The sequence below is a fragment of the Monodelphis domestica genome, chromosome 2 (genome assembly GCF_027887165.1).
Source record: "Monodelphis domestica isolate mMonDom1 chromosome 2, mMonDom1.pri, whole genome shotgun sequence".
NCBI lineage: Eukaryota > Metazoa > Chordata > Mammalia > Didelphimorphia > Didelphidae > Monodelphis > Monodelphis domestica.
This window is the reverse complement of record NC_077228.1, coordinates 31,738,607-31,876,598: the sequence shown is the minus strand read 5'-3', so window position 1 is coordinate 31,876,598 and position 137,992 is coordinate 31,738,607. Positions and strand designations below refer to the sequence as shown.

At 50.0% G+C, this 137,992-nt stretch overlaps 7 protein-coding genes across 18 annotated transcripts; 5 read left to right on the top strand and 2 right to left on the bottom strand.

The window, feature by feature from the left end:
- The first annotated feature begins 15,186 nt into the window (after positions 1-15,186).
- TSPAN1 (tetraspanin 1) lies at positions 15,187-21,737 on the top strand. The gene is made up of 8 exons (XM_056815204.1): positions 15,187-15,340; positions 15,450-15,514; positions 19,624-19,830; positions 19,937-20,011; positions 20,356-20,454; positions 20,658-20,798; positions 21,220-21,303; positions 21,412-21,737. Exons 2-8 carry the CDS (start codon positions 15,458-15,460, stop codon positions 21,463-21,465), a joined length of 717 nt encoding a protein of 238 aa, XP_056671182.1. The 5' UTR covers positions 15,187-15,340; positions 15,450-15,457; the 3' UTR covers positions 21,466-21,737.
- Positions 21,738-26,773: 5,036 nt separating this feature from the next.
- On the bottom strand, positions 26,774-40,786 carry POMGNT1 (protein O-linked mannose N-acetylglucosaminyltransferase 1 (beta 1,2-)). The gene is made up of 22 exons (XM_001375432.4): positions 40,310-40,786; positions 39,892-40,072; positions 39,475-39,589; positions 39,265-39,383; positions 38,079-38,144; positions 37,880-37,993; positions 37,613-37,730; positions 37,298-37,396; positions 36,921-37,048; positions 36,435-36,505; positions 36,154-36,229; positions 34,219-34,302; positions 34,093-34,134; positions 33,878-33,936; positions 33,412-33,484; positions 33,178-33,306; positions 32,795-32,920; positions 28,574-28,638; positions 28,435-28,479; positions 28,223-28,358; positions 27,914-28,023; positions 26,774-27,496 (listed from the first exon to the last, which is right to left on the bottom strand). The coding sequence occupies exons 2-22, from the start codon at positions 40,009-40,011 to the stop codon at positions 27,403-27,405; spliced, it is 1,989 nt and encodes a 662-aa protein (XP_001375469.2). The 5' UTR covers positions 40,012-40,072; positions 40,310-40,786; the 3' UTR covers positions 26,774-27,402.
- Positions 40,787-44,294: 3,508 nt separating this feature from the next.
- On the top strand, positions 44,295-50,652 carry LURAP1 (leucine rich adaptor protein 1). The gene is made up of 2 exons (XM_001375413.4): positions 44,295-44,743; positions 49,127-50,652. The coding sequence occupies exons 1-2, from the start codon at positions 44,540-44,542 to the stop codon at positions 49,652-49,654; spliced, it is 732 nt and encodes a 243-aa protein (XP_001375450.1). The 5' UTR covers positions 44,295-44,539; the 3' UTR covers positions 49,655-50,652.
- A 10,142-nt stretch (positions 50,653-60,794) lies between these two features.
- Positions 60,795-80,355, top strand: RAD54L (RAD54 like). Of its 5 annotated transcripts, none has more exons than XM_056815202.1 (19): positions 60,795-60,962; positions 62,563-62,642; positions 62,750-62,836; positions 64,060-64,179; positions 66,769-66,829; positions 67,620-67,755; positions 72,915-72,984; positions 73,118-73,406; positions 74,085-74,209; positions 75,356-75,506; positions 76,014-76,140; positions 76,440-76,514; positions 77,221-77,351; positions 77,968-78,078; positions 78,534-78,657; positions 79,005-79,083; positions 79,358-79,537; positions 79,642-79,805; positions 79,906-80,355. In XM_056815202.1, exons 2-19 carry the CDS (start codon positions 62,640-62,642, stop codon positions 80,105-80,107), a joined length of 2,235 nt encoding a protein of 744 aa, XP_056671180.1. In that variant the 5' UTR covers positions 60,795-60,962; positions 62,563-62,639; the 3' UTR covers positions 80,108-80,355. The 5 variants fall into 5 exon arrangements, with proteins under 5 accessions (XP_056671180.1, XP_056671176.1, XP_056671179.1 ...); XM_056815198.1 differs by having other exon boundaries at positions 60,795-61,051; XM_056815201.1 differs by having other exon boundaries at positions 60,795-61,064.
- LRRC41 (leucine rich repeat containing 41) lies at positions 80,289-95,224 on the bottom strand. Of its 7 annotated transcripts, none has more exons than XM_007480230.3 (11): positions 95,002-95,224; positions 89,813-89,899; positions 89,484-89,554; positions 87,416-88,493; positions 84,064-84,162; positions 82,696-82,947; positions 81,546-81,710; positions 81,343-81,441; positions 80,991-81,113; positions 80,828-80,903; positions 80,289-80,741 (listed from the first exon to the last, which is right to left on the bottom strand). In XM_007480230.3, exons 1-11 carry the CDS (start codon positions 95,222-95,224, stop codon positions 80,516-80,518), a joined length of 2,499 nt encoding a protein of 832 aa, XP_007480292.3. In that variant the 3' UTR covers positions 80,289-80,515. The 7 variants fall into 7 exon arrangements, with proteins under 7 accessions (XP_007480292.3, XP_016285278.2, XP_016285279.2 ...); XM_016429792.2 differs by having other exon boundaries at positions 95,064-95,193; XM_016429793.2 differs by lacking the exon at positions 95,002-95,224 and adding an exon at positions 94,743-94,857.
- A 272-nt stretch (positions 95,225-95,496) lies between these two features.
- Positions 95,497-102,106, top strand: LOC100023995 (cytochrome b-c1 complex subunit 6, mitochondrial). Of its 2 annotated transcripts, XM_001375354.4 has the most exons (4): positions 95,497-95,636; positions 100,618-100,644; positions 101,174-101,335; positions 101,878-102,106. In XM_001375354.4, the coding sequence occupies exons 1-4, from the start codon at positions 95,586-95,588 to the stop codon at positions 101,908-101,910; spliced, it is 273 nt and encodes a 90-aa protein (XP_001375391.1). In that variant the 5' UTR covers positions 95,497-95,585; the 3' UTR covers positions 101,911-102,106. The 2 variants fall into 2 exon arrangements, with proteins under 2 accessions (XP_001375391.1, XP_056671181.1); XM_056815203.1 differs by having other exon boundaries at positions 101,174-102,106.
- Positions 102,107-102,899: 793 nt separating this feature from the next.
- Positions 102,900-113,094, top strand: NSUN4 (NOP2/Sun RNA methyltransferase 4). The gene is made up of 6 exons (XM_001375330.4): positions 102,900-103,355; positions 105,403-105,779; positions 108,606-108,760; positions 109,861-110,012; positions 110,955-111,079; positions 112,409-113,094. The coding sequence occupies exons 1-6, from the start codon at positions 103,257-103,259 to the stop codon at positions 112,683-112,685; spliced, it is 1,185 nt and encodes a 394-aa protein (XP_001375367.2). The 5' UTR covers positions 102,900-103,256; the 3' UTR covers positions 112,686-113,094.
- The last annotated feature ends 24,898 nt before the right edge of the window (positions 113,095-137,992 follow it).

The window sequence follows — 137,992 nt, the reverse complement described above, 5'->3', positions numbered from 1 at the left end:
CTCCCCTGATCCTGGGGAAGGGGTAACAGCTGTGGACTGAGTTGAACCCCAGCATGGCTACTTACTTGCTATAGGACCTCGTACCAGTCCCTTCTCTTCTCTGCACCTCAATCTCCAAATCTGTAAAAAGAATGGGGGAAGGTGTTTAATTAGCTGGTGAGGAAATAATGAAAAAAAAAGTGTGAAGGAAGGTGAACTAGTAGTACCAGATCTTAAACTGTACTATAAAGCAGTAGTCATCAAAACAATATGGTACTGGCTAAGAGACAAAAGGGAGGATCAGTGGAATAGCCCTGGGGTAAGTGACCTCAGCAAGACAGTCTATGATAAACCCAAAGAGCCCAGTTTTGGGGACAAAAATCTACTATTTGACAAAAACTGCTGGGAAAATTGGAAAACAGGATGGGAAAGATTAGGTTTAGATCAACATCTTATACCTTATCCTAAAATAAACTCAGAATTGGTGAATGACTTGAATATAAAGAAGGAAACTATAAGTAAATTAGGTGAACACAGAATAGTATACATGTCAGATCTATGGGAAAGGAAAGAATTTAAGACCAAGGAAGAGAGAAAAATATTACAAAATGTAAAATTAATAATTTTGATTAAATTAAATTTAAAAGGTCTTGTACAAACAAAACCAATGCAATCAGAATTAGAAGGGAAGCAACAAATTGGGAAAAAATCTTTATAACAAAAACCTCTGACAAAGGTCTAATTGCTCAGATTTATAAGGATCTAAATTAATTGTACAAAAAAGCAAGTCATTCCCCAATTGATAAATGGGCAAGGGACATGAATAGGCAGTTTTCAGATAGAAATCGGCAAGAGAAGAAATCAAAACTATCAATAAGCATGTGAAAAGGTGTTCTAAATCTCTTCTAATTAGAGAAATTCAAATCAAAACAACTCTGAGGTACCACCTCACACTTAGCAAATTGGTTCTAGGAATTGATGCAAAGTGAAAGGAGCAGAACCAGGAGAACATTATACACAGAGACTGATACACTGTGGCACAATTGAATGTAGTGGACTTCTCTACTAGTAGCAATGCAATGATCCAGGACAATCCAGAGGAACTTATGAGAAAGAACACTATCCACATCCAGAGAAAGAACTGTGGGAGCAGAAACACAGAAGAAAAACAACTGCTTGATCACATGGTTCGATGGGGATATGATTGGGGATAAAGACTCTAAATGCTTACCCTAATGCAAATACTAATAATATGGAAATAGGTCTTGATCAATGACACATGTAAAACCCAGTGGAATTGCTCATTGGCTACAGGAGGGGAGAGGGAAGAGGGGAGGGAAAGAACATGAATCATGGAATCATGGAAAAATATTCTAAATTAATTAATTAAATAAAAAATTTTGAAAATAAATTAGCTGGTGAGGGATGGGGCCTTTCTCCTAGCTCTAAATCTGACCCATCCTCAGAACTCCAAGGTCCCTTCTGAGTGTCCCCCAAGCTAGAGATTGTCCCTAAGCCAAGCCTCTATCTGTCCCTCCCATCCCTCTTGTTTTCTTCCCTCCCTCCCTCCCTCCACAGCCCAGCCACCCCAGGCTCATACAGACCCAGGGACCGATGGGGAAGGAGCCACAGGCTGGTGCTGTTTGAAGCCAATAAATTGGGAGGATTCCTACGCTGGGTCCGGTACCTCGGCCTGCTAGGCTTAAACATTCTCTGGGGTGCTGCTCTAAGTTGTAGGCGTCGAAGACGATATCTCCGTCTAGCCAGGCCCAGGCTAGGATAGCGAGAGCCTAGGCCCCGGGGCCGGGGGGCACGGGCAGGGTGTAGGGGGCCCATTTGGACCAACAGGTCCCAGCAACTATCATCTCAGGCCTTGATGTTGCTGGGACCTGAGAGGGGGTGTCTATGACACGGGGCTGCCTGCATAAAGGATGGGCTGGGAAAGGGGACCTGGCCCATCCCCCGAAGGCTCTCTCAAGGTCATCTTGGTTAGGCCCCTGCCTCGGCATTAGATCACGTCCACCTGGTCATCTGGAGATTTCTACTTCCCTACCCCAGGACCACATGAGCTTCACTCACACATCCTTCCATCCACTCGTCCATGAATATTCATTCCCTCACACCCATTCTTAATTCACAACCTCAATCACTTAATCTTATTCATTTATTTCTTTTTCTTTTTTCCTTTATAAGAAACTGAGGCAAACAGGGTTATGTGACTTGCCTGGGGTCACGCAGCTAGTAAATGTCTGAGACCAGATTTGAACTTGGGAAGATAAATCTTCCTGACTCTGCGCCATCTAGCTGCCCCATCAAACTCTTCATTAAACAAAAAAACAAATAAATAAAACCCTCCTAAAACAGAAGCTCCAGGAAAACATAATTCCCATGTTGGCGATGTCCAAAAATACACATCTCATTCTGGGTCTTAAGTTCATTACCTGGACCACAACATAGTTTCAGCAACAATGCATGAATGCACCTGTTTTCCCACGACCCCTCCAACAGTTCTCATTTTCCTCTTTTGTTATCTTTGTCACTCTGATGAATTCATGAGGTAGGGTCTCAGCATTGCTTTAATTCATATTTCTCTATTCATGAGCTATTACATTTTTCATATGGTTCTTGATAGCTTGGATTTCTTCCTTCGAAAATGGCCTGTTCCTATCCTTTAACCATTTATATATTGGAGAAAGAATTGTAAGTCTCATGAATTTGAGCCAATTCCTCATCTATCTTGGTTAGCAGAACTTTTTTCAAAGAAACTTACAGTAAAGGTTTTTCCTCCAGTTGCCCATCTCCTTTCTAATTTTATCTGCATTAGATTTGTTTGTGCAAAAAAAAAAAATCTCAATTTACATATAATTTCTTTATGTGAACATTTTATATAAAGTTGAATATTTAAATTGATAAAAAACTGTTCAATTTTATATAATAATTATTCATTTTGTCTGTTTAATCACTGATTTAGTCACAAATTCTTCCCTCAACCATAGATCTGAAAGGTAAATAGCTTGCACCTCTATATTACCTATGATATCACCTTTTATGTCTAAACCATGTATCCACTTAGAGTTTATCATGGTGTGTGCTGTAAGATGTTGGTCAATATCCAAATTCCGCCAAGCTGCTTTTGAGCTGTTGGGGCAGTTTTTCTCAAAAACCTCTAGTAACTCAGGTCTTTGGGTTTATTGAACACTATTCTACTATATTTGCTTTTATATGGTGTGCATGTAATCTGTTCCACTGATTGATCTCTCTGTTTCTTAACCAGGAACAAATCAGTTTTCATACTTAACTGCTTTATAAGTATAATTTGAAATCTGGTCCTGATAAAAACTCCCTTTCTTTCCATTTCATTTTCATTATTACCCTTGAGAGCTAACCATTTTTCTTCCATACAAATGTATTATTTTTTCTAACTCCTGAAAATAATCCTTTGGTAATTTGATTGGTATAATACTGAATAAATGTTTTAATTTAAGTAGTATTGTCATTTTTTATTATACTGACTCAAACTGAACATTTACTCTATCTTCAATTATTGAGGTCTATCTTTATTTCTGAAAAATTCTTTATAGCTGGAAATATATAGTCCTTAGATATATCTTGACAGCTTTACTCGTAAATATTTTATAGTCTCTATAGTTACTTTGAATAGAATTTTTCTTTCTAACTCTTCCTGCTGGGTTTGTTGGTCATACACAGGAATACTGATGATTTGTGTGGATTTATTTTATATCCTTTAATTTTGCTGAATTTGTTAATTGTTTAAAAACTATTCTGTTTTTTAAACCCTCACCTTCCATCTTAGAATCAATACTATATTGGTTTCAAGGAAAAAGAGTGGTAAGAGCTAGGCAATGGGAGTCAAGTGACTTGCCCAGGGTCACCCAACTAGGAAGGGTCTGAGACCACATTTGAACCCAGGACCTCCCATCTCTGGACCTGGCTCTCAATCCACTGAGCCACCCAGCTGTCCCATAAAAATTATTCTTTAGGAGTTTAAGTAAATCATCATATCATCTGTAAAAAAGTAATAATTTTGCTTTCTCTTTGCCTATGCTTATTCTTTTGGTTTCTCTTTCTTGTTTTATTGCTATAGCTAGTGGTGATAAAAGGCATCTTGGCTTTACCCCTGATCTTAGTTGGAAAGGTTTCTATTTTTTTTCATTATATGTGTAGCATATATACTCTTTCTCTACTCTCTCCGGGCCAGGTCTAATATACTTTCTCTTCCAGGTTCTCAGTACCTGAAAAGTTTAGGACTTTATCTTTCCTCTGCTATGAGCTTGAGCCCCCATTGGCTGTGTTTCCCCCCATCTGTTAGAGAGCCAGTGACTATCTTAATTTCTATTTCACTATCTTACTATCAAATAGCTTTTACAAAGTGTTGTTTACTCAAAGGATAGAGTAAGAGCAAAATACAAATGTTCCCACCCTCTAAAACCATAGGAGTAAACATTCCCCTATAGCACCTCAGATTTTGTTAGAGTAGGTTCAATTTAGCTCAATCCTACATACTTAGCACTACCAAGTTTTGTCCAAAGGCATCATCATGGCTAGATGAGTCTTTCTGTTGAACTGGAGTCCTGAAGTTATTCCTTCTTCCCCAACGCATTTATGCTATGTTGGCTGCCAATTGTATAGTTAGAAATTCTTGAACCCCTAAAAACTACATTATCCAAAGTTCCTTTCTGTATTACCTAGAATCCTTTTCGCTTTTCCTGCATCCTCCCATTTTGTGTGATGGTATTTAAGTGGGCTGTAACTCTGCCCACGCTCTTTTTTTTTGACCTGTGACCAGGCTGACTTCAGGCAGTTCTTTTGCTTTAGTTATTATTAATACAACTATTAAAATATAATACTTTAGTTATTGTGTATTAATTTTCATCTTTATACAACTTTGGCCTCGATTTTGATTTCTGGATTACCATAGCTCATTCTTCTGACCTTTGAAACTTCCAGTGGTGGAAATTCCACTCCTTGCACCTAGAACAGAGAGGAAGAGACAAAAGGTCAAGGAAACCCCATCTTTCATAGGTATATGGTTTCAGAGGAGGAGGGCCCCTACAATCTTTTCCCTTACTGTATCATCTCTTTAATTGGCACCATCATGCAAACCAAAGTCAACTGATGACAATAAGGTGAAGAGCATCAAATAGCAGCAAAGAGAATATTGCTAAAGTGGAGGGCCTTTTGGGATATATACACACCCAGTGAAACAACATTGTCTTTACTTCATGTGTTAGTTGACTAGTGTGAAATTTAAAATTATATCTCTAATAATAAAAATATTATATTTTAAAAGAGGTTTATTAAGGATTATTAGAAAATCAAGGATACAAAATAATAACCACCATTGCGCCCATGGCTGATTAGCCCATTCATCATCCCCTCACTTAGCTTACTTACTACATCATTGCAATGGAAGAGAGAGAGGTAGGCGTTGCTGCCAGTTAAATACTAATTGTGATCTCGCCCAGGAAGAGACTTGGGTGAGATTATAGGGAATTCTGGGAAATATCAAGGACTTCTGGGGATTGAAGTCTAGGGTTCAAAATCTCTATTTTTACACTAGGACCAATTACAGAATGTCTATGCAGGCTCTAATCCCTCCAAGGTACTTATATCCCTTCTGCATTACCATGATTTTCCCAGAAGCAGTGTCCTCCTCATAGAGGGATGCTATTTCTAATGTCCTCCTCATGGAGATATGGCACCTTAAATGATCTGGGTACCTCAACAGACCCTCGTTGTTTAATATTGTTTCATATGTTTAATTTTGGTTTTTGTTGTTCAGTTGTTTCTGTCATGTCTGATTCCTTGTGACTCCACCTGGGATTTTTCTTGGAAGAGATACTACATTAGTTTGCCATTTTCTTCTCCAGGTCATTTTACATATGAGGAAACTGAGACTAATAAAGTGACTTGCCCAGGGTCACACAGCTAGTAAATATCTGGGGTCAGATTTGAACTCGTGAAGATGAGTCTTCCTGATTCCAAGCCCAGTGCTCTCTCCACTTCACCTAGCTTCCCAAATCTTGGTTTTGGATAGATATTACTTAGTATAATAAGTAAGTGTCCATTTATTCCTATGCTTTCTAGCATTGTAATGTTAATTTATAACAGAAGTAAAGTTTGGATTTTGCCAAAAAGCCTTTTCCACATGTATGAATATTATCATGTAGTTCTAACAATTTTACTATTAACATGATTTATTCTATTTGTAGTCTTCCTTATGTTGAACCAACCCTGATATAAATCCAACCTAGACATGGCACATACTCTTGCTAATATATTGTTATATTTTATTTTACTATAGATAGTGATCTATAATTTTCTTTTCTACTTTGTCTCTCCCCAGTTTAGATATCAAAACCATATTTGCATTATAGAACATTTTGGGAAAGTTTCTTCTTCCCTATTATTGAAAATAATTTGTTTAATATTGGAATCTGTTATTCTTTGAACTTTCCATATAATTCACTAGTAAATCTATCTGATCCTGACTTATTCAATTTCTTTTTCCGATATTAGATTATCTAAATAGTCCATTTCTTGTCAGATCTATAAATAAGGAAAGAATTCATGACCAAAGAAGATATAGAGAGGTTCACAGGAGGTAAAAAAGAATCATTTTGATTACAAAGTTGAATAAAGTTTTTGCTCAAACAAAACCAATCCAGCCAAAATTAGAAGATAAATAGGAAACCAAGGGGAAAAAAATATTTGTAGCAAGTTTCTCTGATAGAGATCTCATTTTTCAAACATATAAGGAGTTGGGTCAAGTTGAGAAAAATAAGAGCCATTCCCCACTTGATAAAGGGTCAAAGAATAGGAATAGGAAGTTTTAAAAGGACAAAATCCAGACTATCATTAGCCATATGAAAAAAAATACTCAAAATTACTAATCATTAAGGAAATACAAATTGAAATAATTTAGAGTTAACACCTCACCCCCATCAGATTGCTTAAGGGGACAAAAAAGGAAGATGGCAAATGCCAGAGAGGATGTTGGGAAACAGGTACACTAATGTATTGTTGGTGGAGCTAATGAACTTGTCCGATTACTGTGGAAAACAATTTGGAACTATACCCCAAAAGCTATCAAACTGTGTGCTCATTCCCAGAAATATTGCTACTAGATCTACACTCCAAAAAGATCAAAGAAAGAGGGAAAGGATCCACATGCACAAAAATATTTATAGCAGTTCCTTTTGTGTTGGTAAAGAATTGGAAACTGAGGGGATGCCCACTGATCAAAGAATAGCTGAAAAGTATGGATATGAATGTGATGGGTGAAAGAAATGATGAAGGGAATGGTTTCAGAAAAACTTGGGAAAACTGATGCAAATGGAATGATACAAAATGAGTGAGCAAAACCAGAAGAACAATTTATACAATAACAACACAGTTATGAAGATAATCATCTTCAAAGGACTTCAGAACCGTGATTAACACAATGATTCGCTATAATTCCAAAGAACCGATGATGAAATCTACAATCTACCTCTGATAGAGAACTGATGGACTCAGAGCGCAAATGGAAGCATATTTTTTACATATGCTCTTTTGGATATGGATAATATGGTCATGAGTTTTACATGACTATACATACATATTTGTAAAATATTTTGTTTTTCTTGCCTTCTTAAGAGGTGGGGTATCTATATGGAGAGGGAGGGAGAGAATTTGGGCTTGAAAATAAAATAACTGAGTTATTGGGGGGAATTGTCTATTTCTTCTCTTGTTAACCTGAATATTTTACAGTTTTCTAAGCATGCACTTTAATTATCATTTCTGTTAGAATATGGTTGTGCAAAATAGTTCCTGAAAATTTCCTATATTTCTTCAATTGGCCCAAATTCTTTTTCATTTTTTACATGAATTTGGTTACTTCACTCTTTTTAAAAAATTAGGTTAGCTCAGTTTGTTTTACAAGAAAATGAGGATCTGTAATATGTGTGAGTACCTCAGATTATGTCTCCTGGAGGACACTGGGGAGCAGATGGCATGTCTCCACATGGAAGGTACAGGATGCTACTTACAGGAGAACTGTGATAGCAAGTAAGGTGAATGCCTTACAGAGACTATAGAGCATACCTGGTAATTCTGAATGGCTAGCTACGTGTTTGTGAGGACCCTTTGTCAACTGGCTGCTTAGCCAGAAATTTTCATGACTTTGGAAGGTCTGAAACACCTTTGGCTGATTCTCTTTGGTTCATTCACATTTGGTAGAGATCTACTTCCAGGAAGAAATTCCATATATGATGGAGATTCTCTAGCCCCCTTTCCCAGAACCAGATCTGCTACATAGGGACCCTGCAGGGTTTGTCAGTGTCTTTTCTTTAATGCCCTTCACTAAAGCCCCCACCAGCAGTGTTCACCTCATTTATTAGGAACCAATGACTTGTACCCTCAGTTTCACTTAACCACTTAACATTAGCTAACTTTTCCAAAGGGATACTTACTTCAAAGATAGAGGAAGAACAAATATACCAGCATTTCCCCAATAGCTGTAGGACAGAGACTCCCCAATACTATATCTGTCTCTGGGGGAATAGGCTCAAAACTTAGCCCAATGTGTGCATAGCATTGGCCCCACCAAATTCACATCCAAACTTGGCATTATTGCTGGATGTTTTGGGCTACTGCTAGGCTCTGGTTCTCCAGCTCAGCCCCAAAGGTTGCACCTTGCTCCTTAGGATAGCAGTGTTGGGTTGGTTGCAACACCCAGTCTGAGTTCTGACTTCTGGATTCCCAAGGTTGTGGATATTCCACTCCCCCTAACTAGAACAGAAAAGGATAAATGAAAGGGTCCATTTCTCTCTTCAGAAAAGGAGATCTCCATAGCTGTTCCCCTTATAGCATTGTCTAACTCTTCATACCACCAGAGTTCAACTAAAGAGGATGAAAGCAAAAATATGGACGATGCTGACTCAGACTTTTTGAAGATGCTTTCAGTTCTAGCTGTGCAGGGAGTTAAAAAAGGCTCCTCCCAGCTCTGTGGCTGGTCAACTGGAAACAGTTACAGAGTGTCCACACATGCTCCACGGTCTCTCCAAGACATTGCCTTTACATGTCATAATTCCCCCAGAAGCAGTTCTGGAGTATTCTGCACATGGTGATACGCCATCTGCTCCCTAGAGTCTTCCACATGGGCACACACTAGCGGAGGCTCGGAGAGCAAGTACCAGAACTCCATTACAATTCATTTTTTTCTTTAAAAAAACAACTCCTAGATTTATCCATCAGTTCAATAGGGTTGGGTTTTTTCCTTTTAATTTTATTGACTTCTTGTTTAATTTTCCTAATTTTTATTTTACCTACCTGAAAGGTTGATTTTGTTTTAGCTGTGTGCTCAAGTCATTGATTTATTCTTTCTCTGTGATTGATGAAAAATTAGAGATAAATTACATTTATTTCTTTAAAATGTATGTATTTACATGTAAAACCCAGTGGAATTGCACATCCGCTATGGGGGGAGGGAAGAAGGTGAGGGAAAGAACACGAATCATGTACCAATGGGAAAATATTCTAAATTAATTACTTAAATAAAAATTTTCAATTAAAAAATAAAATAAAATGATTGAAACAGATCTTCAAACTAAAAAATAAAATAAAATAAAATGTATGTATGTATTTAAAGGTAAATTTCTCCCTAAGCTTTAGCTACATTTCACAAGTTTAAATATGTTGTCTCATTATTGTGATTTTTTTATGGTATTATATAATATTTCTATTTGTCCTTTAACCCAACAGTTATTTAGAATTATGTAATTTATTTTCTAATTACTTAAAAAAAACTTCTTTATCATCTTTTTCTTTTTTGGATTACATGTAGACATAATCTTTAATAATCATTTCCAATTACTTTTAAATTCTCTCCTCAATGGCATATGTTTTATTTGATTATGATCAGTGATATATTGACTATTTCTGCTTTTCTACAGTTTTAGTTATGTCTTTATGCCCCAAAACATGGTCAATTTTTGCTAAAGTAGAATATTCAGTTATCTATTCTCATTCACTAATTGCCAGAGAACTATCATCTCTAATTTTTCTAAAGTTCTTTTTCGGTCATTGATAGTTTTCTTGTTTATCTTTTGCTTAAATTTATCTAGGTTTTAAAAGAGCATATTTAGGTCCCCTCACTGTTCCAGTTTTACTACATATTGCTACAAGCAATGCATGCACTCCAAAGTATCATTTTTCTTAGAATATGATTTGATTAACTTTTAAGTATTTAGATGCTATGCCATTCTGGGTAAAAATTAAACATCAATAAACATTATTATCTATGATGCCTTTAAGCATAATGTCAGTTCCTTGCTTACTTCTTTATCATATCTATATTTATAGTACCATAAACCTTGATACTCCACCTTATCACCACTCTCCATCTCTCTGATTTGGACAGTGGAGCCATCAACTCCAATTCCTTCATTTAAGGAGAACCCAGCTCAGATTTCTCTTCATATCTACTTTGGAATTTCTCTGACTTTCCCCCCAGGTCCTTTTCTGTCTTTTCAGCTTCTTTTTTGTGTAGTCTTCCTCCACTTATATAATATAAGCTCCTTGTGGGCAAGAACTGCCTTTTCCCCTCCTTCCATATTTGTATCCCTAGTGCTCGGCAAAAAATGGTGGTTAATAAATATTTATTGACTGACTGATTGACTTTCATCTTATCTGAAATTATGATTACTCCTGCTTATCTGAGTCTAGCTAAAGCATAATAAATTTTGCTCTAGTTTTTTCATTTTTAGTCTATGTGAATCTTTGTTTTTCAAGTATATTTCTTGTAAGCAATATATTGTTAGTTTCTGTTTTCTTTTTTTTTCTTCTTTAAACCCTTACCTTCCATTTTGGAGTCAATTCTGTGTATTGGCTCCAAGGCAGAAGAGTGGTAAGGGCTGAGCAATGGGGGTCAAGTGACTTGCCCAGGGTCACACAGCTGGGAAGTGTCTGAGGCCAGATTTGACCTTGGACCTCCCTAGTTTGTTTTCTAATCCATTCTGCTATCCTCTTTTGTTTTATGGGTGAATTCATCCCATTCCCATTTACAGTTTATTATTGTTAAATGTGTATTTGCCTCTAATCTGTCCTCTTCAACTTTTCCTCTTCTCCCATCTTCTTTTCAAATAAGGCATAAAAAAGTTCATTCATTTACTTTCCCATTTACTCATTCGTTAATTCATTCCTTTATTCCCTTGCTTGTTTATTCATTTATTCAGTAAAAAAGCATTTTTTAAGCACTTCCTTTGTGCCAGGCTAGGGATACCAAATACAAGCAAAAAGAAAGTCAGTTCCTTCCCTTCAGGAGCTTCTATTTTAATGGAGAGGGGGGAGATTATAGAAAAGAGAAAGCTGAAAGATTTATTCATCCACTCATTCTTTCTTTCATTCACTCCCTCATCCACTTATTCATTCTGTCACAAGCATCTATTTTGTGCTAGATGCAGTTCATCCATTGATTTCTTGGATACACCAAAATTTTGTTTACTTCCCCCAACCTGGAAGCTCCCCATCCCCAAAGGCATGGGATAAGAAGGTAGGAATTGAATAAGAAGACAGTAGGAAGGACTCAGGATCAGCCTGGCTTCTGGACCAGGCAAGCTATAGGATTTTAGATCTAGAACCAGAAGACATTTAGTTCAACAATCTCCTCATATAAAGAAATGAAGGCCACACAAAAATACCAGAAGTGTGATTTGAACCTAAATCCTATGACTCAGATTTCCACTGTACCACATCAGTAGCTCCCAAACTTGTCTAACATTTATCCAGAACTTGTACTCCAGTCTTCTGACTTCCTTCCTGTGTGCTTCCTGCCATGTCTCCGAAGGACATTAATCTCGACTTTCTCCTCAATTCCTCATTCCCCCTCATCTCCCATATTCCCTTAGTTGCCATGTTGAGAGGCAGTATAGATACAAGGCTGGGCTTGGAGTCAGGAAGACATGAGTTTTAATCCTACCTCAGACCCTTACTGTCTGCTGGAAGCCTTGGTTTCCTAAAATGAAGGGATTGAACTTGACCTCTAAAATCCCTTCTGGCTCTAAATCTCGAATTCTCTGATGGAATTATTTTGAGCTCCACAGCATCTCTAGAATTCCATCACTTCTCACCTGGACCTGCACATAACCTCTCCTGACTGTTCTCTTAGCTCTGAGTCTATCCCACTCCATTCTGTCCTCCACTTCTCTGCCAAAGCAGTCTCACCGTGCTGTCTCCTCAAGAATCTCCCTTGGATCCCTATGACTCTGTGATAAAATCCACACTCTTCTGGTTGGCATTAAGACTTGCTCCAAGCCTGCCTTTCAGGCTGGTTCCCCATGACCCCTCCTTCACCCAACCTAAGCTCCAGCCTATAGCCCGACAATTGTAATTCTTCTCACACCATCTCTCCCCTCCCTTCCTTTGCCCAGGCTGTTCTCCCAGCCAGGAATGCCCTCCCTCTTCACTTCCACCTTGGATAAAGCAGCTGCTTTCAAGGATCAGATCCAAAGCTATTTCCCCTCAATGGTCAGCGACTCTCTGGTGTCGGGGCAGAGCCCTTTCTCTATCTGTGAATATGCTCACTTCCCTCATTAAGCGCCAGAAGGGCTAGGACTGGGTGGTCTTGGTCTCTAGATTCGCCCGCGGGACAGCCTGGTGGGGGGATGGATTGTACCCGAAAGGAGGTTTCCCAAAAAAGGCTGCACAGCCTGGCTAGAGCTACGATGGGGAGGGTCTGCAATGCCACCTTCTGGAAATGGACGGGCTCCTCTGCGCACGAGCGAGCCGCTATTCGTTTCGGAGGAAGGCGAGGTCCGGGACCGTGTAGGAAAGTGACTTCCCCTGTGCAGGGAAGAGCAGTAGACGGGGAGTCGAAAGGCCCTCGACTTTTGTCCGGCTCTTTGTTTGCCGCTGATCTGCAGGGTGACCAGCTCACCGCTCCTCTCTGGGACGCCTGGGGAACCTGAGGGGGTTTGCCTCGCTGTTCCCTAGATCTTTGCTCCGCAGTCCTCAGGAGAGTCTGGGGTTTGGAGGAGCGGGGCAGCGGGCTGGAGCAGGGAGGGAAAGGAGGGCGGGAGCAACATCAAGGCCCCAGGGCCAACTCCTGCGGCCCAGAAGGGAAACCAGGCCCGCAGGTGGGGGGAGACGCTTTGACCCACCCGCGGCCTCCAAACTGTCTATCTGCAGGCTCTGGGCGCCTCCTGCCGGTCTGATTAGACTGAGGTGGGGTGGGGCGGGGGTGGAAGGTGGGGGAGGAGAGGAAAGGGTGGATTGAGGGCGGAGCTGGCAGAGGAGGAGCCACTCCCACCCTCACCTCACCCCCTTCACCCAGACCAGGCTGACTGGCCAGGGGAGGGAAGGCGGGCATTTGTGTATCCTGGCTTGGGAAGATCTGCTGTGATGGCCTCTACCTGTGTCGGGGCCAAGGAGCTCCTGTGTGTCCTTGCATGTCATTTGGTGTGTACACGCAGGGCTACTGGCCACCTACCTGTCTCTGCATCCCCGCCTTGGCCTTGGAGGGGCAGGAAGGGATGGGGGCGGGGCAGGTAGCCTTTCAGGTACTGCAGAAAACTGGAGATACAAAGAAAAACCAGAGACAGTCCAAGCCCTGAGGGCTAGGTTCAGAGGACAGGTGGGCAGAATCAATTGGAGGCAATGATCAGAGAGGAAGGGGGGGTGGGGGGGAAGAAAGGAAGAAGGGAGGGAGAGAAGAAAGGAGGAAGAGAGTAAGAAAGTAAAGAAGGGAGGGAAGGAAGGAAGAAAGGAAAAGAGGGAAGGAAGGAAAAAAGGAAAAGAGGGAAGGAAGGAAAAAGGAAAGGAGGGAAGGAAGAAGGAAAGGAGGGAGGGAGGAAAGGAAGGAAGAAGGAAAAGAACAAGAGAAAGGAGGGAGAGAGGGAAGGAGGAAGGGAGGGAGGGAAGGAGGAAGAAGGAAGAGAAGGGAGGGGGAAAGGGAGGAAGGAAGGATTTAAAGGTCTACTGAACTCTAGGAGTTTACAGATAATATCTGATTTAATCCTGGGAACAGCCCTGGGAAATAGATGCTATTATCCCTATTGCACAATTGAGGAAACCGAGGTAGACAGAAGTGAAGTGATTTGCCCAGGGTTGCATGATTAGAAATGCCTGGGGAGTGGGAAAGGGCTTCCTGTAGAAGATGAGACTTCAACTGAGACTTGAAGAAAGCGAGGAAAGCCAAGAGGTGGAGATGAGAGCTGAGGGCCCTTCAGACACCAGAATAGACAGGATGATGCTCTAGAATTAGTCTGGAGATGGTCTGGAGATTGGGGAAGAGGGGCGGCAGGAGGGTGGGAGGCTGGGCTGTAGGAAGGCTGGAGGGGTGGGGCGGGGCAGGTGAAGAAGAGCTCGGAACAAAGGACTTTATATTTGCTCTGAGAGGTCACGGGGCCACTGGGGTTTTAGGGGCGGATGCCCCAGAAGGAGAAAATGGAGGCAGAAAGCCCTACCCACAGGTCATTGCAATAGCACAGGGGTCAGGTGACTGAAAGGTGGAAGGGGTTTAGGAATTCGGTTCCGAAGAGAGACTCGCGCGTGGTGGGGGGCGGGGGTATCTGAGAGGGCTGCCCAAGCCATGAGTATCTGGAGGTGTCGGGGGCGCCGGTCTGTGTGTTTAGAGGTGGCTTGTCAATGAGTGTGTCCACGGGGACGAGGGACCAGTGTCCATGTAGGTATGTCCCCGGGAACCCTGGAAGTCTTTCTTGAAGCCTCTGGGTGGGGGTTCAGTGGGGGTCAGCAGGCCCTGGTACTCACCCCTGCCTAGATCTCACTGTGTGACCTCAAGCACTTCTTCCCACTTTCCCGCTCCCAATAGCGGAAATTCTCTCCAGCTAGGCCACCTTTCTGCCTACCAGTCCGGGACTCCCAGGACTCAGAGCTGGGCGGGACTGGGGCAGTCATGCATTCCGACTTTTTCCCATCTAGAGAAACGGAGGAAACCGGAAGAGGAGAAGCAGCACCCAGCTTCTGTGAACCTCGAGCGTGCCCACGCCCTCCCTCAGTCTCCCCCTCTACTCAATGGGTCGGTTGCTGAATAGGGCCAACTGTCCGGACCAGCCCTAAGAGCACGCCCTTCCGCCCTTAGCCCCGCGCCCCGCGGTCTGTCCTGCAGGGGGCAGCAGGGGCCTGGGCCCAAGGTTGGCCGGGGGGCGGGCCAGGGTGGGTCTGGGCGGGGCGCATTAAAAGGCGGCTCTGGGCGCGGGGTTGCTCAGGTGAACCGCCGCGGCCCAGAGATCGGTTCCTCTGCACCTCTGCGCCCTGCCCCTGGAGGCGTTGGTCCGACCCCCAGCCCCGGTGCCCTTGCCTGTTCCTGCTCTAGCTGCAGCCCCCCGGGGGCCCTGACCAGGTGCGGGAGGGCAGAGGAGGGGGCAGCTACTGGATCTGGGGCGGGGGGAGGGGGCTGATCTGGGAAGGAAGGGTCGCCCCCCTGACTGTGTCCCTGGCTTTGCCCCCAGGAGCCAAGATGAGCTGTTTTAGCTTCCTGAAGGTCATCATGATCATCTTCAACTTTCTCATCTTCGTAAGTCCTGAGGGCTGTGGGAAGGGGAGGGTCCTTCAGTGACTAGAGCCTGGGGGATAAGGGCCTCGTTTCACGCCCTCCCCCCGGGGTTGTGGCCCTCCTCTGGCCTCTGGGGCCGGAGATATGGGGAGGAGGAGGAGGAATGATGGGCTGAAGGGAGAAACCCAAGCTGGGCTACCTGGCCAGCTCTCCGCCTAGGGGGAAGAGCCCTGGAATCTCAGGGATCCTGTTCTTAGAGCTGGAGGGTCTGGGGGGACCTCTGATCAGCTAGAGGAAGGAAGGGAGCTTCGGACTTGGGACTGGAGTTGGGAAAGGGACCTGGGGGCAAATTCTTGCTCTAAAGTATTCTAACGGGAGCGAATCCTTCAGTTAGCTCCTCAGTAAAATGGGGCTTATTGCACTTGCACAGTCCAGCCCCTCCCCCATCTCTAAAGCAAAGGGATCGATGAGTCACCTTTAATGGGGAAACCGAGGCTCAGCGGGCACAGGAATTTGGCCCACGTGAGGGGAGACACTTTCCTAGAGAGTCAGATGAAGGCTTGTGCAGCCCCTCGGGCTCTCCGGGAAAGAGGCCAGATTCCTCCGCGGTTTCCCCGGGACCTTCCCCCCAGAGCCTTGTCTCCTCCGCCCCCCCCCCCCCTTTGTAGCCCAGGTGGATAAAGCTTAGCCCTGCCCTCCCTATGGAGCCGGGGCAGAAAAGGGGAAGGACACATCCTGGAGGGAGCGAGGGAGTTGGGGAAGGTTTAGCACCCTGAGGGACCGGAAGACCTTCAGGAGTTGGGGATTGGGTGGGGGGAACAGTGGAGTTAGGCTAAAGAGAAGAAAGGCAAGCTGGGAGTAGATTGTTGAGGACCTTGAGTGCCCCAGCCATTAGAGCGGTGGTCCATTAGCCCCTAATCGCCCCCCCCACACACACACACACACACTCGCAGCCTCTGAGCCAGAGTAGGAAGGATGGAGTGTAGGGAATGGTGCAGGCAAGAGGAGATGCCGGGGAGAAAAGCTGATCCGGAGAGCCTAGAAGTGTTGAGGAGAGAGAAGGGGAAGAAGCCTCTGAGGCAGTGATTGCTATGGCAGGAAGGGGCTGCATTTCTGGGACATCTGCTCTTCCGGCCCCTTGGAGGACCTTGGCATCTAATTGGGTGTGGGGGGGCAAGAGAGAGGGAGGAATCAGGGCATCCTGGAGGCTAGGGAAGGAGAGCAGCCCTGGCCTCTGAGACAGAGTAGAAATGATGAAGGAGCTGCTTTCTTTTTGTGCCCTTCGGTCTGAGGTATGGGCACAAGAACTAAGTGGAAACTTAAAATTAAATTCCTTACCTTCTGCCTTAGACTCAGTATTGGTTCCGAAGCAGAAGAGCAGTAAGGGTTGGACAATAGGAATTTAAGTGACTTGCCCAGGGTCATACAACTAAAAAGTGTTTGAAATCAGATTTGAACCCAGGATAGTTGATCTCTAATCCTGGCTTTCAATCCACTGAGCCCCCTCGATGCTCCCTGGTATCATAGACCTTCAGCTAGAAGGGATCAAAAAGACCATTAAGTCCATCCCCCTCATTTTATAGTTAAGGGAAACTGAGGCCTAGAGGTTTAAATGATTTGCTCATCGTCACAGAGAGATCTGAACTCAGATCTTCTCCCTCAGTAGTCAGGTTTCCTTCCTCTGCCTCAGCTCACAAAGAAAGATAACATAGAGGGAGAAGAAAAAGGGGTCTAGGAGGGAGTCTTGGGAGGACATGCCCAATCAGAGAGTGGGCGAGAAGAGTCAGCCAAGGAGACTGAGAAGGAATAGTCAGACAGTTTGGAGGAGAACCAGGAGAGAGAAAAAAGCATCCTAAAGGAGAGGATAGTCCAACCACATCCAGAAATGGAGAGGTCGAGCAGAACGAGAAATACAAGAAGGTCCTGGTGTGTATGTGAAGGGGGAGAGGTGCTGGGAGCTTGGGGGGATGTTAGGGTGAAGGGGAGACCAGAGAGGCAATGCTGTGCTGTGTCCCTCCCAAAAGAGGAGCCAGCTGGAGAGGCTGTGCAGCCCCGGGAGAGGATGAGGATGGAGGAAAGGCCATTCCTAAGCTTGGAGGGAGAAGGCTCAGCCCGAGAGGGCGGCAGGGAGTAGAAACCAGCCTACAGGAGTTGGGGGGTGGCATGAGGTAAAGAGGAATGGAGGAGGGCGGGGGCAGCCTTCTCAAGCTCTGGGAGGGGGAAGGAGTCCGTCCATCTGCCCTCCCCCACTGCCTGAGGTCTCTTGGACCCCAAGACTCCCCAGTCGGCCAGGGCTGGTGCTGATGTGTGAGGGCTCTGCGGAGTGGGGACTTCGGGGATCCGGCCAGCTTTCTGCTCCTGTGAGGCAGGCAGGCAGGGGCTGCTGTCCCCATTTTATAGATGAGGAAGCCGAGGGACCCTGGTAGACAGTAACCGAGGCTGGATTCAAGCCTGGGTCTTCTCTTTCCCACTTTAGCGCGTTCACCTGGCCACACTCGTGACCGTGACCTTGTCGGGCAGTCTTAGGGAGAGGAGCTCAGGCAGCAGGGGAGGGGAGCCAGAGCCGGGTAATGAGGCAGCTGTGCTCCCCTGGCAGGCAAGGCAAGGGGCTTCGGAGGTGGGTGGCTGCCCCTTCTCTGGGCCCTCGGGGGAGGCCAGGAGTGGAGCAGGGCCCCTCTGGGTCTCTGGCCCAGCCAGGGTTAAAAGCAGATCCGGTTTGCCCTCGGAGCCAGAGGGGAAGAACAGGATTCCGGGCTCCCTTGAAACCTGACCTCCGCGCCTCTCGGTTCTTTTCTTTCTCAGACAAATATATCGTAATCTAGCTCAGGGCCCACCCAGCTAGTGCCCGGGCAAACTTCCTCTTGTCACCAGCTCCGAGCCTGGGCGGCCCCGAGTGTCCGCCAGAGCCGGGCCTCCATTTCCCCGGCTGTGTCCGAAAGGTGCTGATCTGGGCCTGGGCATGCCAGGAAAAGGGGAAAGCAGGTGTCGGTCCTGGGAGCTGGCCCCGAGCCCAGCCCCCTCCCTCACTGGACAGAAGTGGAAACTGAGGCCCGGAGAGGAGAGAGAGTGAGCCAAGGCTTCTCCAGACTTGACCCGGGGCTCTTCCCGCTTCTCGAGCCACTTCACCTCGGTTTCCTCACCTGTAAAAGGGAGAGACTAGCTCCTGCCTTCTGTTCTTGGCTGTTTGGAGCCGAGCGCACCTTGGAATTCCAGCAAGGGCATTTGGGTTCTGGAGGGCAGAGATGGGTCTTCTGACCCAGGCCCTGCCTCTGTTTCTCTGGTGTGTGACCCCCTGCAGCCCTCCCAGCGTGGAGAGCTCCGTAGTCTCTGACACTTTCCTTTGGACTGGCTCGAATTTGGGTCTTAGCTTGGGAGGCAGCCCCGGATGGCGCGTGCAGAGAGGAGATGGCTGAGGGCGCTGGTCAGATCCAGGCCACACAGGAGGGGGGGTCGCCCAACAGAGCCGGAAATATCCGCCCAGAGAATAGAAGCCATATTTGGGGGGACATGATGGGGGGTTCCAAGTATCAGAAAAACTGTGCCGTGGGGGAAAGCCGCAGAGGCTCAGAGGATGGCTGTTAAGAAGAACTTCTTAACCCAAGAACTCCCAGACTGGAACGGGCTGCCCAAGGTGGTGAGCTCCCTGTCACGGGGAGGTTTGTTAACGTTAGGGGAGATCAGAATGTTCGGGCAGCCCCGAGGAGCAGAGGGGGGCAGGGGCAGAAGCAGCAGACGAAAGCCCTCCGGTGAGGGATGCTCTAGAGACCCTTCCCGCACAGACCGGCCCCGGCGGCCAGGTGATGCCCACAGCTCGGAGATGCAGTGATTCTGTGGGGTCAAAGCGGGTCGGGAAGAGTCCTAAGCAAGTCGCTTCATCGCTGCCTGCCTCAGTTTCCTCACCTGTAAAACAGGGATAATTATACCGCCTGCCTGCCCCTGGGGTGGTCGGGAGCATGGAATGAGCCGTTTGCAGGGTGCTGCGCTCAGCGCCTGGCCCGTAGTCGGCTTCCGTCTGTGCGTCTCCCCCGAGCGGCGGAGGCTCGGCCGGACGCGGAGCGGCCTGACTGGTCCGGAGCCTGGAGGATGCTGGAGAGGCCTCCAGCCTTCACTGGGCCCCTTTCTGCCCCCAGCTCTGCGGCGCCGCCCTGCTGGGAGTGGGAATCTGGGTGTCTGTGGACGGCCCCTCCTTCCTGAAGATCTTCGGCCCCGTGTCGGCCAGCGCCATGCAGTTTGTCAACGTGGGATACTTCCTGATCGCGGCGGGCTGTGCCCTGCTGGTGCTCGGCTTCCTGGGATGCTACGGGGCCCAGAAGGAGAGTAAATGCCTGCTGTTGACGGTAGGGACCCCCAGGCCCGGGGGAGGGCAGGGCCGGGAGGCTGCTGGCCTGCAGAGAGCCCGGGTGGGATTCAGCCGGACCCTCCCCTCCCCCTCTGCTTCCCCAGTTCTTCTCCATCCTCCTGATAATATTCATCGCCGAGATAGCTGCCGCGGTGGTGGCCCTGGTCTACACCACCATGGTGAGTCCGGTGGGAGGGCGGGTGGCTCCGAAAGGAGCAGAAAGGGGCCCTATGGGGCCTCCGGGCCCACCTTCTCACTCCGTAGAAGAGGAGGCTGAGCCCAAAGCGGGGCTGGGATTCCAGCTAAGGGGGGGGGGGGGGGGGGGGGGGGACCTTCAAGGCTAGCAGGGTGTGCGGGGGAGGGGGACCCGAGAGGCGGGGCATGACCCCGGCTGGCCCTCTGTGAGGGCCAGATTGGGGGGGCGGGGGGGGCTGTGGAGGGGTGGACGTGTCCGTGGGCCTGGGCCTCGGGGAGCGGGCGGGGCGAGGGGCGGGAGTGGGGAGCCAAGAGCCTCTCTCTCCAGGCCGAGAACCTGCTCGGGACGCTGGTTGTGCCTGTGATCAAGAAGGACTACGGCAAACAATCAGACATCACCCAGATATGGAACAGCACCATGGACGGGGTAAGTAAGGGCCCTGCTCTCATTGGGGCACACAGGCCCCGTCCTTGGGAAGGTGTGCCCGGGCACTACGGACCTCTGGGGGTCCCTCCATCTGCAGGGGGCACAGCCCTGTCGACATGGGGGTGCATGGGGGGGGGCCCTTGGTCTGAGGGGTGAGGGTGGGCTCCCTCCCCCAAGCCCTGAGTGGCCCTTCTCTTTCCCAGCTCAATTGCTGCGGCTTCAACAACTACACGGACTTTGAGGGCTCCCCGTTCTACCAGACGGACCATCTCTTCCCCACCCCCTGCTGTGGCAATTACACAACCCCTTGCACGGCAGAGCAGGCCTCCAAAGCCTCTGTCCGGGTAGGGGAGAGGGCGGGCAGCCTGTGGCCTCCGGCTTCACCTGGGGGGTGCCGGGGGGGGGGGGGGCAGGGCCAGCCCAGGGGGGTCTGGCTCTGGTGGGGGGAGGCGGCGCTCGAGGGAGGCCCGCGGGTGCTGGGGGGGGGGGGCAGGGCCAGCCCAGGGGGGTCTGGCTCTGGTGGGGGGAGGCGGTGCTCGAGGGAGGCCCGTGGGTGCCGGGAGGCCTGGAGTGCCAGGGAGGGGGTCTGGCTCTGGTGGGGGGAGGCGGCGCTCGAGGGAGGCCCGCAGGTGCTGGGGGGGGGGCAGGGCCAGCCCAGGGGGGTCTGGCTCTGGTGGGGGGAGGCGGCGCTCGAGGGAGGCCCGCGGGTGCCGGGGGGCCTGGAGCCCCCCCCCCCCCCCATCCTGCCCCTTCTCATCCCCGCAGGGCTGCTTTGATCAGCTCTTGAAGGACATTCGCACCAACGCGGAGGTCGTGGGTGGCGTGGCGGCCGGCTTCGGGGCCTTCGAGGTGAGGCTCGCCGTGGGCTGGGCTAGGCTGGCCCTGGGGGGTCGCTTGGGGGGGCCCAGAGCAGGGGGTGGGGGGCTGTCCCCAGCCACCTTGCCTCTCTCCCTGCAGCTGGCCGCCATGGTGGTGGCCATGTACCTCTACTGCAAGCTGGACAAGGCCTGAGCGGACAGCGTGGGAGGGGCAGGTGGACCCGCCGGTGATTGGCGGGTGATGGGATGGACACGCGGATCCAAGCTTTGAACGGGGCTGAGCCGGCCCTGGGCCCCGGCCATCTCCCCCTCCCCCTCTATCCTTCCGTTTGGGGAGGGGCCCGGGGCCGCCATGAAGGCTCTGGGGAGTCGCCGCCCTCTAGGCCTGGGGTGTGGGGAGGGGCTGCCGGAGGAGATCCGCAAACTTGGGGCTTTGGATTGTACAAAAATAAAGACTTTTTTCCATTTGCCCGCCTGGTCTGGTCTCCGGAGGGGGATGCCCGGAACGCCCCCCGGAGGGTGCGGGGCAGCCTCACCCCTCCCAGCCCCACAGCCCAGCTTTCTCTCCTTGTCTCAACCACAAACACTTTTATTGTGGCTCGGCGGGCCCGGCCTGGGGGAAGGGAACCAGGATTTGGACACGATCCAGGCTGGGATCCTGGCGCCGCCGGGCCTCTCTTCCGGGGTCTTCCAGAAGGGAGGTGTCCTGTTCCACCCCTCCGTGTAGCACGTGGGGAAACTGAGGCACCGACGAGCACGCCCCAGTCCTAGAAGGGAACAGATGCCGAGCTCCGTGCCAGGCACCCTGGGAGAGGCGCTCTCATTGCTCCCGTTTTACAGACAGGCCGGCGCGGTTCAGTGACTTGCCCGGGGTCACAGCCCGGCTTCGGGCTGGCTAGCCTGGGTGGAGGCCGGGACGAGGGCTCCGGGAGGTTTCACAATAAGGGCCGGGCTGGGCCCTGGAGGCGGCCAGTGTCCATAGCACGAGGGAGGTGCTGCTGGCCCCCGCCCAGCCGCCCCTTTTCTCAGCTCGGGCTCCCAGGGGGACTTTGGCCTCGGCTGCCCGGCCTCCCCAGGGCCTGGGCATTGAGCCGGAACGCCATAAAAATACCAGGCTGCCCGGGCCGGCTTGGCCCTCGCCCCGCCTGGCATGGCTGGCGTTTCCTGGGCAACCGGGAAGTGGGTCCCTCCACTGGGTGCACCCCGGAGACCCATCGCCAGGCCCCGGAGAGCCGCCGCTTCCTTGTCGGAGCCGGCTGGGCTTGGCAGAGAACCTCCAAGAGGAACTGACCCAGGCAGAAGAGGCTCGGGGTGCGGGAAGGGCGCGGGCGGCCACCGTTACCCGGCAACGGCCCAGCTGGCTTGACCGGTTCTCCCATCTGGGCTGTCAGTTTGGGTCTCTCCGGCTGGCTCTGGCTCAGGCCAGCCGCTCTTTCACCCTCTGCCCATGCCAGGAAAGGCCCGTCCTGGGGTCTGCCCAGAAGGGGGTTCACCGGCCCCCCTCCCCCTCCCCTGCCCAGCAGCCCTTGTGCCAGGAGCTGATTTGCCTGGGCTTCGGCAGCCCCAGAAGGACCCGCCCCCCCAGCACCCACAGGTGCCAGGAGCTGCAGGACGTGCAGTGGGTGGAGTGTTTGCCAAGGGCTTGATTTGATGGAGAGCCGAGAGGCGGTGGGGGGGGAGGTAAAACGGGCAGCCGAAGGGGGAGCTCGGAGAGTCCCAGGCAGGGAGGCAGGAACCGCCCTGGCGTCCGGCGCCTGGTCTGGAGGGTTTGCCATTGGCGGGCTGGCTGACCTCTAAGACCTCCTTCCTCTCCCCTGGGCTGCCCCCCCCCCCCCCCCCCGGCTTCAGGCACTGGAGTTAGGGGGGAGGACGGCTGGGCTGGCTGGGTGACCCTGGGCAAGTCCCTTCACCCCCACTGCCTAGCTGTCCCGCTCTCCTGCCTTAGATCCTATCCAGGGAAGGAGTAAAACAACGGTGGAGTGGGGGATGGGGGTGCCAAGCTGGTCCAGAGAGAGAACCGGCAGCCCAAGTGGCCAGATGGAGTCTGTCCCTGCTCTAGCGACTACTGACTCCTCAGTGGAGCCGGAAGAGACCCCAGAGATCCTTGTGTGCACTCTTACAGGTGGGGAAACTGAGGCCCAGAGCTAGAAAGGGACTTGCCCAAAGCCACCTCCCTAAAGACCAGAGCCCAGATACTCTGCCGCCCCAGTTGGGGGGCTTTACACGGAGCCCCCTCCTTTCCTAAATGAGGAGGGGCAGTCAGGGTGGTGTCCCAGGTCCCCCCAGGTCCCCCGGCACCCCCCAGTCGTACCTATTGGACAGCGTCCATGGCTAATGGTCCTCCATGGCTCTCGGGCCATGACAGCCTTTGCTCTCTCCCCACCCCAGGCTCATGGCCAGTCACACTGTCACTGACCGCTCGCCTTTGGGGGGGAGGGGTAACACTCATGAACCCCGGCTTGGAGGCCTGCAACAGGGAAAAGCCACGGAGAACCTCGTGTGAGGGAGACTGAGGCAGAAACTCTGCCAGGATGTGGCCAGAAGGGGAGATTCTCGGGGAACTGCGGCTGACCTTGGAGCGCTCCCCCGCTAGGGGCACCCCCAAAGTAAGTGTGAGGGCCCGCCGTGTTGGGTGGCTGTCCCAGCCCTTCCCATCCACCAGCCTCCTCCCCCAGGACATGGAGGAGCTCCCCAAGCCTCTGCCTGTCCCGCAGCTGGTGGACATCACATTTCTGTGTGGGTGCCGGCGGGCCCAGCCCCCCATCCTCTGACCTCTGGCCCCTGCCCACCCGCGCCCTACATGGCCTGGGGAAGATGAGGCGGCGGCTGGGCGGGGTCCGAGGGTGAGCTCACAGCTCTGTTCACCCTTGACCGCGGCATCTTGGGGAGGTCACCTTCCCGTCCTGAGAATTCAACAAGGAAGGATCCAGAGCCGCACCACAAATCATAAAAACTCTATTAGACACGTTTATGGGTGTCAGGCAGGAGATCTGGGCAAACAAGCCATAAACGGCCCTTCCTTGGGGCCTGCCGTGACCTCCGAGGATGGTCTGCGCTGCCCGCCTCCCCCATCTCTGCCCTCTGCCTCACTCTGGCTCCTGTGCCCGCACCCAGCGTGCCCCGAAGGCTTTTTCCTCAGCCCTGGGCTCCGGGTCCTCCCTGTGGCTGAGCCTCCCTCACTTCCTGCCTCCACCGTCCCAGTGACCCTTCCCCAAAGCTCTGGCCCCCCGGGGGCAGGATCGGGCCTTGGCTTCCCTGGCTCTTCCCCTCCCCGGGCCTGATCTCTGCCCGCTGCCAAGCGCCGACCGGCCACCTGGCCCTTCTCCCCTCTCTGCTCTTCCTCCGTGTGCTGCTCAGCCGCCCACATCCTCGCCCTCGGCCCAGCCTCCCCCCCCCAGCCCCCAGACTCCTCTGCTTGAAGACCTCCAAAGCGGGAGGACCCACAGCACCCTCGGGCAGCCCACCCCGCTCGGGGACAGCTCTTGGCTCCTGACTGCAGGCCTTGCCGCGCCACACCCGTGACCCCATGTGCCTTAGTTATGCCCTCCGAGGAATGGGCACGCGGAGGGTGGGGACCGAGGAGCAGAGAGTGGGGCTGGGAAGAGGCGTGGTAGGGTACGGCCTCAGTCACTGAGTCACGCGTCCCAGCCCTTTACCGGGGGCTCCCTGGATTCAGCCCTGGCCCAGCGTGACTCAGTGACCTTCCTTATCCGTCCCCAGGCTGGCCCTCCCTGGCCGGCCGCTCCTTCCACTTCCTGCACTTGGGGCTCTCCTGTTTCCTGAAGATGCTGGCTGAGTCACCTGAGCGGCAGCCTCGGGCCTTTGTGCCCCCGGGAGGCCGGGCCGAAGGGGACCTGGAAACAGGCAAGCCAGGGCTTGTCAGGCACCCTTGGCTACCCCGGTGGAAGGAGGTTGTTAGGGGAAGTCTCCCAAGACGGAGCAGGTGGAGGGCCTGGGGGTGCCCCGGGCTGCTCCCCCCTTCCCTGCAGCCAGCCTGGAGATGCTGTCCCTGCCCAGAACGGCAGGCTGCAAACATTCCGGCCGCCCAGCCCTGCCAGGGAGGAGCCCGTCAGCCCCCTGGTGGCCGCGCACCTTCCCAAGGGGAGCCCTCGGAGCGGAGACGGGGGTGCCAGGGGGTCCCCCCTCCTAGGACCCGGAGGCCGTTAGCGTTTATGAAACAAGCTGTTCTGGGCGGGTGCCAGTGGGGTGCCGAGATCCCAGAGAAGGCGCTCACCGTCCGGTGGGGAGAGCAACATGCAAAGCAGTGTGTGCGGGAGGATCTGGAAATAAGCCCAGAGGGAAAGCACCGACACCGAGGGGGGTTGGGCAAGGCTTCCTGGGGGGCGCTCCAAGGGCGCATCCGTCCATCGGGCCTGGCGTGAGAGGGAGCCAGTGCAATCTACTGAGTGGGGGAGAGGACTTAAACCGGGGATGGGTGGAGTGGGGAGACTGGAGGCAGGCCAGCCCCCCCCTTCACCCCAGCAGCTGCTGCCTTAGTTGGCCTGCTGAGCCCACCCAGTGCTGAAGAGGACCCCTGAGGGTGCCAGAGACGGGAGGAGTAGTGGAATGACAAGGGGCCAGGGAGGAGAGGGCGCCCCACGGTGCCGAGGCTGCAGGGAGGCCTGCAAAGGGCCGCCCGAGGATCCTTGGGGCCTGGAGAGCAGTTGGGGCCGGATGATGGCGGAGTCAGGAGAGAGGAGAGAAAGCGGAGGCCCGGCTGCCTACAGAGGGCAGCCCTGCGGGGGAAGGCCGGGAAGGGCTTTTGGAGGGGCGCCGAGGGTAGGCCCTGAGGGAGGAGCCCCGAGGCACCAGGGGTTAAACTAGGTGAAGAGGGAAGAGGAGCCAGGGCGAGGCCGGCTGTATAGGAGGGAGGGAGGGAGGGAGGCCGCCTCTTCACGCGTGACGGCGAAGGAGGGGCAGAAGGCCCGTAAGGAGCCTGCCGAGGGACGGTGCGCGGACAGGGGAGGGAGCACAGGCTCTCCCAAGCGGGGCTGTGAAACACAAACCTTCAGTGGAGCCGGGCAGAAGGTTCGTGAGATCTTGTCAGGAGTGGAGGAGTCAAGAGAGGGCAGTGTAGAGCCCAACTGGCCTGGTCCAGGAAGGCGCCTCAGCAGAGGGCCGCCGAGACTGGGGGGAGCGCAGGCGGACCGAGGGAGGGGGACAACCTAGAGGCGGCGACAGTGAAGTCTAATATGGCTGGCATGGGAGACTGTGCCACGGCGGGGGCTCCGGGCGATGCTCTAACGGGGTTCAGGCAGGAGATCCAGGCAGCGGCACAGAAGGCCCCCCACCTATTACTGGCCCGGGAGCTCAGTGGTCAGAGCGGGATCTGGCCCGAGTCCGAGCTCCACCAGACAGACCACTCCTGCTCCATTTCCTCACCTGAGGTCCCTGCTGTCCTGTCTGGGGTTCCATCTAACAGATCATGGCAGGGGTCCGCCTGGCCACCCACCTCCCTCCCCCACGGCTCCCAAGCAGACGCACAAAGGCTCACACTCACGAGCGTTTTCTCCTTTTTTAATCAATCAATCGTCAGTTTATCCAACTGGACAGCAGGCTTGCGGCCTCAGAGCAGAGGCAGCCCTGCCCCGGGCGATCTGGGCCTGTGGGGAGGTCAGTTCCTGAGTAAGAGCCAAGAGCTGAGGACCTCTGCGCCCTCGAGAGGGGGCAGCCACCTCCCTGGACACTCCGCACAGGGAGGAGCTGAGCGTTCCCCTCCCCCCGCTGCCTCAGTCACCCCAACAGTCTCCTGTGGGGGCGGGAGGAGGAAAGGAGGGGAGAATCTGGGACATTCAATAAATAAGTTAGACTCTGCACCCCGCACGCCTCCCATGAGGCCCAGCCTTGGCTCCTGTCTCGGTCTGGTGGAGGGTGAAGCTTGCGGCCCCAGCTGTGTTGTTTCGGGCCCCCCAGAGGCTCCTTGGAGAACCCCAGGAAGAAAATAAATAACCCCCCAGCTAGGGGTGGGCTCGGGCCAGAATTGGAGGGGCATCTCCTCCCTTTCCCCCTCCCTGAGGAGTTAGTAGACAGTCTTGGGTTAAAAGCGGATGGGGTTCCAGGCCTCTGGAGAGGCTGATGGGAGTGTGGGCTTCGGGGGGCATCCCCGGGCCCAGCCTGGCAGGCGGCTCCCTCATGTCTGCTCCATGGCTCCTCCGGGCCCCCCGCCTTCCTCCTTTGCTGGTGGCTCCAAGAAGATGGGGGTCACTGATGGTGGCTTCTTCACCCTTAGAGGAAACGGGGTGGACAGGGTTCAGGGGGGCCTCAAGCTCTCGGAGCTCCAACCCATTTGTGAGCAAGAATCCCTGTACATGTCCCCAACAGGGGTCCCAAGCCTCTGCCTTAAGAAAAGGATAGGATGGGCAGCTGGGTGGCTCTATGGATAGAGACAGGAGGTCCTGGCTTCAAATGTGGCCTCACACACGTCCCAGCTGGGTGACCCTGGACAAGTCACTTGACCCCCATGGCCTAGCCCTTCCCAGTCTCCTGCCTTGGAACCAATACCCAGAGTGGATGCTAAGATGGAAGGGAAGGGTTTCAGAAAGAGAAGACGAAGCCAGGGACGTCCCCCTGGCGGGCAGCTCTGGGAACGAGGCGGCTCGGCCCGACCTTCTCTAGGCTCGAGAGCCTCCGGAGTTACTCACGAGTACGGGGAGGCTGGGACGCCCACCACCAGGAAATGATTCTTCTTCCGGAAGAGTCTCCACAGGCCCCGGTGGTTGCCTCGGACATCCAGGTCCCAGATGTGCAGGCACTGTGGGCAGAGAGGGAGTCTGGTCAGGGCCGCCTCCACACACCTGCTCCCCCAGCCTTGCCTGCAGCCCAGCTTGGGATGGAAGGTCCAGGGAATGATTCTGAGGGAGGGGGCGGGGTTCAGACGGGGGTCCCTACATGGGCAGAAGGGCTCCAGGCTTTCCTGGCTCTGGTGCCTGGCAGGGGGCACGAGTGGGTACCTTGGCAAGCTGGGTCCACGTGGTGAAGTCATTATCCTGTTCCATGCGGATGAAGGTCACGTACGTGCGGCCCTCCGTATCTGGCACGAAAGAGTCCTCGCACGGATCCTTGCTGTGGTCGAGGACCTCGGCCTCACTGGGGAGCAGCGCTCACAGATCAGGGCCAAGGCCTGGCTCCTCCCCCCCCCCCCCCCAACACGAAGGGCTCGTACCTGAGCAGCCGAAGGACTTCTGCCTCATAAGCATCCTTCTTCAGGCTAGAGGGAGGGACAGCATGGTCAGGGGTGACCCTGGGCTATTTGGAAACTCCAAGAGGGGGCTTGGGGCACCCCTCCTCCCCCCAGCCCTCACCTGTCCACATTCCGGAGCTGGACGCCAGGGACGGTATTGAATTTGTGCTTCTTGAAGTAGGCCTCCTGTGGGACAACGGTCAGGGCTGGGGTGATCTGTCTAGGCAACCTTCCTCACCCTCCCCTCAGAGCGGCACCGTGGGGACCTCGGGGTAACGGAAGGATCCCTTCCACTAAATGCCTCTCCAGCACAGCTGAGCAAGCTAGCATCCAGGTGGGGAAGAGTCCTGGATAAAGGCTGGTTCCAGAGCCCCGAGGGCAGGGCAGGCTGAGCCAGCCACCAGAGCCACCCAGAGGACTGGCAAAGGAGGGCAGGGACCTGGAGGGACACCTGCCACATCTGTTTCTGCTGATGATAAATCACAGCAGTGCACAAGTGGGTGGGTCTCCATCCCAGAAGAAAAGAATTTCTCTATTCTCGGGTTACCAGAGGAAAATGAGGACAGAAAGTTTCCTTGAAAAAAGAGAAACAGTGCTTCAAAAAAAAATAGATGAAGGGAAAGAGAGGAGGAAGGCAGGCAGCTCTAAGAATGTGACCCAGAGAACGTCAGGAACTAAGCACTAAGTAAGCCTGGGATTCTTCCCAGGGGGAGGAAGAAGGAGACACCAGACCATCTTGGGAGGAGACTGCTTCTGGGACTCCAAGGAATAAGGATCAAGTAGAAGTAGGAGCCAGGAAGGGTCAGGAGGATATGGTGTCCCTATCCTGGCCACTATCTGTCTGCCTGAGAAAACAAGTTCAAGGTCCCCCATGGACCTTCCCAGATATTACTTCTGATTCACACAGGGACAACAAAGGAACCCTGGAGGCACTAAACCCCCACTTCTGCCCCTTGAAGGCTTCTGAAGCCCAAGAAGATGGTGCCTGACAAAGGTGGTGGGATTTTTGGGCCACAGCTAAAAATCCAGAATTGCTGGCCTCTGGGTCAGGGATGGAGTTCATCTCACAAGGGCCATTAAAAGTAGGCTGAAGAGGGTTTACATGGGAAGAGAGAGGGGAAAGAAAGCAAGCACATTTATCAAGTGCTTACTGTATGCCACACACTGTGCTAAGAACTATGAATACAAATAGGGAAAAAAATGGGATAATGCCAGCTCTCAAGAGGCTCCTCTTTCATTGGAAAAGACAACCCAAATAGGGGACTGCAGGGGCAGGGCAGACAGAATGATGTAGTGGCACCGTCTTCTTGTGATCTAAGAAGTGATCAGAGTGACAAGAATAGGGAATCATGGGGGAACCTACATGAATTAAGGCAGATAGAAGTCGGCAGAGCCCAGAAAACAACATTCACAATGACCACGGTGGCCACAGAACAATGAAAGCAGGACCACAGGCCACGCTTGCTGCTCCCCGTCTCCACCTCTGCAGGGGCACCAAAAGGTTATGGGACAGATTTAAAGACTTTTCCCACGTGTTAGCTTCACATCTTGCTAAAAGGCATCAGACAATGGAGTAATACCCATACACAAAATACACACACCAAACAGTGGAGCATCTAGATTCTTAAAGGAAAAGTTACCCAGGTTACAGGAGGAAATTATTGATGAAACTATACTAGCAGACCTCTGCTCCCTGCTCAGAACCAGATAAATCTAACCATAAAATAAGTATGAAAGAAGAAAATGAAGTGAATTTTAGAAAATTTAGATATTCTAGGCCTTTGGAGAGAATTGAATGGGAATATAAAGGAGTGTATCTTTTCATCAGTTGTATGTGGCACCTTCACACACAAAAAATGGCCACATATTAGGGCATAAAAACTTCACAATCAATGTCCTAATAGTTTTGCTGGGCTTTCACCTCACCCCCCTTCCTTTTCTTTAAAAATAATTTATTATAGGGGATGGTTATATGGAGGATGAGGGAAGAAGGAATACTGAGGGAAACCTTGGTGATAGAAGAAAGTGATAAAAACTTGTTTTCACTGAAAAAAGAAAAAGGGAAGACTTGATGGTCCTTTTGAGTACAGGAGCAAGGTGAGGAGTGAAGGGCCCTGAGGTCTGGAGGATTTAGCAGCAAGGCAGAAGGCAGAGTCCTGAGGGAGCAGCAGCAAGGCTGTGAGCATGTCCCTTTGCCCATCACCAAGTACACATCACTCAGTTCCTCCCTGAAGAACCTCTTCACTCACCAACTGCAGAAGGGCTCTTGTGCAGCAGCCTACTCAGACACTGTCATGGTCAGTGACACCCAATGGGAGGCAGCAGCAGCTCCTGGGAGACAAGTGGGGCAACTGTCCCAAGTCTGGCTGGCCGGCAGCCCCAGCAGGCAGGATGAGAGGCCAAGCTGCTCAGACCAGCTGCTGTTTGAAATGTCCCCTGTGAAGGATGACTGACTGCCTGGGAATCCAAAGTGGCTCTAATCAGCTGCTGCAACTCACACTGGCCTATGGCGAGTGCCATGAGCAGGAAAACAGGCAGTCACCACTTCTGTCAGCCACCACCCTACAGACCCCATGTTGCATGAAGAATACCTTGCCCAGTTTCCTTGGGGGTGAGCCCTGGGTGGCCCTTTGTTGCTGCAGAAACAAACACTCCTCACACATCAGGAGCCATTTTGTTAAGAGGGGAAGGGCAAAAACCAAGGGGGCCTCCCTTCCCCTGCCTTACTTAGATATATCAAATCTGGGACTCTAAAGAAAATAAAAGAATGTCAGAAACAAGAACTAGTAATTCCCAGGAAAAAATATCCGAGAAGAATGCCAGTGATAAAACTGATGGTCTTCGATACCTGTTCAAACCCTGCTGATTCTAGCCAGTTCTAACTAACAACTTCCTCCTTCTTGAAGATAGAAGAAATGAGGGAGGGAACTGCTGCTTTGGACCTGATCACAGCCAAAAGGAAAAGCAAGGGGAAATGAGAGGAAAACCCAGCAGAGTTTGACAAGGACCTGAGATTTTGAGAGAGATGATTTAAAATGTGTCCAGACAAACAAAGATTATGTAAGACCTCACACCCTAAAATTAGTCCTAGAGGGATGAGGCGAAGTTCCTAAGAAGGAAGCTCTGAAAATACAAATGATTCTGCTAAGAAAGGAGAAGGGAAGAGTTTATCTGAAGGAAGCATTGGAGATGTACAAGGCACTCAGTGACCAACTCAATCTAAAAAATACAGGGGATGAAAAGTCAAAATGTGGAAAACAAATAGAAAACCGAGGCCCAATCCTTTAAGGATTGTGCCAGAGGACAGGTGTTAGGAAGAACATACCTCCTCCCTCTTATTATGCAGAGATGATGAACTATGGGTATAAGATGTGGCATAACTCATTGAACATATCTGATCTGGCTTAGCTCTTTTTCTAAGAAGGCTCAATATGGGAGGAGGAATTATGTATCCAGAAATGACTGTTGGATAAAAAACAAAAGGCATCAGTAAAACTTTAGAAAAAAGAAAAAAGAATGGTATTCTAGGGTATGAAAGTCTAGAGGAAGCTGAGTCTGAGGAGGGATGCCAATGACAACAAAAAGGGACTTCTTGAGCAATACTGGAGTGGGGGAAAGCCCAAAGAAGGGATAGGATGCCTAGCTGGGGTAGATGAGACAAGGATCAGAGAATGGAAGGAAGGCAAAGCTCCTGGCTTATTTCCTGCTGCCTACAAACATGCCCATGTCTCACCCATCCTGAAAACCTTGCCCAGGGTCACTGAGCTAGGAAGTGTCTAAAAGTTCACATTTGAACCCAGGACCTCCCATCTTTGGGCCTGGCTCTCAATCTACAGAGCCACCTAGCTGCCCCCTTCCAGTTGCCTTTCAGACAGCTCGAACTGGAAAACTCAGTCATGTCCAAAACTCATTATCTTTTCCCCTAAATCCTCCTTGTAGAGGGCGCAGCCTTCCTCCTAGTCCCTCAAGCTCACCACCTTGAAATCATCATGGACTTCTCCTTACTTACTTACTAAATGGCCTCCTGGCCTCCTTTGGCCCCTCAGAATCTCTGTGTGCCTTCAAGGTGAGGCTTAGGACCTCTCTTTCACACAGGCTTCCTTGGTTCTCCTACCAGATGTCTCTGCTCTGCCTGCTCAGATGAGCTTCTACTGCCTTATCTGGCAATGTTTTCTCCAGCAGACTCGAAGGAACCCGAGGCCAAGGACAGTCTCATGCTCTCTCCTTGGCCAGTGCCTGGCACACAGTAAGTTCTCAATCAATGCTGACTGAAATGGATTCATCACACGGGGTCATGGCTCCCTTGCTGACTTGTGTGGACACAAGCATCTATCTCACTCACGTGGAAGTAACCATTCATGTTGAGGCCCACGATGCCAAAGTGGTAGGAACGAGAAACGTCAGGAATGATGCACTCGCGACCTCGGCGCTGCTCTGGCATCCGCAGCCACATGTCCCAATCCCAGAGCTGGGGAGAGGGAGGTCCCATGCTGTGACTCATCCTTGCCCCTTCCCAGCACCCTCCCATCCCTGCCCAGAGTGGTAGAAAAACTGGGGTATGATGGAGAAACTGAGACACAGTGAGAACACTAAGGCAGGATGGGGAAATGACCAGGTACAGGGTAAATGAGGTCACTGGAGCTGCAGTGAAGGGGGCTGGATAACAACGGGGGAGTCTTTTTTCAGGACCCCAGAAGGAGGAGGTATTTGGATCAGGGGCCTCACCTTCTCCGGTGTGGGCCAACGTGGCTCTAGTTCGTCCTTATACAAGGATTTCCTGAGCACCCAGCCCAGACCAGGCATGGTTTCCACTCGGTAGAGAAGGGCTGGGTCTTCCGCTGTGTGCTCATAGCCCTGGGGGGCCAGGCTAGACCGTCAATCCTGGTGGGGCTAAAATATTAACCCACCCCACATACCAAGCCTCTCTTCCCCCAAACCCTGACCCAGGCCAGGTCCCACCTGATCATTCCAGGCAGAGATACAGTAGACCGACTCGTCTTCCTCTAGCAGGTGGATGGATTGACTGAGGAAACTGAAAGGGATGGAGGGAAGGAGGTCCTTGAGCCTCAGAGAGGTCCTCCCCTGTCTCTGTCCAGTCCCCATAGTCTCAGTACATTTAGCTAGGAGGCCCATTTCAGCCCAGCCCAGCCCAGCCCAGCAGGGCCAGGCCAATACTGAAAGGAGGAACAAAGGCCTAGTCAGCTTGGGCACTCTTCTCCCTTCTTCTTGGGCCCCCAGAAGCCTTCCTTCCCTGCCCACTCCAGCTTGCTCTGCTCTCCTGAAGCATCTGGAGCCCAGCCACACCAGGTTCTGAGATGTCCCCCTGCCCCAGACTGGCCTGACCCTATGGCTCCAGGCTGCCCTGAGGAATGGGGACCCTGCTAGGCCAGCTACTAGGGCCATGACCAGAGACATAAGCCCTCACCTGAAGAAATCAACAGCAATGTCCAAGTCTTCTTCCAGGACCACAGCAAACTTTGCCTCCTGGGGACAGGATGGGAGATGCAAGGGGTTGGCAGAGCCTGAAAGGTGACTCTCATTCCTGGCATCCCCTGGTCCCAGGCAACAAGCAGCCTACTATTTCCAGTCAGGAACTCAGGGGTACTCTCCCCTCCCTTCCTGGGAGCTGTCCATACTCACAGGGTAGAGGTTGAAGGTGGCGGTGAGGCTGGCTTTATAGTGCTGGGTGGAAAGGAAGGCAAGAAGGCCCTGAGTAGGTGCCTGGCCTCTGCCCCTCCCTTACCCTACCTCTGTCTCAATCAGTACCTGGGACACTCGGGCATTCTTGATGCTGATGGGTGTGTGCTGGATTCCCTTCAAACCAAACAGGGCCACCACATCCATGGGCTCCTGGGGGGTGGAAGAGGCCAGTCAGTCTATTGAGCAGTCCTGTCCACTCATTGCCTCCGACCCCAACCTCCAAGAGGACCTCATGTCCAATCTAGCATCAATTACTGGCTCTACCTAGTTGGCTGCCAGGACCGAAACCTCTAAACTTTTGATGGCTTCAAACTGGGACTCTCCAAAGAGATGAACATCCATCTCTCTAACATTTGGAACCTCTAACCCAGCCTCCGGGTACCTTCCTGCCTCCACTCCTTCCTCTCCCAATTAAAGCCAAGTCTTATATATTTGTGGATTTAACCTCTACCACATTCAACCCACAGCCATTCCCCTTCATGTTCCCTTGAAGCCTCATGGACTCTCATCCAGATGGCTGAGATATCTTCCTAATTCAGCGTCCCTATCTTCCCCATCTTCCCCACCCAATGGCCAAAATAATCTTCCTGAAGTCCTTCCCTGACCAGGTCACTCCTATGTTCAAGAATCTTTGATAGCTCTCTACTGAGAGGAGTTAAGATGAGAGAACAATTAGATTCATTCAGAACCAGCTGAACTCAAAGAGCAGTCATGAGTAGCTCTGGGTCAGCTGGGGAGGTCTCCATGCCACTCAGGGCTCCAGGGATGGCTGCTTGGCCCTGATGCTCAACCATCTAAAGATGATTTGAATAAAGGCCAAAAGGTAGACCTGACCTGCTTCTCAGACTTGTAGATGGCCCCAGCTGGGACAGAGAAAACCTTCCAGACATTAGTCAGGCTCCAAAAGGGCCTCAAAGATAGCCTAAAGCAGAAGATAGTAACTGAGGAGGCTCCTGGGCTTAAACCAAAACTCTTATGCATTTAACCACATGGTTCTGATAAGAAGTGCAGAGGTTTTGCTGCAGACTACTGCCCCCAGAGCCAGGACACAAAAAAGATGAGGAACCTTCACCCCATGGAGCACTGAGCTACATTAAATGAGATGGAATTCACTAGGGATAAATGTCAAGTCTTGTAGTTGGAATCGTATGGACAGACAGCTTTTGTTTTGAAAAGCTTCTGGGGGTCTGAGTGGACTAGAAGCTCCATATGAATTAGCATGGTGATGAGGCTCCAAGAAAGCAAATGTGGAGTAGACACCCAATCCTCTCATCTTCCTGTCTAGGGTATCACCCTCCTTAGTACCCCAGGCTGGCAGCCTGGGTGTCATCCTTGACTCTTCCCTTAGGTTCAATCAGTTTCCAAATCTTATTTCTTTTGCCTTCCCAACATCTTTCCAAATGACCCCCTTCTCTCCTCTGACACTGTTCCCGCACCCTGGCACAGATCCTCATCCTGGACTCTAGTGCCAGGGGGGGCCTGCCTGCCTCGAGGCTCTTCCACTCCAGTCCCGCCTCCCTTCAGCTGTCCTGCCACATCTGCCCATGTTGCGCCCCCCCCCCCCCCCCCCGCAAACTCTAGGGCTCCCTCTTGCTTCCAGAATCAAACAAAAATGCCTGTTTGGGTTCAAAGCCCTTTGATCTGCTTTTCAGCCTCATTGCTCATGACTTCCTTTCCTGTACTTGGCAATGCAGTCCAACAGGCTTTCTTGCTATTCCCTTCTTCTACCCTGGTGCCTTTGCATGGGCTGCTGCTGCCTGGCATGCTGCCCCTTTTCTCTTGTCCCTCTCTGAATCCCTGGTGTCCTTCGAGGCTCAGCTCAAGCTCCTCCTTCTCCATGAGGCTTTCCCTGGTGCCTCCCCTTAAGATGGCCTGGCATCTACATGCATGTGCCCTGGAAGGCAGGGGTTGTATCACCAGGGCCCAACTGCAAATGATCCTCTGACCAGGCCATGCTGCTTGGGGCTCTGTATCTTCACTCCACTTTCACCCCAACCCTACCTCATAGTAGCCATCGATGAAGACCGTTATCATGTGGGGGTTCACACCCTGAGCAGAGAGGAGAGAACGCAGCATCCTAGGAGAACCAGGTAATGGGAAGCGATGTCAGCACTCCACAAAACACATTTCTAGATCACCAGTGCTTCCATCTCCTCCCTGAGGCTCTACCCAGATCAGGAGAGCTGTGGTTGGAGCTCACCTGTATAGGTGAGGAGGGCCAGCCCTCCCCCTGGGCTTCCCTTTTCAGAGGGGGTGAGCCCATCTCCCTCCTCTGGGCTCACCTGTACAGGTAGTTAGGCCGGTTTCCTGCAATGACTGCCACAGGCACATTGGCAACCTTATTGTTGGGGAGCTGTTAGGGGATGGGGGGAAGTAAGAATGAACAGAACTCAGCCCCACTGAGGCCTCTCCTCCCCAAAGGAAAAGGCTCCAGGATCAGGGAGCCTTGTATGAACTTTGAGTATGACCTGGGAATTATTCTTATTTCAGAGGTGAGGCTTATGGGAGGGCCTTGTGAACCAGGATGGGTAGGCATAGAAGGGGTGAGACTACACTGTTGGAGGGGATGTCCACAAGGAGGACCCAGACCCACCACTGTAGATTTGTACTTGTCTCCCTGTTTGTCCTTGATGGCCTTGGTCTGTTCCTCCAGCCCAAGTCCATCTCCCTCTCCCTCCTCCCTGAACAAGCAAGATTTGGCTCAGCTTCCATCTCCTGAGAGAACTCCTTCCCCCCGGATCCCTTCCCCGGGCTCTCTGCCCACTCACCGGGTCAGGGTTGAACTCAATGGGGGTAGGGTCCCCACAGCTGCACACACTCCCATAACCCTCTACTTTGCTGCAGAAGCGTTTTCGACGTCGGTTCAGCTCAGTGTCTGCCCAGTGACATTCTGCCTCTGAGGGGCATGGAAGGCATTTGGTCTGGGGCATCTCCCCTTCCCATCCCTCAGGCCAGAGGGCAGGAACTCTCCAGCCTCCAGAGCTCTATCCCCAGGTCCCAACACCCCCTGGGGCTCAGTCCAGGTATCCAGTAAGTTTGGGGTTCCAGGAATGCTTCTAGCCCCATGGATGTCAAACTTTCTCTTCCAGCTTCCAACATCCCAATCCCAGCCACAGCCACCCAGCTGGCTCCTGCCATTCCCCACCTTCAGCCGAACTCAGTGGGATGTCTGTCTTCAGCAGGATGGGTTCCCCCCATGAAGACAGAGTAGGCGATTTAGAGTGTTTCTCACCAAGGACAGCACCTAGTTGATGCAGGGAATGTGAGGAAAAAGACCCAACTCTTGGCCTTAGGCACTCTAGGATCCTCCTTCCTGACTGGTCCCCCTTGCCCTGTTCTGGCCTCTCCCAAGGCTTCTCTGCAGCCTCAGCTGCCCTCCCTCCCCCTCCCCCCCAGGCCCCAGGCCAGTCCTCGGGTGGGTGAGAGGGGAGGGGCAGTAAGGCAGAAGCTGGTGTCTTACCTCCCTTTCGGCTGACAAAGGCCCACGTATCCCGCCAGCCCAGCATCGGGCCTGCTTGGCTGCCCAGGCTCCGAAGGAGGGCCTTTGCTGTATCTTTAAGATGAAATGAGCCCTCGTCCTAGGGGTCAGAATGGGTCTGGCATGAGCCCCCTGAGCCTCAGAGACGGCCCGTTCCCATACTCTGGCTCCTTCCCTGCGCTCAGACCAGCAGAGGCCAAGACCATTAGGAGGCTGGCTTAGAACCAAGGACAGGGCAGGCATACTGACCTTGACGGTACAGATGATCACCCGTCCAGGGGCCACCATGTTGAGGAAGAGAACCATGGCCTCATCTTCATGGGGGGAATATGTGTCAAACACCCTTTTTGCCATCACATGGCCCTGAGGAATTGAGTGGGGAGGAGCCAAGTGAGGCTCCAGCGCCCAGCTACAGGGCCCCAATCCCCCAGCATGAGCCAGGTCTCACCGTGGCCTGGTTGAGAACAATGACATGGATGCCTCTTCCCTGCTCCCGAGCCTCATCTTCCAGGACCTGTGGGGTTGAGAACCAGCGAGAGTGAAGCAGAGGCTAAAGGATCCCTGCCCATATTTATTTTACAAATGGGGAAACTGAAGCCAAGAAGGTGAAGTGAGTTGCCCGGGGTCCCAGTTTGTAAAGAGCATGATTGACAGAATTTGAATCCAGCTCTCCTGCCTCCAGTTCTTTGTCCTGGTCTGGCATCCCTATCCTTTGCAAACAATGAGCAGCAATGACTTTTCGTGATGTAGTGGGGAGGGATAATGCCCAAATGGGAAAACTTACATCTAAGCTCTCTGCAAACACTTTAGGGAGCTATGGTAAAGCAGACTGTTCTCAGCAGCATTCATCCCATGACTACTGCTGCTACTACTTTCTAATCCTAATCCAATGTGCTATATGATCCTGGGCAAGGGACTTATTCTTCCCCATTTCTATCTCATATAGCCCAGTGGCCTCCTTAGAGGGATCCCAGTCAAGGCATCCCTCCCCCTGACCATGTTCCAAAGGGGGCCTTTTGGCTGCTCCCCGACATGCGTTGCACTCCCATCCCAGGGCCTCTGCCAGGTTCTCCTTCCTTCCTGGAAGACACTTCCCTCTCACTCCTGCCTCTCAGAGACCTCGGTGGCAGCAACAGCACCACATCCTCAGTGAACAGACTTGTTCCTCCTTCCATTTATACAGAGGAAGAGCCTGAGGTTCCCAGATGGGAAGGAGTTACCCTGCCAGTTAGGTCAGAACTCCTGCCTCCTGCTGTCTCATTTCTCCTCCTAAGGTGTGAGCAGGGCCTAAGCCTTCTTCCTATCTACTTCCCTCTAGAAGGTGCTGGCCCCTCAGTCCTGCCCTCCTAGACCTCTGGGAAGGTCTCCCAGATGGTGGCCCCCAGGCTCTCCCCAGGCCCCTCCTCCTCCTGCAGCTCCCCTGATGTTACTTTACTGGTTTTTGTAGATAAGGGCTCCCTGGCCAGGTAGGGGATTCCTCAAGAATCTGCTGGCCCAAGGTCTAACCCTCAGGCTATTTCACTGGGCAAATTCCCTCTTAAACTGCCAGGGTCTTCCTGGAGGTGGGCAGCTTAAGGGTGGATGGATGGGGCCTAGGACCCAGAGTGAGTGCTGGCAAGGTCCCCCCCACTCACCGTGGTGCCGTCCACAGCCACATAGACTTTGCTCCTGCTTGAGTAGACCTCAACGTCCAGCACCCTGTGGGGGCCGGAGGCACCTCGCCTTGGGGGATCCTGGTGTTGCAGCGTCTCTTCTAGGGGACAAGGGAAGAGGTCAGGCTCCCCCCCATCCCCTCCAACACCCCTCCTCAGGCTTGACCCCCCTCCACAGCAGCCCCCTCAAACCATAGTCCTGCTCTGACTCCAAGTCCTCGCCATCCTCACTGACAGCTCTGCGTGTGTCCAGGATCAGCTTGATGTTCACGAGGACCGTGATGAGAAGAAAGAGCACAGCTCCGGTCTGCGGGAGAAGGGGCAGCTGCAGGGGGCAGGCGGGCAAAGGAGGGGGAATCCCAGCCCCCTGGGCCACCTTCTTGGACTCAAATGTGTGTGGGGAGGCGGGAAGGGGGGATAGAGAGCTCCAGGGATCGTTAGGGACCAGCCTTGGGCGGCTTTCCCCCTCCCCCTGCGGCTGCTACAACTCGGCTTTCCTGCTTTGTAGTCCCCTCAGCCAGAATAGGGAGGTCCCCTTGGCCTTGCCCCTCCAGCTGGACCACCCCCCCAGCTGAAGGGGCGGGGCCAGGTCGGCTGCTTCCACCTCACCTGGCAGAGGCGCCGCACCAAGCGCTGGTTCGTCAGCCGGTACTTCCAGGCCAGGTACCAGCCCCGCTTCTTTCTGGCCCCGAAGGGCTTCCCCGAGGGCCCGGGTTTCCACTCGTCCATGCCCGGAGTGGCCGGGGCCGGACTCCTCACTGGGGCCTCCCAGGGACCCCAGTCATTGCACCTGGGGGCGTGCGGGGGGCGGGGCGTGAGGGAGCGGGCCCCGCCGGACAGCCCGGTCTTGGTCCCAAAGGCTCCCTGAGGAGGGAGGGGGCCTGCAGAGCGTGCGTGCTGGCCCCGCGCTGGGAAGCCCAGCCTTAGCCCCCAAGGCTCCCGAGGGGACCCTGCAGTGGGCGCGGCCCGCCCCCCCCAGCCCCAGCGACACCCCCTCCCGCGCCCCCTCCTTTTCCCGTGCACTCACGGCCGACAGGGGGCGCCCGCCCAGCGCAGCCCCGTGCGGCCCTGCAGGCTCAGGGTCGACAGCAGCGGCAGCGGCGGCGGCAGAGGCAGAAGCGGATGAGTCCCGAACTAGCTGCCTTCTCCATGCTGCTTATCGGTTCGGTTCGTCTCCGCCCCGTCGCGCCGCTTCCGGTTTCCGCTGGGTCAGAGGCCGGGGGAGGGCGGGACTTAAACGGGCCGCGGAGCGGAAGGGGGAGGGGGAGAGAAGAGGAGGCGGAGCCTGAAGGAGTTGCCAGAGCCCGGCCTCCCGAGATCTCGCCGCGGGGGCGGGAACTAGCAACCCTGACCCGAACCTAACGAACAGGCAGGGAAACTGAGACTCGAGGAGTATGGGGAAGGGAAAGTAGCTCCGTAACGAGCCCATGGGCAGGCGCCATAGTCCTCAGGGCGTTGAGGGGCTCCGAGCCTGCACCCCCCCAAATTTGGTTCTTCATCTCCTGGGATGATGGCGCATACCCAGAACTAGTTACCACGGCAACCAAGCAGCCGTTCTTTTCCGGGTTTAACGCGTGATTCAGGGCCAGGGCCCCGGCGAAGGCATACCCAGGCGGGGTCCGTGGCAGCCCAAAGGCTAGAACTTCCCACCTTCCGCCCGGCCCCCGTTTTACACAAGAGCTGGGGTTCCTGGGGGCTTCCCTGCAAGGGGAAGTGACTTGTTCAAGGTCACACGAAGAATGCCTGCCGGTCCCACTAGTACTCTTATCTGAGGCCAATGGTGAAGAAGGTCTTATCACCCACCCAAAAGGGCTGGGTGTATGGAGCTGGTCTTCAGAGCAAGCTTAAGGGGCTCCAAGTAGGAACTGGAGGGCAGTGGGGGCCAGCCTTGGAGTCAGGGAAATCCAGGGTTCGAATCCTAACCCAGAGTCACTTCCGAATTGTGTGACAAGTCCCTATAAGCCTCAATTTCCTCATCTATAAAATGGAGATAATCCCAAAAGGACTTCACCACCTCACTGGGGAGTAACTTGACTTAAGGGAAATACCAGTGTAGATGACATGCCCTGCAAACGCTAGGGCTCTGTGGTAGAAAGATGCAAAATCAGAATCCCTCTTACTGCCTACCTCCTGATGGAGTTCAGATGCAGAAGATTTGCATTTGTCCATGTGGCCAAAGTGAATTTGTTTTGCTTATCTCGGTTTATAAGGAAAGAGGACTTTCTTTTTTTAAAACTTCTAACTTCCTTCTTAGTATCAATTCTAAGAAGAGGAGGAAGGGCTAGGAAGTGTCGGAGTTAGATTTGAACCCAGGCCCCCTCCCCCAACTCCATTAAAAAAAAAAAGAAATCAAGGGTTGAAAAGATAGAGCTCCAGTAATAGTGATGTACATTTTAAAAAAGAGAAGAAAGAATAAAAAGTCATGGGAGGAGGTTAAAACACACAGACAGAAGAGAGCAGGAGGACCAGAGGGCATCATGGGCAAGCAGGCCAGCATTAGAAGGAGCTGATAGGAATGTTTTATGTACTTTTTTTTGTTAAAGGCCACCAGTTTCTTAGAGAGACCAATTATTTCATATGCAATCCTCTTTGCCTACAGAATGTTAATGGTTAATTGTTCATGTTAATTAGTATTTGTCAAGCACAGAATAGCTCTCTATACATATGTACATACATATATTTTAAAATCCATGGTTCCACAATTTTAACAAGAAGGTAGCATTTTATAAAGTTCTTAAACCTTTTTTTAGACATTCAGTTTAAGCTTGCCTGAATGTCCTCCCTTTTTTACTCAGGCAGGGTGATTTCCAGTTGGCCCTAAGTACCTCACTGCCTCTGTTAGTTGATGGGGAGGATCTGGGGGAGAAGACTTGCTTGACATTCCTTACTTTTTATTTTTAATTTTCTTTGGGTTGAGAAAGGCCTTTGTAAGCACTAAGATGGGTAGTAACCAGTGAGAGTTTTATAAAATGATGTCTACTTGTCTGCTCATAGATAGTCTGTAGAGGGTAGACAATATTGCCAGAGAGTCCCACCTCAGACATGGGCAAGTCATTTAACCTCTGCCTCTGTTTTCTCATATGTAAAATAGGTATACTAATAATATGAACACAGAGTCATAGAGTCATTGTGAAAATCAATGGGATAATAAAATGTGTAAAGTACTTTGTAAATGTTACTGTTATTGGTACAGGCAAGAGGTGATGAGGGCTTGAATTATCCAGGGTCCAATGATGGTAGAGATGTGGGAGAAAGGGCTATGATCCCTTCTCTCACTGTGTTCTCACAACAACCTCAAGCCAGTTTATTCTTATTTAAAAGGTAGCTCAGATAGCTAAAGTAATTTATCCCAGGTCACACAGATGCCAGTCAGTGGCAGATTCTACACTAGATTTCTGACTCTAGGCCAATACTCTTCTCATGACCCCTCCCTGACACTCCAGCTAGGATATAAATATACAAATGTCAGGTGGTGGTACTTTTTTCATTCTTTTAAGATCCCTTTGGCCTTGGGGGGGGGGGGTCTTAGCCCAGTTCATGTTCTCAAAGTCTAGCATAGGATACAGGCATCCAGGGTGTATATATTAATATTGTAGATGATGAAGAGGAGGGAGAATGAAGGAAGAGGATGCCATACTCACCACTCCCTCTAGGCTGTTACTTAGCCCTTCCTAAGGTCAAATAATTTTTAGGGAGTGAAAAATGGGGACAAGAAGGATGGGGAATGGGGTGGGACAGGGATCTCAGTACTCTAGGTTCTTTATATCCACAGGTCCCTTGAAATCAAGTTCAGAGTTTCTTGTCTTGTCCCAAGGGCTCCAGCCTTGCTAATGGAGGAGTTGGGAAAGGTCTATTGGTGGAAGGGGGAGTTTCCAAGCTTAAAAGGCAGAGAAAGGACTAGAGAATCTTGGGTTTTTCCTAACTTAGACTCAGATTCTCAAAATATTAGAGTCCCTTTCCTAGGAGTTTAAAATATTAGATTCAATGCCTCAGAGGAGAGTACTGGACCCATGAGGATGCTAGAACCTCAGGCTTGTAATCAAAGGTTTGTGAAATCTACTTTTAGACTTTTGGACCCTTGGAACATAGAACAGAGAATAGTAAAGCTTGAAAGGATCATAGAACATGGAACAGAGGATGTTACAGCTGAAAGAACTGAGGATAAGAGATCTGGAAGGGTCCTTAGAAAACAATGTCAGAACTGGTAATGGAGAGAGTAGGGAACTTAGAGTATTAGAGCTGGTTATGTGGTTTGGAGGAGAGAACAGAGGTCAGAGCTAAAATGGAGCTTAGAACAGGAAATGTCAGAACTGGAAAAAGTCTTAGAACTGAGAATGTCACAGCTGTTTGGGGTCTTACAGCAGAGAAAGTCAGAGCTAGAACAAAACCTTAAAGGCCCTTTAATATATGCCTGGCAGGTTGCCCATAGTAATCCTTTATGCAGACATATATATGCCTTTCCTTTTCTATCCTTTCCTCCAAGTACCTGTTTCCTCTGAGTCTCACTTTGGCAACTCAGTTAGAAGTACCCCAGTAATTGTTAGCCTCAATGAGGCAGCTAGCTGGTTCAATGGATAAAGAACCCCAGACCTGGAGTCAGGAGGACCCAAGTTCAAATGTGGTCTCAGATTCAGTCTGGAAAAGTCACTTAACCCACTTGCCTCAGTTTTTCCAACTGTAAAAATGTAGGTAATACTATCACCTGGGCTGTTGTGAGGATCAGTTGAGAAGGGCTTGCTCCCACAGCCTCCTGTGTGAGGTAGAATTTGCACCCAAGTCTCCCGATTTCAAGATCAGTACCCTATCCATACTTCTGACTATCTTTTACAGCTGAGAAAGCTGAGGTCTGGAGAGGCTATAACCGCCTATCTCCCAGCAAGACCGGGTCCGCCGAGCACGAGCTCGGCGAGCACAGAGGGCTGAGCTCTACTCTGATATTTACGGTGCTGTAGGGTCCGCCCCCGCCCCCGCCCCCGCATCTAAATCGGGCTTGCAATTCCAAGCAAGGTTCTGCCGGGTTCTGCTGCTTCGGGAAGGAGAGAGCCCGGAGTTTGAGCCGCCCCTCACAGCGGGCTCAGGCCCCGCCCCCGGCCCCGCCCCTAAGCTCTGGACCTTTACTGGGCTCCAAGATCTAGGGCTCCATTCGGCAGCGGAGGCAGAGCCTGAGGGAGGTTCGGAGCTAGGCGTCCGGGCGACCCCGCCCCGTGGGGGCAGGGAGGGGGAGTTAAAGCGTCCCGGGGGCCCCTCTTGCCCTCGCATGGAGGGGACCCCGGAGTACCCAGCGCCCGATCTGAGGGATGTGGAGGGCAAGCTGGGCCGAAAGACTCCCGAAGGGCTGCTCCGCAGTTTGCGAGGCGAGGGAGAGCCAGTCTCCGCGCTGCTGCTGCCTCCCCAAGGGACGCCAGAAACCGGCCACCGCCACGGCCTCGGCGACAAGGTCACGGCGCTGAGGCTGGAGCTGGTGAGTGAGCCCTTCCCCCTAGCTCTCATTGGCCTCGGCCAAAGGGTTAAATCCACCCCCAGCCCAGGTCCAGGGTTAGAGCTCTGCTGGATGGGAGCTGAAACCCGCGACGGGCTTTTCAGCCTCTAGCCCCAGGGAAGAGGACGCCTGCTGGGGCTGTTCCACAGCTGGCTCCAGAAGAAAAGGGCAGGTTGGCTTTCTTCTTCGGGGAGGGATGTTGGGGGCCTGCCTCACGCCGCAGACATCCGCACGGATCTGGCGCAGGGGCCCAACCCCACGGCTGCCTTGGCCTGGGTTCTAATGCCAACTGTCAGCGGGCCCCTTCCCTCTGTGGGACCTGGGCTCATCTGTGCAAAGAAGGGATTTAAAAAGGGGTGCCCAGCGCCTTCAGCTCCATCTCTCGTCCAGTGGCCCCAGCCCTTTCACCGTAGACGGGACTCCTGGGAAGCCACAACATCCATCTAAACAAATTGCTCTCCCATCTTCCCAGACCCTGGTGACTTCCTATTCTCCGGTACCCCTGTGCTAGGGTGAGGAGGGAGGGAGTACTTCGAAAGCAGGAGCCATCTGCACCCCCACATCCCCCCGCCTGTGGGGTGTGTGTGTGTGTGTGTATGTGCGAGCGCGCGCGAGCCGGGCACAGGGTGTCCCAAGCTGCCACTTCCGCCGAACTCATCTCTGCAGGACCCCAGCTCTACTAAAAGCCAGTGGGCCCTGAGTTAGCCTGAGAACCCCCCTTCGCGCCCCGCCCTCCCCAAGCTCCCAGGATCTTAGGAATCTGAGAAACAGCAGCAGCTGGAGCATGATGGAACGGGCCTTGAATTAAACGTCAGTGGAAGCTACTTGCAGCTCTGTGACCTTGATGAAGTCCCTTCATCTCTCTGAGTCTCTTGTTTTCCCCTCTGTAACTTCGGGGTGGGGTGGGGTGGGGTGGGGTGGGGAAGAAGAGTAGTGAGGCAGGCAGGGGAAAAAACCTTATTTTGATGGTGCTTATTCTGCCTCCTGGTGGTTTCGGGGGACCCTGGAGTTTTTTGAAGGAGCTCTGCGGAGCTAGCCGGGCAGGTGCAGACTTCAGAGAGGGAACAGCTATGGGGGGCACCCTCTCAGGGAGTGCTTATAGAGGACTCTCCACGGATGGGAAAGCTGTGGGTCTGCTGTTCAAGGCCAAATGCCCAGGGGACCAGCTTTCTCTAGCGGTACAGGACTGTCCACCAGGGAGGTGAGTTGCTTGGAGCTAAAATTCAAAAGGCTTGGGGGTATGGAATGGGGGTTCCAATCTCTGATGGCATCACAGGGTCAATTATATAGTTATAGTCCCCATTTCTATAGAAAAGTTACAAAGCACTTCCTCACTCCGTCCCTCCGAGAGCCAGTGTTAACCCCATTTTACAGATTGAGAAACTGAAGTTTATGGGAGAAAGAACTTATCTGAGGTTACCTAGCTAGAAATGTTGCCCCAAGCTCTTCCCCATTCCATGTTAACTCGTTCTAATTTCCATCAGCCAGAAATGGTGCTGGGAGAAGGATTTTCCCAACATTTGAATTTTCATCCCCCCCAAGGAAGGCTGTTTAATTGGCTGGGGGTGTGATGGGAAGTGCAATGGGGAATCAGGATCCTCAGATTCCCCCCAGCTCCCAATCTGACTTTCCAGGGACCAGCTGGCATTGGGACCTCAGCATCCCCTACTCAGCTTCTCCTTTCCCCTGTTTTGGGTGAATGGAGCCCACTTGCACTCTCACTAGAGCCCAGTTTTCTATTAATCTGTGCCTCCCTGAGCCATGGAGTAGACAGTCAAGGAGCCCAGAACCAAGGGTCAAATGGCTCCTTACTGGCTACAAAGAAGGGCCTTAGTTTCCTTTTCTGTCTGGGGAACCTCGATGGGCTTCTTTCAGTGCTGGTGCTCCAGCTTGGAGACTCAGAGACTTTGAGGCACTGGCCCTTTAAGGCTCCCTATCACCTCCCTCCCAGATTTGTGTGTGGGAAGGGAGGCTGGCTCTGCCCTTCTTGCCTCCATCTGCCCACCCAGCTGTCCCACTCAGGATGTCCTGGCACAGGCTTCTCCTCCTTCCTGATTGACCCTCCCCCTTCTTGGGCTGGGGTGAAGGTTGGGGGAGTTCTGCCCCTCCCCAAGAGTCCTCCCACTCCTGCTGCTGCTGTTGCCTTGGTAACCAGAGCCCCACCCCATTTTGGCAGAGCCTGGGGGTGTCTTAGCTCAGCCTCTTCCAAGCTGAGTGACCTTGACCCAGAACCTTGCCATCTCTGTAGAATGAGGGGGTCAGACAAAGTGGTTTCCACTGGCCATGGTATGTTTGTGCATTATCTAAGGATTCTCAGGAAGGGGTTCAGGTCTGGAGCCAGGAGGCAGAGAGTGTCCCGGGATGGAGAGGTCACTCCCTACCCCTCATGGCCACACAAATTTGTTCCTAATCGCCAGCTCAGGTGGCCTCTTCCTGTTGTCTGGTGCTCTGAAATCTCTGTGGGCCTCCCCTAGCCTGGCCACTCTGGACAGCTCCCCATTTAGGGAAAGAGGCTGGGCAGCTGAAGGACTGGAGAAACATTCAGCTTGTTGGGAAGCATCAGTGGGGATCAGAGCCCCTGTACCTTCTCCCCAAGTCTTGTGGGCCAGGCTGGCCCTCAATTAATCCTTTTCTGACCCTGTAGATGCTTGGAATTCTCTGGTGAGGGGAGCCTCACAACTGTTCTAGGCAGCCTATTCCCCTTTGGGACTATGAGGAAGGTACTCCTTCTGGCTACCTGAAACCTGGCCTCATTCCTCCCAGTTTGGGTACCTAGAGATGGCCCTGGCTGTCCACGTGAGCCTCATATTCACACCCCACGGCACGGGGAGGGCCACTGGAGAAATGGTGGCTCCCGTGAATTGGTCTTGAGACTCTGTAGGCCTCTCATTCAGCCCCAGCACCCTCCACTCTCCCTCAAAAACCATAGGAGTCATGGCCAGGGCCCTTGGGTCACCACAAAGGGGATTTTTTCTTCCCTCTGCCTGTGAGGGGAGCCTGGCTTGCACCCATCCCCTCAGTCATTCCTTCCACTTACCCCTGACACCCATCATGCTAAATCCTAATTTCAGGACTCCACTCAGGTGTTGGGGGCACAAGGCACAGGGCCACAGGAGTCTGCCCCCTCCCAAGTACACTCCCAGCCAGCCTGCCTTGGGCATCACCCATTCTGTTGTGGACAATAGCCTCTTCTGTGCCCTCCGGAAAGCTTCTAACCCATAAACCTTCACTTTCCATCTCTTCCTTGAAAATGACTTCCACAGGTGCCCTGCCCTGCCCTGCTCCCAGTGCCCTGAGTGCCACTGGCCTCTTTGGAGCTCTAGCCAGGCTGCCTGTCTTACCCTCTCTCTCTTGCCCTCCTGGTCTTTGCCCCCACTTTCCCACTGACTAAAATCGGGCTCTTGGTCAGTCTCTCCACCCTCCTGCCCTCCCCCTATCATCACTACATTCTTCAGGGGTGTCCTATCTAAGCTGATGAACGCTCTGGGCCTGGATTATTCAACTTCAGCAGCCTCCTTCGGTCCATTCCTGCCACCGGCATTGCCAGTCACCAGGGATTGTATGCAGACCTTGATCTGGAGAGCTGAGATCTCAAGCTGAGAACCGGAGCCTCCTGGCCTTTGGCCCTCACACATGCCAGTCCTCCTGTTCATGTCATTGTGACTTCTGGTGCCCAGGCCCATCTCTGCCTTCCTCGATTTGCCTTCCCCTGCCCCCTAGACCCTCTGGACCCACTGACCTGCACAGTGACCTGAACCAGCAGCAAGTGTGATCATTAGGCATCTGGAGGCTCTGCCACGAGCAGGATGGGACATTTTACTAGTCATCCTCTAGAACCAGCATTAGCTGTCTGTGTGATGTTGTGAAGGGAGCCATCTTCAGGTTTGTGAAGGGCTGTCCCATGAAATAGGATCTGCCTGGCTCTGCTTGGCCCCAGGAAGTCACACTAAAAAAGGCCAGTTGAGGCTGAATGGCAGGAAGAACTTCCTAACTCTGAGCGGCTGCCTTCAGAGGTGACTTTTGGTGGCGAGCTCCCCTTCTGGGGAGGTCTCTAAGCAGAGGCATTGCCTAGGTTGGACTAGATGCCCTTGAGTCCCTGACTAAATACCTTCCATCTCTGAGCTGCTGTGATTTAGCTTCAGAGAATGTCTGGCCATGAAGAGAGCTTATAGATGGTCCAACCTAGCCCCTTCATTTTATAGATGTGGAAACTGAGTCATGGAGGGAGAAAGGTCACACAGTATATAACTCAGACCTCTAGGCTTGGGATTCTGACTCCTGACCTGCCCCCCATTATTTAAGGGACTGGCCTTGTCCACCCTGCCTGGCCTCAACCTACAGTGCCCTGTTTCTCTCCCTCCCCAGGCTTACCTTCGAGCTATTGACGTGAAGATATTACAGCAGTTGGTCACAGTGAATGAGGGCATTGAGGCAGTCCGGTGGCTGCTGGAGGAACGAGGAGCCCTGGCTAGCCGCTGCAGCAGCCTCACCAGCAGTCAGTACAGCCTGACGGGTGGCAGCCCGGAGCCCTGCTCCCACCGGGGCAGTTGGGAGAGCCTACCTGACCCCACTCCCACCTCCACCACAGCTGCTGTTGTTGACCGACTAGACAGTGTCTCCATTGGCAGCTACCTGGACACATTGGCCTCAGGGGCTGAGCCTGATGATGAGGGCCTCTCAGAAGCTGGCACCCGACACCCTCGGCCTGGCATGGCCTGGGCAAAGGCTCCTGCCTCAGAGGAGAGGCTCTGGACAGAGGCTGACACAGCACTGGGGGTCCAGTCTGGGCGGAAGCCTCCTGGAGAGGAGGTCCCTGAGGATGCCAGTCCTGACCTCAGCTATGGGGCTCACTGGTACTGGGGACAGTGTCAGGATGATGTGACATTCTTGTAGCAGCTCCAGGCCTCTCATCTCCCTCGATCTGTCCCCCTTCCCCTCAGTCTCTGAAATGAGGAGACTATAGAGTTTCAAAGGTCCCTTCCAGTTTTAAAGTCTAAGATCGGAAGGCTTAGGGGAAGAGTTTAGAAACTAGGTCCCCAGATACCCCTTAGACCATCCTCTCCTCTGCCCCACCATCCTTCCCTCATAAGAGGTGCCATTTCCTATATTCTGTCCCCCTCCCTCAGGGAGCCACCCTGATGGCAACAAGGGCTTAGTGAGGGTCCTGCCTGATTTAGGGGATGCTGGTGAGACTGGCACTAGGGAGGGGTTAGTGTTGCCCCCTTTTCCAAGCTAGACTCCCCCAGGTATTGGGTGGGGGTGGAGTGGGAGCAATGTGGAAGCTTTTCCCTATTCTCTCCAGAATTGCCTAGATTATTGGGTGGTGACTCCCTCCTTCCCTGTATCAGGGTTAAAGTCATTGTCTCTGGAGAAGGTGGGAGGCCACCTCTCAAGCCCACCTGGGAGCTCTCTCTTCCCATTGCCTGAAGGATTGGGAACTCTGACTAGGTCCATATCACTTCCTGGTCAAGCTTCAGAACCTTGACCCTTCCTGGGAGTGAGAAGCCCCTGCTTCCCAAGGGCTTTCTCTTCCTAGGAATAATGCCACAGAACTTTCCATCAGGGGAGCCTGCCTCATTTTCTATTGGTCTCACCCTCAACAGCAATTGGGGTGGGGGGACTTTGTGCTGACATTCCTTACTTCTGGGTGACAGAGAGGAGGTGCAGGATTCTGCCTCAGTGGCTAAGCGTGGTCTAACCTGGCTCTCCCCTTCTCCTACCCCCTCCTCCCCAAAATGTGTATGCCAATTCATGACCCTTGTTCTCTCTGCCCTTCTCAATGCCACAGGACTTGAGCTTCAGGGCCAGGGGGGAGGGTTAGGTTATCTGAAGAGAGGGGGAGGGAAAAAGGCTCACAAGACTCAGTTTCAATAAAGTCTATTGTTGCCTGAGCCTGTTCTGCCCACATGGCACCAGCTGCCCACTGCCCAGTCTGTCTGTCTTCTATGCGCCTCCAGCTCTGTCTCCCTGTCACTTTGCTGCCAAGCTGAGAATGCTTTGCCTATTTTCTCAAAGCTGAGACTAAAGGGATGTCTTGATCTCTGTGATTTTGCTCCGTTTAACATGTCTTTGTTTTTTATTTTCTGATTTGTGTGTGTCTCTGTCTCTGATTTGTGTGTGTTTGTCTCTGATTTTCTTGTCTATCTGTTTCTGTTTCTATAATGAGTGACAGACTGAATCCCCTCCTCAGGTCTGGGAAGGCACCACATCCTGGAGAAAGAACCTCTGCCTATAAATTTCCCATGGGGACCTGGCAAAAGGTAGACTGAGTCAGGGAGAAGGATTCAAAGTCATGGAGCCCAAGGGAGGAAGGAAAACCAGGACTCAGAGGGCTTAGATCACTTCTTCTTACTTGATAGCAGGTGGGGTTAATTCTGACTGCAGCTGAGCTTGGTGCCTGGGAAGTTGGTGCTCATGAGTAAGGTTGGTACTGTGCAAGTGGCCTGGATGAATCCCCTTGTCTGTATGATAGGTGTGACAAGGAAATCACTTTAAAAGACTGATATATATTAATTTAAGGTCGCCAAGGAATTCAGCTATGTAATTCCTAAATGAAAACTCAAGTCAGCAGTCAACCTTTTATAGAGTTTAATTACAAACAGGAGGAAGAAAGGAATTAGAGATAGAGAAAGGGGAGAGAAGGGAATAGGGCTTAAATACCCCTTCTGTTTAGGCTGGGCCAAAAGGCCCAAGCCCTTAGATAGCTGAGGTAAAGAAAGGAGATCAGTCCCTATTACTCACATGACCAAAATGGAGAAACAGTCTCAGGGGCCTCCACCTCCAGCTTCCTTCAGAGCCAACTCTCCAAGCACCACCTCTCAGACCAAAAATCTCTCCAACCAACCACCCCCTCAGTCCTCACACCCCTCTATCTTTAAGGAAACCAAGTTCCCTCCCCTCAGTTCTCACATCTACCAATCACTGTCCATGTCTTCCCTATGCCAATGGTGGCTCTAGCTTAACCCAGGACCGCCCAGAGGTCTGCCCCCTTTGCACATGTCTGTTGAAGGTCATATTCTCAAATAATTAAATCTTGATCCTTTGCTGCAGCCCTTCCTAAATCCTGTTAGGACTGAGTGGGGTGGAAATTGTATTTTCCTGGTTCTGTCATTCCAAGTATCTCTATTGTATCAATTCTAAAATCAATCACGACTCAAAGAACTTCCTGTTCTATGCTTAAGCATAGGTCAAAGCCCTTTCCATTGTTCAGCAAAAGGTTTCTGTCCTAAAGTAATCTTAAGAAGGGAGGAGGAGGAGGAACCTCCCATGCCAATGGGGTTCACATTCCAATAGAGTTCCCACTATCAATAGGAAATTTTTCAAGTATGAAATTTCCCAATGGTGAAATTTCCAACATTTATAAGTCTAAGAAATTTTAAGGTTTACATAGGCAGGGGGACAGAAAAAGGAGGCTCCTGTGATCACTGGGCCCAAGCTCCCATAAAGACTGTCTCCAACTCCATCAGACCCAACAGGACCTAGACAGCAGCTTCAGATCGAAGGAGAGACATCCAGCCACCAGAGGTACCTGGTGGCCCAGTGGAGAGAGAGTTGGTTCTGGAGTCAGGAAGCTCTGATTTAAAATCAAGCTCCAGATAGATACATATTAGCTGTGGGACCCTAGGCAAATTATTTCTCCTGTCTGCCTCAGTTTCCTCAACTATAAAATGGGGATAATAATTGCTCCTACCACCCAGGGCAGTTGTGAGTTTCAAATGGGATAATATCTATAAAAAGCACCTAACATATTGCCTGGCACATAATAGATGCTACTTAAATGCTTTCCCCCTTTCCTCTTCCTCTCCCAAACTCTGCAGAGCCTGAGGTTTTCTAGACAGTTCCTTCTACCAGGTTTTTACACATACATGTTTTTACACACACAGTATGGCCACCAGGGGGCAGGGCACCATTTGTTATCCTTCCTGAGCTGGGAGACAGCTTGTGGTGTCAGTAGAGGGTCCCTATCCAACTCTAACCATCTCTCACCTCCCCTCTCCCATTGCCTTCTCCCCCCCCCCCCATTAGCTGCTCCCCAATTGAGTCCAGCCTCCACATTTTAGGAAGGACTTTGATAAATTCCAGAGTGCCAGGAGGACAGCTATAGGATGGTGAGGGGACTGGAGACCAGACCCCATGAGAGGAGGGAATGAGGGACATTTAGCCACCCTGGAGAAGAGAAGACCTGGGGGGAGGGGGAATGACTAGATCGCTCTCTGTAAGTATCTGAAGGACCAAAATGTGGAAGAAGGATTAGCCTTGCTCTGCTTGACCCCAGAGAGTAGAACTAGGATCAGGGACTACATGAAGAAGTTACAGAGTGGCCTGGGTAAGAAAAAACTTCTTACCAATTTGTTTTGGCCATCAGTGGAGTGGAGTGGAATGGGCCTCCCTAAGAGGTAATGAGTTTCCCATCCCTTTAGGGCAGAGACTTCTCACTTTTTTTTTAAACCTTACTTTTCATTTTCAAATCAGTACTGTAAAGATATTTTTAATATAAATCAAGACACTAAAAATTAAGTGGTCGCCATGGGAAAATTCCCAAATATGAAAATACCCAAGTCATCTGGGTTTTATGGAGATTTTAATTAATACAAATGAAGGAGTTAAGGGGAGAGAGAGAGAGAGAGAAGAGAGAAAAATAATAGGAAGGGTCTAGGCCAAATGGCCTAGGCCTGAGCCTTAAGAGAGACTAGTCAGTCTTTTATCACTCACCACAAGATTGTCCCAAGCAAAACTCCAGTTCTTCACTGAAATCAACTCCTGAACTGAGTTCAGAGAGCCAGCTCCTCCAAACTAACTCCAAACCCCAACCTCCATGGCGAACTCCCCCTGAACTGAGTTCAGAGAGCTCCTTTTAAAGAGAAATTTCTCTTATGTCACCTCCCCTAAATTTTCACATCTACCAATCACAGTAGATGCTTTTCCCCAGGACTGTCCATTCTTAGTTCACATCTTCCCTTGTTATCACCTTCTCTGATTAGATTATATCTTCTGAGTATTTCACATCTCTTTGCTAAACTTGCCCTTTGTAAGTTGCTTGACCTTTTGGTGATTAATTTAACCTTTATAGGTACTTATCACCTTTTTTGTATTAGATCTAAAAATAGACCTAGCTTAAGGTTCTAGCTTTACTATAAGTATGAGTTAAGGACTTTTCATTGTTCAATCAAGAGTTTACAACTTTATCTTCCCCTAAGGCACTGTCTGAGCAGGGTGGAGTAATTTTAAAGTTCTCAATACATTCCTGACTAAGTACCTCCATTGTAGAAAATGGGTAATAGCTTAATCAAATCTTCTGAAGTAGAGTCTGAGCAGTTTTAAGATTCACAGTCCTAAGTATTGGTTCCAAGGCAGAAGAGTGGTAAGGAATAGGCAATGGAGGTTAAGTGACTTGTCCAGGGTCACACAGCTAGGAAGTAGATAAGGTTAGATTTGAACCCAGGACTTCCTGTCTCTAGACCTGGCTTTCAATCCACTGAGCCACCTAACTGCCCATGACATCTCACATTTTTTATGATATATTTCTACCCCCTTGGCAGTATAGGGAAACCTATGGATCCCTTCTTAGAAGAAGAATGTTTTTTAAAGGTGAAAAGGGAAATATATAGGATTACCAAGGAAGTCAATGATAGTAAAATACAGTTATCTAAAATATTACAAAATGCAAGTTCTTGGAGCCCAGGCTCTGAGCCCCTCCTCTAACTAGGTCTCCAAACAGAGGCAGGATGCCCACTGGCTGGGGATGTTATAGAGAGGAATCTTGAGCAGATCCTGATTTCTGGTACAGTACTTTCTGAGGCCTATGAGTCATCAGGCCATGATCCCCAGGTCTCCAGAGAATGCTACCATGTAGCCCCTTAAAACATTTTAATTTTTTCAGTTATATGTAGATAAAATTTTTGACATTTTAAAATTTATGTTTTCTCCCTACTCTCCCCCTCCTCCCAGAGACAGAGAATAGTTTGTTATAGGTTATACCCAACACAAATTTCCATATTGCTCATGTCATGCTAGAAGTCACATATCACACCTACAATAGAAATCTTATGAAGGAAATATAGGAGAAGATGGCACACTTTGACCTGCCTCAGATTCTGACAATTCCTTCTTTGGCTGTGGAGAGCATTTTCTTTTGAGTCCCTTGTGGTTATCTTGGAGACTTGCTTTGCTGATAATGGTTTAGTCCTTCACAGTTGATCATCATGTAATATTTTTCTGTTACTGTATACATAGTTCTCCTGGCTCTGCTCACTTCACTTTGCATCAGTTCATATAAGTCTTTCTAGGTTTTTCTGAACTCATCCTGTTCATTGTTCCTTATGGCACAATAGTATTCCATTATACCCATAAACCACAATTTGTTCAGCCATTCCCCAAGTGATGGACAATCCCACAGTTTCCAATTCTTTGTCACAACAAGAAGAATAGAACCCAGATCCTCTCAATCTAGACCTAGTACTCTATCCACTGTGTTATCTAACTGCCCCTGCTACAGTTCTTTTTAGAATGGTTGTATGAGATTGTATGAGGTTGTATATTGTAATGCTCTTTAATAAAGCAAACAAAAAAAGCCCTGAATAAGCAACTGAGGGTGAGGGCAAAGACTCATTCTCCAATCCTTTAAAGTAATTGGCTCCTATGATGGGGACTCAAGGACTAGCTGCCTTCCTAGGGACACTCTCCAGTTGTCAGTGCCCAGGAGTGCACCCAACACTCCAGATGTATGTCGAACAGAACACAGGAGAGCAATAATTAGGGGAACCTCTTGTCTGAGAGGGGAAAGAGGGATTCTCCTACTTCAACCAGACCCCTTCCTGATAACATTGAATATACTTTACAAATCTTAAAGTGTTATATAAATTTTAGCCATTATTATACACATATTAATGAGTCATCTGAATAAAGATGATAATTAAACCATTTGGTCAGATGAAATCACAAGAGAAAGAAAATGAACAAAAGAAGAGAATAGTGCCAAATACAGCAAAGAGGAAGAGAAGTCTGAATCCTGAGAAAAGACCACCAGATTCAGTAATTGAGGCATTATTGGTCCCCAACAAAGATAGGCCAAAGAATATGAACAAGTAGTTCTCAAAATAAAAAATTGCAAACTATTCACAACCAGGTGCCCAAATAACTAGTAAGAGAAAGTAAATCAAAACAAAGTATGGAAAGATGCCAAAAGATTGATAATTGTCAATGTTGGAGGAATTGTGAAAAGACCAGCACACTAATGCATTGTTGTTGGAGCTGTGACGTGGTTCAACTATTCTGCAAAGCAAATTGAAATTAGGCAAAAAAATAACTAAACTGTCCATATTTTTTGACTTAGTGATCTCACAGCTAGTCATATAAACCAAGGAGGGCATTGATAAAAATAAAATAAAATTTTAAAAGGCTCCATCCACACCAAATAATTATAGTAGGAAAGAACTGGAAACAAAGTAGATGCCAAATCAATAGCTAGATAATCAAGTAGCTAGACAAATTGTAGCACATGAACCTAATGGAATAATATTCTGTAAGAAGTATACAGAGAAACATTCAAAGACTTATATGAACTGATACAATGTAAAGTAAGCAGTGCTAGGAATACAATATATCTAATCACTGCAACAAAGTAAGTTTAAGGGGCAGCTGGGTGTCTCATGGATTGAGAGCCAGGTCTAGAAGCTGGAGGTCCTAGATTCAATCTGGCCCTGGACACTTCTTTCCTGTATGACCCTGGGCAAGTCACTTAACCCCCATTACCTAGCCCTTACTGCTCTTCTACCTTGAAACCAAACACAGTATTGATTCTATGATAGAAAGTAAGTGTCTTTTTTTAAGCACAATAAATTTAAGAACAACTATAAAATAATTAGAAATGAATGTCATGAAATTATAAAGAACAAGTTTAAAGATGAAGGATATTAGATGATATAGCCCCTTGCTACACTGCAGAGATTAGGATTCATGAGTGTGGAATATTGTATATATTATCAGATTTTTATTGAATGTTAATCAGTTTTATGTAGTTCCGAAAGGGGGTACGAGATTCTCTACTATTATAGTTTCACCCTCTAGTTCTTCCTGTAAATTGTTTAGCTTCTCCTTTAAGTGTTTAGGTATTATTCCATTCAGTGCATATATGCTGTGTTGAAATAATTCATTGTTTATAGTACTTTTCAGCAAAATATAGTTTCCCAGATTATCTATTTTATAATACAATTTTTATGTTTGAGGCTATTATTGCCACCCCAGGTTTTCTGAGTTTAGTTGAAGCATAATATATTGGCTCTAGCCCTTTATTTTAAGTCCATGTAAATATTCATTTCAAGTGAATTTCTTATAAACCAATTGTTAGATGTTTCCATTTCTAATCCATTCTGCCATCCTCTTTTGTTTTATAGTTAGGGTCATCCCATTCACATTTACTCTTATGATTTCAATTTATATTTCCTTCCATCCTATTATCTTACCGTAACTCTTATTAAGTTTTATTGAATTTTTTTCTTTTCTTCCCGTCTCTTAAAAAAGGATATTTGTTATAAGAGATGTCAGTCTAGGAAGGGGAGGCGAAGAATATAGACTATTTAAAAACAAAAGATATCAATACAAATCAATTTTTTAAAGAAGATATTATTGGTGTCATTGGATAAGATCTTTGATATGTCTTTGACTTGTTTCAATCTTTAATTTCTTGAGCCAGAGGATGATAATATATATTAGACCAATAGAAGAAAAGATGAAAAGTTGGAGGGATCATCCTTCATTTAAAGTTGAGGAAATTTGACTCAACATAAGGGCAAATGAAGCCACAGAGAAATATGAATTACCTAAGGTCATAATATGGCAAATGGAAGAACAAATATTGTTCTGGTGCTCTAACTCCAGTTTTGGCACCGCACTGGTCCACCAGATGTCCAAGAGAATAAATAGGGCAGAGTTTAGGAGATGGTGAGAGAGTAAGGTCTGATCAGCATTCTGTTCTCTGAGTCTAAGGGCTCTGGCAGCTCCCAATGGCTTACAGACTTCCAAGGGAGACACATTCGAGGCAGAAGCAGCACAGATTCAAGCGGAGTCCTCCAGGTAATCAGCTTGACTGCAGCTATCCTACTTTATTTCTGGGAGATGTTGCCTGATTCTCCTTTAGCACCATGAACCTTAGACACCATCTGGTCCAATCTCCTAATTTTGCAAATGAGGAAACTGAGACCAGGTGATGTGGGCTGAAATATCCCACAAACCCTGCCCAGCAGCTGTACACAATCAGAAGAACACAGAAACAATAACTAGTTAATTAGAGTGGGTCTGCCTTTTAGATAAGACATGAGTTGCTTAACTTCACAGTTATGAGAAAACTCCTTATATCAATCTTTACACATAATCAAGGTCCTTGGTTGGGGTCTCTGAACAGCAAACACAGGTGTTTCTGTTCCCCAGTCACATGGGACTAGGTTCAAACAATGCCCAGTTTCCACAGTCATTGCCCTTTGTAGTCTGCTCAATCGGGCAAAAGTGACCTAAAGCTCAGGACCCAGCATGTTTAACATATCATTAGCATCTTATTTCCATTGTGGTTTGCTTTCCTCCCAGTGGGTAAACAGTGAACCATGGGTAGAGCCACACAGTCCAAAGTGGATCATGGGTTAAGTGGCCTAGGCTCCCTGGAGACACAGGACAACAACTGCCCAAACAAATGACCTCTTCCTTAGTAACTAAGCCAGATAAAAAGCATTCCCGAAAACTGCCAGCCCTTTTCTTTTCTTTTTCTTTTTTTTAAACCCTTACCTTCCGTCTTGGAGTCAATACTGTGTATTGGCTCCAAGGCAGAAGAGTGGTAAGGGGTGTTAGATTTAAAATGGTTGAGGTCTTAAACTGTAGTGATTAAAATAGTGGAAGATAAAAATTGTGAAAGATATAAGAGAGGGTGAGCAAATTTGACCACAGAAATATGTTTCACTATAGTGTCTTGGGTTTTAAAATCAAATATAAGGTGGTCACCAGGGAAATATTCCCAATTATTCAAATACCCAAGTCAATTGGGTTTTATGGAGATTTTAAATTAACAATACAATGAGTAATCAAAGAAAGAGAGAGAGAGAGAGTAAGAAAGGAATAAGTATGAAGGGCCTCAAGCCAATATGGCCTAGACCTGAGCCTTAAGAGAGGAATCAGTCAGTTTTTTTACACTCACCACAAGGTCTGACTAAACAAGGATTTTAGTAACACCAGGCCAGCTCCATCTCAGTGGTCCTCATTAGAGATCCTCCAAAAGGCTTTCTCCAAAAGGATATCTATCTCCTCAAAAGATTCTGCTTTTTCTTATATAGGGGTTTTTCTCCCATGTCACCTCCCCTAAGTCCCTACATCTACTAATCACTGTAGATGTTTTCCAAAAGACAGCCCATTTTGAATTCACAGCTGAGTAGATTAATCTCTTTAGTAATAGAGGGAAAAAATGCTGCTGTGTTGGCTAATTTCATTAAGAGAAAACCTCTGAGTAAGTTTTCACCTTTTTGGTCTAAGTAGTTTACAAGTTGCCCACCTTTAGAGGTACTTAGTATCCCATTGTATCAATTCTAAAACAGTCATGACTCAAAGAATTTCCTGTCCTTTCCATAAACATGGGTCAAAGCACTTTTCATTGTTCTCAAGGAGCTCTCTGTCCTAAAGCAGTCCTAAGTAGGGTGGAGTAGGGATATTCCCAAGGCAAGGAGCCCTCACATTCAAGTAGAATTCTCACTATCTGCTAGGGAATTTTTTAAGTAGAAGATTCCCCAATGGGGGGAAATTTCCAACATTCAAAAGTCTGAGAAATTTTGAGGTTTACAGGGGTAGGCAATGGGGGTCAAGTGACTTGCCCAGGGTCACACAGTTGGGAAGTATCTGAGGCCAGATTTGAACCTAGCCTGGTTCTCAATCCACTGAGCTACCCAGCTGCCCCCTGCCAGCCCTTTTCATTGCTATTGTCTTTCCATCACCAAGCCTTTTTTCCCCTTCTCCATAAAGTTCACTTCCTCTACATGGAGATTGCCTGGGCTATCAGCTCTTTGGACAAGACCCCAGTTTTGCCCCCCCTCAACATTATAGGGAGATGAAGTGACTTGTCTGAGGTCACACTTGGATTTGGCATGGGACATTGTGCCCCCAAATTATAGAAGTTTTTCAGGCAAACTGTAAGCAGGAAAATTCCTTTGCTCCCTTATATCCTTGTGACTCCTGATAGGACCCTGAGAGGAATATTCTCCTTGGGTTGTCCTTTAGATTTGAGATGGACACAGAGATACACCTCCAGGCTATGCCTTCATACCATCCAGCTGTATCCAAGAGCTCTATCTGTCCACTAAACTATGAGGGTCACCCCCCTATATCTTCAGGCAGATCCCGGTTAGATCCCCCCCCAAACTGTGCCTGAATGCATACCCACTGTTGTAAAAAGTATAAAAACCCCAGATTTAATGTCCTCTAGGAGGCAGCTTTCCATCTATGCTGTCCTCCCAGCCAAATTCAACATGGGATCCGATTAATAAATTTCTCTTTTTAGTTCTAAGCTAAGTTATGGAGTCTTGCATTCTTACAAAGGGTACCCTTCCGGAACTCAGGGGTTCACCTCAAGCGCCGCTCTCACCCCCCCTTCCCCCCAACAGACTGTATTAGTGGCCAATACATCTCAGATCTCTTTTCAGGATATTCCTGTCTCTCACTAGTTAAGCCAACTATCTCCCATTCCCCAGAACTGCCTGAGGGAACGGAAGGGGGGGGGGAAGCTTCAGTTTCCTGTATCATCTGTGGTACAAACTGGCAGGCTTTCTACGAACTTTAACAAAGATATAACTGGACAGCGGGAGAGAATCCCGGCAAACACCTCCCAGTCAGTCCCCAAAGATATCCTTCCGCCTCACACGGCCATTTCCATATACGCATGCGTACTGCAGCATTCCACAGCTCGTCCTTTGCTCTTGCCTGTGCTCTTCTAAGCTCCGCCCCACTCAGTGTCGCTTTCTAGAGACGCAGCCAATGGTCAGCTGCGCTGGAAGAGCCGCCTCCCGATTGGCCGGGCTCAGCGGGGGCGGGAATTCGGACGCCGGCGGGGCTAAGGCCTACGAGGAGCTGTGTTTAAGAACCTGGAGTTTCGGTTCGGTGTTCGCGGGCAGAAGCGCGGGTGGAGTGAGACCGTGGTGGGAGAGGGACAGACCAGAGTCAGATCTGAGACCAGGTCCGAAGGTCATCGACTGGGGCTGCGGGCGCATATTACAGCCGGGGAAACTGAAGCCCGGAGAGGGAGAAGGGCCTGACACCCAGCTGGTATGGACTAGAAGTGGGATTCGAACCCTGGCCGGGTGTCCCCGCTCCCAAGCCTTAGGCCCTGGGCTGTGTGAAGGACCTTCTTTGGAGGAGGCAGGCTGAGAGGCGGTTCAGAAGCACTGATAAGGTGCCTACTGTGTGCCAGGTGTGGGGCTAAGAGAGGCAAAGCCAGGTCCTGCCCTCCAGGGGCCCCTCTAATTGGGGAGGGGGACAACAGCGGGGAGAAGCAGGATAAGTCGGGGGCCCTACACTTGAAAGAAGCCAAGAGGTGTAGGGAGGGTGCTCCTGACGGGAGCCCCAGCCCAAGAAAATGGCCAGAGTCTGGAAATGGAGGGTCCTGTGCAATGGAGGAGGCCAGCATCACTGGGTGGAAGAGTCCCTGTGGGAGGAAGGTGTGAGAAGACTGGACAGGGAGGAGGGGCTAGGGGATGAAAGGCTTTGGGGGCTAGATCAAGGATTTTGTTTTTTCTCTTAGAGGCCATAGGGAGCCAGTGGAGTGTATAGAGTGAGGGATGGCCTGGGCTTTAGGGAAATCACTTTAGTGGCTGGAGTGGGGAGAGACCCACCCTCAGGCTATTTCAGAGGGCCTGAGATGCTGGGGGCTTTTCCCAAGGTAGAGGCAGTGTCAGAGGCAGAGGCAGTGTCAGAGGGGAGAAGGGGGCGAATTTGAGAGATGCTGCAGAGATGAAATCACCAGCTTGGATTGGGGGGCGGGGAAGATGGTGGGGAGTCCATCGTGACTCCTGGGTTGTAAGCCTGAGACATGAGGGGCCTAGTGTTGCTCTCTCTAGGAACAAGGAAGGGAGAGGAAACAGGGAAGGGTTTATGGGGAAAGAGATTGTTTGGTTTTAGACAGGCCAGTTGGAGAAAGTGCCAGGCCGTCTTCCTGAGTTCAAATCCAGCTCAAGATATTTATTAGTGGTGTGACCCTGGCCAAGTCACTTACTTCATCCTTCACCTATCTTCCCTTGTTTGTCAAATGAGCCAGAGGAGGAGATGGCAAAGCCCTCCGGCATCTTGGCCAAGAAAACCCCAGATGGGGTCACAGAGAGTCAGACACGACTGAACAGCAGCCGGGTTTAAGGTGTTGTACGGTCTTGGCACTTGGACCATTGAGCCTTGGGATGGGGAGCGAGCTTAGATAAGTAGCCCCGAGAGCCCTCCACGTAGAGGTGGGAGCTAATGAGGTCTCCGAGCGAGATCAGATGGAGGGAAATGAGGGCTTGCGACGGCTCTTCGGGGCTACCCGGCCTTAGTCAGCGTGACCTGGAAAAATACCCAGGCATGGAGCAGGCTCAGAAGATCAGGGTTCAAGCCCCGCCTCCAGTACTGCCTGCCTGTTCTGTGTTTGAGCGCTCACCTGGCAGCCCTGTGGCTATAACTAAGGAGCTAAGAGTCTTCTCAGCCTTCCCCTTTCCTCCGCGTAGCCTTGAACTGCCTGTGCCCACATGCACTGCCCTTTGCCGGCTGTGTGCCTTTGCAGCCACCATCCTTGCCATCCCTCCTTGTAGGCCCAGCTCTCCACCCCGGCGCTCCCCAGGCCGTCGGATCCATGGGGACCTGAGGGTCCGCCCCGCTTGGAGTCAGGATGGTATGTATTGAATGCGCCGGCGGCTGCTGCTTCTTCCTCAAGGCGTTGTTGCCACCCCGGGCGGGCCCTGGACCCCTGCCCGTAGCTCTGCCCTTTTCTTCTTGCAGAGGAGGAGCCTGGCTCCAAGCCAGCTCGCCAAGAGGAAGTCGGAGGGCAGCGGCTCTGATGAGGAAGACTGGCACCCGGAGACCGTGGTGAGGCCGGCACGCGGTTCCCCTCCGTGCCTTTGTTCCCCTCTGCCAGCGTTCCCTCAGGCCTCTGAGAAGGTGGCAGGCCGTGGGCCGCCCCACTCGAGAGTCAGAAAGTTCGGGCTGCAATTTAAGTGCTTCCTTTGCACCAGGCACGCACGGTGCTCCACACTGGGGGTACTGAGAGGGGCAAAGGACAGACTGCCCTCGAGAAGCCTAGCGTGCAGACCGCTACATCTGTCCAGACAAGCTACGGGCAGGGGAAGGCTCTGAGAGGAAAGAGGGTGGGAAAGGTTTCTTGTAGAAAGGGGTCGTGTAGGACCTGGGGCCGCAGGAAGCGAAGGTGAGGAGGAAGCAGCGGCCCTGCTGGAGAGAGAGCAGGGACCGATGGATTGAGGAAGAGGCCTACCAGGATTTGTGAGCAGGATTAAAGGTTAGGGAGGGAGGGGCAGCTGGAGCCCAAAGGAGAGAATGCCAGGCCTGGGGTTGGGAGGTCCTGGGTTCCAATCTGGCCTCAGACACGGCCTAGCTGACCCTGGGTGAGTCACTTAGACTGATGGCCTAGCCCCGCTGCTCTTCTGGCTTATAGCCAATACTCAGACGGGAGTTAGGTTCATGTCTGAACGGGGGTCACAGAAGGGGCAGTCGCTGGAGAGTCACTGACCACCTCGAAGGCTAAGAGTGACCCGAGATGAGGAAGAGGCTGGGGGGTGGGGGGGTGACGTGAGCCTGACTTGTATGGCGAGGGAGTGGCCCGGCGGGGCCTCGGTGCTCTCTCAGGGCTTCTCTCCTTCCCCTCGCCGGACACAGAGCTGATGACCTAAGAGACACGAGAACCCGGGCGCCCAACCCACGGCCAGTGGGCCAGTGGGGAGGGATGAGGCCCGGGAAGGGCTTCAAGCCCGACGGGGAAGAACCGATGCAAAGGCTCCAAGGTGGGAACGGAGAGAGCCGCTGTGCTTGGGTCAGAGGATGGGAAGGGCAGTGAAGATGGGGCTTTTACAGCTCGAAGGGATCGAGGGACGTGAGGGGAGCCACTTGCGGCCCCTGGAACCCGGGCCCCCGTACGCCCTGGTAGCGCTGATCGACGTCTGCCCCTGCAGACAGCAGCCCCCTCGGCGCCGGCCCGTCCCCCCATTCCCATGGCTCCGACCGATTGTCGCCTCCACCCGCCCCGCTGCCCCGCCTGTAGTCACTGGCTGGGCCCTGCGGGGCCTCTTCTCTCCCAGACTCCCAAGAGGCGGAAACCAAGCGGCGAGGCCGGCAGCCCAGAATGCTTCTGGTCACCTTTTCGGAAGCCCCTGACTCAGCTGACCAATCGGCCACACTGCCTGGACAGCAGCCAACATGTGAGTTGAGCGGCCGGGGAAGGCTCCCTGCGGGGGCTGACGGGGGTGGGGGGGGGCTGACGGGGGTGGGGGGGGGTTGGGGCTGTAGTTCAGCCTCCCCACATGACCTCGGACGACTCCCCCGGCTTGGAAGGCTGCAGGTTTTCCGTTCTCTTGAGGGGGCCTGACCTGCTCAGAGTGGGTGTGAAGCTGTCCTGCCAGCTCCCTCCTTCCTCAGCCTTTCGTAAAGCCTCACCCTGTCCCGGCCTTACTTACCTCCCTTTGCAATATTGATCCTTAAGTTAATCAGTCCTAGACTCCTGAGGGTGCAGGGCACAAGGTCTGGAGTCAGGGAGACCCGAGTTCAAATCTGGCCTCAGATACTTGCTAGCTGTGTGATCCTGGGCAAGTCACTTAGCCCCGCTGGCCTCCGTTTCCTCCTCTGTGTAATGAGCTGGAGAAGGCAGTGCTGGAACCACTCCAGTGTCTCTGCCAAGAAAGCCCCAAATGGGGTCACGAAGGGTCCGACATGACTGAACCGACTGGCCACCACCAAGACGTTGCAGGCTCGGCTCTGCTTCTGTCCGTGACCGTCTCTTTCTCATTTCTTCTGCCTTCCGCCTCTGTCCCTTTGTGCTGCTGAAGGAAGACGTTGCCCCCCTTGTTCTCCAGCCTCCCCCGCCCCGCCCCTCGGTCCTCCCGGATTAATTCTCCATGGGCTTCTCCTGTCATCCTGCTTGGCCTCTCTGCCGTGTTTGAGGCTGCCGGCCTCCCCTCCTCCTTCAGGCCTTCCCTTTCCAGGTCCTGCCCGGGCCTGGCCCCTTGGTGCTGGGGCTCCTCCTTCCTGGTTCTTGTCTTGGACGCCCCCTCCTAGAGGGCGATGGGAAGTGGAAGCGGCCAGTGGCTACCCTCCCCCGCTGCTATTCATAATCTTCGCAATCATGTTAATTCTGGAGCCTCAGGGCGGCCTCCAATATATCCCTGCCTTCGCAGCAACCATTTAAAATGCATTAGCTTACTAGAAATTCATGAAGGCCGGAATTCCTCTGTGGCTCCCCTCGAGCACTTCATTCTCCTTAAAAATCTCTCCGTGCCAAGCAGAGCCGCACTCACCCCGGCCGGGGCGGGCACCGAGCCAGGCTCCTGGACAGCCTCCACCCGGCCCGGTGAAAAATCTCTGTCTTGGGTCATGGATGTGCCAAAGCCCGGCGTGGCCGGAGCAGAGGCTGCCCGACGGGGCTGCCGGGCATCCGCATTCAGCCAGCCGTGCACGCTAGTGAAGGTGCCTTATGGGCAGCCCGAGCCCTTGGTGGGGGTCCAGGGTGTGGGCTTGTGGCCGGCCTCCGCCGTGCGCCTCCCCTGCTGCCTGGAAAGGAAGACCTGACAAGGAGCCACCCGGAGTCCCTGTGGGCAGAAGGTGACCATCACGCTGCCCGAGACCCCCCAGGGGAGGCCGAGCCTCAGCCCTTCCCAGGCCCCACCACATCGCGGAGGCCACTCGTCCCGCCACCTCCACCCGACCAGTTCTGCCCCCCTTCTGTAGAGCCCCTCGAGGGCGCCGGTGGGTGGGGCCCCTGGAGGGTGGCGGGTGCCCCCGGCCAGTGTGGGAGCCATTGGTACCTCCTGGGTCCCCGGGGCTGGGCTTTGTGTACCCCTGAGAGGTGATGCCATCCGGGCATGGGGTGGGGTGGAGAAGGGGAGGAGCTCGAGGCTGCGCCCAGCAGGGTCAGCTGCCCACCAGGTCCAGGCTGGCCTGCAGCCTGAAGGCCGGGGCGGGCTTCGTGATGCTCTGCTGCCTTCTGGGGGGCCTCGGGCAGGTCCCCACCCTTCTGTCAGGCGAGACGGCTGGGTTCCGTGGCAGCCCCCACGTTCCAGGGGTCCAGCGGAGACGGGAGGGCCTGGGTTCAGGTGTGACCGTGGACACGTCCAAGTCACCTGACCCCCACGGCCTGGCCTTCCTGCTCTTCTGCACAGTATTGTGAGATGGACGGTGAGTCCCACTCCTCCAGAGAGACGGCTAGCAACCGAGAGGCGGGGGAAACCCCCACAATGTAGAAGAACCTCATTAAGAAGTTTGAGGAACAGCTACCGCTTGTGAGGCACTTTGCCGTTTTGGTCTTGGTGTTTTTAAGGCCTCACTTTCCATGTTAGAGTCAGTACTGTGTGTGGCTCCGAGGCAGAAGAGCCGTCAAGGCTGGGCCATGGGGGTCAAGTGACCTGCCCAGGGTCACCCAGCGGGGACGTGTCTGAGGCCAGATTGGAACCCAGGACCTCCCGTCTAGGCCTGGCTCTCCATCCACTGAGCCACCCAGCTGCCCCCACTTTGCAGTTTTGCAAAACACTTTATGAATTTTCTCTTTCACGGCGTACGACGCCCTGGGGAGGCAGGTGCTGCCCTAGAGGCAAGCAGCAATAAGGCCCCCCGGCCCCAGGTGTCCGGGGCTACACGTGAGCTGGCGGAGCCACAACATCCAAACGTCTGCAGTTGTTGCCGCGTTTCGCTGGCCGGCAGACGAGGCAGTGTGTGGGGTCCTGCCTCGGCTTCACCCCCCTTTCCAGCAGGTGGGGCCAGCCGGGTGCTCACGGCGGCTGCTTGTCTTCCCCCTCCAGGAGGCCTTTATCCGGAGCATCTTGTCGAAGCCTTTCAAAGTCCCCATCCCCAACTACCAAGGTGAGAGGGAGAGCGGGCGGGCGTCCCCCGAACTTGGGCCTTCGTAAAGGAAGCGAATAGCGTCCGGGCCTGGACGGCTGCGGGAAGGGGGTTGTGCTACGGCTGCCACGGGGGTCCGGCCGTCCAGCCAGGGTGCTGCTTCTGTCAGGGGCCGGAGGGGCCTGGCTGTCCAGCCGGGGTGCTGCTTCTGCCCAGGGGCCTCTGGGGTCCGGCCGTCCAGCCGGGGTGCTGCTTCTGCCGGGGGCCGGAGGGGTCCGGCCATCCAGCCGGGGTGCTGCTTCTGTCCCTCCCCGAGGTCCCTCCCCTCCGCATCTCCAGGTGCAGAGAAGGCTGCCGCCCCCCTCAAGCCCTGGGCAGTGGGGAATGGCAGGGCCGGGAACATGGGGCCTTCAGAGAGGCCTACACAGCGGGCTACAGGCACCTGGCGGGGGCTGCTAGGTGGCTCGGCCGAGAGCCAGGCCCAGGGACGGGAGGTCCTGGGTTCCAGTCTGGCCTCAGACACTTGCCCTGGCCGATCCGCAGAAGTGACTGGGGTGGGAGGTGAGGGCTCTACGATGGCAGAATCAAAGGCAGCTGGCCCTGGCGGGGAGGGCACCGTCCTCCTTTGTGTCAGGAGAGAGGCGGGGGGCTGCGGCTGCTGAACGTTGCATGCACTTTACAGTTAAGCCTCTTGTTGGTTGGTTTGACTTGACTGGGAGGAAGGCAGCGTGACGGCGGATTACGGGGATCAGAGACGCGGAGAGAAGCCCCCTCCCCCCGCAGAGTGGCTGACTGGCCCCCTTGTCCGCAGGTCCTCTGGGCCTCCGGGCCTTGGGCATCAAGCGGGCAGGGCTCCGGCAGGCCCTCCACGACCCACTAGAGGAAGGAGCTCTGGTTCTGTACGAGCCGCCCCCTCTGAGCGCCCACGACCAGCTGAAGCTCGACAGGTGAGTGACCAGGAGGAGCGCGGCCTTGCTGGGACCGGGGAGGGCCTGGCGTTTGCCTGGCCGGCGTCCTCTCCTCCGTCTAGCGCGTGGGGAGGCTCCCTCGTAGGGGCTTTTTGTTTGTTCTGGGCAGCACCGAGTGCGCTTAGGAGGAGGCGGGAGGCCGAGGCAGGCTCCCGTCCAGGCATCGTTGGCCCGGGGACGGGAGGGCGGGACACGGCGGACCCCAGACCCACCCCACGTTGGGTCAGATATTCTGTGGAAACGGAACAGAGAAGGCAGCCCGCCAGCACCCACTCGGGGTTTACACCTGCGGGGTCAAGGCCGCGTCCTCCCTCGGACTACCAGGGTGTCGGAAGGGCCTCAGCCTGGCTCTGCCCGCAGAGGCCTGTGGAGGCTGGTGGTCAGAAGGAGCACCTCCCAGAGCCCTGCGGCGGAAGGGGCTGCCCTGCCCCCCCTTCCTGCAGGCAGGCTAGACGGCTGCTTCCAAGAGGCTTTCAGTGGGGGCAGCAGGTGGCTCGGGATGGGGATGGCGACGGGAGGCCTCAAGCTTCCTGCCGTGCGATCCCGAGCAAGTCACTTCATGGCCGGGGCCCGGCCCGGGCCGCCCTTCTGCCTTGGGCCTGATCTTAGGATTGACTCCAAGACAGAAGGTGAGGATGAAAGGAAAGGCACGGGCAGCTGCCAGCTCGGCCACCGGCTCCACCATCGCGCTCCCGAGCCCGGAGCTGCTTCAGCCGTTCCGTGTCGCGTGTGTAGGAGCCCATCGGGTAGGGCTCCCCGATCCCCAGCACGCTGGCGGCGGCTCGCAGGCGTCACCGAGTCACGGGGCGTCTGATGGCCGGACAGCCGCGTCCCCGCCAGGTCAGTGTGTCCGAGCCCACGGCGGGGAGGGGAGCCTGGAGGCTTCCCCGAGCTCTGCCTCATCTCGACCTCTGCGGGCCATGAGCCGGCTGAAATGGGAAACTGGATCTTTGAAACCTCTGTGTGTCTGTCTGTCCGTCTGTGTCTCTGTGTCTGTCTCTTGTCTCTGTGTGTCTGTCTGTCTGTGTCTGTGTCTGTCTCTTGTCTCTCTGTGTCTGTCCGTCTGTGTCTCTGTGTCTGTCTGTCCGTCTGTGTCTGTCTCTTGTCTCTCTGTGTCTGTCTCTTGTCTCTCTGTGTCTGTCTGTCCGTCTGTGTCTCTGTGTCTGTCTCTTGTCTCTCTGTGTCTGTCTGTCCGTCTGTGTCTCTGTGTCTGTCTCTTGTCTCTCTGTGTCTGTCTCTTGTCTCTCTGTGTCTGTCTGTCCGTCTGTGTCTCTGTCTGTCTCTTGTCTCTCTGTGTCTGTCTGTCCGTCTGTGTCTGTCTCTTGTCTCTCTGTCTGTCTGTCTGTCTGTGTCTCCGTGTCTGTCTCTTGTCTCTCTGTGTCTGTCCGTCTGTGTCTCTCTGTCTCTGTCTCTCTGTCTGTCCATATGTCTCTCTTTTAATAGTAAATCTAACAAAAGCCTCCAGATTATCTTACTCATAACAATTAGTCTCCCCTCAGTTTCACTCTTTGCCTCCCTGAAGAGAGCTGCTGTCAGGATTTTACTCGGGGTCTAGACCTGGTAGCGGGGCCCCTGGGGGGTGTCTAGCTCCCAACAGCTCCCTGCTATGGTGGGACCTCTTCCCAGCCCCCCCAGCGTGGGTGGTCTTATTTTTCTGTCATCTTGGCCAAACAGACGGGCGTGAGGGGGTCCCTCAGAGTTGTTTTAATTGGTACTTCTTCCATTATTACTGATTGAGGGCGATTTTTCATACGTTCTTGGCGGCTTGGACTCTAAGACACGTTTGTTAGTCAGGGCGGGGGTTTCCGAAGACCCCAGGGCCAGAGGAATAAGGAACAGGAATGAGGGAGGCCCGACGAGGAGGGGGCAGAGAGGACCAGGGGTTTGGGCAGGAGGAAGAGATGGTTGCCTGTCCGATGGAGGCTTGGAAGCGCAGGCATTACTTAGGGAAGTTTGCTGGCCTTAGCATGGAGCATTGCTTTATGGTTGGGGTTCTGAGGCAACAAAGGGGACAGCCAGTGGCTCTCTTTCAGATGCATACAGGAAACTTTTGGTGTTTGGTTCCCGCAGGGCATGACTGAACTCGCCCTTGGCCTTGGCTGCAGGATGCCTGGCTCAGGGAGGCCCTGAGCCAGGGCAGTGCCGGCTCGGAGCTGGCCGTTTGGGTCATTTTTGATGCAGGCTTTTCTCAGCTGATGCGGCCAATTTGAGAGAGGGTTGTGGGCTAGCAGCGATGGTGAACCTTTAGAGCTCGCGTGCCCAAAAGGCACTTTCAGGCCACTGGGAGCCCTCTGTGTTACCGCAGATAGTGAGGGAGGAAGTGCTCGCATGGAGTGGCTGGGCACGTGAACACTGTCTTCAGACATTGTGGAGAGGGGGAGGGGAGCAGTCTCCTCCGGCACGTGTGCCATGCCTTCCCCAGCACAGGGCTAGGGCCTTCCCGTGTAGCTGTGGGTAATAGAGAGGGGAGACTTCTGCTGATCCTTCCATGGGTCCTTGGGTCGGGAAGGGTGGGCTGGAGCCTCGTGTGGGCACCAGGACCGAGGAATGCCACGCTGATCCTCTTCCTGAGATCCTGACTGGCACTGCCTGCTGGGTGCTGACCCTGTGTGAGAAGGGCCTGGCCCAACCCTTCCCCGGAAAGGGCTCTAATCCAGTGGCTGTGAATAGCAGGAGGCTGTCCTTGCCACCCACCAAAGCTCGGCCTTGCAGGAGCCGCAGGGAGAAGGGAGAGTAGAATGATGACCTCTCAATTTGCAAACGTCTGGGAGGGGGCGACCAGGCCCTGCCTCTGTGGAGCAAACAGTCTCATCGGCTTGGCCCGGGGAGTGCAGCCCAGGCAGAGGTCAGTGGATGGAGGAGTGGCAGCGAGCTGCTGCCAGAGGAGGCCACGCCAGGGCTTGGGTGGGTTTCAGTGGACAGGCACATAGGGAGTGGCTGTGAAGGGAGACAGGGCGGCCTTGTGGGGGGGGGGACAGGGGGAGCCTTCAGAGCATTCACACAAGGGAGCGACGGGGTCTGGCCTGTGCCTGAGGAAAAGCGATGGGCCAATGATGGAGGCGGTTGGGAGGCAACCCTGGCAGAGGCAAGGAGAAGCCGTGAGGCCTGTTGGGGGGAGGGATGGAAAAAGGAAGGAGGGGACGGACAGTGGTGTGAGTCTGCTCCAAGGAGAAGAGCCTTCTGATGGGTCTGGGGGAGAGGCAGGGGCGGGGGGGCAGGGGGCTTCCCCAAATTTGTGCCATTGGTTGGGGAAGTGACTGAGGCCAGCGAGGAAGCTATGGTGCTCATCCAGGCAGGAGATGAGGAGTCCGTGGTGACTGCCATGGATGCCGGCAGAAAACTGGGCGGCGTTTGCCATGGCAATGGCAAGGGCTCAGCCTCGGGAAGGGGCAGCTGGCCGGGCTGTGCAGCCGGGCTGTGGATGTCTCCTGGGAGAGCTGCAGGCATCTGGAGGGCAGCTGAGTGGGTGGCCCGGCTGAGGATGGCCTGAATAACCAGAGCCGCATTTCAAGAGTGCTTTAAGTTAGGCTGGAGGAGGGGCTGGAATATCTGAGAGGCTGATGGGAGAAGGCTTGTTCTGCTAGAGCCCAGAGCAGTGGGTGGAGAGCTGCGGGGGAAGGAGGGAGGACGCTTCCCCTTTGGGTGACCCCTCGGGGTGTGCGTGTCAAGGGGATTCTCTCAGGCCTGCCTGGGTTAGACTCTGACCTCTAGCCAGCCCTCTGGCAACCGTAGCCTGAATTCACTGAGCTAGTGCCAGGCACTGAGTTTGGAATGGGGGTCCTGGGTTTGAATGCTGTCTTGCTAAACTGACCGTAGCCATGGGACCTTGGGCAGGTCATTTTCTGGGTCCTGGGTGCCTGGCTGTACTAGGAAGGTTTGGGTGAGAGTCTCTAAGGCCGGCTCCACTTACGCTGACGTGACCGGCCAGTAAAGGGGTTGACGTGCTTTTCCTGGAACAGTCCCCCAGCCCTTTGGGGTAGCCAGCAAGCCCACTTAGCAGAGAGGAGCCCGGCGGCAGCCCGACCTCCACCAGCGAAGTCCTGAAGGTCCCACGTCTGCCAGTTCCTGGCCTGATCTGTGGAGGGCCGGGAGTGTGCCTGATGTGGCCATGGCAAGGTTTTGTTTCTGGAGCCAGTGAACCACTAGGAAGACGGGGGGGGGGTGCTAAAAAGTGGGTGCCCCTCGGTGGGGTGTCATCTGAAGCACCACCATCCGTGTGCCTTGCCCCCCTCTGTCTGTCTCTGACTCTGTCTCTGTGTCTATCTCTCTCTCTGTCTCTCTGACTGTCTCTGTGTCTGTCTCTGTCTCTGACTCTGTCTCTGACTCTCTCTGTCTCTGTCTGTCTCTGTGTCTATCTCTGATTGTCTCTGTCTGTCTCTCTGTCTCTGACCGTCTCTGTCTCTGTCTCTGACTGTCTCTGTGTCTGTCTCTGACTCCGTCTCTCTGTGTCTGTCTGTCTCTGTGTCTGTCTCTGTCTCTCTGTCTGTCTCTGACTCTGACTCTCTGTCTCTGACTGTCTGTCTCTGTGTCTATCTCTGATTGTCTCTGTCTGTCTCTCTGTCTCTGACTGTCTCTCTGTCTGTCTCTCTGTCTCTGACTGTCTCTCTGTCTCTGACCGTCTCTGTCTCTGACTCTGTCTCTGTCTGTCTCTGACTGTCTCTGACTCTGTCTCTCTGACTGTCTCTGTGTCTGTCTCTCTGTCTCTGTGTCTGTCTCTCTCTGTCTGTCTCTGACTCTCTCCCCCTCCCTCCATCCCTCTGTCTCTCCATTTTCCCCTTCTCTCTCTCATTCTCTTTCTCTGGGGGGTGGGGGCTGGGGCTGCCCTTGTCTGAGGCCACATTGGTGAGTTAGGGCAGTGCCGCATCTGCTGGCATCACCTTTGTCACCAGCAGAGGGGGTTGGTCACTGGGGAGCTAGTCAGGTGGTAGGAGGAGAGCAAGGATGTGTTAGCACCGAAGCTTGTTCACCTGCTCAGAGCTCTGGGAGGAAACCAGAGATGGAGCCTGTCACGCGGCGCTGACCAGCCTTCCTCCTTCCTTGCCAAGTGGGCCTTGACCAGGGTATGGTCCGTGCCAGGAAAACTCCTGGAGGGTTTTCCTGCTCACATGCTCACTCTGTATTGTCTGACCTCTTCTCAGGGAGAAACTCCCCGTCCACGTGGTGGTCGATCCCATTCTCGGCAAGGTCTTACGGCCCCACCAGAGAGAGGTGAGTGAGGGGAGCCGAGCCCGGGAGGCCTGCGGGGACGCTTGGGGCCGACAGGTCCCCATCACCATGCTCTGCTCCCGGACCCTGGCCCTTGTTTTGAGCAGCCCCATGACAGGGCGCCCATCTTCCTCAGGGCGTCAGGTTCCTGTGGGAGTGCGTGACCAGCCGGCGCATCCCTGGCAGCCATGGCTGCATCATGGCGGACGAGATGGGGCTGGGCAAGACCCTGCAGTGCATCACGCTGATGTGGACGCTCTTGCGCCAGAGCCCCGAGGGCAAGCCTGAAATTGACAAGGCTCTGGTGGTCTCCCCCTCCAGCCTGGTCAGGAACTGGGCCAATGAAGTACACAAGTGGCTGGGGGGGCGGGTCCAGCCCCTCGCCATCGACGGGGGATCCAAGGAGCAGATCGACCAGAAATTGGGTATGGACCGAGCGGGTCTCCTGCCCCACCCCTAGCGTCTGGGAGGCTGAGCTGGCAGCGTTGGAGGTGGGGAAGACCGTACACGGGAAGAGAAAGGAATGAATTCTGAAAATAGTTTTCATGTTAAAGTAGCCCTCAGTTAAGCAGTTTTCATCTTGACGATGGTTTGACATGAGGACAACAGGCTGTCTGTGAATTCTCTAAAGCTCACATCTCTGCACTCCCTCCCTCCCTCCCTCCCTCCCTTCCTTCTCTCTCCCTCTCCTCTCTGCTTCTGTTCCTTCACAACCTCCACCTGGCGCTCTCTCTCCTTCCCTCTCTCTCCCCCTCCCTCTCTTCCTCTCTTTTTCCCTCTCTGTCTGGCTCCATCTCGCCCTCCTCCCTCTCTCTGCCTCTCCCCCTCTCCCCCCTCCCCCCTTCCCTTCTCCCCTTCTCTCCCTCTCCCTCCCTCCCTCCCTCCCTCTCTCTCTTTTCCCCTCTCTGTCTGGCTCCATCTCGCCCTCCTCCCTCTCTCTGCCTCCCTCCCTCCCCCCTTCCCTTCTCCCCTTCTCTCCCTCCTCCCCCCTCCCTCCCCCTCCCTCCCTCCCTCTCTTTTTCCCTGTCTGGCTCCATCTCGCCCTCCTCCCTCTCTCTGCCTCTCCCCCCTCCCCCCTCCCCCTCTCCCTCTCCCCCCCCCAGCCGGCTTCATGAACCAGCGAGGCTCCAGGGTCCCGTCTCCCATCCTCATCATTTCCTATGAGACATTCCGCCTCCATGCTGACGCCTTGCAGCGAGGAAGTGTGGGGCTGGTGATCTGCGATGAGGTAGGCGTCCGCAGAGAGCTTCCAGGCCAGGCTTTTGGGGAGACGGAAGTCCAAGTAGAAAAGGGACGTCGTTCTGCAGCCATTTCTGGAGCGCCTCACGTTTGCCGGCAGGGAGGTGGGCGCCGGCGGTCTGCTTCCTGTCCAGGCCGCCATCTTGGCCGGACGGCGGTGCCATCTCTGCGTGCGCCTGTGGCCGAGTCGCCGTCATGGTGTCCGTTTGCACGGCTCCAGGAGGCTCTCAAAGGGGCTGGTGGCAAATCCATTTGACCGAGGAGGAGACACGCGGGCCGCTGTGGTCTGCCCCCTCCATAGGAAGGGCCTCCCGGAGGAGGAAGCCCTCGAGGGGGGCTCTGAGTTCCACAAGGGGGAGGTGAGGAGGGAGAGCATTCTGGAGGTGAGGACAGGCTCAGCCAAGGCACAGAGGCCAGAAGGGTGAGCAGCCCTGCGGGGCTGGAGCCGAGGCCCAAGTCTGGGGAGGGGAGTGGGTTCGAGCAAGATCGTGATGCATGAGACTTTGTCGTGTATCCTTGGGCTTCCGGGTCGGGGAATGGCGGTCTGACAGCTGTGTGGAGGCCCATTAGGAGGCGGTTGTGTGGGGAAGAGAAGGGGACAGAGGCCGAGACATGTTGGGAGGGTCCAGGGGACTCGGCCGGGTTTGAGCCTGGGGCCCGTTGGCAGAAACGGGGACATCGGAGGGAGAGATGCCTGGGAATGGAGGCCGGGAGGCACGGAGGGGAGAGCAGAGCGTTCCTCGGACTTGAGTCTGAGAATCCCGGGGGCCGAGGAGCTCCCGGAGAGAGGGGAGGCCGAGGTGGAGGCCGGCACTGACGGGATGTCCTGCCTGCGGGAGGCAGCCTCCTCTGAGGCTGCTGCTTTCCCCCTGGAGGCCCTGAGCGATGGCCCCGGGCCCGGGATCCCCGTCTGTTGGCGGCACGGGGCCGGGAGGAAGCCCGGTGGAGTCTTGGCGGGTTTTCAGGGGAGGCTCCAGAGTCGGCTCTCGGTGCCGAGGTTCTTGGGGTCTTCTAAAACCCCCGAATCTTTTTCGGTTACACCAAACCTCGTTCCCCTGAGAAGCCTCTCTGGAGCCCGCATGGAGCCGGTTCCTTCCTGGCTCCGGCCCCGCCTGAGCCTCCGGCTTTGTTTTAGGGCCACAGACTGAAGAACTCCGAGAACCAGACGTACCAGGCGCTGAACGGCCTCCACACCAGCCGGCGGGTGCTCATCTCGGGGACGCCCATCCAGAACGACCTGCTGGAGTACTTCAGCCTGGTGCACTTTGTGAACGCGGGCATCCTGGGTGAGAGGACGCAGGGCTCTCCTGTGCCTGGGGGCAGGGGCACCCCGAAAGGACGGGGGCCCGCAGAGCCCATCCGAGAAGCCGGGCCTCTGCCAGCTCCCTGTGTGTTGGCCTCAGTGGAGCCGAGTTCAAATCCTATTCCTGCCTTTTCTCTTTTGTTTTCAAACTCTTCCCTTCCATCTTGGTATCAGTTCTTTCTTAACCTTTACCTTCTGTCTCAGAAAGGGTACTGAGCAGTGGCTGTAAGGAAGGGCTGGGCAGCGAGGGCTAAGGACTTGCCCAGGGTCACCGAGCAGCTGGGCGCTCTATCTGCTGAGCACCCGCTGCCCAGTCTGTTTCCTTGTAAAATGAGGCATCGGGTTAGTCTTCTGGTTCTAAGAGCAGGAAGGAGGCCCAGGAGGTTTCCAGAGGGTGGGGCTCGGCCGTCCTCGAGAAGGGAGGCCGGGGCCTTGTTGGGCTGAGAAGGCTGCGAGCCCCCCGGAATCGTGCCGCTCTCGCTGTCACCAGGGACGGCTCAGGAGTTCAAGAAGCACTTCGAGCTGCCCATCCTGAAGGGCCGAGACGCAGACGCGAGCGAAGCTGCCAGGCAGAAGGGCGAGGAGCGCCTCCAGGAGCTCGTCAACGTCGTCAACAGGTAGAGCCCCGGAGACGGGAGGCTCCCTCCCTGACCGCTCTCCTGCCCCGCACTCCTCGACAGAGCCCCGTCCATCGTGCATTTTACAAGGGAGGAAGCTGAGGCCCAGGGGAGTGCCCGAGCGGGAGCATCCTTGGTAGAGAGGGGCCCAGCCGGGGAGGCCGTCTGGTCGAGAGCGGAAGTGAAGATCCCTCCCTTCCCCCGCCCACCTTTTAAGCCCCAACGACACCTTGCTGCTCTCAGGGGCCCCTGGGGTGGCTCAGGAGCTGAGGCCAAGCCCTCCCTGCTGCCCATCACAGGTGTCTGATCCGGAGGACCTCAGACATCCTCTCCAAGTACCTACCTGTGAAGATCGAGCAGGTGGTCTGCTGCAGGTACGCATGTGCTGGCCTGGCCTGGCCCGGCCCGGCCCCGTTCCTCTGGGCCCTCTCCTGTCCTCTCTGGCCCTCTCCGGCCCTCTCCTGTCCTCTCTGGCCCTCTCCGGCCCTCTCCTGTCCTCTCTGGCCCTCTCCGGCCCTCTCCTGTCCTCTCTGGCCCTCTCCTGTCCTCTTTGGCCCTCTCCGGCCCTCTCCTGTCCTCTCTGGCCCTCTCCGGCCCTCTCCTGTCCTCTCTGGCCCTCTCCTGTCCTCTCCGGCCCTCTCCTGTCCTCTCTGGCCCTCTCCGGCCCTCTCCTGTCCTCTCTGGCCCTCTCCTGTCCTCTCTGGCCCTCTCCTGTCCTCTCCGGCCCTCTCCTGTCCTCTCCTGTCCTCTCTGGCCCTCTCCTGTCCTCTCTGGCCCTCTCCTGTCCTCTCTGGCCCTCTCCAGTCCTCTCTGGCCCTCTCCGGCCCTCTCCTGTCCTCTCTGGCCCTCCCCTGTCCTCTCTGGCCCTCTGAGCCCCACATCATCTCCCCAAGGACAGATTTGCTCCTCTCTGGAGTGCTTGTTTAAGGCTGGGAAGGGGCTCGCTACCTGTGTGAGGCCTTGGGGCTCTGGGCCTGGGATCCCGACCCTCACAGCGCAGGGCCAGGCCGCTTGGGGTCTGGGGGGAGGCTGGGAGGCTGGCCGGAGGTCCCCCCCCCCACGCCAGGCTCTGGTCCACAGGTTGACCCCGCTGCAGACTGAGCTGTATAGACGGTTCCTCAGACAAGCCAAGCCTGCGGAGGAGCTGCGGGAGGGCAAGATGAGTGTGTCGTCTCTGTCCTCCATCACGTCCCTCAAGAAGCTGTGTAACCGTGAGTGCGGGTTCCTTCCACACACGCCTTCCTCTCCAGCTCTGAGCTCTCAGACTCCAGGAGGCTGCCACTGGCCTTCGCTGCCTCCACAGCCCCTCTGGCTTCCAGCCCCTTGTCTCTGCTCTCACGAGCGTGCCTGGGCTCAGGCCCTTCCCCTGACAGCCTCCCATCTGGCCTCCAGGCCATCTTCCTCTCTGCTGCCAGAGCAATTGTTCTGTGCTGGTGTCTTTACACTCACCCCGGCCGCTTCCAGGACCAAATAGAAACTGCTCTGTGACTTTGAAAGTCCTCTGCAGCTTGGCCCCCACCCCCACCTCCACACCTTTGCACTGGCAGCGTCCTCTGCCTCCCAGAGTCCTAACTTCCTTCAAGCCCCACCAGGATGACGTCCTCCCAGGACACCCCTGCCAGCTCCCTCTTCACCCCCTGAGCGGCCAGCAGCTGAGAGGGAGGCGTGAGGAAGCCTGGAGGAGGGGCAGGACAGGAGCAGCTTCTGCAGACAGTAGGGAGCTGCCATGTGGGGGAGCCCAGCGCGACCCCCAGAAAACATCTGGGGGGCAGGGCCGGGGCTCTCTGCAGCCCCCCGGGGAAACTGAAGCGAGCTGTGGCCTCTCAGACCCAGGCCTCATCTACGACAAGTGTGTGGAGGAGGAGGAAGGCTTCGCCGGAGCGCTGGCCTTGTTCCCGCCCGGCTACAGCGGCAAGTCGGTGGAGCCGCAGCTCTCAGGTGGGTGCCGGCCCAGGCCAGTCTCGAGGGGTTCCCTGTATGACCCGCGGGTGTCGGGTCCCCCAAACATTGGGTCCTTCCCCACAGGAGGGAGGCTGCTGCGGGTGACCCGGGAAGCCTCGTCCTGCCCCCCTGCTGCCCCCGCTGTGGCCTGAGCCGTCGGGCCTCGAACCTTGAAGTGCTCGTGTGGCCAGAGCGGGGGGAGGCGAGAGGCCCGTCGGGGGGCTTGGCGTGGCCACTGCTGCGGGGGCCTCCGGGGCAGGCCTCCCCCTTTGCCCCAGGGCAGGCGGGCTCTTGCTTGGGGCGAGGGAAAAAGGAGGCGGCTTTTGCCCCACGGACGTTCCTGGTCTAGCCTGTGCCCGGCCAGTGGCCCGGGGACCGGGGACCGGGGAAGGGGTTGAGGCGGGCTGTGGGCTCGGACCTCTGCAAGGGCCCCGACTCGGGTCTTTGTGCAGGGAAGATGCTGGTCCTGGACTACATCCTGGCTGTGACGCGACAGACCAGCAGCGACAAGGTTGTCCTGGTGTCCAACTACACGCAGACCCTGGACCTGTTCGAGAAGCTCTGCCGCCTCCGGAGGTACGTCCCGGAGCCAGCCGAGCCAAGTTCGCCTGGGACGGGCGTCTCTGACTGGCCCGCCGGCTCAGGCCCCTCCGGTCAGCCGAGTCTGGACGCGACTCCCCGTCTAGAGCTTGTCGGGTCGGTCCTGGGGGGCCGGATGGGGTCTTGTGACTGGCGTGGATGCAGGGCCAGATCCCAGGATCCCCGAATCTCGGCCCCAAGCCCTTCCTCCGGCCAGACTCCAGGCCATAATCAGCCCCGTTACTCCTAGTTGTCCCCACGCACGGCTCTCGTGTCGGGAGAAACGGCCCTACTTGGGGGGCTTTCCTGTGCCCCACCCCGTCACCCCTCCCGCCCCGGCACAGGTATCTCTACGTCCGGCTGGATGGCACCATGTCTATCAAGAAACGGGCCAAGGTGGTGGAGAGATTCAACAGCCCCTCGGTGAGTAGCGAGCGGCGACTCCTGGGGAAGCGCGGGGGCTCCTCGGCTCACGGCCCGGAGGGCATCTTGGGACCCTTCATAAGGCTGCCAGGGGGAAAGGCCTGGAAGAAAAGTGGGGGGAGGGGTGACAGGCGGCGAGCTGCCTGCTGGCCTCTGAAAGGATGTCACAGGGCCGGAGCTGCTTCCGGAGGGAGGGCTCCGAGAAGGGCCAGTTCCTTCCGCTCCCGGGGGCCTTGCAGGCGGTGACAGGCCCCCGTCCTCCCGGACTCCCCAGAGCCCAGACTTCATCTTCATGCTGAGCAGCAAGGCAGGCGGCTGCGGCCTCAACCTCATCGGGGCTAACCGGCTCGTCATGTTCGACCCCGACTGGAACCCCGCCAACGACGAGCAGGCGATGGCTCGCGTGTGGCGGGACGGCCAGAAGAAGACCTGCTACATCTACCGCCTGCTCTCGGTGAGCCCACGCGGCCTCGGAGGCCTCGGCCCGGGGCGGGAATGGGGTCTGGGGCCGCCGAGCACCCCCGAGCGGCCGGGTCACGCCGTCACCCCTGCCCCCAGGCCGGGACCATCGAGGAGAAGATCTTCCAGCGCCAGACCCACAAGAAGGCCCTGAGCAGCTGCGTGGTGGACGAGGAGCAGGACGTGGCTCGGCACTTCTCCCTGGGGGAGCTGCGGGAGCTGTTCACGCTCAATGAGGCCACGGCCAGCGACACCCATGACAAGTGAGGCGGCGGGGAGGGAGGGCATCGGCCTCTGGGCCCGGGCGTGGGTGTGGGCACCCTCCATCGGCCCGGCCGCTGGCATCGTGTCCCGTTTCCCCAGACTGCGCTGTCGCCGCTGCGTGAACGGGCACCAGGTCCGGCCGCCTGCCGAGGGCTCTGACTGCACCTCCGACTTGGCCCAGTGGCACCACAGCGCGGACAAGAGGGGGATCCCAGATGCCGTGTTGTTGGCAGCCTGGGACGCCGCGGTTACCTTTGCCTTCCATCAGCGCTCACACGAGGAGCAGCGGGGGGTTCCTTGAGCCCTGAGGCTGGACCTGGGTGGGTCCAGCCCATCGAGTGGCCGCAGCCACCGAGGCGGGTCTGGCTAGGAAGCCCGAGCTTGCTGCATTGAGAGCCGGAGTTGTCCGGCCCAGACTGCTCCTGTCAACACTGCCCAGAGCCGTGGGAGAGTCAGTCGGCCACGTCACCAGGAGCCAGAGATCTGCAGAACACTTTTATTTTTAAAAACGTAAAAAAGGCACAAAGGAATAAAGGCATTAAAAACTGATAGTGGAGTGGAGAGAATTGGGGGTGGGGAGGGGAGCTACGGCCGCGTACGAGATGGGAGCCAGGCCCACCGGCTGAAGAAGAGGCCGGTCTCCTGGTCAGGGCTCGGGGCGGGGGCGGAATCCTGGGGGGCCTTTATGTCCGGGGAAGGTCACACACAATCACATGACACTGACGTAGTCGGCGAAGGCCTGGGATGAGTCCCACGTGTCGCTGACCACGCTGAACGTGGTCCGCAGCCGGCCGAGGGCCTCCTGAGTCACGCTGGGGTCCTGGTCCAGCCAGTTCTGGAAGAGGCAGAGGTGGCCAAAGGTCCCTCGGTTTGAGCGGCTCTGCTCCAGCTGCTTGGAGAATTCCAGGAGCCCGTCCGGCTTGATGCAGTTGGAGCTGGGACAGGAGGGAGGAGAGGGTTGGAGTTGGGAAGAGGGCCCAGGGAAGGGGAGGTGGGACCTGCTTCCCCTGCTCCCGCATACCTGATGTCCAGCTGGCAGAGGGTGGAGGAGGAATCACTGGAGAAGATTTCAGCCAGCGCCACGAGGCCCGAGCTCCCTGGGGAAGAAGAAGAGGCCGGTCAGCCAGGAGGCTGAGCTGCCCGGCCCCTCCTCGGTCAGCGCTGACCGGCCCCGCTGTACCCACCGAGACGGTTCCCTGGCAGCCGGAAGCTCTTCAGGGTTGAGTTGCTCTTCAAGGCCGTGACCAGCTTGGGCAGAAAGTGGGTCCGGCGCTTCTCCAGCAGACGGCAGAATGACAAGGTGAGCTCTGCGGGAGACCGCAGTGCTCTCAGGCCATGGCATCTGGCCCCCGCTTGACAGAGTGAATTTGGAGCTAGAAGGGGTGTCAGAGGCCAGAGGCCAGCCCGCTCATTTAACAGGTGGGTAAATGGAGGGACAGAGAGGGTGACTCGCCCAAGGTCACATAGCTAGTAAGCCTGCGAGGTAGGATTTGAGCCCCCAGATCTTGACTATCCACACTATCCCCTCTGGCTCACCTCGAAGAGTGGGGTCCTGGAACAGCAGGAGCACCTCCTTCTGGCAGTCGGTGAGGTTCATGTCGTGCAAACTCAGCTTTTGCAAGACTAGGTTGCATTCTGGGGAGGCAGAGGAAGAAGCCAGCGGCCCATGGGCCTGAGTGGGGCAGCCCCCAGTGGGTCCCCGCCGCCCCATCTGCCCCCTCCCAGATAAGGGGTGATACCTCGCAGCGTCTGCAGCACCAGCCCTAGCTCCTGAGGAGAAGTGAAGGTGGCGTTATCCAGGGCCAGTTGTTGCAAGGCAGGAGATGCCTCCAGGACTTGGCACAGGCACTTGCTGGCCTGTGGCTTGCGGGGAAAGCCCAGTTCCAGCTGCTCCAGGCAGGTCTCTGCAGGGAAGGGTGGAAGGCTGCAGCCACCAGCCTCTGCCCCCAGGGCAGTAGGCCTGGGGCCCGGGATGTCCTTAAACCCTGGAGCCACTGGACAGGGCCTCCCCGGGCTGGTCCTGAAGCTTAGACCCAAGCAGGCCAGACTGAAGAATGATCATCGAATCTAAGCAGCTTTGAGAGGGAGATCAGGGGTTCTGGGAGCCTCTGATTCCTTCTGTTGTGATTTTTAGATTTTCTCCATCTTGCTTAGTCTAGCACCCAGGAATGTACACACCCACATGACAATGGCATGTGCTATCAAGTGACAAATCAGAAACAACTGACTGTCCCCTGGACTGTCCTAAGCCAAGCTTGAGCCACCATTGGCACATGTGAGATGCAGGAAGTGATGTAGAGAACTGCCTTTGGAGTTCTCGTCACTTCCTGTGGGGAGGCCTGGGTAGCAGTTCGATCCTGAAACTCAGGCTGTGGCTTCTGGAGCCTGGAGGAGCTCCCTCAGACAGCTTCCTTGAGACGGTCACGTGGTGAGTGATAAGACTGACTCCCCTTTCCCTTGGTTCTCAGGGGAGGCCCCCTTGGCCAAGGCCTTGAACTCCTGCCTGGCTCAACCTGAGCCGGAGCAGTTTAAATTAACTCTTTTTCTTCTCTCTCTCTTAATTTCTTCCTCCTATTGTAATTAAATCACAAAAAAAATTCCATTCTGACTTGAGTGCTTCATTTGGGATTTAAGAAATTAAATCCCTGGTGACCAATAATTTTTACATTCAGTCTCAACCCTAAATTTACCCGTTACACCGTCAAGGGTCCCTCCTTCCGTGAGGACCTCAGTAGCCTGCCAAGGTTTTTCCAGCGATGTCCAGTACTTAACACTAGATGGGTTCCCTGGAGGGCAGCAGACACTGATTCGCCCAACTTGTCCTGGGCAACGTGCCTAGGGTCAGAGGCTCCTGGCCTGCCTGTTCCCCCCTCTCCACACCTCCCTTACCTGGAATCTCCTCATTCTCTGTTCCAGGACTGGGCTTCCCAGGGGGCCTGGGGCTGTCGTCGGGGCTCAGGTGGTCAATCCGGATGGCAAGGGTATGCAACCTGGGCAAGACCTTGAGGGTGCTGTGGGCCAGCTCCAGCACAGACAGAGGGGAGAAGAGGTCAGTGAAGTGAAGGGAGCGTAGGCTGCAGCCAGCCTGGGCCGACAGGACCTGCAAACCTTCCAGCAGGTGGAAGATATTGGAGCCGAGGCCTGCAATGGAGAGAGGCAAACATTTATACTGCACCTACCTGTGGAGGCCAAGCATCCTGCTAAGCACTTTACAAATCTCTCTTTTGTTCTGACAACCCCTCCCCCCAGGGAGGGGCTTTTATTATCCCTAATTTACAACTGAGGAAACAGGCAGCTAAGTGACTTTCCTAGAGTCATAGTAAATGTCTGAAGCCAGATTTGAACTCGGATCTTCCTGGCTAGAGCCCAGGGCTCTATCTGCCACACCACCTAATGGGAGGAGACCTGTAAATTCCAAGTCAAGCCAGAGCCCGGGGTCCGAGTAAGGATGGGTGCTGCCTTCTCCCTAAGTCCTTATGGCAACTGTTCTCAAGTCAATCTCCTCCACTCCCCCTGATCTGAGGCCCTGAGAAGATGCGAAAATAAATGACTCATTTAATGAGCACTTTGAGGTTTAACAAAGGACTTTTCTCAAGGCAACCCTGTGAGGCAGACAGTACGATTATCCCCATTTGACAGGTGAGGACACGTAAGGCTCAGAGGTTGTGACTCTCAAAGTCCATAGCTAAAAAGCCCTGGAAGCAGGATCTCCCTTCAGGCCTGCTCATATGGGCCCACAAAGTAATGGCCAAGAAGCTTCCTGGGCACTCTCTTCTCCACCAAGGCTGGAAAGGATGGCCTTCAGGCTTCTCAGGGCTGTCTGGCCCAGGAAGCTAAGCTGCTCTCAGTATCCCGTCCCTCCTGCTGTAGACAAGGATCCTGTGTACATCCGGTGTCTCCCCTCCCTCTCCCTTCACACCTATCCCAAGCACAGGGAAGCTCCCTGAAGGCTTTTTTATATGCCTAGAGCAGGTGCTTATCCATGTAATGCCAGCTGCCCTTTGGGTAGGAAGCTGTGCTGGGTTCCCCAAAGCAATCTCAGAGAACCCTGCACACGGGACCCCAGAGATGTCCAAAGCTGCCTGTTCGATGTGGCACCGAGCTGGCCTCATATGGACAGCTGCTCACCAGGCCTGGAGCTGGGTGCATGGAGAGAAGACACATGAGTACCCGCTTTGTGTCAGAGCCAGGGGGGTGGGGGGTGGGGTGGGGTGGGGGGCTGGTTCAAAACTCAGGAGACTTACTCGGGAAACTTACATTCTAGTGGGGTGCTGGTGGGTGGAGCCAACAGGCAACGTGCCACGGCAGCTACTACCCAGAAGTCCTTATTGCCACCGAGTCTGGAAAAGAAGAAGGCTGCAGGGGCTGAACGAAAGAATATGCTGCCTGGGAGCTGTTGGTGGACATGAAGGGTAGACCTATGCTTCCAGAAAAGGGGTAGGATCAGAGGAATGCCCCTGCCTCTCCAGGTACTTAAGGAGAATAAAGAGCTGCTTGAGAAAAGGGAGGACAATGAGGCCAAGAGGGCTGAGGAGCAGGAAGTATAGCTCAGCTCCCCAACCTAAGTTCTCCCCCAGGTGATTAGGAAAATCCAAGAAGTGATCATAGCGAGTCATCTTTCTTCTTCAGGTCAGCACTGGGAGATCGACAGATAGTCAGATCTATGGGCACCAGGATCAAGGGCTGGGGGCATTCCAATGTGCAGGGACTGAATAAGACCTGAGGCTATGACCAAGACCAGTGTTGGTGAAGTAATGGCACGGGTGCCGAGCTGGCACTGGGGGAGTTGCTCCCTTCCCCCTCTTCCCAGGCCATTTTTTTGGTGTGCCCTACCCCTCTGTCTAGTCACCCAAAACAAGCATTTTTCCTCCCTCTATTCTCTGGGGTTATGCAGGGGGCTCATGGGCAGCTTGAAGGTGTAGTTTGGGCACATGAACTTGAAAACCTTCACCAACACTGACCTAGACCATAAAGAAGAACCTGGAACTTGTGCCAACCAGCCAGACTGGGCGGGGGGTAGTGTGGGGAAATGGCCAGGCTGTGTTCTGAGCTAGGAACAAGTTCAGGAACTCTTGGCCACTGAGCCTTGTGGTAGAACTAGGACAAGAATCCCAGACTGGGGGTGAGGGGAACCTGCAGATCAGTTCCACTGAGCTGACGGGTTTTCTAGTCAGCTGAAAGTAGCTGGGACCAGCAGCAGCCTACTTGGATTTCTGACTAAAGGCAAGACCACAGGGAGACTGGATAGAGTCAGCTCGGGTCAGGAACCTGCAGAGCTCAGACTTTCCTACCATGGGACCAGCACTTTGAGAGCACGGAAGTCATGCAGGGCCCCAGCCTGAGCTGACCCTGAGGCACTAAGATATCCCAAGAGAGCAGCAGTAGGATTGTCCAGACATTTCCCCCAGAACTAAGTAGGGACCAGGCCTAACAACAAGTCCAAAGTCAGGAAGGAGGCTCAAATCACTATTATGGTGACAGAGATACCAAAGACCACCCATCTAGAAGAAAAGAGACTGCAAAATATCTACAGATAAGGCTTCTAAGAAAGACACAGCATAGATGCATGTGCAACCAGAATGCCTGGATGAGATGAAGCAAGAGTTTTCAAAAATAGCTTAGAAGTTAATTTAGAACTAAATAAGGGTGATAGAGGAAAAGTTTGGGGACAGAAATGAGAGTTATGGAAGAAAGATTGGGGAAAAAGGAATTCCTTGGAACAAGAAGTATAATGCCCAAGCCCCTGAAACACTTCTCTGAAAATTAAAATGGACCAAATCGAAGCTTTGTGTGCATGAGACAGCAAGAACTATTAAAACAAGTGCAAAGACTGAAAAAATGGAAGAAAATGAACGTATTTCTGAGCAAAAACTGACTTGGAAAATAGATTGAGGAAAGATAATTTAAGAATTATTGAGCTGCCTAAAAGCCATGATCAAAAAAGAAAGAAAAATATTACAAAAAAACAAAGATGTGGAGGAAAGCACATTGACAAAACATTTAAAAATAGAGTCAGAGAGCAACTTTGGCTAAGAAATCCTGCAGATAACAAAGGTTAGGGTTTCATCTATAATTCCCTTTTTTTGTTGAAATGTTTATGTTGCTTGATGTATAAGCAAATAGTAAAAGAAAAATATTAAAGAAAAAAGAGAAAGGATATGAAGGAATTTCAGTCAAAGTAAAACCCAGTAATCACTGTTGGCAAGGCAGAAGGGAATCTTGGCCTCTCCAGGGAGGTGGAATGAAACTCTAATGTGGGCTGGGGAGAGAGGGAAGAACTAAGAGATGAAAAGCCAAGTGTCAAAGAGAGAGGAGGCCTTCCTGGAGAGAAGCTCCTCTATCGGTCATCTGGGAAGGGGCTGAGATGGAAAGCCACCAGCCCTGAGATCCTGTCACAACACAAGGAAGCTGACTGGACCTTGAAGGTCTCACTCATCAGTGGGATAAATCCATGACACTCATGTATCTCTGGATGGGCAGATCTTATCCCAAAAGGACGAAACAGGTGATAGGAGTCAGTCTTGTTCAGTCTCTTCCATTCATTTCCACAATTATTCATTTATCGCCCACTGTGGCTGGTGCCATGCCCGGGGATATGCAAAGACAGTGGCTAGGCAGCCAGTCATGCAGACCCTCCTGGCTGGGTGACCGTGGAAAAATCCCTCTCTCAGAAGCTCTAAGTTCTCTAAGAAGGTGCCAACTTGCATTACTTGGGGAGAGAGAGGGATATCTCCTCCCTAGGAGTTCCCTACATTAGTGAAATCACAGGAAAAACATAGTAAGGCTTGTTCTCAGAAACTCATTCAATTGGGACTTCTAATAAAGACGTAGATAAGTCTTTATTATTTCTGAAGGTAGAGTGAGGTGGGAAGGTGTCCTAACCCCTGGGGAGATGACCCCTGAGCTGGGCCTTGAAGCAAGAAGAGTTTGCTTCTGGAAGACTACATAGCCTAGTGAAGAGATCCTCAGACTTGGCTTCCAAAGCATTCTCTGACACTCCCTGCCCTTCTGAGCCTCTATCTTCTCTCTGAACAATGGGGATAACCATGCCTGCGTTCCCTCTTTCCCTGCCTTCATTCTCCCCTCCCAGGGTGCCTCTAACCCTCAGAGTGCTACAGCCATGGGAGGGCCAAGCCCACTCAGGCCCTGGAGGGAGATGAGCCATGAGCAGGGAGCAGGGAGCACCACAATCCCCAGAGAAAGCAGCCTGGCAGAAACAAGGTGTAGACCACAAAGATGCAGGGCATAGACACACGAAGTAACTCCCTAAAGAGTGGAGGGGCATGGAGGAAATGGCCTTCAGGGCTCTGGATGAGATCAAGCAAGTCACCCAGGGATGACCAGGACCTATTTGTTCTCATTAGTAAGTGATTCAAGGGTCTCCCTGGGGACAGTGGGGTGGGAGCCAAATGCTGGCTCCGATACTTCCTATGGCTCTTCCTGACCTGAATGTGGGCAGGTGAAGCCAGCAGGACTGTCCCAGGGAAAACCCTTGGAGGGCTTGGGAATATGGGCATCCTCATTGTTTTCTGCCTGCCTCCTGGGCCTCTGCACTGATAGGCTCAATTTGTTGTGACTAGTAGCAGAGCCCTGCTAGGGAACACCTTACCATTATAGGAGAGGGTGAGCTTCTCCAGGGACACCCAGGAGCTCAGTAGGTGGCACAGAACAAGAGTCGACTCTGTGGACAGCGGAATGGTGAACAAGTCCAAGGTGGAGATACTGCGGAAGCGCTGGGCAGCATCAAGAGAAGCAAGGTCCCAGCAGCCAGGCTTCCACATCCCAGAGGACAGATGGCCCTGTCTCTTCTCTTCCTCTTCCTCCTCTTCTTCCTCCTCCTTCTCCTCCTCCTGCTCCTCTTCCTCCTCCTCCTCCTCCTCCTCTTCCTTTTCACTGGCAATGAGGAAGATAAAGTCATAGAGGTCATCTGGCTCTGTCCCAGGCCCCTGCCAGGGATGGGTACAGGGACTTTTCCTCCTGGGAGCTTCCTGGGGCTGTAGGGTTGAGCTGGCTAGAGTCCGAGGGGCTGATGATGAACCGAGGGGACTCTCGGGGTTTGCTTCACCCAGTGTCCGGCTCTCCTGCGCAAGCATGGCCTGTTGCTGAGCCTCCCTGGCCTCATTCTCCCATCGAGTGGCCATCAGGGCGGCAGCTGACCGCTCGGCAGAGTTCCGGCATGGCTGGCCAGGCCTCAGGAGGGAGACAGGCTCATGGCGGACTGGGGCTCGTCCCGGGGTGTCCTCCCCACACAAACTGCAAGGTCCATCGCAGGGAGCTGGCTGCCAAAGCCCCGCACTCATAGTGAGGATGAGGATGAACAGTGTGGTCTCGGGCACAGGCCAGGAGTACATGGACACCTGCCGGATAGCCCCGTGGTGAATGAGCCGGTGCAGTAGCTTCCGAAGTGCCCGGTGGGCAGTCCCATCAGAGAAGAGCAGATGCCGGAACTTGAGTGTGTGCAGGGAGTGGGCCAGGGTCTCCAGGGCCCCATGCTGGGCCTCGGCCACCAGCTCTCGCACCCCCTGCAGCGCATTGCAGACAGTGAGCTGGGTGACGTAGGGTGAGCTGTGGAGGAGGGCTGAGAAGCGGCTGTCCTGGAGGCGCCAGTCGGATGCCGGGTCCAGGGTCCCTCGGAGCACATGACAGAAGAAGGTCTCCAGGAACTTGGTCCTCCAGCAGGGCACGCTCTGTAGCCAAATGGAGAGGAGAGACAGACAGATTAGGCAAAGCTTTCACAGGCCAGCACTTCCTGGTTGCTCCCCTCTAAGCCGAGTCCTGTCTCCACAGCTCCCAAGACTGTGCTGCCCAACTGAGCCCCAGGCCCTGACCCTGGTGTGGGCCCAGCTGGGAATCCCAGCTCTAACAGCCACTGGCTGGCTGGGTGATCTAGGCCAAGCACTTCAGCTTCTTCACATGAAAAACAGGGAAAACATTACTTAGCATTCCGTCGGCACAGGGTTATTGAAAGGAAAGGACTTTTTGAGTCTCAAAGGGCTACTAAAAGCAGAGTTACTGTCACTGCTATCCCCCTTGCCCTGGGCTCTGCTGGCTTGGACAGTGGCCATCAGTTAAAGGCTGCCTTCTGCCCAGTGTGAAAACCAGCTGTGCCTGCTCGTTCTCCCCAATGGACAGCCCAGACCAGCCTCAAGGGCCATGCCAGCCAAAGCCCAGGAGTCCATCCTAGGCACAGAGCATCTGAAGCGATACCAAGGGGCAAAGTCAACCCAGAGTGTTTGGAGTCATTCGTCCTGGCCCAATACTTGTTTAGTAAAATTTCTCCAGAAACTTATCTTACAAGTTTCCCTTTCCTAAAGCACCTTCTGCCTAAACTCACATTCTAATTCATTCCTAAAAAATGCCCTGAGCCTTTCAGTCTTTTTCAATCCTGCTATATTCCCAGCCTTGGAGATGGTTGGCACAGGGTTGTGTGAGACTGGCATGCCTCTTGGGCATGGCCCCTGCAGGGCTGTTTCACTCTCTCAGAGATTAATCAGTCAGTATCGATTACTGATACAAAAATATGAGGAGAGGGTGATTTCTGGATGCATCCCTGTCCTGCCCTTGACTTTCTCTTTCTCTACCAGTGAGTGAGCAGAGGGGCCCCATTGGCCAGACACTGGTCAGTATAGTCTGCACCATGTCAATGCCAGAAGACTGTTGGAAGACCTTCCCCTCACCTCAGAATGGGGTGGTCTTGTCCTCATCACATCATCCCAGAGTTGATGCCAGATGGACTGTGTTGAGAGGCCTGTGAGAGATAGAAAACTGTCATTCCCAGTGGCTCCTTACGGATAGCTGGCCCTGGTATCCAGTGCCATCCTCTACCCACCCCAAACCCCTGCTGGTGTTTCTGAGACTCAGCTCCCTCCTGGGGAATGGTTATAAGGATAAGTGGGTCTGCCCCATGCATCCCAACAGTCTCTTGGGCCATGCAGGGGAAAGGTATGGCTGTTATCTGCTGGGGGCAAAGCCAACCTCTGGACTTGTGGCAACAGTGACAGCTCACCTTTTTCTTGGGCTGCATGCTCAGCTCTCTCCAGGTAATAGATGTTGAGCAGTGGTAAGATGCCTTGAAGTATGGGACCTGGAAGAGCTGAGAAACCAAACCAAAGAGCTGGGGTCAGAGGCAGTAAAAGGGAGACAGGGGCTTTTCTCCACTTTTTGCCCACTCCCAGAAGGGAGGCTTTGGAGGGAAAGACCTTTGGCCTTGCAGCCAGAAGGCTTCGGGTCTTCCCCTCTGCCACTTAGGAAGCATGTTCAGGGAGCTTCAAAGAGGGGATACTTGGCTAGAGGCCCAGGACCCCAGCCTCTCTGAGGTTCCAGCAGAATCATCCTTCTCCTCAAGACTATGCTGAGTGTAGAAGTGAATGTATCTGTTCAGTTCAATTCAGTCTCTTCATGCATTTTAAACCCCTATATTGGGTAAACCATGGCTGGGTGCTAGGGTAGAGGCAAAAATGAGGAGCTACTCCTGCTCTCAAGGAGTTGCCATTCTGATGTATAAACAGATACATCAAAGCTTCCTGCCTTCCCACTCATACAACTTCCTAGCTCCTAGATCTGGGCCTGGTCTTCTCCCTCAGTATTAACTCTCAGAATTTCTGGTTTCCTTTAAAGCTCATATCAAGTACCACCTCCTTCATGAGGCCTTACCAGATTTCTGCAGCTTTAGAGTCCTTCCTAATGACTGTGAGACTATAGTAACTGATGAGGGCCCAGGACACAGCCCAGAGGGATATGGTAGCAAGTGAGACCCAGATGAAGATGCAATAAAGGAGACTCTGAAGGAGAAGTATGATAGGGACGATATCCAGGAGAGGGCGGCATCACGAAAACCTAGAGAAGAGGGTGACTGACAGTGTCAAAGGCTATAGAGAGGACAAGAAGGGTGATGACTGAAAAAATGCCATTGGATCTGGCAATCACAAACTTTGTTAGTACAGTTTTGGTTGAATGATGAGGCCAAAAGCCAGACTGAAGAAGTTAAGAAGAAAGTGAGAGGAATTAGAGGCACTGATTGTAGATAGCCTTCTCAAGGAATTTAGTCAAAAGAAGATAGAAATTGCTGTTGGCATCTTTTGAGGATCCTGGGCACATCTGAAGGCTGTAGGCATCTAGGAGACAGAGACAGACTCTCCTAGAGGAGATGGGATAGAGAGGATCTCTTGTGCATGTAAAGGTCCTCTTCTTTGAGACAAGGGTATAGAGGAAGATAATGGTGGGAGGCATCTGAATGATGTAAGATGTGAGTTTTTTAATTAATATTCAATAACTAAGTATTATATTTTAAAAGTTTTATTAATAATAACTAAAATGAAAAAAAGCTACCTGAACTCAGCCCTGTCACAAGTTAAAGAGAGCATGGGAGGAGTTACAACCCCGCAGAATGCAAGGATACAGGAAAAGGATTCTAGAAAATACAGAAAGGAATTTTGGGTAATGTAATTTTGAGGGTTCAAAAATTTCTAACTATACAAAGATTTGGAGGAGGGGACAAGAGGAAGCTCTTGGCAAATTACCGCAATTTTTCAGTAAAATGTAAGCTAAGGTTCTCAGCTAAGAGGATAAGTTAAAGGGGGGCTGTAGGAAGTTTGAGGAGGAATGAAAAAAATCTTAAGAGTCAGTGTTGAGAGTAAGACAGTGAGTTAATTAGGGAACTGTAAAGGTGTTGCTTAGTAGCAGTAAGGGTTCAGTTGAGGTTCTGTAACAAATTTATAGTGGACACAGTCAGTCCAGTTTCATGATTTTCTCCAGCCTCATTTTTAGCAACCTATTAGGAGGAATAAAGGCAGTAAATGGTGGGAATAATATAGGTCAGGGTTTTTAAGGTGTATAATTGCCATAAAATATGAAACTTAAAATTGTTTGAGAAAAATTTCAGGAAAAGGAGCTTCAATATCTCTGAAGATGCCTGAAGAAACCTCCATAGCACCAGAAGATCCAGTATGAACTTTGGAGTATAACTGACTAAACTGTGGGGGGTGTTGAACACAAGTATTTTGAATGTAAACTTGTAAGCCAAAGGGGATTGCCCCCAATTAGTTTTTTGTCAATATGCCTAGCAAACATTGGTTTTGCTCTCTCCTCCTCTCTTTTATTTCCCTCTTATCTCTAACTACTGTAGTTCCCCTCTTAGAAAAGTGCATGCAGCTAGAAGATCTTTAGAGGTATAAGTTGGTTATGTTAAATGATTCATTGGGGAGATTAGTCTCCCAAAGAATCACAGGGGAAATTGTGAAAGGGAATTCCTTATTCTCTTTGTGTATGCTGAGTTAATGGACCAAAAAACTTAAAAACACCCCTACTTAACACTAAGTAAGAGTTCGCGCAGTCACTTACTTGGGGAGCTCCACCCTTTTAACTCAGAAACTTGTGAATATTTTGATAAGAGTTTACACTTTCAGAGGATGAGAAGTATAGATCCCAAACTTGAGGATCCTATGATCAGAGTTGATACCTTCAGAGGCCTTTGACAAGAGCTGAATCACCTTCTGAATCCTATGGACACTGCCCCCTGGGCAGTGCTAGACAATTTGGAAACCGTGATTGGCCTGTGAAGAGGGGCAGAGACAAGAAGTCTCCATAAAAGCAAGCCCCGGACTCCCTCAGAGCAGATTGTCTTTGAGAAGATAGTCTGAAGAGACTGTCTTCTGGAGAGTCTTCTGACTGGAGAGTCTTCAAGGGAGCACGAGGGAGCACCATTGGAGACTTTGGCTTGGATTGGATTGTGGGCTTGGAGCTTCAATTTAAGACTCTGACTCCTGGTCAGAGTCTTAAATTGTCTTCATTGGTGAGTGAAAGGCTGATTCCTTTCCTAATTTCCTAAGAGACTAGCTTCCATCTTGGAGGAGGCCACATGGTTACTCGCCACCAGCCTTACTGGTTGAGAGCTAATTAATCTCTGCCTGGATTAAGCAGACCTGGAGTAAACATTTAAATTGATAGAATAGACAACTTCTCTACCCCCCTCACAATTCTCTTTATTATTTCCCCTCTATTTGTAAATAGACTCAAGATATAATAAATATCGGTGACCAGATAATTTCATAAAATTATTATCCAACCATTAATTTTAACCTTTACAAAGGGCTGGATCTTCAAAAGAACACAGGGACAAATGACTCAAGGGAAAAGGTCAGTATAGAGTTCAATGGAACTCTACAAGGGGTAAGTGGAGAGTGTAGCCAGTGCGGGGGGATGATCTAAGAACTGAGGTTGAGGGATTAGAGGTCATAGTAAAGATAAAAAACAAGGTTTGGTATTGGAAAGTGGAGGGACAGGTGGAATGACAACAGATTATGATCAGATAAAAGAATTTGAGTTCCTGAAGGGCTTTGAAAAAGAATGTTATCCACCACCAGAGAAAGAACCATTGGAGTTGGAGGCAGATCAAAGCATACTATCTTCCACATTAGCTTATAGTTTTGGTTTTATATGAGTATTCTCTTATAACAATGACCAATATAAAAGTATGTTTTGCATGATAAAGACATGTACAGCCTAGATCAAATTGCTAACGATCTCTGGGAGGGGGGAGAGAAGGGAGACAATTTGGATCGTATAAAATTTCAGAAAATGTATGTTGAAAATCATTATTACATGAGTTTGGGAAAATAAAATATTTTTGAATAAAAGATTTTCTGAGTTCATGAACATGTAAGTAGAACATTTATGAGTGATGATGAAGTCAAGTGTATGACAGTCTTTGTGTGTGGCTGGATGGGGGGAAACAAATGGGTCACAGGAAATGAGGAAGCTGAAGAAAGGTGAGGTTAGGGTGTTTGAAGGACTAGCAATATGTTGGTGGAACTCTCCTAGTTTGAGAGCAGGAGTTGGGGAGGGGATAGATAGTGAGGCTAGCACTGATTTCCCTGAGGGAAGAAGGATTGTACAAAGGGGGTCTGTAGACAATAAGTACCTGGCTTTTGACTGGATGGTAGATATTGACAGAATGAATCTGGAAGAAAGAGAACTTACTGAGTGATGGTGGTAGAGGAAAACGTTTGGTAGTGAAAATGTAAAGCAAGGAGTATTGAGAATCCCCTACGAAGACCAACACTGGAAGGGATGCCAGGGAAGCATATTAGCAAGAGGGAGGCACATCTCAGTGAGGGTGCTAGAAGATAGAGGAAAAGACTTAAGATGAGAGTAAACTTGTTACTAATGGAGCAGGTATTCATTCCAGAAAGAACAGCGGAAATGTTGGAGGAGCAGCTAGGTGGCTCAGTGGATTAAGAGCCAGGCCTAGAGATGGGAGGTCCTGGGTTCAAATGTAATCTTGGATACTTTCTGGCTAGAACAAGTTCCCATAAATTATTATTATTTTCTATAGGAATATCTGTTTCTGCCTGGAACTGGATGGAAGGGTTGCAGGCCAGGCAGGCTCAATGCTCTAGAAAACTTTCTTTGGCCTCAGGCACTTCCTGGAGGTGTGACCCTGAGCAAGTCACTTAACTCCTACTGCCTAGCTCTTAATACTCTTCTGCCTTAGAACCAAAATATAGTATTAATTCTAAGACCAGAAGGTAAGGATTTAAACAAACAAAACAAAACAAAACAAAAACTGCCTAAGCTTGTAAGTCACAAAGAAGATGCTGAGCAACATTTGGGAGTTCCATGTATCAATGAAATCACAGGTTCACACTAACCTCTACACAAATGTAATGTCCCCCCTATAACAGGTCAGCTCCTTGAGAGCTGCTTTATCCCTGACCTGATGATGCTGGTGTCTATTCCATCTCTCAAATCCTGTGATTTTATGACTATCCAACCTGTCCCTCAACAGGAATCCCATCACAATATACCCAACAAGTGACTCTACTTGGAGACCTTTTAGGACTGCAAGCTCTTCTCCCGAGAAAGTCTGCCCTGAGCCTTCTCTTTCCCCAGGTTGTGGGACTCCAGGCCCTTCCCCCGCCTGGCTGCTCTCTCTGTACCCTTCCCAGCTCATCCGTGTCCTTCTTTAAGGGGTAAGCCACGAGCGGACCACAAGCCTTCACAAATGGAGGCCAGTTCAGGTCATCTCCCTGGTCCAGGAAACTGGGTTCAGTTTCCATGGCAACACCTGTCCTGGGCTCGGGCTCCTGCCGGGCCACCTCCAGTTTCCATGGAAACGCTATTTCTAGCCCCTCGGAGGACCTGGTTTCCATAGGAACGGGCCGTCCGTAGACCCTCCCCCCCAGGGTCCTCACTCACCCCACACCCCGCTCTCCAGGACACCCATATGGGCGCTCACAGCCCAGCCGCACAGCACGTACAGAGCTGGGGGACCGCTGGGCTCCAAGCCAGCCTGCAGGTTCCTTTCCCCGGGAGTGGCCTCCATGGCGGCCGCCGCGATAGACTCACGCGAATCCGGGTTTGCGCTGAAATCGCGAGGCCTGGGGGCCGCCATATTGGGCAGTGGCGGGAGCCCACGCATGCGCGGCGCTACATGCCGCCATCTTTGATAAGGCTGGGGAGGGCTACCGTACGCACTCAGAGGGGAGGAAGCAAGTAGATGCAAAGGTCAACTCCACTATTCTGGCGGGCAGCCATGAGCCTGTAAGCTTGTTTCTGGACAGGAAGCTTACTCAGACTTCTCGTTAGACGTGAAAGTCATCTTCCTCCAAAGTGGGGGTTCTAGACACAGCGCCGGGCGTGTCGCCCACCCCCTCGAGCTGCGCCGTTGGAAAAAGCCACTGTACTTCCGGTGTCGGATTGGATATCCGGTCCGTGACCCTGGCGAGTCCTTCTCGGCCAGTGAGGTGGAGTCGCGCTCGCTGAAGTAGCGGACACCAGACATGGGGTGGGGGGACGAGAAGAGGTCGCGGGACGGCGGGGATCCCAAGCAGGTGAGGGGCTACGTGGGGCCGTGAAGCCTCGGGGTCTCGGCCTCAGGTTTCTCGTCGTTGAAAGGCCCGGAATTGCCCCTCTGCTGGCACGCTTTAAGATTCTCTCAGACGTGCGGTTTTGCTGAGCAGAGGGGCGGTGGAAGAAAGGATCTGAGTGCCCCACCCCTCGCGTACCCCTGACGTTCCGCAGGGGCCTTAGTGGGGGGGCTCTGTCAGTCGATTGGTGGAGGGGCAGGGTACCCCAGCCAGGCGCTCCCCTCTCCCCCCCGGGCCTGGAGGGAGAAGGCGCAGGTGGCGGAGGCGGGAGGAGGACCCAGGGCCCTAGAGAGGGGCAGGACGGCGGACGGAGGGACGTTTGTCCGAAGATTTGGGGGTCCTAGCAGACTGCAAGCTCAGCAGCGGGAGTGTGAGTGATCACCTTTCCCTCCCCCTCTGCAGCTTTTGACCCTGCTGACCCCGCTCTCCTCTGGGGCTCCCCGCGTGACCTTCTCGGCAGGATCTTCACCTTTCCCCTGGATGGTTTGGCCCTGGGTCCCGTCCCTCTGGGCCTGCCTGCAGCCGCCGCCGCCCTTGACTCCCTCCCTCGCTGCCCCCCCCACCCCCAGCCCTGCGGGAATGTGCAAGGTTCGGCCCATCTCCTTCCCTCCCGATGCAGCCCTACTTCTAGGTGGGGAACCTGAGCCGCGTGGACCCGCCTCCCCACTTCTCTTCCGCAAACCTCCCTGACCTCGTCTTTGTCCTCACTGGGACCTCCATTCCCTCCCTCTCAGCCTTTCCTGGGTCATTCTCTGGTTAACTGGTTCAGTCCTCCGGATTCTCCCTTGGTTCCCTATCCTTTTGCCTTTCACTCCTTTCTGAATCTTAGCCCTGAATCACTACTTCCATTCATTTCTTTTGCTCCTCAGTAGGTGCCCCCCCCCCCCCAAAAAAAAAGAGCTAAAAATGGCACCTGCTGCTGTCTGGCTTACATTACAGATTTACACTCCCACGTTCCAGGGAGGCTTTTCACTGCTCCCTCATTGATTCTCTCCCACTCTGCTGCAGCAGCTGTTCCAGACCTCCTCTTTGTCTTCTAGTTCCCACACCACCCTTCTCCCTTCATCAGCTGACCACCTCACCCTCTACTTAATTGATTAAAGAGATCATTCATCTGGATCTTTTCTCCACTATTCTCCACCTCACAATCCCATGTCGCCATCTCCCATTCACTGCAGTTTCTGAAAAGGTGGCCCTTCTTGTCAAAGCTGACCCTCCATTCTTCTCCCCAGGGCCCCGCCCCTTTCCTTTCACTCCCTTTCCTTCATTTTCTCCTCCTTTACTAACTCATTCTCTGCTGCTCACAAATGCCTAAGTCTCCCCCATGCTTAACTCTTTCTATACCTTCTAGATCCCTCAAGCTATTAATCCTGTGTGCCTTCTCCCTTTCTCAATCAACTCCTAGAAAAAGCTGTCTGAGCTTGCTGATTTCAGCCCCTGGTGGTCTACCTCTGATCTCTCCAGTTCCCTTTACGGATTCTCATTTGATCCAGTGTGGTATGGAGGGAAAGGGGTGACATTAGTCTACAAGCATTGATTTAAGTTCCTACCTATGCCAGGGACTGTGCCAAATTTTTGGAGATATGACTAAAAGAAAAAGAAAACCCTTATCCTCAAGGAGCTCACATTCTAATGAGAAGATAGCATGTGAAAGGGAGCTGAAGGGTGGCTTGGGAAGATGATCAAGTGCTATCAGGGCAGAAACCAGAGAGTGGAAGGGCAGCTGGTCTGGGGCCTTTTTTCAAATGGATGTTATAGGATGAACTCCCTCATGAGAAAGTGGGGCTATAGGGGTAGATTGATGTTCCAGAGTGAGAACGCTGAGGGCACTGAATGAAGTTGTAGAATGAAAAGGTAGCAAAGACACCAGAAGAGATAAGGGGAACTGGGGAGAGAAATGAATTAGCTGGGATTTGGATGCAAACTCTGCTGCTAGTGTGTTGGGCAATGCCATTTCCCTCTCTGGGCTTTTGGGAAATTGTCCATATTGATTTATGGTGTCCCTTCTAAGACTAAGTCTATGCTCCCATAAGTGGCTTTGAGATCTGAGCACAAGTGCCAAGAGCCTCTGCTGGATCCCTGCTCCATTGCTTGGAGGAAGCCTGGGAAGCTGGTCAGAGAAGAGTTGGGGCTAGAGCTCCAAGGTGAGGTGCCATGCCAGGCATTGCTTGAAATGCCAACAAGGTTGTACCTATATCCAAAATGCCAAGTGCACCTGGAGGATTATTCTCAGAAAGCACTGGTGTTGCCTTTAAATGTCCTGTTTGGCATGCAGGTGCCTCTGGGTGACTGCATCTCCTGACTGCCCAGAACATTTAGTGATTCCTTTCTCCCCACCTGTAGGATAAAACAAACACCACTTTACTTTTTGTTTTGTTTTTCAAATTAGTCTATTGTTTCTATTTCACTTTGATTTCCAAATATATCTCTTAGCCTACCCCCAAGTCTTTCCTCATTTAAAGAAAGTGGAAGGGGGGTAGCAGTCAGCAAAACCAGTTTGTCAGACCATTTCTGCAATATTCCCAACTCTTGTTCCCAACTTCTGCAGTGAAGGGGAAATGAGGTTCATTTTCCTACCCTTCTTCAGGGCCAATGTTGGCCATGAAAATAATGCAGCAGATAGCTTTTCGTAGTATTTTCATTAATATCTTGTTTTGTATCACTTTCCTATCTTTCCCCTCAGTCCCCTATAAGCCTTCCCTTGTAACAATTTAAAGAAAAACAGAAAAGCAGTCAGCATGGTTTTACTATGTTTTGCCAATATATCCAACAAGTCTGAATATCTATGTCCACTTATGGGACTCTATACCTTCCTTGGATATCTCCAAGAGAGGACTCTCCCTCCCTCTCTCTCTCCCTTCCCCCTTCCCTCCCTTCCTTCCCCCCTCTCTCTCCCCTTTCTCTTCCTTCCCCCCCCTCCTCTTTGTTTCTCTCCCCCCTCCCCCCCCTCCCTCTCCCTTCTTAATTATATCCTGAGATTGAATTTGCATGTTTGGTTTCTCTTCACACTATTAATTCATTGAGCCTGAAGTCCACTGAAACCCCAAGAACTTCTGTGTAAACTCACCTCCCATTTTACTTTGAAATTATTTTTGTACCCAAGCACAAAAATCATCCCTATTGACTTTCACCCTAGATTTAAGTTGGTGCTGTTAATTGCATTCAGTGTTTCACTGACCTCCTTTCCAAAATAAATTTGTTGACCGTATGATCTATGCCTTAAGCCTAGTCATTGATATAACCTACAGCCCAACCCAGATTCCTTGAGGATTAACAACTAAGTGCTCTGCATTTGGTTGTCCAATCACTCTCAATATTCTTGTCTAATCCTTATCATTTCATCTTCTCGATGAGAATATAGTCTTTGGAAGTTTGCTGAAATGTAGGGAAAGTATTCTCCTTTTTCAGGCTGGCAGCTTGCTTTCATACCTATAGTTTTCGACCTATGCAAAGAAGGAGTAACATAGAGCTTTGTAACCTCATTGGACCAAGTTCAGAATTAAAGACCTGCTTCTCAGTCTTGAAAGTCATTGTGTGGTTCTATTTGCTTTATTTTAATTAAGTTTAGGAATTTCCCTGTATTCATAGTAAACTTTTATAGGAATTAATATTCCATTACCTATAATTATAATAAATTTGCAGGTCACTTTACAAATATTACCTCATTTGATCCTCACAACAGCCCTGCAGGAAAAATGCTGTTATTTCTATTCTGCAGCCAAGGAATATAGGTGAAATGACTTGCCCAGGGTCACACAGCTCATGGTGTCTGGGGCTGGATTTGAACTTGGGTCTCCTAACTCCAGGCCCAACTCTAAAACACTTCACCACAGCTTTGTATTGTTGTTCCCCAATAGATGGTCATCATCTTTTGTTTATAACTCTTGTCACTGTACAATGGTAGCGGACTCTTCAGATTGGATACTTCTGCCTCCCTTATATTCACTAAGTTCTTGCCATACTGGACCCTTCACTGTTCTGGCAGTGGATACCAACTTGGGGCCTTTGTATTTTGGGATTAGCACTCATTCAAAACTAGCCACCTTCCTCACCCCTGCCTCTGAATCCTCCCTTCAAGCTTACCCTAAGGCTGCCTTCTTCAATCACTGTACTTTGTTCTCCAGCCTCAAACCACCCTGTGCTTTTTGACCTGTCCTACTGGAGAGCCCACCTGAGGGCAGGAACAGTTGCATTCTTGTCTGCACTCCCAGTGCCTTGTCTTGAGTAGGTATTCTTAAACTGAATTTACAAGTATTCTGAGTCTGTCACTCTACATTGTCTCTGTCCCTGCTCAGAGGCTACTCTGTGGTTTATATTCCAGATGACTGACCATCTATTTATTATCCATCCTTCTTGCTACCTTATCAACTCCCTCTCAGCTTGACAGAGCCCTGGGCAGACTCAAGATGACCCGATTTAAAATAGGATCTTAGATATTAACCAGCTGTGTGACCCTGTGCAAGTCACCTAACCCTGCTTGCTTTTGGGTTCCTCATCTGTAAAATGTGGATAATAGTGCCTACCTCCCAGAGTTGTTGGGAGCATCCATTGAGATATTAATTGTGCAACACATAGCACAGTTCCATAGTGAACCTATGGAAATGTTTACTATTAGCACAGTCCCTGCTCTTCCTTAAACATCATTCATTTCTTAGGGCTTCACAGTAGTCTCTGCATGTTGTTCCTTCCACTGGCTACTGGTGCTGGGCAGCCATTAGCTTTTGCTCTTGAGTTTGGTGGTGATTTTTGTAAATTCCCTGGATACCCAAATGTTCATAAGAACTTTGCTTAGTTTTCTGCCTTTTGAAACACTCATGTTGATGCCAAACATGGAAGCCATCATGGTGTGTTGTGTGTTTTTGTAGGCAAGAGCTCAAGCTTGGGGGTCAGGAGCCAGGGCCTCTGTTGAACTGTCTGCCACTGATGGCTCTTCTTTCTCTTGTAGGAAGACGATGAGGAAAAAGAATTGGTGGTAAGAATCATTTTACAATTGAAGTCATCCCTGTGGAAGCTGAAGGTTCAAGTCACAGTATGCCTTTAGATGCATTTTGGGGCGGGGCTCCTTCTATTAGTCCTGCAGGGGAGAATACTGGGAAGAAACTTGAGGCCCTTAGCAGGGTGCTTAGTGTGTGTGTGTGGGGCATATGGAGATCATGTGGAAGGACATTGCCTCTGTTGACTGTTGGCTGGTGCAGCAGTCCCCCTCTTCCCCCCCCCCCCCCCAATCCAGAGGAGTCAGTAACTCTACTGCCCCCATTCCTGACAGCATCTATAGGCTCTACTACAGACCTAGATAGTGGGTACCCACCTTCTGCTAAAATTAAGCCCAGAGCTGGGAGTAACTCTGCTCTAGGGCCCCTCATTCCTCCCTTGAGGAGCTGGAATGTGAATCCTAAGCACTCTTGCCAGTTATCCATGAGTGAGGTCTCCCCAACCATATTCTCTAGGTGAGGCCATGGGCAGAGCTCTGACTCCTAACTCTGCCTCTTGTGTCTCTTAAGGACCCCCTGGACACTGTGAGAGAGTACTGTGAACAAATGGAGAAGTGCATGAAGGCCCGGGAGAAGCTGGAGCTGTGTGCTGACCGTGTGAATTCCCGGTCCCACACTGAGGAAGACTGTACTGAAGAGCTCTTTGACTTTCTGCATGCCCGAGACCATTGTGTGAGTCACCACGAGTTGTCATCTCTGAGGCTGCTGCCCCTAAGGCCTAGCCAGAGCAGGCCCCATCCAAGTGAGGATCCCCAAGGTCCTGAGGCAACATCTACAGGCCCAGACAATAGAGTGCTGAGATCCAGACAGCTCCTGTGACCTCTTCCTCTGTAAAATGGGAGGGTTTAACCCAGGAGCCTCCCCTCCTCAGACTTTAGACCTAAGAACTTCCCTTGGAATCCTGGGTAACTAGGAGCCATTGGGAGCTCAGGAGATGCCTGCAGAGTTGCCTGGTGAGGTGGTGAACAGAAAGAATCAGATAGCACGTGATGGGTCCTAAATGCTAAGTCCTTGGAGAGAGTGCTACAAGGTGGTTCAGAGGTTAGAGAATTTGACTAGGAGCCAGGAAGACCTGCCCGAGTTTGAATATGGTCTCAAAACTGCTAGTTATGTGACCCTGGGCTAGTCCCTTGCCCTCTGAGCTTCAGTGTTCTCATCTGTCAAATGGTGATCACTGACACCTATGGCTCACCTGATCCTTTTTTTCCTTCTAGGTGGCTCACTCACTCTTCGAAAATGTGAAATGAATATCTGCATGCACCTGCCATCTGCTCCAGGCTTTGCCCCTTTGTGGGGCATGTCATTGGCATAATTTCTCATTCCCCTGGATCTCAAATGCTATTGTACCATATGTCCTATTACCACAAGAGGTTTTTGGGCTTGGGCCAGGGACTCGTGTGACTCAGAGCAACTGCAATGGAATAAACCCAGTCATCTGTGGAAGTGTCTGTTGTCTGTGAAAATGGGCAGTGGCTGCCTTTCAAGGGAGGGCACGGGGCATTCTCACTGCTGGTCACAATTTCCTACAGGTCAGGGGTAAGATCTCATAGTCCGGCCAGGCTCACCTCCTTCCTCTTGGACCCTCTTTTCCTTGGCTGCTAAGCTCTTACCCAAACCATGAGTCTGTAGAGTGTCATCATCTCAGTTACTGGGGCTAATAACCTTGGAGTCATCAACTCTTCCCATTGCACAGTGGTTAGAGCTGGCCTTGGGAGCCAGGAAGACCCAAGTAGGCATCTTGCCTCCCAAATAATTCTCTGGACAAGGCACTTCACCTCTGTCTGCCTCAGTTTTCTCATCTGTAAAATGGGGATAATAACTGCCTGGTCCACAGGCTTTACTATTTGACCTGTTTTTGAATCCTTAGGATTTAGGAACAGTGCCACCCTGCACAGAACACTAGGGAGGCAGGCAGCATGGAAGCAAACATTTAGTAAGCACCTTATATGGAGGCTACTTACTTCCCTTGATCCTCACATTATTCCTCAGGATAGGTGCTGCTGTTAGCCCCATTTTGCAGATGAGAAAACCGAGGCACAACAGCAAGCGGCTTGCCCAGGATCACACTAGAGAATGAAGTGGGATCTGAACTGGAGTATCCAGATCAGCATTTTCTACTGCTATAGGATTTAATTAGATTTTGCCAACAATTTAAGCATCCCAGAGTTTGCCATCTTAATTAACAGTGGGTCGGGAAGCCTTAAGCGCCACCTCTCCCTCTGGGTCAGTTTGCTTGTCTGAAATGGGATCAATTCCAGCTCCTGTATCCCAGGCCAAGGAAAGGGCTGGATGTTCGGCGGGAGTGGGGAGAATCCAGAAGCTGGCGGGCGGTGGCGCCTTTGTCCAAAACCCTGATGTCATTGCCTTAAGACTAGCTCCTTCCCCCGTCCCCTAGGTTACGACGCTATTGCGTTACTTGGGGCGGGGTCTTGCCCCCAAGGCGTCCTAACTTCCGGCGCGGTGGACGCCATCTTGATAAAAGCCCTCGCTCTCGGCCCGGGCTTCAGCCAAGCCGTAACCCTTCACGGCCACTCTTGGTCCCCGCCGGAAGCTGACGTCGACGGACGCGAAAACGTGCGCACGTGTGGCCAATATGGAGGCGTCCTTGCGCCTTATGGTTGGGGCTCGCCGGCTGCTGAGGCGGTCCGGACCTGGGCTGATTCTACGGAGGCTGCGGCATAAAAAAAAATGGGTGAGTGGCGGACTCTGCCGGAAGTGTCCCGGGGGGCCGGGGCAGGGAAGAGGTGGGGCGCGAGTGGAGGCGGGGATTGGAAGATGCGTCCGTGCCTGCGCCTAGTCCGCGACCCGTGGCGGGGAGGGAGATGTGCGCATGCACTCGTTCCGCGAGTTTGGGCTCCTTTGTCTCGTTTCCTTGGATGATGAGTTCACTGAGCTCCCCGGCCCTCTTGTACCTTGGAGGAGGCCGCTCTCTGGCTGCTGACCCACAGTGACCGCTCGCCCTGGCCGAGAATGGGCCGTGTGCCAGGCTGGAGCCAGGGATGCCCAGCAGAGATAGGGAGGAAGAGGGTTAGGCCTCCTTCATCTCCAGGGTCATGTGCAGCGTCCTCTGCTCTTAATTTAAGGCCCTTCCTGTCCCCTCCCCCGCACCCCACCTCCAAAGCTTACAGTCGGGCTGAACCGACCTCTGTTGCACACTGACCTTGGACATCCCTTTGGATGCCCCAGCTTGGAGTGCACCCCCCTTCTCATCTCTGCCTCCTCCCCTGGCTTCCTCCAAGGCCCAGTCCCTCCCTCTCTCACCCCCTAGGGTGTCGTGGCTGAGCCTAGGGCCATAACATTTTCTCCCTGTTAGTCTGGGAGCTTCTCCATGGCATGGGTGAACACTGGCCTTTCTTGTACGAGCCTGGCACACCGTGGGTGCTTTATCCATGCCTAGTGACTGACAGCAGGCACAGCCAGGTAAACACAAGGACCTGTGATGCCCATCAAGCCCGATCTACCATTCATTCTTTCCCTTACTACCTACAGAGTGAATCTGATGTAAAGGAGCTGAAACCTTTCCTAGTGGGCATCTCCCCATCTAGAACAGCTTTGCTTCCTGATCTGGAGGACAAAGACTAGTTTAAGTTAAGGAAATGACTTTCTATTAGCCCTATGTGTGTGGTAGTGATACAGTTAGAAGTAAACCAATAGTCCCTGCTGTCTAGGAGCCTACCTCTTAATTAGGGCATAGGGCACAAAGGGGGTTACCCCCAGGAAAGATGGGGAGAGGGAATCTGAAGAATGAGAGCTGGGCCCATGGCAAAGTAAGGGTATAGGAGCTCAAGGCTAAGAGCTGGACCTGGGTTCTCATGGGTCTGAGGAACTCGCACTGTGGCTTAGCACCTTCTTTGACTCCTACTGTCTTGGACCACCAAGAGGTTTTTGGCTAAGATCACATAACCTGGGTATTTCTACAATTATGCTTTATTGAGGAGTCAAAAATGCTGGTTGAGATGAATTTAAATTTCTCAATTTGCTTCACTTATGGGGATTAGGATTTAGCAGAAACAGCAAAATCCAACAGTATGTGATTGATATGTATGGAAATTGTGAGGTGAACATAATAAGAAAGACCCAGAGAACCCCAGGAGACCTGCAGGAAGAACTTGAGGACTTGGCATGGGACCCAAGGGTTCCTCTGGACATCCCAAACTCCAGAACTTTTCTAGGTCAAAAGGGACACAGGAAATTCCTTCCTTGCATTCTTATGGTGCTAAGGAAAAGGTGACCCTGAGCACCAGAATTCACGATAAGGAAAGAACCCTGAGAGAAACATTCCCCTTGGTTTCTCCCCTAGATTTTGTGATGAACACAGATATACACTTCCCAGTTCTACTCTGATAAGCTTTAGGTTACATCTAAGACATCTAATTGTCCCCTCAACTAGTCTGGTCACCCTTTATGTCTTCAAGACACAAAACATTACGCCATCCCTGGTCAGGTGGCAAACATCAACCTACTTTTGATTACTTAGGAACATTAGCCCATCTCATCTCTGATCATGTAACCTTTGTTGACTAAAGGGTGTAAGAAGTCCAAAACCCATCTCTTTTTGGGAGGTAGTGTCTACTCTTGTACTTGTCTCCTGGCCATTCATCTTACATTCAATTTAATAAATCTCTCTTTTGCTTTTAAGCTAATTATTGGAGTCTGTCATTCCTAACAAGAGTACCTGTCCCAGACCCAGGGTTTTATTTCCAAACTCTTCCACATCAGACTCTCTCTCACACTTGCAGGCCTCCACAGAGCCAAAGTTCTCTTCTACCCGGCTGGCCCTACAGAATTTTGACATGAACTACAAGGTACAATTTGGAGACTTGTGGCCTTCCATCCGGGTCAGCCTCCTCTCAGAGCAGAAGTATGGAGCCCTTGTCAATAATTTCTCCACTTGGGACAAAACAGCCTATGAGTTAGAACAGCTCAAGGCCAAAGATTTTGTTTTGGAGGCACAGAGAAGAGTTCAGGAGAAGGCCTTCCCTGAAGACCCCAGTACTCCAGCCCTTCCTCCAGAGCTTGAGACACTCCCCTCCCCAAGAGCCCCCTGGCCCTACAGCCCTAATCTGCACTGCTACACGTTTACCAGAGGGGATATCAGCCGCTTCCATCCAGCCAGGTAGGATGTTTGTCAGGTGTGCTGAGCTGGGGAAGACAACAGCGAGGCAGCTCTGGGATGGGGAGGGAGGTATTCTTTGCCTCCATTTACAGTTTAGGAAACTAAGTCTGGGAGAGGGAAGGTGCCTTGTAACCTCTAATGTCCCCCTAATCCCTCACCCCTCACTATGTGCTGTCATGGAGGGAAAAGGGTGCCAAATAGATGCTGAGAACTGGGGCAGCACCAGAGCCCAGAAGAGAGAGTTCCACTACTGGGTTAATTCCCAAGGGTTCTGAAAGAGAGGAAAATGCTGAAAAACAGAATGTGACCTGTGTTACTGCCCACAAAAGCAACGGAGAGGACATTATTGGGGTGTGGGACTCAGCTGGAAGAGATCTCAGCCACCATTTGATTCAGCCCCTTGGTTTTTTGTTTAGAAACCTGAGGCCCAGACAGGGAATGACTTGCTTAAGGCCCCATAGGTAGGCAGTGGCAGAGCTGGCATTCAAAGTCAGTCCTCTGATGCTTAATAATCCTTTGTTCTTGCCACTGCCCTGAGCTCCTTTGGGAGACCAGGTCTGAGATGTGTTCTCCACATTCTCAGCTTAAGGCTCCACATCCCCCACCTTCCCCAAGCACTGGTCCTGTTTGTGTGGAGCCTGAGGCTGTACCCCTGAGGACCCACCAGGGTTCCTGAAGATGCTCAGAAGATTCCAAGTACAACACATCATAACTAACCTGCCAGACTATTTTAGTCTCTCAGAACCTTTTAAGGTTCCAACGGGTGTCCTACAAGTGTGAGGCAGACAGGCAGGCATTCACAGATGATCATTAGCTTGACTGAAGCAACAAGGCTCCCTGAGGAAGAAACAAGAGGTAGCATGGGCTAGGCAGGTCAGGCCATCACCTCCTCTTTGACCTGAGTGGGAACAGCTCAAGGTCTGAGGGCCTAGGGAGGGGCCACGCTTCCAGCCCAGTGCCCCCAGCCATTCTCCTGGGGATTGCTCATGCAGGGCCTGCAGCCACAGCTACTGAAGACCCAGAATAGAATGTTCCAGTCTGGGCTCTGCCAGATGACTTGGCATCAGAAATGGAGAGAATTTTATCAGGGAAAATAACAGAAAAGAAGACATATTGCCATCTGTCTTACTATTCCACCCTAGGGAATATCAGGCCTTCTCATCTGCTTTGCAGCTAAAACCTTTCCCAGGAGGCATCTCCCCATTAGAATGGAAGCTTCTTGAGGGCAGGGACTGTCTTCTGTTTGTGTCCCTGGTGCTTGTCATTCATGACCAACAGATTGAGCATTCCTTCACTCCCCACAGCACTGAAGAGCCAAGAGTGGAACTGGGATGCTTGTGGAATGCGAATAAGCTTTTGGTCCTCTGCAATAAAATGCTGCTTTAAGTCCTGGGACATATTTAACAATTGAGTTGACTTAATCCAGAAATCTTCGCATTAATGTCACATTGGGGTCAAAGCAGGCAGATAGATGCTTGTCATAATCATTTGCTGCTAGGATAGAGAAGACCCAGAGTGGATTATCAGTGGAGGCAAGATCTCAACCTGTGGAGGGTAGGGTCCCCCAGATGCTCCTGTTGAGGGAATGACATACTGATAGCACCAAAGCCTAGAACTTTGCAGTCTCCTCAGTGAGATTCATAACTGTGAAAGAGTTCAGCCTTGGAGCTTCTCGCCTGACCAAAGAGGATCAACCGTGCATGTTGTCTGGACAGGCAGGTGAGCAGTCCCAGGAGCTGGCCATAGACCTGGGCAGATGCCACTGAAGGGTGCAGCCTAGAACTAAACAGAATAGGAGGGAGAGCTGCATTTAGTAGACTCCTAGGCCATTTTCACCAAGGACGCCATGCCTTCTTAGCCCCTTACCATGTGGCTCTTGATTGAAGGCTCCTTTGGGCTCTGAAGAATCAGAATTATACATACCTGAAAGGGCCATGGATATTGGCTTGGGGTGTGTGCCTCAGGACACATGGTGGCCAAAGTGTTGGGCTCACATCTAGAGAGAAAGGTATGGTTGAGAGCTGCTTTAGGAATTGGAGTGTCTTGGGATGTTTTCTTCATGAAGGATGTTTGGGAAGGCTTCCAGGCTGAAAAGGCCTCCTGCCCATTGAAGTTTTGACCTTAGATTTTTGCAGTGGAAAAACTTAATTAAGAATCAGTCAAGAGAGGCCTGGCATCCTCTGAAAATGATATGTGCTTATCTGAGCCTTTATCTCTGTGTCAGTTGAGGGTGGTTTGGGTTTGAGACATTTGTGGCCCATTCTGAGGTCTCTTGAGCTTCTTGGCAGTGTCCAGGTTCCAAGTTTGGTGGTCCCTGCTCCAGAGATCAGCACTTAAAGTCAGCATGCAATACACAGGCTCTCTTTAATCCTAAGACACAGAAGATGTGTGCTTTCTGGCCCTCAAAGCAGGAAGGGAGCCTTCAATTCTAGACTTGATATGTCCTGCTGTCCTTAGGTGTCCATCTGTAGAAGCCAGGCATAGCTGTCAGCCTTGGCCCAAAGAACTTAACTTACAAGTCTTAGGTGACCCTAGGGTGTGTCTAGACTGTCCCTGAATGGAAATCCCTCTGCAGCAGAGAGAATTTTCTGCCCATCACAGACTGCCTATTCTGTTTGTCTCTGCCTCTGGGGTGGGGAAGCCCAGCTGTCTTCACCCTATCTCAGGCCACTGCCCATTGACAGGACCCTGTGTGTTTAATCGAGCAAGGCCAGCACACTGCCTATGTCCAAAGAGTAGTTTTCCCCTGAGCAGAGCCGGTGGCTGTGGGTTTTGGCCTTCTCTGGGTGTTCCCACCCTTGAAGCCCCTCGGCTCTTATCTTCCAGGGTAAGCAGCCTGGGCCTCCTCGACTACTACCTCATGGATGCTTCCTCCTTGCTGCCTGTCTTGGCTCTAGGGGTGCAGCCTGGTGACACCGTTCTTGACCTGTGTGCTGGGCCTGGTGGGAAAACTCTGGCACTGCTCCTGACCGGCTGCTGCCGTAAGTAAAGACACAGGCAGGTGGAGTTCTCTTTGTTCCACACTTGCCTCAGGAATGTCAGGGTCACAGTGGGGAATGTGGGGAGCAGGTGGCTTCCTTCCTTGTTCTCTCTTCCTGTGACTCATTTTCTTTTTCTGGCTTCAGATTAAATGGACTGTCCCCAAAGCAGGGAAAAGGTAGATGTTCCCTGGGGGTCAGGAGACTCAGAAGGACATCGTAGGTGATGGGATCAGAGGTTTTTAGAGCTGCCTGGAGCCTCAGAGATGACCAGAGGCAGCCCCATGCAGGAGAAAGACCTCTGAATGGAGTCAAGAAGACCTGGGGGCAAATTTTGCCACAGCATTTACTAGACAGCCCTAAAGAACCTCAGTTTACTCCTTTGTGATATAGGGATTAGAGGCCTTATGTAGTGATCATGAGGCTCAAAGGAAGTCATGTTTGTAAAGCACTTTCCAGACCTTAAAGCTTGTCAGTTGTTGTGATAATTTTATCCATATACTTCATTTTACAGTGGAGGAAATTGAGGCCCAGAGAGAGAATCAGATTCTTCCTTCCCACTTAGTCAGCCATCGCAGGGCCTCCTGACCACCTTCCTTTTTCCACACTTGGTGGAAAAGAGGATTCAGGATGTCTGTGGCTCCTTCCTTCAGGACACAGGCATTGCCTCTGCAGGGCTTGGACTCCCACATGTGGGCACCCTTGTTTGTAGAGTTGTGTGATGGATGGGGGCTGGCAGGGACACAGGGTTCTGGCCAGCCATGCCTGGAGTGCTGGGGAAGAGTCCGTGCCTTTGCGTGTTTGAATAAACAAGGGGAGAGGAGCCTCAGGGTTTCATGGGAAAGGAGGGTTAGCCTTGTTCTGCTTGGCCCCAGAAAGTAGAAGTGAGAGCAGAGGTAAGGGGGAATGGAGGGGACAGGCACATTAGGCTTGACATTGGGAGGAATTTCTTTACCTATTAGAGCTGTCTCGGAGTGCAGCAGGCCCTCCCTGAAAGCAGAGGTCTCCCTGCAGAGTCTGAGCAGCAGGCTCTGGGCTGAGGGAGGCCCTGCCTGGCCAGCTTCTTCTCACCAGGTTCCCTTCTTTTCCCTCTCCTTCCCCAGGCCACCTGGCAGCTAATGACATCTCTACCTCTCGAACCAGGAGGCTGAAGCAGGTTCTACACAGTTATGTACCCCAGGATGTGAGCCAGGTGCGGGTCACGTCCCAGGATGGCAGGAAGTGGGGAGACCTGGAGAGGAGCACATATGACCGGGTGAGTGATGTGGGAATGCAGAGTCAGGGGCCCTGCAGAATGACCTGGAACCTTTGCCTGGCCCCACAGTGTTCTGTGCTCTAGTCATTTATTTGTCTGTGACAGGTGTCTATGTGGGGTGATCATTTATTGCACTGAGAAGAAAGGAAGGGAAGGGGAGAGGAGCAAAGGCTCTGTACATACTAAACACTTAATAAAAGCCTGGTGAGTTAAATGGAATTGGATATATACATATCTAACTGACAGGCACATAGGTAGAAAGTGGCTAGGACAGTAGACTTGGAATCAGAGAGATCTGAGTTCAAATCCAGTCTCAGACTCTTGCTAGGTAGGTGACCCTGGGCAAGTCATTTGCTGTCTATCGATAAAATGGGGGATAATAACTGCACTAACCTCCTAGGATCAAATAAGATAATGTATATAAAGCACTTTCCAAACCTTAAAGCACTGTAAAAATGCTCTCTGTTCCTCTCTTTTGTCCCTGACCTCCTTCTGATAGATGCTTGGCAGCAGGTTCTCAGGCCATTTTCTTTGCATGATTCCAAATCATTTTCTAGAGTGACTGTACCAAATCAGAGTTCCACCACAAAGGAGTCAGTGGGCTCGTCTTCACACATTCCTGCAACACTGACTATTTCCATCTTTTGCCATCTTGTTTTGATTAGCATTTAAGGGAGGGAGGGAGGAAAGAGGGAAAGAATAAGGAAGGAGGAAGAGAGGGAAATCAGGAAAGAAATATTGAGGAGCCTTACTGTGATTATCCCCATTTTACAGATGAGGAAACTAAGGCAAACAGGTGAAATGACTTGCCCAGGGTCACTCTGTGAGCCACCTACCTGCCTCTGCCTTTTTTTGTGATCACCCCTTGTTGGGGGTGGCCACGCTTGGGAGGCAGGTGGGCCTGTTGCTCTCTGAGGCCTTCCTTTCCTCCCCCGTGAACAGGTGCTGGTGGATGTGCCCTGCACCACCGACCGTCACTCTGTCCTGGAGGAAGACAACAACATCTTCAAGCGCTCACGGAAGGTGGAACGCCAGATGATGCCCATGCTGCAGGTGCAGCTCCTGGTGTAAGTGTGTGTGTGGGGGGGGAACCCTGAGGCTTCTTTGTAGTGGTCAAGGAGCCACCTCAGTGTGAGCAGGAAGCAGCAGACGGACTCGGGATCCCAGAGGAAGACAGCAGGAGCCCAGCAGCGAGGCCCCTGGAGTGCTCACACTGTCAGACTTGGTCCTCTTTGAAGCTGTGGTCAGTGTGGTTGTTGGTTCCAGACCAAGGACTTGGGCAGGGCAAACTGGAAAGAAAGAATCCTGTCTGGAGATTGGGTTCTTCATACTCCTCAGGCCCCAGCTGGGTTCTCAGGGGCTCCCTGGACCCAGACAGGCCTGAAACAAACCAGGTTTCCATGACCTTTAATCATGAAAAAGGGCTGTACAAACTTGATTTCTCTGCCGCCAACAATGGGGCGTGTGAGGAGGCCGGCCTATAGGCTGGGTCAGAGCCTGCAATTGGGCAGCCCTGCTCCTTCCTCTTCCTGGAGACAGGACAAAGAATCCAAGATTCCCCCTTAGTGCCCTTTGCACTTTGGACACAAGGGTGCAGGGCTCCCTGCCTCCTGCCCACACATTGCCCTGAAGGGGTAGAACGTGCCTTGGTGAGATGGAGCCAGATTGCAGGGCCTTTGAATGCTGAGCTGATTTTATCTTTTATCCAATAGGCAGTTGGGAGTCAGTGCACATTTCTGAGCAGGGGGGACGTGGCTACACGGGCCTTAGCTGGATTACTTTGGAAGCAGCATAAAGAGTAAAGGAGGTGGGGCAGCTTCGTGGCTCGGTAGATACAGAGCCAGACCTGGGCCTAGAATCAGGAGGTCCTGAGTTCAAGTTTGGCCTCAGATATGTCCTAGCTATGTGACCTTAGGCAAGTCACTTAACCCCTATGGCCACTCTCTGGCTTGGGACCAATACCCAGTACTGATTCTAAGGTTAAAAAAAGGAGGAAGATCCTGGAATAGATTAGTTAGGAAGCTGCACAGTAGAGTCTAGGCCAGAGGTGACAAGGTCCCATTGGGGCTGGTGGCCAAGAGATGGGGGCAGGGGGGAAGGCCTCAGCTGAAAGTTGATTGATATAAGGAGTGACCAAGGCCACAGATGGGGCCCTCCTGACAACCTCTGCCCACAGACTGTGCCCCTGCCTCCACCCCAGGCACTTAGCCAGCAGCGAGCTCTCTCTACTCTGGCCAGGGTCAGTGAGAGACTGCAGTGGGTTCGGGTGATGCCACAGCTCTCCCCAGGTCTTGAATCAGTCTAGGAGAACTTCCTGGGCTCAGTGGCTTAGTGAAGACTCCCTGCCAGGACCAACCATTCATCCGTGCCTTCTTCCTTTCCCTCTCTGCTTTCAGGGCTGGCCTCCTGGCCACCAAGCCCGGAGGGGTGGCTGTCTATTCCACCTGCACCCTCTCCCACCTGCAGAACGAGTATGTGGTCGGCGGGGCCATCGACATACTGGCCAATCAGTACCAGATTGACGTCCAGGTGGAAGAGCTGAGCTCCTTCAGGCATCTCTTTCAGGACACCTTCTCCTTCTTCCCGTCCTGCCCCTTGGGGGAGCTGGTTCTCCCTGTCTTGTGGGCCAACTTTGGACCCATGTACTTCTGCAGGCTGCGTCGGCTCACTTAGCAGCTCACCGGAGCCCCCTGCAAAATGTCCCAGTGGATTTCCAGTACGGGCCCCTCATGGGCCTGGGAGAGATGGAGGTGTCTTGTCCAAGGGGGTGACTGGTGAGAGGAAATGGAAGAACTCCTCCCCCACCCAACAGGGCTTCAGTCCCTACTGAAGATGTGGCAGCAGAGGAGGGGCAAGGCCTCCTCCCTGTCCTGGCTTAGGGACCCGGACCACAGCGGTTTCTGGCCATGGGCTCCATTTCTCCAGATTAGAACTTTTCTTATTGTTTGGGGGGGAAGGTGGCAAGTGGGTTCCTCTCCCATCCTGGTGTGTTACCAGAATGGAGGCCCCTTCAGGGCGAAGACTCTGTCATTAATCCTGGCTCCCCTAAAGCCTAGGGACTTAATAAATACATATTGATTGACTGGTTTGGGTTTCACTTTTTTGTGTTTAATCCATTTACTTCAGCCTATAAGACTGAGTCTATTTGTCTGAGTATGAACTCATTCTCCTTGGGAAGGGTGGAGACTTCCCTCCTGCCAGGGAAACCTTGCCCTGTTCTGATGGAGCTAGGTGGAGTTGGGTTCTAGCCCCGTTTCCCTCCCTCCATTTCTGCCTGTTGGGCCTGGATCCTGGCCTTGGCAGCCCCTCAGGTAAGGACAAGATAAATTCCAAGCACTTACCCTCCCTTAACAGGACTGTCCTGCCAGCAGCGCTTGGGACCCCTCTAGGAATGCAGAACTTTGGTCGTCCCCAGGCTTTCAGGAAGATTTTCCTTCTGCCTCTAGGACCAGACGTCTGCCCAATCCGATTCTCTTCTCGTTGGTACTCCTGACCTTTGTTCACACACCCTATTCAGAGGGACTTTTAAACACAGATCCCCATAGACATTTGTTCTCCCCAGAAAGGTATTAGCATGGATGTTTTTGGTGAGAGCAACACAATTGAATGTTTGTTGCTGTTTAATCTTGATTGAACACTTTTCCCAGCAATTCAGAGTTGTGACTCTTAAGTTCATTTCAGGTCATTCTTTGCCTTTGATGGCTATCAGTGCCAAGTGGAAGCATTATGGTTCCCATTGTTTCCTAATCGCAAATAAGTTTCTACTGAAATTTGGCCAGTAAGTTCCAGGCTTCCATGATGTCAATCAGGTGTTCTTGCAAGCTAATTGGATGACATTGCATTTTTATATTTTTCACAAATGGGTTCTAAATGCAGTGGAACTTCCTGTGAAAGATTTGTAAATGGTTTAGAAAAGTCTTTTCTCAAGTTTTTTTTTTATGAGTATAGGTGTGAGGGGGTCAGTAGGTGGCACGGTGGGTGAAGTACTGGACCTGAGTTTGGGGAGACTCATCTTCCTGGGTTCAAATCTGGACTCAAGACAAGTATTAGCTCTTTGATCCTGGGCACATCACTTAACCCTGTTTGCCTCAGTTTCCTCACATGTCAAATGAACTAGAGAAGGAAATGGCAAACCACACTAGTATCTTTGCCATGAAAACCCCACATTGGGTCACAAAGAATCATTTCGATTGGGACAATGGAACAACAACAAATAACAAGGTTCCTTTTGGAGGGCACCTAGTTTTCTCAGTGTTTTGAGAGCCAGGCCTGGAGATGGGAAGTTCTAGATTCAAATTTGGACTTAGATACTTCCTAACTATGTGACCGGGCAAGTCACTTAACCCCTATTGCCTGGACCTTATGGTTCTTTTGCCTTGAAACCAATAGACAGTATTGATTCTAAAATGGAAGGTGAGGGTTAAAAAAAAAGTCCAAGTATGAGAATTTTTGTAGGTGACCATACAAACATTTTTGACACCCCAGGACTGAGTGAGTAATGGATGACATGGGCACTATACCCCCAGAAACCCAGGCGAACTATTATCAGGGACACTCCCTTGCTCCCTTACATCCTCGTGACTCAGCCTAAAAACACCTAATGATGCCCCTAGGGTCCTGAGATGACTATTTTCCTTTGATTGTCCTCTAGATTTAAGATGGACAGAAAGAGGCACCTCAAGGCCATACCTCAATCCTATCAGACATCTGTTTGTTACCTAAAACTAAGGAATCTTTATGTCCCCAGGCAGAGGATCACCCCACCTTGCCATAATGCCTGGGTGACTAACACTGTTGTAAAAAATATAAAATTCCCATAACTGATGTCGTCTGGGGGACAGCTTTTCCATTCATGCTGTCCTCCCAAGGAACTGCTCCCCATCTTGCTGTTCCACCTTGCTATCCTCCTGGCTATTCTCAACATTACTTTCTAAATTAATACATTTCTCCTTTTGTTTTTAAGCTAAGTTTTGGAGTCTTGCATTCTTGCAAAAGGTATCCTTCCCGAACCCCAGGGGTACACCTCTGCACCCCCATAACAAGGGACAAAGTCATGGTGCAGAATGGCCCAAAACGACAAGGGCTAAGAAAAGGCTGTTGGATTCAGCAACTGCTCATCACTGTAACTGAACACAGTGGTTTCATTTGAGTTGGGGAGTCAAGGATAATGAAATTGTGAACCTAGTCTAGTGGAATAATGATGACGCCTTTGACAGAAAGAAGGAAGTTTGGAAAAAGGAGGATAAGGTTCACAGGAAAGATAAATGTGATTTCACAGCCCATCCATGCCTGCTCATCCAATGCTACTCTGAAACAAAGAAAAAGGAAAAAAAATGTGTGGGGAAGATGGGCTCTTGGTCTCTCCTTTTCTCTCGGACCCTCAAACCACCAACCACCTTGGGTCTGCCCAGAGCTCCCCAGACCTTCTGGACCTTTTGGTGCTTCTTGCTGGCTGTTCCATACATGTATCCACTTTTCCCATGGATGCTTTGGGTATTCATGAGGGAATAGCCCAGGTTATGGGGGGAATGTTTTGTTGTGACTTTTCTTACTAGGATATCTCATTAAGTGGCCCTGCTATGTACTAATCTCGGCCTTTTGAGGAACTACTAAAGATAAATACAGCTAAGTCAACAGTTCAACAAACATTAAAAGGCTCTTCTGTGCCAAACATGGTTCTAGGCCCTGAGGATACAAATGCAAAGAATGAAACAATCTCTGTAAGGAGCTCCGTCTCTAATGGGCAAGACTGACCAGGACAGGTATAAGGGATAGAGAATAAATGTGGAGTCCCCTGCACTTGGGGTAGCCAAGTAGCTCACCTGCTGTGGCAGGTAAAAGATAAAATGCCTGAGGAAACAATGGTTCAGTCTTTCAGCCATTTCCATTTATTAGGCAGGCGGTGCCAATTGCCCAATAAATCGGGACTAGGCCCTTTCCTAGTGCTAGATGACAAATACAGGGGGAGACAGACTTTTATACATTAAAAACAATTAAATGAGGCCAGCTAGCTAAAAGGAAACAATTTGGGTTTTAAATGGATGAAAGATTTGGGACTTCCCAAACTGGGAGGGGGAGAGTGAACAGGTGTAATTTCCTGAGTTCAGAGAAGGGGTGTCCTACCCTGTCCACCTGTAAGCAATCAAAGAAACATGGAAACCACAATGATTGATCAATATGCAAACAGTTTTGAGATAAAACACGAGTCGCTTGGGATGCAGACTGATGAGAAAATGGCTTGCATCAATCTTGGGATGTGACTATTTCCTAGTTCTTGGTTAAGGGTCTCTAAACAGCAGGAACAGGAGATCTAGTTTCCCAGTTGTGCAGGGCAAAATTCAAACAGTGCCAGAAAGTTTTCTCCTAATTCCCACAATTGAATCCAGTGTTTTGGATTTGGACTAGGCCCATAATTGAATAGAGAGGGAGCTGAGCTAGCTCCAGACCTGAATCACAAGATGGAGTCAGTGTGGTTCACTGAATCGCCTCCTTAATCCTCTCAATTTTCCTCATTGCCCTGGAAATGGGGAGGACCTCAAGTGCTACAATTCCACCAACCAAATGGAGTTTTTGTTGTTTTTCCTTTTTTGAAAAGGAGACAAAGACTAAGGGGAAAGATGGCGCCAACTTGAAAAGTTCCAGCCAAGATGAGCTTGCCCAAGAACTACTTCAGGAATTAGGAAGATAAAACCAAAGATTCACATCAGTGAAAGCATCTCCCTGTCCAGGAGTGCATGAAGAGCCTTAGAACAGATAAGCATTTCTGTAGTGAAAACTAGGATTGGGCAGAATCTTTGAAATATGATAGGAGATGAGAAACTGAGAAAGCTAAATAAATGCCTTTGAGCTATTTGCAAGGATGAAACTTCCAAACGGAGAAAAAATTGAGTATTGTACCTTCAGGATCCAACTGTTTTTAAAGGGGAAAGGGAATAAGCATCAATGTACCATCCACTGAGTGCCAGAACCTTTGGATTTTCAGGTTGGGGGTGGGGATGCCCCAAAGAAAAAGATCTCAGTCCAATGTGATTGCCTAATTAAAACTGCACCAGACAGGCCAAGGCCATAGTGATCCACTATCCTGGGGTTGTGCCCAGCAAAAAACCTTGGCAAGCCTGACTTCCATGTTAAGGGTTGCCAGGAAGTGAATCTAAAGCCAGGGACCTTGTCAGTGGAGCCCAGTCCTAGATTTGGTCTAGCTCCAGGGAGTATTGCAGGTAGAGATTGCAGTAGGAGAGGCAAAACCAGTTTAGTCCTTCCAGAAGTGCCACAGTGGGTCAGTGGCAGTCAGACTGAAAGGGACAAGAGCTAATATCATTGCAGCAGTGCCTCACTTTGGGACTGCAGAAAGGGGCAGTTAGCCACTCCACCTTAAATGGAAGGAGGGAGCAGAGTCTGGCCCACCACAAAGTGCCAGTTCAGGAACTAAGTTTGCATGAGTAAACAAGAAAAATCTTACAGTGAAGAAATAAAATGAGCGAAAAGAATCACAAGAAGAAATTCCAGAAGATAATTCCACAATATAACAAGTATAACCAGATGAAAAAGATCTGGATTGACAATGAATGGACACAATGGTGGAAAGAAGAAATTAAGGAAAAGCTTATAAATAAGAGAAAGAATGACATTTGAATACTGGGAGGGAGAATAAACAGAAGACAGAAAACTTTAGATACCCTGAAAATGAAAATGTAGGAAAAAAAAGTTCAATAACAATAATGAAACAAGAAACAAATAATTTCAATAACTCAATAACAAATTTAATTCAATAATAAAACAAGAAATGTTAGGACAAAATCAAAACCCTCAACAATTTAAACACATTAGCTATCTACTATCATAAACAACTGCCCTGAGAAAAAGAACTAGAAGAGATAACTTAATAATCACAAGACCCCTTGAAAATCACCACACCAAATCCTGGGTATCATATTTTAAAAAAAGAATCCACTTACTAGCTGTGTGACCCTGGGCAAGTCACTTAACTCCCATTGCCCCATTCTTACCATCCTTCTGCCTTGGAACCAACACATAGTATTTTTTAAAATTAAGTTTATTTATTTAATTAATTGATTTAGAATAGTTTTCCATGGTCACATGATTCATATTCTTTCCCTCCCCTCCTTCCATCCCTCTCCTGTAGCCAACAAGCAGTTCCACTGGGTTTTACATACCAATATGTAGTATTGATTCTAAGGTGGAGGATAAGGGTTTACAAAAATCATAAAAGGAAACTTACCAAAGATATTAGAACCAAAGAATAAAGTGAAAATAGAGCAGAGTACACATACACGTATTGCAAACCTTTAGAAAGAAATAAACTACCAAAGAACTTTCATTATCAAGAAATTCAGGCAAAGATAATTCAGAATGAATACAAAACCAAGTGTAAAAGGCTTAAAGCTAAAATTAACATCCAGCAAAATCAAATATGATTCTACAGAGAAAAAACCAGACCTATTATAGAATAGTTTATAAGCATTTCTGTTGTGAAAACGAGAATCAAGTAAACTCTTTGAAATACAAACATAGAAGATGAGAAACTGAGAAAGCCAATTAAATGCATTTGACTTATTTGAAGGGGTTTAATAACCAATCACTTATTTCCTAATAGGGAAAGGAGTCCATTTCCTCTTCAGAATCCAACTATTTCCAAGGGGGAAGGAAAGGGAAAGAGAAGGGAATAAGCCTTTATATAGTGTCTACTACGTGCCAGGCACTGGACTAAGTGCTTTATAGATTATCTCATTTAGTCCTCACAACAAACCTTCAAGGGAAGTAATATTATAATCCCTATTTTACAGTTGAGAAATTTGAAGGAAAATGAGATTATGTGATTTCCCCAGACTCACACAGCTTTGAAATGTCTGAGGCCACATTTGAACTCAGCTCTTCCTGAATCCAAGTGCAAGACTTTAACCATTATAATACCTAACTGCTCAGTGGTCAAAAAGAGAACAAAGAAGAACACCCCTAGGGCCTGCAAAAAGTCTTGTTGGGTACTTTTCCCTAAAAGAATAAGAAAGGTGGGGGCAGCTGGGTAGCTCAGTGTATTGAGAGCCAGGCTTAGAGACGGGAGGTCCTGGGTTAAAATCTTGCCTCAGATACTTCCTAGCTGTGTGACCTTGAGCAAGTAACTTAACCCCCATTGCCAAGCCCTTACCACTCTTATGCCTTGGAACCAATACATACTATTGAAAGATGGAAGGTAAGGGTTAAAAAAAAAAGAATAAAGAAAGGCAAGAAGGGGCAGAATAAATAAGAAATAAAGAAGTTACTATGTTCACAATTGAAATAAATCAGAAGACAGATATATGAACAGGAAGGTGGTGGGGTGAAAGGGAGCAGCATCTCATAAACCTTACTCAACTTGGAAAAGAAAAATCAAACAAACATACCAAACAGATTAGTCTTGAAATGTAGGTAGGGAGAGAGATGAGGGAGCTTTTAGAAAGGATAGAGAGTAGTCACAAGGAAAATACTTCTATTCTAGAAAACTGATTATATTTCATCATTATCATTTTCTTTTATTATTTTTTCTTTTATTAATAAGGAATCTTATTAATTTCAGATTTATTCTGTAGCCTATTCTACTAAATTTTAGAAGTCTGTTTATAAAGGGGTTAGCATTAAAAGGAAAGAGAGAAAGGGTAACAGCCATTGTGTGCTTGGCAAATTGAAGAAGAGCAGAAGAATAGTAGTAAATGTCTCCAACTATAGATGACCAATATTGATCTCATTCCTTTTCTTTCTTTTTTACTTGAAGAGGGAAAAGTAAGGGCAGAGAGAAGAAACTTAAGTTGTAATGTTACTCTTACTAATCATAACCATGGATATGAATGGTATGAATTCACCCATAAAATGTAACTGTAGAGCCAAATATATTAGAAAGTTGAATTAGGCTTCAATCTCCCCATTTTAATCCCTTTTCTGCTCAGTTTCAAAGTTATTTTCCCAAAGTATAGATCTTATTATGTCACTCCCTTAGGCTACAGTGGTTCCCTTTTAACTCCAGAATCAAATGTAAAGTCCTCTGATTAACATTTCACTCTTAAGCTATTCCTTTCTACCTCTTTCAGATTTCTTATAGTTTACTCCCCAGTACTCTCTAATCCAGCTATATTGACCTATTTTCTGTTCCTCTCATACAACACACAATCTCTTGTATCTTTGCATTGCCTTTTCCCTTTCCTGGAATGCTCTTCCTCCTCACCAACTACTGACTTCCCTGGTTTCAAAACTCAGTTCAAGACTCAACTTCAACAGGCCTTTCCTGGTCCCCTCAGCTGCTAGTTCCCTCCTTGAGATTGTCTTCTATATGCTCTGTAGATATCTTATATGTACCTATTTATTTTTATTTTATTATTATTATAATTTATATGCTGTCTTTCTCATTAAAATGTAAGCATCTTGAGGGCAAGGTCTGCTTTTTTTTAATGTATACCCAGTGCTAGCACAATTCCTGGAACATAGTTAAGTGCTTAATAGATGTTTGTTTAGGAGGTTTGCTAGGTGGGTAGAGAGAGCCAGACCTGGAGATGGGAAGCCCTGGGTTCAAATACGGCCTTCGATACTTCACAGATATATGGCTCTGGGCAAGTCATTTAACTGCAGTTGCCTAGCCTTTACTGCTAATCTGCCTTGGAGCTGATACTGAATGTAGATTCTTTAAAAAAATTTTTTTTCTTTATTTTATTCCAGTAATCCCAGTATAGCTTCTAAGACAGAAGGTAAGGGCTCTAAAACAAAAATAGATATTTGGTGAATGGTTGAGATATATAAACTACAAACATGTTAAAAATACACTCCAAATCACTAATAAGGAGAGAAATGAAAATTAAAATAAATGAAAGGCTCTTCCTCAGGCCAATCAAATTTTCAAAAATGGCAAAAGGTAAAAGTGACCATTGTTAAAGAAGCTTTGTGCTGTGAATCTTAAATTCTCAGACCCTACTTCAGAACATTTGTTTAAGACCATTCCCCATTTAAACAATGAAGGTACTTGATCAAGAATGTGAGACCTCTACTTCACCCATACTTAAGCATGCCTTAGGGGAAGATTAAGTTGTAATCTCCTTGCTGAACAATGAAAAATACTTAACCCATACTTATAGTAAGGCAAAAGCTCTTAAGCTGTGCCTATTTTTAGATCTAATACAAAACGGTGCTAAATACCTATAAAGGTCAGGCAACTTGTAAACTTGCAAGTGGCAAAGAGGTGAGAACTTACTCAGAGGTTTTAGTCTACTCAGGTGTGAATTACTCAAAAGTTTAGCCTACGCAGGTGTGAATTAAGAATGGTCTGTCCTTTGGAAAACAGTAGATGTGAGAACTTAGGGGAGGTGACAGGAGAAAATTCTCTTTAAAAGGAGATGAGAAGCTGAGAGCAAGGGACTCTCTCGGAGAACTCTCTGTGAAGAGGATGGAGCTTGCCAAAGCTGAACTAACTGGTGGGTCTCTGAACACTAGAGTCTTGCTTGGACAAATCTTGTGGTGAGTTGATAAAAGATTGATCTCTCTCTTAAAGGCTTAAAAACTTAGACTGGCCTAGGCCGACCTATCTCTTTTCTCATTGTTTCCTCTTACTCTCTCTCTTTTATTAATTCCTTATTTGTATTAATTAAAATCTCCATACAAACCCAGCTGACTTGGGTATATTTCATATTTGGGAATTTTTCCCTGGCGACCACTTTATTTTTAATATAAAAAACACATCTTTGCAGTCACAGTTTATGCCAACCACTATTTTAAATGTTACAGTGCTAAGTACTGTGTCAAGTGCTAGGGTTACCAAAAAGAGTCCCTGCCCTCAAGAAGTTTACATAGTCAAGTTTACAGGTCAAGCATTCTAATAGGCTGTTGGTATAGCTGTAAATTGGTCCAGTCCAATCCACAGAGAGGAATTTGAAAATATTCCCCAAAATTCACTAAAAGAAATTTGAAAGACTTAAGAATTCTGATTCATGCAGAGACAAGCTATGATTTCAAAAGGCAGAGGATGAATTTCCTACCTACTAACAAAAAAAAAAACAATAGTGTGCTGTAGGTGTAGATTGAATCATGTACTTTTTCCATATAAGGCTGGTGTGATGATATCTTTTCTTGACTCTACTTGTCAAAAGTGGGCATGAATTTGTTAAATTTAATATAAGCTTTTAAAAACAAATTATATGTGATAGAAGTTTATGGTTCCATATATAATTATTCTTTTTGTTCTTTGTATATTGAAATGTTAGGGTTTATTCATTTTTGCTAAATTCATAATTTTTAAAATAAAAAAAACCAAACCCTTACTTTCTGCCTTAGAATCAACAGTTTATCTGTTCCAAGGCAGAAGAGTGATAAGGGCTAGGCAATGGGGGTTAAGTGACTTGCCCAGGGTCACACAGCTAGGAAGTGTCTGAGGCCAGATTTTAACCTAGAACCTCCGTCTCTAGGTTTGGCTCTCAATCCACTGAGCTACCCAGCTGCCCCTCCCCCCAAATTTGTAATTTAAAAGGGAAATTATAGGTGGAAAAATCCGACTTCTGTGCCAAGCTTATAATGTTTCCCAAACTCATCTATTTCTTCTTTGACTAGGTGGTCCATAGCATACTCTAATGATATAATCATTTCTATTTCTTCCTTCTTTGACCTTCACCAAAATAGTGGGTTTTAAAAAACCCAAACACCTTTCCTTCCATCTTAGAATCAATACTGTGTATTGATTTCAAGGCAGAAGAATAGTAAAGGGCTAGTTAATAGGGGTTAAGTGACTTAGCTAGGAAGTCACATAGCTAGGAAGTATCTGAGGTCATATTTGAACCCAGGACTTCCAGTCCCTAGGCCTGGCCCTTAAATTACTAAGTCACCTAGCTGCCCCCTAAATAGTCTTTAGCATGCTTTCCTTGTCTGGATTTTCTCTTATGACTGTATCTTCTTGCTATCTAATGGTTCTCTATTCTACTCCCACCCCTTTAACTAAATTTTTTCTTTTGAATACATCCAGAAAAAAAAAAACACTGAAGGAAGAACAGGTGTCTGTTTGAGAGGCATAGAGAACCTGGAAAACTCCCAATGTGAGCCATCAATCAGGGGAGTGTGGCTGTGGTCCTAGAAATCTTGAGTTTATTTCCTCTAGTGCTTGGTTGTTGGATGGCACTGGGCCAGGACCGGAGCCTCAGACACCCCACACTTGTTCCCAGGAGCCAGGCCAGTACCTAAATCTCATTTTCCAGGGCCCTTGCCATCACCACTTCACAGAGGAAGGAGTAGGGCTGCTGGCACCAGACCCCATCATTCTTCTTCCCCTTGTGCTCCAAAGAGAACAGGCTGAGCTTTGTTAAGGAGCTCCAGCCAGGAGGGGCACATTTCTACCCCATGGCCATGAACTCCCCCCACCTCCCAGTTCATCCACTTTCATCTTCACTCTGGTCTGCTCATCTCCTTTGGTCTCATCTTCCACAAGGGCTCCATGTTCATGGTCAAGAATGTGAAATTGCTCTCTGGTTCTGAAGGTCCACTTCTCCCTGGACTAATAGTTTACTGTTTTCTCATGCATTTCCACTCATCTCTCCACCTGCTCCAGCCCTGACTTCACTTTCCTTCTTCCTCATCTTAATCTTCTACTTACCCAGAACAAAATTACAGTGTTCATTGCTTGGATCTCTTGTCCTGCCTTCAACCAGGCATGATTTGCCAACCTCCAGCCTTGATTTACTCTCTCCTCCCCAACTGCCTTTTTTGCACTCACTGCACAGCTGTCTGAGCAAGGCAATCCTTTTACTCATCCCTAATTAACTCTCTTTCTAGCATCTGTTGCAAACCTTCTCTTTTCTCTTCAAGCCCTCCCACACTATCTCCTCCCATTCCTTTCAACAGAAGACTCATCTCCTACTTGATTGAGGGAGCAGAGACCATTTGTCATGCTTCCTCTTCTATTTTATATCTTAGAATCCCCTGAATAAAATCCCACCATCTTTTCTCCTTTGTTCCAATCTTCTCAACACAGTTGTCAAAATGATATTCTAAGAAAGGAATAATTTTAAGACCAAGCAAGAGTTAGAAAAAAATCACAAAATGTAAAATAAATAATTTTGATTATATTAAATTTAAAAGTTTTTGTACCAACAAAACCAATGCAACCAAAATTAGAAAGGAAGCAACAAATTGGGGGAAAGTCTTCATAACTAAAACCTCTAACAAAGGTCTAATTACTCACATTTATAAAGAGCTACATCAATTGTACAAAAAATTAAGCCATTCTCCAATTGATAAATGGGCAAGGGACATGAATAGGCAAGTTTCAGATAAAGAAATCAAAACTATTAATAAGCACATGAAAAAGTGTTCTAAATCTCTTATAATCAGAGAGATGCAAATCAAAACAACTCTGGGGTATCACTTCATACTTAGCAGATTGGCTAACATGACAGCAAAGGAAAGTAATGAATGTTGGAGGGGATGTGGCAAAGTCGGGACATTAATGCATTGCTGGTGAAGTTGTGAATTGATCCAACCATTCTGGAGGGCAATTTGGAACTATGCCCAAAGGGCACTAAAAGACTGTCTACCCTTTGATCCAGCAATAGCACTGCTGGGTTTGTACTCCAAAGAGATAACAAGGAAAAAGACTGGTACAAGAATATTCATAGCTGCACTCTTTGTGGTGGCAAAAAATTGGAAAATGAGGGGATGCCAATCAGTTGGGGAATGACTGAACAAATTGTGATATATTTGGTGATGGAATACTATTGTGCTCAAAGGAATAACGAACTGGAGGGATTCCATGTGAATTGGAATAACCTCCAGGAAGTGATGCAGAGTGAAAGGAACAGAACCAGGAGAACATTGTACACAGAGACATTGGATACACTGTGGTGTAATTGAATGTAATGGACTTCTCCATTAGTGGCAATGCAGTGATACTGAACAACTCGGAGGGATCTGTGAGGAAGAACATTATCCATATCCAGAGGAAAAACTGTGGGAGCAGAAACACAGAAGAAAAACAACTACTTGATTACATGGGTCAATGGGGCTATGATTGGGGATGTAGACTCTAAATGATCATCCTAGTGCAAACATCAACAACATGGAAATATGTTCTGATCAAGGACACATGTAATACGCAGTGGAATTGCACATCAGGGAGGGGAGGGAGGGAAAGAATATGATTCTTGTAACCAAGGAATAATGTTATAAATTGACTAAATAAAAAATGATATTCTAAAGCCCAGGTTGGACCTCCTCACTGCCCCTACTCAATAAGTGCCAGGGGCTACCTGGTTTCAGTATGGAGGGATTCTGCAACCCAGAACTTCTAAGCTCCATCTACCCCAAAGGACTTCCTCTACTGCCGCCTCATAGTGGGCCTCTTCAGGGAAGGCCATCACATGCTGGTATCTTGTGCTTTCCATTTCTTGGCTGGGTGTTCCACACACTTGAGGAAATGCCTCTAGGGCCTGGGTCAGGAGTCTTTAGTCTGTCCTGGATCAACCATTTCCATCTGCTTCAGCATGAAGCAACATCCACCTCCTACCATCAGCCCATTCTTCCAGTTGGGAGGTAGAAAACTTGTACAAAGAAGAATTACTTTCCTTTGACTTTAGGCCTCTTTCTTTTTTCTGCTCCTGTGCTTTGAGAGTAGAGGAGTGGTGCCCTCCTGTGAATCTTAAAAACTACTCAGACTACTTTAGAAGATTTTGATTTTAGCTATTTCCTTATTGTAACAATGGAGATACTTGGTCTAACAAGAATCAGGAATATATTGGGAACTTTTAAAATTACTCCACCCTAATTAGACATATTTTAGGGGAAGATAAAGTTGTAAACTCCTGATTGAACAATGAAGGTACTGTGAATCTTAACACTGATCTGAGGAACACAATACATTAGTGGAAGACTTAAAGAAAGAAATTGAAATGTTAAAGAGACAATTGAAAAATAAGAGAGAGACCATAACCCCTTTTCAGGAATCCACGGATAAATCAGTAACCTGCCACTTCTGTGGGAAGAAGGGCCACAGAATGATAGAATGTAGTACTTTTATCAAGATTATTGGAAGGAATACACAGTTTAATAACAACTTTAGAAATAGTAACTATAGAAATGATGAAAATAATCATAGAAATCACGATTATAGAAATAACTATGACTATAGAAATAAAAACTTTAGAAACCAAAGTTATAGAAATAGGAATTGGGAAAATAATGACAGTGCTCCAAATGAAGAAAATGATAATACCCAACAACAATATATAAGAAACGGTGCTCATCCAAAAAATACTTGAGGTGCTAATGCCCCTCAGAGGGGTGCCCTTCAGGGGGGTGCCCAAGGAATGTCCCAAACACAATGAAGGCGTGTGTGTGTGGGGAGACTGGGGCACAGGAATCAGAGGATACAACCTTTGATTTTCTGGACCCTGATGTCCTACTACCCGTTGTCCCTATTCACTGCCCTCCCCATACTAATGAACCCCATGTTACCTTAAAGGTGGGTAACACATAATATGATTGTCTCTTAGACACTGGAGCTACCAGGTCTGTATTAAAGAATGTACCTGATTTAAATTGTTATTCCATTGACTCACAAAGTGTAGTGGGATGATCAGGAATAACCCAAAGAGTTAAAAAACTTCCCCCTAGAATGGTGTCTGTAGGACCCCTAGAGGTACAACATTCCTTCCTTTTGATGCCTGACTCCCCTTTAAATTTGCTGGGGAGGGACCTTCTATGCAAACTCAGAGCCACAATAACTTGCTACCCAGATGGTTCCTTAACATTGGAAGTACCAGAGGAATCTTTAAATTTACTCCCAGTACTTCTCTCAGAGAGCCAGGAGGAAAAAGAACCTCCCACTTTTGAAATACCTGAAGATATACTGGAGTCTCTTTGGGCCACATCTTCTTCCAATGTAGGCTTACTTAAATCTGCTGTTCCTGTGAAGATAAAAACTAAATCTAGCCCACCTCCTTCCATTCCTCAGTATCCCCTCTTGAAAGAGGCAATTGAGAGTATTACCCCAGTAATTAACTCATTAATTAAACAAGGAATAATAATCCCTTGTAATTCTGAATACAACACGCCCATCCTGGCAGTTAAGAAATCAAAAAGAGGGCCCGATGGTGTAATGATTTAAAAGAATGTGAGCCATAAACTGTAATGATTAAAATAGTTGGTTGCTATAAACTGTAGTGATTAAAATAGTGGAAGACTTAAATTGTAGTAGATAAAAAAGTGGATGAGTAAATTGTGACCGCAGGAAATATGTTTTCACTAAAGTGTCTTGTTTTAAAATCAAATATAAGGTGGTCTCCAGGGAAATATTCCCAATTATTCAAATATACCCAAGTCAGCTGGGTTTTATAGAGATTTTAATTAATACAAATGAGAAATTAAAGAAAAGGAGAGAAAGAATAAGAAAGGAATAAGTATGAAGAGCCTTAAGCTAACATGGCCTAGACCTGAGTCTTAAGAGAGAGATCAGTCAGTCCTTAATCACTCACCACAAGATCTGTCCAAGCAAGAATATAGACACCAGTTCAGCCAGCCATCCTTCTCCAGAGAGGGATTCTTCTGACTGTCCTGAGACTCAGCTTTTTCTCTCCTTATAAAGGGAATTTTCTCCTATGTCACCTCCCCTAAGTTCTCTCATCTACCAATCACAGTAGACGTTTTTCAAAGGACAGACAATTCTTAGCTTACACCTAAGAAGACTAATCTTTTGAGTAATTCACATGTGAGTAGACTAGAATCTCTGAGTAAGTTTTCACCTCTTTGCTCCTTGTAAGTTCACAAGTTGCTTGACCTTTATAGGTACTTAGCACCCCTTTGTATTATATCCAAAAATAGGCATGGCTTAAGAACTTTTTTGTTTGACTATGAGTATGGGTTTAAGTACTTTTCATTGTTCAGCAAAGAGTTTACAACTTTATCTTCCCCTACGGCATGCTTAAGTATGGTGAAGTAGAGTTCTCACATTCCTGATCAAGTACCTTCACTGCCCAAATGGGGAATGGTCTTAACCCAGCCTTATAAGAAGTAGGGTCTGGGAAATTTTTAAGGTTCACAATGGCAAACACCTCTATAGATCCGTACAGGATCTGAGGGCTGTGAATAACCATGTTATAAAGAGACACTGTAATTCATTGCTCTGCCTTATGAATTTTAAAACTACTCCACCCTACTCAGACCGTACTTTAGAAGATTTGATTTAGCTATTTTCTGATTTGTAACAATGGAGAAACTTGGTCTAACAGAATCAGGTCTTGGGAACTCTACATTGCTCCACCCTACTTGGTTTAACAAGGTCAGGAAAGTTTGCACCAATACTCAAGAATTAAGTATCTATGAAGACGGCCTTCAACAGACATGTGCAGAAACAGCTGACAGACCCCTGGGCTGTCCTAAGTCAAGTTAAGCTATCATTGGTACAGATGAGATGCAGGAAAGTGATGTAAAACCGTCTATATAAGGCATGTCACTTCCTCTCTTCTCCCTCTTTCCCCAGAGAGTCGACTCTGGCTGGCAGCATGCTAAGCGTTCTGACATCTTGGCATGGTGGCCCCTATTTGTTTGGGTTTTGGTGGTGAGTTTTTCCTTGACCTAATTCAGGTTCAGGCATCTTGGCTGAGCAATCTTGGAGTTCAGGCTTATTCCTTCCTCTTTTGCTCTCCAAACCCTTACCTTCCTAGAGCCTCTAATCTTCCCCCTGGCTCAAGCCAGGTGGGAGAAATCCTACGCCCTTTCCTTCTCCATTCTTCTTAATTTCTTTCCACTATATCAATTAAATCACCATAAATTTCCAGATGACTTGGGTATTTTTTTTATTTGGGATATCCATGGTGACCAAATAATTAATATAGTTTAGGTCACAATGCTAAAATTATCTGTTACAGCCCATACAGGTGGCACTGACCCTGTCTCTAGGGGAAATAACCAAGCAGATACTGCTGCAAAACTAGAGGCCACAGAAGGGCCTAAATTAATTTTAATATTAACAACCACTGATGACTTAAAATTATCACTTTCCTATAATGTAAAGGAAGTGGAAAAGGGAAGCAAAAATTCAAAGCAAAACAGATTAATGGAGTATGGTTGTCTTCTGAAGGAAAACCCCTGCTCCCTAGAAGTTTCTATGATTTCTATCACCAAATTTGCCAATCTGTTCATAATATTGGTTACTTTGGAACCCAGGACATCATGGACTCTGTTAAAAGAGTATGGATAGCCCCTGGTATAACTACTATAGCCTCTAGAGTGTGTACAGCCTGCTCTACCTGCCAAACATATAACCAACACTCCTTTTGTGGCAAAGCTTTTGGTGGGCGTCCTCTTGCTTACACACCTTTTGAGCACCTGCAGATAGATTTCATAACAATGACAAAGGCTGGACAATAAAAAATTTTGTCTAGTCATAGTAGATGAACTGACCAGATGGCTGGAAGCATTTCCTATAGCCTGAGCCACAGTGACTTTTGTTGCTAAGGTGCTTTTAAAAGAGATTATTCCTTGCTTTGGCCTGCCAACACATATTGATTTAGATAGGGGAAGTCATTTTACTGATTCTGTTCTAACTCAGATATATTTTTGCTTGGGAATAACTTCCCAATTCCATGTACCATATCATCCCCAGAGCTCAGGCCAAGTTGAAAGAATGAACAGAGAACTTAAAACTATGATTGGCAAATTATGCACTGAGACACATTTAAAATAGCCTGAAATTCTCCCCCTCTGGCCCTATTTTATCTTAGAAGCAGGCCTAGAGGAGACCTACACATCTCACCATTTGAGATGCTTTTTGAACATCCGCCTATACAGGCTAAACCTTTTCCCCCTGCATATACATCACTATTAGGGGGAGATACTACTATTGCTTCCTATATACAGGAATTACAGCACAAACTATGTGAACTTCATGAATATGGAGTTGCAGTACAAGTAGGACCCCTAGATTTTTCTCTTCATGACCTGAACCCAAGAGACAAAGTGTATATTAAGAATTTCAAGCGTATTGGAACAACTCAGTCTTCCTGGGAAGGACCATTCCAAATATTGTTAACTACTCCAACATCTTTAAAGGTTGGAGAAAAGGACTCTTGCATTCATTGCTCACATTTAAAGAGAGCATCTTCTGTTGAGACTGATTGACTGTATCCTATCACATGCATTGGAGATAATAATCCATAGACAAGTGGATACTGTTGGTTTTTTTCAAGGACACATTGAATTATTGATTTTTCCTTATTTTTATTACTTCTTTTATTTTGATTAGAATAATTGATTTTTTCTTTTTTTCTCATTTCTTGTACTAAAGGTACATATAATTAATATTATGTTTTCTGAAGTAATATAAGTTCAATATATATATATATATATATATATATATATATATATATATACTTGCTATAATATCAATGCATATCCAAAAGCTTTAAAATATGGGAACCTGCCATTTATTGATTATGGGACTGTGATTAATGTTTGTATCTGATTCCAGGAAATAGGATAAAAACAAGGAGCACAGACTTAACCTGAATAGTGCCAAAAAGAGCACACATGAAATACTAATGTGGACTCAAGGTTGTGATGCTTGACATATGTTAAGTCATAGGACTTCCTTGTATCTACACTCTTTGCGCAGTACTCATACAAGTACAAAATTTGACTATCATGCTGGCTCCCTATATCCCTGAGAATGTCAAAAATCAGATGAGGGAATGACACTTACCTATCAAAATAGAATTCTAGTTCCTTTCCTTCTTATATTATGGCAAGTTCCTATAGTCTTGGCTGCAAATGGGTAATTGAAATATTACTGCATTCTGTCCTACAGACTTGTGGGATAGAAATTACTTTTAATTGGACCTATACAAGAGCCTATTTTGAATTTTTTTCCTTATGCTTTTGGTTGTGTTTTTTTCTTTTTTTGATAATTGACTCATACACCCCCATAACTCAATATTGCATCCTGAGCTGAACTAGATGTTTTTTAACACCTACTTCGGGGGGGTTGTATTTTAATTTAAAATCCAATATTTTTGATTTTTTTGTTAGAGATTGTATTTTTATAAAAATCCAAGATTTTGATTTTGTTCAAGAAAAGATCTTCAAGGGAGAAGCTTGCTGATTCCTAAATCCAGAGAATGAACTGTTGCAGAAAGATGCCAGAAAACCTACACTACAGCAAGAAGATCAAGAATGTATTTTGGGTGTGGTTGATTGAACTGAAGTTTGATTGAACATTTATTGTAAATGTACACTTTTATGTCAACTGCCCCTAATTTGACTTTTTGTCAATGAGCCTAGAAAAACATTGATTTTGCTTTCTTTCTTTCTATTCCTCCCTCACTACTCTAATTTCTTATTAGAAAATTGAGTATTGTATAGATCTATAGTTAGAAGTGTGTTTAGGACTTCAAGATGATTATGTTAAATGATCAATAGGGAGACTAGTCTCCCAATGATTATCAGGGGGGATTGTGAATCTTAAAACTGCTCAGACTCTACTTCAGAAGATTTGATTAAGCTATTATCCATTTTCTACAATGGAGGTACTTAGTCAGGAATATATTGAGAACTTTAAAATTACTCCACCCTGCTCAGACAGTGCCTTAGGGGAAGATAAAGTTGTAAACTCCTTACTGAACAATGAAAAGTCCCCAACTCATACTTATAGTGAAGCAAAAACCCTAAGCTAGGTGGTCTATTTTAGATCTAATACAAAAAGGTGATAAGTACCTATAAAGGGTAAATTAATCACTAAAAGATCAAACAACTTACAAAGGGCAAGCTTAGCAAAGAGATGTGAAATACTCAGAAGATATAATCTAATCAGAGAAGGTGATAACAAAAGAAGATGTGAACTAAGAATGGACAGTCCTGTGGAAAAGCATCTACCATGATTGGTAGATGTGAAAATTTAGGGGAGGTGACATAAGAGAAAATTCTCTTTAAAAGGAGGTCAGGAGTTCAGAGGAGTCTCTCTGAACTTAGTTGGAGTTTGGAGTTAGTTTGGAGGAGCTGGCTCTCTGAAATTAATTGGAATTTGGAGTTAGTTTGGAGGATCTAGCTCTCTGAACTGAGTTCAGGAGTTGAGGATTTCAGTGAAGGACTGGAGTTTTGTTTTAGGACGATCTTGTGGTGAGTGATAAAAGACTGACTAGTCTGTCTTAAGGCTCAGGCCTAGGCCATTTGGCTTAGGCCCTTCCTACTATTTCTTCTTTCTCTCTCTCTCCCTTCCCTTAAATTCCTTCATTTGTATTAATTAAAATCTCCATAAAACCCAGCTGACTTGGGTATTTTCATATTTGGGAATTTTTCCCATGGCAACCACTTATTTTTTATTTAAATCAAGACACTAAAAATTATCTTTACAGTTTTGGCAATTCACAGCCTTCAAACTCACATTTTCACGGTCACAGTACTTAACTTATACCTTATAGTGAAGCTAGAACCTTAAGCTAAGTCTATTTTTAGATCTAATACAAAAAGGTGTTAAATACCTGTAAAGGTTAAATTAATCACAAAAGGTCAAGTAACTCACAATAGGCAAGCTTAACAAAGAAGTGTGAAGTAACTCAGAAGATATAATCTAATCAGAGAAGGTGAGAACTAAAGAGTGGTGAGAACTAAGAATGTGCAGTTCTGGGAAAAAGTGTCTACTGTGATAGGTACACGTGAAAATTTAGGGGAGGTGACATAAGAGAACAGTTTCTTTAAAAGGAATCTAAAAAGTCATTTCAGGCAATTGAATTCAGTTTGGAGTGGAGGTTCTGAACTCAGTTCAGGAGATTGAGTTCAGTGGAGGAGAGGAGATTCCAAGTGATAAGACTGGCTCCCTTTCACTTAGGCTTAGGAAGGCCACTTTGGCCAAGGCCTTTAATTACTGCCTGGTTTAGCCTGAGCCAGAGCTTAAATTAATTCTCTCTCTCTCTCTCTCTCTCTCTCTCTCTCTCTCTCTCTCTCTCTCTCTCTCTCTCTCTCTCTTACTCTCTCTTTTTTCCTTAATTTCTTCTCTCTATATTAATTAAAACCTCCATAATTCCCAGCTGACTTGGGTATTTTATTATTTGGAAATCATCCCTGACAACCAATTATTTAGATTTAAGTCAAAATACTAAAATTATCTAACACTTCACTTTCTGATGACATTCTCATCCATGCTCACACCCTTCACATCCCAGAGACCCTGAACTCCAATGGATAATCTTCCAAGTCTTGTTCATACCCCTTGCCATTCTATTCCTCATTCCCACCCTCTTCAACCCTCTCACCCCAAAGTTTCAACCTAACATAGCCCTTATTATGTGCCCTCTGGAATGCCTGCTCCATAGGTAACAAATTTCCCTTCATCCTCAGGCTTTTCCTCTCCTATTTCTTCCATTAACCTGAAACCTGACTTCCCTTAATGACACAGCCTTCCTATCTATCCTTTCCAGGACTATCTGAACTTTCATTCAACCTCAAATTACTGAATGAAGCCAGGAACTTGGAATACTCCTTATTCCCCCCTGCTATTTCCAAGTTCTCCCCCTTCCTCCATCACTCAGTAAACTCTAATGATAAAAATGGCAACACTATCTAAATTAACTTACTTTTTCTGTACCATACCAAGAAAAAAAAAACAACCAAAGAACTTCTTTTTATAGTTAGCCACAACGATAACAAAATTCATCTGGAGGTAAAAAAGGTCAAGAAAATAAAAGGAATCAATTTTTCTTAAAATAGGAAAGCAGGAAACCTAGTAGCACCTGATTTTTAAAAATTTTATTTGATTGATTAATTTAGAATATTTTTCCATGATTCCATGATTCATGTTATTTCCCTCCCCTCTTCCCATCCCCCTCCTATAGCCAATGCACAATTCCACTGGGTTTTACACGTATCATTGATCAAGTCCTATTTCCATATTATTTATATTTGCACTAGGGTGATTGTTCAGACTCTACATCTCCAATCATATTTCCATCGAACCATGTGACCAAGCATTTGTTTTTCTTTTGTGTTTCTACTCCCACAGTTCTTTCTCTGGATGTGGATAGTGTTCTTTCTCATAAGACCCTCAAAAATGTCTTGGATCATTGCATTGCTGCTAGTAGAGAAGTCCATTACATTCAATTGTGCCATGGTGTATCCATCTCTGTGTACAATATTCTCCTGGTTCTGCTCCTTTCACTCTGCATCAATTTCTGGAGGTCTTTCCAGTTCACATGGAATTCTTCCAGTTCATTATTTCTTTTAGCACAACAGTATTCCATCACCCACTGTGAAATTTCTTTATTGTCTATCCTGAGTTAACACTAACTTAAGTACTTCACTAGATTGTGAAGACAGGCTTAACTACCTTTTGATTGAATCAAAGCAAGCTTGAACTAGGTAGAGGAGCTCACAAACCACTTGGGGAATTCACACCCTATCTAGTACTAGGTGAGAAGCCAGCAAGGTACTTGGAGAACTCCACTCTTTTTTCTAACTCAAATAGTTAGAAACTTGAGAATTCTTTTAAGAGTTAACACCCTCAGAAACTGTGAATCTTTTAGATGAATATTCACCCCTCCAGAAGGTTAGAACTGGGTCCCACAAACACTGCCCCCTGGACAGTGCTAGACAATTTGGAAGCTGTGATTGACCTCTATAAAGGGGGGAGGAGACAAGAAGCCACTATAAAAGGCCCTGAATTTTTGAGGCTAAAGGAAGTTGACTTCAAGAAGGAAGTCAGCTTCAAGAAGGAAGTCAACTTAAGGAAGAAGGTCATTAGCTCAAGAAAGAAAGTTGGCCTCAGGAGTTACCTTCAACTTGAGTCATAGGAGGGACTGCCTCTTGGAGGGAATTTGGGTGAGTGGATAATCTGGCTTTCTCTTCCTGTCTTCTGGAGAGAGCTTAATTCCAGTTGAAGGTCAACAAGTCCTGGCTGAGTAGGTTAATGTCCTCTCTCCCTTTTTGTATTTCTCTACTTTCACTCTTTCCACCTCTTTTGTAAATAAAAGCTATTAAAGGTCACTTTGACTTTGAGAAATAATACTTTGAATCACACATTTTAGTCAAGCCCTTAGTTTTAACCCTTACCCCACAGATACCACGATTTGTTAGCCATTCCCCAAACAAAGGGCATCCCCTCATTTTCCAACTTTTTGCCACTACAAAGAGCGTGAGCAGCCCCTGATTTTAAACTTCACTACAAAGCTGTAATTATCAAAACAATTTGGTACTGAGTAAGAAATAAAGAGATTGAGCAATGGAGCAGATAAGATACACAATATATAGAAGTAAATGGGCACAGTAACCTAGTAATGGTTATAAACCCAAATTTCTTGGCTAATGGGGTAAGTGCTCACTAGGCTGGTGAAAACTGGGTATAAACTAACATCTCATACTATATATATAAACATAAACTCCAAAAGGGCATGTGATTTAGACAAAAAGAATGACATCATAAGTAAATTAGAGGAAATGAAAGAAATTACCTGTTAGATCTATGGGTAGGGAAGAATTCGCATCTAAATAAAAGAGAGAGAGGTAAAATGGATCATTTTAAGTTATCAAATCCAAAAGTTTCTGCACAAACAAACCAATGTAGCTAAAATTAAAGGAGGGGGAGAAGATGAGGGGAAAATCTTTGTAGTGAGTTTCTCAGACAAGGGTTCATTTCTAAAATATGTGGGAAACTAAGCCAGATTTCTAAGCTTAACACACACACACATCTCTCTCAAGAGTTACTTAGCTTACCACTAGCTAAAAATAATCTAGTCCATCTGGCTAAGCAGCTTTGTCTCAAAGTGGGAGAGAATGGGGCTGTGGAACAAGGAGGGAAGAGGGAGATGGACAACTGAACTATTGTTCATTTACACATACTCCTTCTGCCCCAACTTGTCCAATAATGAAACTTCTGTAGGGCAGAGACTTTCATTCTTTTATCTTAGAATGTGAGCTTCTTGAGGGCTGGAACTGGGTTGTCTTTCTTTGTATCTTTACTCTCTGCATAGTAGGTGCATACTAAATGCTCACTGATTTTTTTTTTTATTCTCGACATCTAGTATGGTGTCCTAGCACATATTAGGCACTTAAAGAAGATGATGAATGGATGAATTCCACTCTCCAGGCCTCAGTTTCTCCTATAAAATGAGAGAGTTGGACTAGATGGGCTCTAAGAACTGTTCCATTGCTCAGGTTCTCTAAATCTCCAGAGTCCTACAGAGCTTTGCTCCTCTGGGTCAAGAATCACCACCTGAGAATCCATGCCCCTCAGGACAACACGCCAGGTTCTGGACCAATCCATAAAGACCTTGAGGTCAAGAAGGGGCCAGTGGGGAAGAGGAGGAGTGTGTGTGTGGAGAGGCCAGGGGCTCAGCTTTGTCCCCCTTCTGTCCACTATGGTAGGCAGAGCTGCTTTTTAGGCTGGGCTCTTTTTAGCCACCTGAGAGTCTGTCTTCCTTCCTTCCTTCCTTCCTTCCTTCCTTCCTTCCTTCCTTCCTTCCTTCCTTCCTTCCTTCCTTCCTTCCTTCCTCCCTTCCTCCCTTCCTCCCTTCCTCCCTCCCTCCCTCCCTTACTCCCTCCCTCCCTCCCTTTCTTTCATCTTCTTTCTTTCTTTCTTTCTTTCTTTCTTTCTTTCTTTCTTTCTTTCTTTTCTTTCTTTCTTTCTTTCTTTCTTTCTTTCTTTCTTTCTTCTTTCTTCTTTCTTTCTTTCTTTCTTTCTTTCTTTCTTTCTTTCTTTCTTTCTTTCTTTCTTTCTTTCTTTCTTTCTTTCTTTCTTTCTTTCTTTCTTTCTTTCTTTCTTTCTTTCTTCTAGAGACAGAAGGTCCTTGGTTCAAATCTGTCCTCAGACACTTCCCAGCTGTGTGACCTTGAACAAGTCACTTAACACTCTTTGCCTAGACCTTACTACTCTTCTGCTTTGGAACCAGTACACAGTATGATTTTAAGACAGGTGAGAGTTTTTAATTAAAAAGTAAAGGTAATCATCTCTCAGAGAGCCACAGAGAACTTGATGGTTCCCTGGAGTGAACTCTGTGTTGGGTGGAACATACATCTTCCAATATAAACATAGGTTTATCCCCTGATGGTAAACATATTTTAACTACTTTCAAGCTAATAATCTCCCCAGGTAAACCCTGGACAAGGAGCAATGGGTGGCAGTTGCAAAGATATATACTTAGATTTGATATCAATAAAAACTTTCTAATAGATTTAGAGCAGGAAAAGGAATTTTAAAGGCCATTGAGTTCAACCTCCCCATTTTACAGGTAGGAAACTGAGACCCCAAGAGATGAAGTGATTTGAGGCAAGTCATTTCACTTGTTTCAGCCTCAGTTTCCTCATGTGTAAAATGAGGGAGTTGAATTTGGTGGCCTCTGAGATCCTTCTTAGGGTAGATCTAGGCTCCTATTATATATCCAAAATCATACAATTAGGAAACAATAGAGGCAGGATTCAAACCCAGGACCCCTGACCCCAAATCTAATACCCTTTCCCTACATACTATGCTATCTCCAGTCCAAAATCATATAAAAGTTTACAATATAAAATGTATAAATTATAATCCTGGACTGGATGCTGACCAGGTGAGGAGCTTGCTGGCTCCACTTGTCGCTGGTCAGACCTCAACTCCTCCCTAGCATTAACCTTCTCACCCTGGGCACATCTCTGTCCTGTGGCCTTCTCTTCTAATTCTAAGGTCCTGGCCTAGATTGCCACTTTAGAAGTATCTTGGACCTATTTACTTCATCCCTGGCTCCATTCTTCACTCTCTGGTCTTCTCCCCATCCTTGGTCCCTTGGCAGTTCCCTTTTGTGTGTCATCTTCCCCCATGAGAATGGAAGCTTCCTGAAGGTAGGTTGGAACTCTATTTCTGTTTGCTTCTATTTGGACCCTCAGCACTTAACACCAACCTTTGGACTATTTGGCTCAACTCAGTCCAGTCATCTTATTCTTCCCTCATGCCGCCTTCTTCTGAGATTAGACCTTCCAGCAGCAGGACCACACTGGACATCTGACAGCTGAGA

Coding starts and splice junctions, on each gene's coding strand:
- TSPAN1 (XM_056815204.1), top strand. CDS start 15,458: ATGAGCTGTTTTAGCTTCCTGAAGGTCATCATGATCATCTTCAACTTT. Junction 15,515..19,623: donor TCTTCAACTTTCTCATCTTC/GTAAGTCCTGAG, acceptor TTCTGCCCCCAG/CTCTGCGGCGCCGCCCTGCT. Junction 20,799..21,219: donor CCTCCAAAGCCTCTGTCCGG/GTAGGGGAGAGG, acceptor TCATCCCCGCAG/GGCTGCTTTGATCAGCTCTT.
- POMGNT1 (XM_001375432.4), bottom strand. CDS start 40,011: ATGGACGAGTGGAAACCCGGGCCCTCGGGGAAGCCCTTCGGGGCCAGA. Junction 37,994..38,078: donor TTGTTCTCAACCAGGCCACG/GTGAGACCTGGC, acceptor TCAATTCCTCAG/GGCCATGTGATGGCAAAAAG. Junction 37,731..37,879: donor TGATCATCTGTACCGTCAAG/GTCAGTATGCCT, acceptor TCTGACCCCTAG/GACGAGGGCTCATTTCATCT.
- LURAP1 (XM_001375413.4), top strand. CDS start 44,540: ATGGAGGGGACCCCGGAGTACCCAGCGCCCGATCTGAGGGATGTGGAG. Junction 44,744..49,126: donor CGGCGCTGAGGCTGGAGCTG/GTGAGTGAGCCC, acceptor CTCCCTCCCCAG/GCTTACCTTCGAGCTATTGA.
- RAD54L (XM_056815202.1), top strand. Junction 62,837..64,059: donor ACTGGCACCCGGAGACCGTG/GTGAGGCCGGCA, acceptor CTTCTCTCCCAG/ACTCCCAAGAGGCGGAAACC. Junction 64,180..66,768: donor GCCTGGACAGCAGCCAACAT/GTGAGTTGAGCG, acceptor TTCCCCCTCCAG/GAGGCCTTTATCCGGAGCAT.
- LRRC41 (XM_007480230.3), bottom strand. CDS start 95,224: ATGCGTGGGCTCCCGCCACTGCCCAATATGGCGGCCCCCAGGCCTCGC. Junction 81,114..81,342: donor CCAGGACCCCACTCTTCGAG/GTGAGCCAGAGG, acceptor GGTCTCCCGCAG/AGCTCACCTTGTCATTCTGC. Junction 80,742..80,827: donor CTCTGCCAGCTGGACATCAG/GTATGCGGGAGC, acceptor CTCCTGTCCCAG/CTCCAACTGCATCAAGCCGG.
- LOC100023995 (XM_056815203.1), top strand. CDS start 95,586: ATGGGGTGGGGGGACGAGAAGAGGTCGCGGGACGGCGGGGATCCCAAG. Junction 95,637..100,617: donor ACGGCGGGGATCCCAAGCAG/GTGAGGGGCTAC, acceptor TTTCTCTTGTAG/GAAGACGATGAGGAAAAAGA. Junction 100,645..101,173: donor ATGAGGAAAAAGAATTGGTG/GTAAGAATCATT, acceptor GTGTCTCTTAAG/GACCCCCTGGACACTGTGAG.
- NSUN4 (XM_001375330.4), top strand. CDS start 103,257: ATGGAGGCGTCCTTGCGCCTTATGGTTGGGGCTCGCCGGCTGCTGAGG. Junction 108,761..109,860: donor GCTCCTGACCGGCTGCTGCC/GTAAGTAAAGAC, acceptor CTCCTTCCCCAG/GCCACCTGGCAGCTAATGAC. Junction 111,080..112,408: donor CTGCAGGTGCAGCTCCTGGT/GTAAGTGTGTGT, acceptor CTCTGCTTTCAG/GGCTGGCCTCCTGGCCACCA.